We start from the raw sequence: 131,563 nt of genomic DNA on the forward strand, positions 1-131,563 counted from the left end.
AGCTGGAGAAGCAAACAGCAAACCACTCTAGTATCTTTGCCAAGAAACCTCCAAATGGGGTCACAAAGAGTCTGACACCACCGAAATGGCTGAACAACAACAACAGTGCCTGGCAAATAGTAAGTACTATATAAGTGCTCATTTCTTTCCCCCACCCCATCTTCCTAATGTTCTCCCTGATGGGACCTCCTATCTCCCCAAAACATCAAAGATTTTGGCCACAGCTGCTCCAAAGAAAATCACACATGTGCCATTTGTCTCAATGACTGACAAAACAGCAATCTGATCATGGATATTAAGGAATATATTCTCTTTAACTTGACAGACCATCTCTCACCCTCAGGAGAGGTCTTTTAGGGTCTAGGCTACAAACCACCTTTGGCTACAGTTTTCAGCTAGCAAACAGGCAGAGACCTTGCTCTCTTAATTAGCTGAAATGCCTAAAGTGTTGGTTGGCATTGGTGCCATGATGCCCATCACAAGAGCTCGTTTGAAGATCAGCTGTGGACCATGAGAAATCTAGTGGAACAAAGCAAGATTTGTACGAGCTGGTGGAGGGCAGGGTAGACAGAACCAAAAACAACACACACAATGATTACAATGATGAAAACGAAAAGATCACTAACAGTCGAATTCTGAGTAACTGGAAAACCACAGACGGTCCCAAAAAGCGGATAATATGCCTTATCTTCTTCCTCAAAGCAGGGTGGCGGGGGACCGCTAGGGCAGGATGGTGCAAGCCTCTTCATATGTAGTCACCTATACCAGGTGTTTTTCACTGGCATTTGCTGTTGTGGTTCTAAGGAATTGTTCAACGTGTAAGATAGAAATGGGGTTTCTGTTTATTTGTTGGTCAGTTGTTTTTCAGTTGTGTCCAACTCTTCATGACCGCATTTGGAGTTTTCTTGGCAAATATACTGGGGTGCTTTGACTTTTCCTTCTTTAGCTTATTTTACAGATGAGGAAACTGAGGCAAGCAGGATTAAGTGACTTGTCCAGGGTCACCCAGCCAGTAAATGTCTGATGCCAGAGTTAAACTCAGAAAAATGAGTCTTCCTGACTCCAGGACCAGCAGTCTATCCACTGTACCACCTAGCTGCACAAATAAACAGGATTTTTGGAAGATTAACAGTAGAAAGAGAAGCAGCCCCCTGCCACGGTGAAGCAGACCTCCAACTCACCTAGATAACCGAGCTGCACACGTACCAGGTCCCCCAGAAGGAAGGAAAGGCTGAATGGGGACAACGGAAGAGGCAAGCATGTCCTTATGTCCTTGGGAGAAAACTGGGTCCAAAATCTGGCCCAGAGTCAAACCAATTATGGCTTGGCCTTTGTCAGTGGACTTTGCCTTAAGAAGCTGCCAGTTTGGCTCCTCGTTTCTCACAACATTTCCGTGAAGTGGGACAGAGTGTCCCGTTATCTCCATTTCACAGAGACAACTAAAATGCAGAGAGTTAGAGGCAGAGCTGAGACTGAAACTCACTACCACGGGGTTTGCAGTGCCAAGCTGCCCCCAAAGACTGGCTCATCACAGGACCGCAGATACCAAAAGGCCCCATCAATCCATCAAATATTTATTAAACACCTACTATGTCCCAGATACCATGTATGCATATATGTGTATATATGTATATATATACATACACATGCGATATGTATGTGCATATATGTCTATACACACACACGTGTGTAGATATAGATATAGAGATACAGATAGAGATAGAGATAGAAATATATATACACACACAGAATGTCCCAAAAGTCTTAGTGCAGTTCTAAGTCTTAATGGCTCAAAACTACACTACGACTTTTGGGACACTCTGTATATGAACACATTTAGACACTGTATGTGGTAGAAATTTACATAAACTTAAAAGTTCTTTGTGTCTTGAAGTGTTTGTGATTACTGATAGTTAAATCTAAATTAATGAAATCAACTAGAATAAATATTGGTCAAATTTGCTCCCTTTGTGCATTCTTTTTTAATTCCAGTTATTTGTACGTGTACCGTATTCCCTTGTTAGCTTATAAACTCCATGAGGGCAGTAATCGTGCCTTGTTTAATCCTTGTTCCTCCCCCAGCAAATGCAGGTTACCCCAAGGGCAATGAAGACGAAGGAGGGTGCTGGTAAGTTCTAGCAAATTATCAACAACTAGTGCCCAGGAAGTGACGTTGAAAATATCATAGGAACAGGAGGTAAGATGGTGAGGTAGCGATAGCAAGGAACAATGCCAGGATAGCCACATGTCACACTAGGGAGGGGGAGCAGAACATAACATTAAGAGACCTAGAAGAAGGGCTCCAGCACATCTGGTAAGATTAAGGAAGAGCTCCAGCACATCTGGGGGGCTACTGGAAGGGCTCCAGCACATCTGGGGGGCTAGTGGAAGGGCTCCGGCACATCTCAGGGGCTAGTGGAAGGGCTCTGGCACATCTGGTAAGATTGAGGAAGAGCTCCAGCACATCTGGGGGGCTACTGGAAGGGCTCCAGCACACCTGGTAAGATCGAGGAAGAGCTCCAGCACATCTGGGGGGGCTAGTGGAAGGGCTCAATCACATCTGGTAAGATTGAGGAAGAGCTCCAGCACATCTGGGGGGCTAGTGGAAGGGCTCTGGCATATTTGGGGGGCTAGTGGAAGGGCTCCAGCACATCTCAGGGGCTAGTGGAAGGGCTCCGGCACATCTGGTAAGATTGAGGAAGGGCTCCAGCACATCTGGTGAGATTGAGGAAGGGCTCCAGCACATCTGGTGAGACTGAGGAAGGGCTCCAGCACATCTGGTGAGATTGAGGAAGGGCTCCAACACATCTGGGGGCTTCTCGGAACAGCATCTCTAGGGGGACATGGACAAGAGCTACAAATGATGAGAAGACACAGATGGGTTGCCATTGGCCCCACTGAAGGGCACATTCACATCGCCAAGGTCACAGAGCCATTGAAATATTGATGTGCCAACCCTGACTCCTGGCATCATGTTCTGCACAAAGCAGGGGCTTCATAAGTGGTTGCTGAAGTTTATTGTCCACACTAACTCTGCAGAAAACTGCTCTCAAGCCAGAGAAGCCATCCTTCCCAAACCTGTCCTAACCCCACGCCTCCTCATGCACTGAGAGAGTCTAGGGGCACAAGACAACAAGCCAGCCTTGGCAAAGCAGCTCCTATGCCCAGCCCATCTGAAAGCTGGTGAAGCCTAGCAAAGCAGTCAAAGGTCAGACACAAAGAAAAGCTCAGGGAGGCAGGCGACATACATTTGCAATCCAATTAGGCCTTAAAAAGATGTGAATTTGTTTACCCTCAGAATGATAGCTGCTTACAGTCTAAGCAGGCATATTTTCCAATGCTGCGATGCCTCCTAGTAACATCAGCATTATTACCATTCCAGTCACTGCCATGGGGCACAAACCTTGAAATAAAATGTCATTTCTCTAATTAAAGAATGTCCCTACAGGAGATCATTTCCATGGCTTGTAACTCGGAGCCTTAAAGAGATGCTGATAGTCTTTGCCGTGTCAAGGGCCATATATTTAATTTACTTGCCATGTACTGAGAGCCGGACAACTGATTTACTCAGGGTGTATGAAAGCCTACAGATATCCTATCAGAGGACTGTTTCTCTGTTAAAAAGCTAATGTCTTTGCATCTCTGGGAAGGCTCAATGTGGTCAATTGTTCTGCTTTATTCACCTGGGTAAAGATGTTTTCCTCTTTTCTATGGCTCTTGTAGGCAAGAAGTTGGGTACCATAGAAACCAATACTGGTAACAAAGGTTCGAATTTTGCCACAGCCACCTACTACCTTAAGGCAAAGCATTTCAGTTATCCAGACTCAGTTCTCTTATCAGTAAAATTAGGGGATTGAACTAGATAACCCTCTAAAACTATTAAGTCAAATAAAGTCTACATGCTCTTCTGAGCAGCTTGGTTAAGGAATGAATTCAACACCAAAGAAATGGTAGAAAGACACTGGGGCAGTTAGGTGGTGCAGTGGATAGAGAACCAGGCCTGGAGCCAGGAATATCTGACTTCAAATCCGGCCTCAGTTACTTACTAGCTGTGTGACAGTGGGGAACTCACAACCCCTATTCGCCTCAGTTCTTCATCTGTAAAATAGGGACACACTAAAGAAAGAAATGGCCAACCACTATGTTTGCCATGAAAACCCCACGGATAAAAATAAAAGTCTACGGGGTCATGGAGAGTCAGACACAACTGAACAGATCAACAACAACAACAAAGAAAGGGCACTGGTGTCAGAAGACTTCAGCTCCCATCTGAACTCCACCACTTTCTCTGTGCCTCAGTTTCTTCATCTGCAAAAATGGAAATAACCATAGCTTCTCTGCCCTGCCTCACAGGATTGAAGTGCAGAACAACTGAGATAACTGGGGCAAGTGGTCTTTGAAAACGGCAACTTGCCGATATTCACCAAAACTCTCACAGCTATTGTTATTGTAACTTCCTTTTCTCCCACTCTCCCTGACTTACCTGCTTGTAAGAGGCCACAGGGCACAAACCTTAGACTAAAAGTGGGCTCACAGCGCCCTCTGCTGACCAGGATCCAAAGCTGCAAAGATAACAACCACCTCAATTTCTCCTTCCTATTGGGCTCCTAGGAATCACAGAATCTGAGCTTGGAGGCACCTAAATCAGTGGCGTCCACCTGCAATCTGCAGGCTTCCTTAGGAAGCCACAAATTCACATTATGTGTGTTGTAGTATACTTTCACTTATTCTGTTAAACATTTTCCAATTACATTTTAATGCAGTCCAGATCTTACTGGACAGTGTGGCTTGGCAGGTACTTAGGTTGACACTTCTCATCTAACTGAGCCCTGTTATTTCACAGATGAAGGAACAAAAGCCCAGAGAGGCTACTAAACTTGCCCAAGGTCACAAAGCCAGTGGGCGGTGGGGCTGGGATGAAAGGCAGTCCTCTGACACTTAAAAAAATAACAATAATCTAACACTCTAACCACTGCACCACACTGCCTGCCCTGCCTCCCTGCTTCTAATCAGGTGGGTAGCCCTGGGCAAATCACTTTACCTCACTCAGACTCAGTTTATTCATCTGTAAACGGGGATAATAATAGTAGTTAGCTTATCGGTGTTCTGAAAGGATTAAATGAAATAATCAATGAATATAAAGTGCTTTTGCAAACTTTAAAGCATTATGTAAATGTTGAGTTATTATTATTACTACTGCTGCTACTACTACTAATACCACTACTATTTTTTTACTACTAATAATACTACCACCACTATTACTTTACTACTACTGCTGCTGGCTGCTTCTGCTACTATTACTGCTGATGCTGATGTTGCTGCTGCTTCTACTACTAGTACCACTACAACTACTACCACCACCAGCACCAGCACCACCACTTTGACTCTGGATATTTGGAAAGGTTTCCCATCTCAGATCCAAAAACACCTGAACTATAAAATAAAGGAGACAGTGACCTTTCCATGGCAACATCTGTACAGGACAATCCACCAGTACAATACGGAAGCTAGGGAAACATAAAGCACGACTCTCCTTCTACAGAGCAGTCTCTCAAACTCTCTCCACAAAAGATGACCACAAAAGGGACATCTAAACTCAGTTCTCTGGGCTACTGTCCTCAATTACTAAATATTCTGATTGAGGGATTACCATAAAACATAAACGTTCCTTCATGGCAGTTTCCCTCCCACCTCTGCCTTGTCATCCTTGATCTAAAGTTACAGCTATATAATTATGGAACTGCTGAGGACCATAGAGGTCTAGCTAATACAGCCCTCCTTTCAATCCCTTTGCTGCATACTACACATGTCATCAGCCACTTTCCGCTCAAATTATTTCAGGAATGGAAAAATCACTATTCCAAAAAGGAAGTCCAACCTTTGGTCCTGTTCTCCTCATTGGGGACTTCCTCCCTGAGACCTCCCTTTTTAGGAGTCTGGCTATGCTTCATCTCCCTAAGGCCTGAACTCACTCTCCAAGACTCCTTCTAGCCCCAACTCCATACTTGCTCCTGTGGAGCAAGAAAACAAAAGCTGACATTGGACCAGTCCCATGACCACAGAGTATGGGGGAGGGATTTGCCTCAGTGGTGTCATGAATTGTTATATTTTGTAGGCATTGTAACTCAATCTTTGCAGGGGAAAGGGGCAGAAGGTGAGGAATGAAATGTCACTCACTGGAAGATGGGCTGTAACTATTCTTTACTAGTCTTGAATGGATACAAATTCCTTTCCTGTTGCTTATGTGTCTTCTAAAAACTCTATTCGGTGTTTATTGTTAGCCTGATTCTTTCAAGAGAACTGAAGACCCTCTCCAGGAGAGTTAGGACCAAGCCACATTCAGCATTTCCCTAGGTGGCTCAAGCATGTCTTTGAGAGATGCCCAAAACCAATCCCACTTCATAGGAACATGGACCAAAAGCTCCGAGCCACAAGTTAGAGAAGAAACATCAGATGCTGTCCAGGCAATGTTTGGACAATAATCTCCATCATAACATCCCAGATAAATGGAGATCCAGTTTCTGCCTGAACACTTCTAGTAAAAGGGGACTGACTACTTCCAAGGCAGATCACTTCACTATAGGGTTAATCCAACTGAAATTTTCCCTTATACTGTATCTCTGTGCCCACACCATCATACCCTCCCCCCCAAAAAAAAATTCATAGATACAGATATATAGATACCTATAGATATAGGTATATAGATCGGTGGTGCAGTGGATAGAGTGTCAGGCCTGGAGTCAAGAAGACTCATCTTCATGAGTTTAAATCCAGGCTCCAATACTTACTAGCTGGTGTGACCCTGGGCAAGTCACTTCACCCCGTTTGCCTCAGCTTCCTCATCTGTAAAATGAGCTGGAGAAGGAAATGGCAAACCACTTTAGTATCTCTGCCAAGAAAACTCCAAAAGGGGGTCACAAAGAGTTAAACATGACTGAAACAGCACAACTATACACACACAGATACACACACAGTATATGATTACTTACCACCAATTTCAATAGGCTCTCCCACAAATGATAACTGTTACTAGTCTAGTGGCTCATTAAGAGGCAACAGGACCATGGACAGTGTCTTTCTACGCGGAGACGGTTTCACCACTGTTCTGGAGGGGGACTGTTAACTATAATGGCTCAAGAAAATACAGAGAAAACAGGTGAAGAGAACTCATTTGCTAAGAATATAAAGTTTATCTTGCAAAGAAACAGAATTGTTGAGAAAGCATTTGGGTACCCTGAAAGAACTAAATGCCAGGACTACATCTGCAGAGCTGAGAAGTTAGCAACTGTTAGGATGATTAGCGGTGACTTTGGGTGTGATACTTCACACAGCCCATATAGTGTAAACAGTCCCGTCCGCGACATTGTTGGTTACACTGCTAATACTATAGTCAGTAACCTTGATGTTTACGTAAGCAGGAGGATGAGGGAAGTAGAAATTTATACACAGATACAGGCATAGATGATATATAAGTAAAAATCCTACAGGAAATTTCTCCAGCTTATTTTTTTTCTGAAATAACTTTTTCCTATAGGCTTTTTTTATAAAGTATTTTTATTAAATTAACTAGGGTGGGGCTCAGAATTAAGAGATGATGCAATTTAAGTAATTAATAAAGAAATATCCAAACATGCCTCTTGATTGTTTAGGGAATAACACGGAAAATAAGCTAGTAACAAGTAGAAAGATCATCCCGCCTTGGTTATACATGAAGGTCAACCCTAAAACAAACCCATTGCAAGCAGGGACTTACAGCTAGGGTTTTGCACTTCTTTTTCTCTTTCCTATAGATATTTTCTCTCATTTTCAACCCCCCTTCCACCCCCCCAACAAGTAGGAATTGCTTTATTCACCATATTTGCCCCTAGAACAACAGGAGCTTAATAATCGATTTGCCTATTTTACTTATATTTGATACATCTTAATTGTATGTAACTATTACTTCAAAGATTATTACTATATATAAATATTATTTCATAAATTATAATCGCATGTAACTATTGTTTTCTAGGTTATTACTGTTTCTGTTGCATGTTTAATCATTAGTTTAGCATTACTGATTTGCTAAATATAACTTTTATATTACCACTACTTGGAAAAATGGAAGCTGACATGTCTAATAAATATTGTAATTTTTAAAACTACAAACTCAGGGATCTATCTCCCAATTTTAAGAGTTGACTCAAAGAAGAATAAAGATGAGGAAATTGAAAGCATATTGAAATGAAAGGTCAAAGAACTAGGAGATTGGAAAGCAATTCGTAGACAGGTCAGGGCTGGGGACTGGGTTACCAGGCAACAGAATAAAATGGATAGTGCTGGGCTTCAAAGTTTGGAAACAATCTTAGACACCCTCCAATAGGGTGACCCAGGACAAGTCCCTTGCCTGAGCTTCAGTTTTCTTTCCCCCAAAAAAAAAATGTGGAAAATAATATAAGCTTAATTACCGTAATAATATGAGTTGTGAGGCTCAAATTATATAATGTATATAAAGGAGTTTGTGAACCTTAAAGCAGCATGTAAATAAACATGAGCTGTTTAAATATTCATGTATGAATAGGTTCAAATTAGAAGGCTCTTTCTTCATCTAGTAATACTTGACATGATGCTTTGAGATTTATATGATGCCTACATTTTTTTCATCTGGGCTTAGATGCCTATTCTGAAAAATCTTGGGCCCCCACTTTGGAGATTATAGTGCTTTTTCCTTTTTTTTTATAGCATTTTTTTTCCAATTACATTTCCAATTACAAAGACAGTTTTTAACAATCATTTTAAAAAATTTCTGAGTTCCAAACTTTCTCCCTCTTTCCCTCACTTGCCTCCTCCCTAAGACAGTAAGAATTTTAAATAGATTATATATGTGCAATCACGTGAAACATATTTCCATATCAGCCATGTTATGAAAGGAGAAACAGACCAAAAGGGAAAAAAAAATGAAAAAAAACAAAGAAAGTGAAAATAGAATGCTTTGATCTGCATTCCAACTCCATCAGTTCTTTCTCTAGATGTGGATAGCATTTTTCATCATGAGTCCTTTAGAATTCTTGGATCGTTGTATTGCTGAGAAGAGCTAAATCATTCACAGTGGATCATCCTACAGTATTGATGTCACTGTGTCCAATGTCTCTGGACTCTGCTCACCTCACTTTGCATCAGTTCATGTAAGTCTTCCCAAGTTTTTCTGAAATACACCTGCTCATCTTATAGCACATTACCATCCGTACATCACAACTTAATTCAGCCATTCCCCAATCAATGGGCATCCCCTCAATTTCCAATTCTTTGCCACCACAAAAAGTACTGTTGTAGCACTCTCTTGATGACTTCAATGGGTCCTTTTGTCAAAAAACCTGGCTCAGGCCCCTCAACCAACTGTACATAACCTTGAACTAGTCAGTTAATTTCCTACGCTCTCCAGGCATGGCAGACAGCTCCCATTTTTTAAGTCTCAGATTCTTGGAGTCGAAAAGGACCTCAGAGGTCATTTAGTTTCACCAGCACCTGAATGAGAACTCCTTCATGATCTAATGGTCATCCAGCCTACGTCTGAAGACCCTGGGTGATGGGGAACCAACCCACCACCTCCTGAGGCAAATCCTTCCATTTGGGGGCAGCTGTCATTAGAAGAAAGTTTCCTCTTATGTCAAAAGGGATGAAAGCATATGAAGAAACTCTGCTTAGAAAGCAAATTCGTGATGATTAGCCACCAGATGGAAACTCTTCTCAGCTGATCTCTCAGTTCTCATAGAAAGATCGATGAGATTTCTGAAAGCTTCAACTTCTGAGTACTTAGCTCTTCAAAGACAAGACACCAAGAGGACAACTCAGAAGGCTACTCTGTCCCCACCCACACATTAATCAAATACAAATCCTCCTCAAGGATTTGACTTTGTACATGGCAATTCCAGCCACTTGCTACTTGTACAATGTCAAAACATAAACTAATGAATCTCTTCAGGAGGGAAAGGAGAGTGGTAGCATGGAGATAATAATAGGACCATAGATTTATAACTGGCCGTCTTAAAGGTTATCTCATTGAACTTTCCCATTTTAGTAGATGAGAAAATTGAGGTTCAGAGATGAAAAAGCTGACTCTCCCTTAGTCACATAATAGCAGAGGTAGCATTTAAGTCCCTCAGACTTGAAATCCTATACTCTGGGGCCACGAATTCCAAGCCTCCATTTAGGGGATACCCCAGCTCAGATCAGACATCACCTTATTCCTCACCTGGCTACACTACCTTTAGAGTTGAGGAAATTGAGGCAAATAGAGGTTAAGTGTCTTGCCGAGTCACAAAGCTAGAAAGTGTCTGAACTCCAGGCCCACTGATCTATCCAGCCACCTCTAAGAATTGTTCCATCACTCATGTTCCACTCTACGTGACCCTGTTTTCTTCGCAGACACTGGAATGGTTTGCCATTTCCTTCTCCAGCTCATTTTGCAAATGAGGACACTAGGCAAACAGTTAAGTGACTTGCCCAGGGACACACAAGTATGTATCTGAGACCACATTTGAACTCAGGATGAGTCTTCCTGACACCATGCTCTGCACTCTACGCACTATGGCGCCACCTAGCCGCCGCCAACAGCCTCTAATCATAGCTACTATTTCTATAGCATTTTAAAGTATGCTTTACAAGTTATCTTACTTAGTCCTCACAATAACCCTGAGACACAGGTTCTATTATTATCCCCATTTTATGTTACACAACCAGCAACCTAATTTATGCCATTATAATTAATGCCCTTGGACACTCAAAACCTTTTAAGAGTTTTGCCAGGATCTCTGGAGTGTGTTACACACTTACACTTAAGTGTCTTACACACATCTTTGGGTCTCCCAACCACTCTATGGATTAAGTATCCTACAGATGGCCCATCATTCCACGCCCAATCAGATCCTGCAACCATGTTCTTGGACTCGAAAAAGCAAATGAACTGATCTAGAGGGAGAAAGTGTCCTCCACAGACCTTTCCTCCTACCATTAAGCTTTTACTTCGGTGGTATTAAAAGCCACTTTGAAGTTAGGTTATGAGTAAAAAGTTTTTCCTCCACTTTCTGCTTCAAAATTCAAACAGCCTGGGGATAGCTAGGTGGCGCAGTGGATAGAGCACCAGCCCTGGAGTCAGGAGGACCTGAGTTCAAGTCTGGCCTCAGACCAAACACTTGACACCCCAACTGCCTAAAAATGTTAAAAAAAATAAAAGAACAAAATTCAAACAGCTCACCTCTCCACAATTTCCATGGTCTATATACAAACACTTGGAGTCATCTGATCCTTCCTTAAGCCACTTTTCAGGGCTTTTCTCTTCTGAAGATAACGGCAGCCTAGCCTAGCATTTAGAGTTTATGTTTTTTCATTGTAACCCAATTGATTCTTACAACCGTATTGGGTAGGGCCTATCCCCATTTTACAGATTGGGAAACTTAAGGCACAGAAGCCAAGAGAATTGCCCAGGATGACAGAGAAAGTCAGTGTACAATTCAGGACTCCCTGACTCCATCCTGGGCTCCATCCACTACACCACCGGGCTGTACCACCATCTCCAGGGTCCCTTCTACTTCCTATGCCACCTGAAAGCTTTCCAAAGCATTTCCTGGTCCTTACCAGTCCTAGCTAGTCTTCTGAATTTTTTTTTTTTGGTGACACAATTGAGGTTAAGTGACTTGCCCCAAGTCACACAACTAGAGTGGTATGTGTCTGAGGCCAAATCTGAACTCAGGTTCTCCTGACTTCAAGACTTCTACCCACTGCACCACCTAGCTGCCCCTTTCTCACTGACTTGTAATCTGAGGTCTGTGAACTTTGGCTTTTTAACATGTTGGTAATTATACCAACATAGGTTTCCATTAAAATCCTTTTAAGCATCAAAACATTCCCAAAGGGGGTACAATGGCTTCGGAGGCAAACAAGGGGATCTACAACATAAAAAGCTGAGACTACACGAACCCAAAACCTTCTGAAACTGTCTTGGTTTTGAAATGGTTCATCAGCAATTTTTTAAACCATACATCATATCAGCAGCCACAACTTGGGCTTGACCAAACTCCCCACCCGTTTTCAAAAAGTACTTCCTATCTGGTTAGGCAGAGAAACAGTGCCTGTAAGTGCCTTGTGCTAGGTGAGCTTTAGTCCCCCAAACTCCCTGAACAAGGAAGCAAATACACACTGGGCAGGAACACCTCACTATGGCCAGTCACCAGGGAGGTGATACTTCCCTGTAATCTGGGATGTGGACAAGCAGTCATTGTAAACACCTCCTGCCCCTCGCAGGGCAACCAAGCTGACGTTCCTAAAACCAGCAAGGCTTCAGGTGGCATCTGGCTCAGGCACACTGTACTGGTGCTTCATGAAGGAGGTAAGTGTTAGATTGACCCTAAAAATCTCCTTTTCCGATCTGAAGCAATTATCAAGTTACTAAATTCCGAGATGCTTCATTCAATCTTTGGTCCACAGTACCAGCAGCATATACCTGCATAAAGGTTAGACAAGTGGCTCAGAAAGGATTAAATCCACACCCAATTAAACTGAAGCTGCTGCTCGTGTCCATGCCAGACTCCTAAATCTCTGGCACCAAGTCTCCACAAATTATTCAATAAAAACAAATTTTGACCTTACTGTTAATCCTTATGCCAAATGAAAAAATACCAAAGAGATTTCCTAAGAAGTCTTATAAACTGATCTAAGACAGCTGGACGAAGTTTCAGGAAGACTCTTCCTAAGTGTGAAAACCTGGAGCAAAATATTAGAGTAATCAATATAAAGAATGAAATGACACCAAGAATGTAAGAAACCAATGTTTATTTTCCATCAGCATTTTTCCAACACTATTAGAGCACGTGGGGTAAAACTTAAGACCACTCTGTGGTAGTTCCTACCCACTCGGTGGCCTGAGCAGTAGGAGCCGCAGACCAGTCCTCGGTAGCCGGCTGAGCGCTCCAGTCTTCTAAAAACAGGAAAAAAAGAGCTCATGAGCTCTGTTCCCAAAGAGCATCTCCCCTACCCCACCGGCCTTTTAGTTCAACAAACATTTCTTTAAAGAATATGCCATGATAGCACATACGTGAACCACACATCGATGACATTTATAAATCTCTTAAACAGAAAGACAACTACTCCCCTCAACTCAAGGAAATACCCATGGTGTTACCCAGTGTGCCTGGCAGAAGTATTCACCTCTTATATATCCATCCTAAGCACAGCAGGATCAAGGTTCCCCATTCTCCACGTCCTAATACACTTATTAGGATGTTCTTTTAACTCCCCTCCCCTCCACTTACCGGTAGGGAACTGCTGAATGGGCACAGATGGCACCTGTACTCCCTCAGACCAATCAGCCACCTCCGGTTGAGTAGCAGTGAATTCTGGGGCAGGTGCAGTCCATTCACCCTGGAACTCCTCCTTTGTCACGGCCTTCTCAGCTGCAGCCTGCTCTTCCTTTTCAATCTGGCAAAAAACCATGGGGCATACACATGTCATTATACATGCTAAGCAACTCTCAAATTACTATTAAGCAACATAGCACGTGGTAGTTTTCTTAATTCCAGAAAATTACTTATGTTCTGGGGAAGCTATAGCAGCCAACCGCATAATGCACAAGCTACTTTCAACAAGGGCCCATTGATTTCAATACTGAAGTTGACCAAGTTACCTCCTCTGGATCCCTGTAGAAGTAAAGATCGGGCATGACCTCCCACGGGTGTTCACGGGAGATGGTACCACGCATACGCAGGACTTCCCGGGCCAGCATCCACCACATCAGACCCACTGAGTGAGCTCCCTGCAAAAATCACACTGTTGAACAGAACCAAGCAAATGCTGTGCTAGCTCCCTCATTTCATAACAGCCCATTGTCATACTTTCTCTAGCTTTCACAACAAAACTATGGAACAGATACCTTTAGTTTATCTCAAAGCTCAGTGCAGCACAAAGGACCTCTCAGAGAACCTCAAACCAATCTGCTATCCATCTGCAAATCCATAGTCGGAAGAAGGAACCTCTTTAAAAACAGCAGAGGCTAAGAAATTACAAAGGCAAAGGAGGAAGGAGTAGCATGCAGAATAAAGCCTCCATTATGCCCAGAAGCTGAGCACCTCCTGGGTCCTAACGTATCTATCCCAGGTTGCCTAATACCTCCTCTAGGGTCTATTTTAGTTCTTTACTCCTGTGGAACTTTTCTCTTAAAAGCGTCTTAAGCATCTGTTGCATGGAATACTATCAAACTCCACTCACTGGACCACAAAGGCCCTTGTGGTGTTAGCGAAAAACCTGCCATCAATGTAGCACACAACCTACACTTGTGAGTTCATTGGCCAGTGACTGGCCTCAGCTCCAAGCTCTAACAGTGTGCAATGTCGCCCAGTGAGCTCTTTCCAAGAGCTAATTCAAGGCCTAAGATCAAACGAGATGACTTGTGAAGAGTTTAGCACACTGCAACCACAATATATAAATGTGCACTCCCTTCCCCTTGCCCCAAGACCAAACTAAAAAAAAAAAAAAGATGGCAAGATCCTGGCCGATACCTTGTTGTTACATGGAATGGCAATGTCCACATAGCGAAGTGGGGAGTCTGTGTTGCACAATGCAATGGTTGGAAGGTTAACGTACGATGCTTCAGTAAGAGGCTGGTGATCTGCTCGAGGATCAGTGACCACCAAGAGGCGAGGCTCCCTGAAAGCTGCCTGGATCTGGTTAGTGAAGGTGCCCGGTGTGAAACGTCCAGCAATAGGTGTGGCACCAGTGGCAGCAGCAAATTTCAGAACAGCTCGCTGAGTACAAAAGGGATGAACCAAAGAGTTACAGAGGCCCTAAACCACATTGCCCAGCAAGAACAAAGAAGATGGCAAACCATCAATTCCTCCATGCACATACCCAATTAGCTCAAGCTTCGCTTTAGTAATGAATTTCAAAAATATTCTCTCACATTTCTATTTCCTAGCATTATGTAGACAAAGCCTCTCCATTATTATGCCCTAAGAAGTGACAAAATGAAAACTGAAAAGACCTCTATGAACTGATGCAGGGTGAAGTGAGCAGAATAAGAACAATCTATACAATGATAACATTACAGAGAAAAACAACAAAGACTTTTAGATGATAAACCTTAAGGCCCCAAGACTACACCCTGCCAGAGGCAATGGACTTAAAATCCAAATCCAAAGATGGTTTTCTAAACTGTTCTACTGAGAAAGGCCAGTTAGAATAAATGCTCACAAAAGTAGGTTTTTTTTTTAAAGCCTCACATCTAAGAATATATTCCTCTGAGAAAACCTTTAAGCACAAAAAATAGTATTGATGAATTTCCTAACTTTTTCATGCTTTCAATGAACTACATAAAATCTGGCTGGTTTCAATTCAATCAAGAACCAAGCTCGCTAAGGTTTGGTTTTTTTGTGAGTTTTGTTAATATAACTTGTCTCCAGATCGAAACAAATACAAATGTATGTAGTAAACTCTAGTCACAGATCTAGACTAATGATTTTATATATAGGTCTCATATTGGCCCTAGCTTTGAATTTAGTTCACAACTTAAACCAGTTATTGTATAACACTAATGAGGTCAACAGTGAGGGCACCAACAATATATGAACTTATAATTAATTTCCCCCCCTCTTTCTATAGTGAGCTTACTCTTCAGTTTTGTAATCAGCCTTTAGACACCTCCAAGATGGAATGTGCCCGGTTCTGAACTTGTTTTGGAATGTGTATTATTTAGAAATAAAGCAACAACCAAATTCTTTATATTTACATTGTGCTAACTCACCTTTTCATATTTTCTCTAACTTTATCCCTCATCAGAGACTGAAACAGTTCCATGACAGCAAACCACCACCCAAAGATCCCTAGGAATTATAAATAACTGGACACCAACAAGTTAAAGCAATGGACACCCTGTTTGTCCCTTTAGATTCCCAGATAGCTCTGGTCCACCTAAAAGACCCTGGTCATTCTAGAGTGCTAGACTAGCACTCCAGTGATATCAGTTCCAATCTAACTGTCTGAGCCTCAGTCACTTCATCTGTACAATGGATGACATACTATACCATTTACCTTGTTACGCCTGTTTTGAGGATCAAATGAGAATGTACCTGATAAGCTATCAATGTGACTTATCAGTCTGAACCCCACATACCTGTCCAGTGTTCCTGGATGAGATGACACTAACATCAGCTGGATTTTCAATGGCAACAATAGCACGAGCTGCCAGCAGAAGCTTTTCCCAAGTTCTCTTCAAATTGATGATGTAGATACCTATAGTGGGCAGAACCAAGTTCTCAGAACCAACTTGCATGTAACACCAAGACCACCAGCTAAAATAAGACGTGTGGCAGTGACTACTATCAAACTCCAGTCACAGAGGCAAGCTCTCCTGGTGTTAGCGAAAATCCTGCCAACATACTGTAGCACACTTCCGACACTCAGAAGTTTATTGGCCTAAAACCGGCCTAAACTCTGGGTTTTAATAATGTGCAAAGTAGAATTAAGCCAACAGTAAAGACTTTTCTTGCATTCCTACAACCTCACACATATTCTGATCACCCGGATTAGCTCTGTAAAGTGGCTTCTTCTGTTATGTTCTTTGTGATAACTGCTAATCTCACCTTCAGTTGCATACTATTATTTATAATTTATCTCAAATCATTTCAAGGGATTCAAATGAGGAAAAGTTCACTATTTTTAAAAAGCTACTGCAATATCTATTACACATAGGGACTAGAATCAGAAAGATCTTCTTTTAAATAGACTCACACCTACTAGCTATGTTACCCTGGCCAAAGTTAATTAACTGCCCGTTGCCTCAAACTTGAAATGGGGATAACACCCACCTCACAGAGCTAAGGATCAAATGAATTATCTGTAAAGCCCTTACACTATGTACCAGCACCAGGTACAAAGCAGACACTAAATATATGCTTGTTCCCAACAACCCAAATGCGAAGGGATTACATGATCAAAAGGCACGGTGATAAGTTTACCTATCTATGAATTTACCAATTCCAAAATTATATTAAATCAAGAATAAAATATGAGGATGCTTGTATTTGCAATGCTTTTTTTCCTTTTGCAAAATGCTAAATTATTTGAGAAGGAAATGGCAAACCATTCCATTATCTTTGCCAAGAAAACTCCTTGAACAGTACGATCCACAGGGTTGAAAAGAATAAGACATGAATGAACAACAACAAAATTACTGATTCCACATAATTACATAATTTATAAAATTAAGTGAGTTCATTAATAAAGCACAGTATGGTGAGATAGCTGGCCCCATCACAGGCTGAACTTGAAAATTTGAGAATCCTTAAATGGCCACAAATACACACAACAGTTTTGCCTACTAAATGATGACAGATTTGGAGAACACCTGGTTCAAAACCCTAACTCAGAAATTCTTACCACGTGATAAGAGAAGTCACTTGGTTAAGTCTTAGTTTCCTAATCTGCAAAATGGGAAAAATACACTCACCTTGAACGCTATTAAACATGAACTTATTACTACACTACTTTCTTTTCAAGACCCTGCTAAATTATCTAAACACCCTCCAAAGGTTCAAACACACCCTCCAAAAATCATCTTTGAGCATCAATGCCCCAGCCACTTTCTTGATAGGGTAGATAGCACACTCAGGCACATGACCTGTTAGGAACAAGCAGGCTTCCCAATCTGTGCAGCACCTATTTTAATGTCAAAGACCCACCGTCACTCTTTCTTTTGTAGATATACTGTTCCATTTGGAAGTCCAAATTGGTGCCACCCAAATGGGTCCCTGCAGCAAGGAATTTGAGGACATCCTCCTCCTTCATCTGCAAGACATCTAGGGCTCCGGACATTGTGAAAGTTTCCCTTTGAAGTTACGACGGAAACCTGAAATAGCAGAAAACAATTAGAACCCCCGGTACTTGACTGTGTTTTGAGAAATCCATTCTGGCTGTTCATCGACCCACAAATTCCTAATAAGCCTAATAGCTATATAAACTTGAGCAATATAGTTTCACCCATCTCTGGAAACATTTAATCTCGTTTTATTATTAATTCTGCATCACAGCTATCTTAGACAGAAAGCAGCCTCCAAACCAGGAGGTCAAGGGTTCAAATCCCTTGGGCAGAGGTGCACTGGGAAATCTGCAGACAATCAATACCAGTGGTTTTCAAAGTGTGGTCTACAGATACACAAAGTCAAAACTATTTCCACAATGCAAACAAGCAACGTTTCTAAAAACGTACAGAACAGTAACCTGTATTTTAAGTCTTCGGAGCGTTCTCCAGCTCTTATCCCTAAAACCTCAGCCAAACAACACAACAAATGACATTTCTTCCGTGCTGGGCAGGAGCCAGCAGCTGCTCTGCAGCCGTGGGTGCCCAGCTGCACCTAACCCGGGCACCAGATGCTGCACGTGGGGTGGTCGCGGCCCCCGCCCCCAGCCTTGCTCCACTGTGTGCCGGGGTTGAGACCCTGGGTAAGGGCTTCCTCTCCTCCGGGGATCGGACTAGACACTTCCGGCTGCTCGGATCGTATCGGTGGGGGGACCCGAGGGGACCGTCTTCTTGCATTATCCGCAAGGACGCGGCTGCCTGCCGGCCATGGCCCTCCTTCCCTTCCCCGGCGAGACGAGGGCGCCGGAGCCTTCCCGCGGAAGGCAGGAGAGCGGCCGAGACACGGCCCAGAAGGGCCGCCACGTGCGCCGGCCCTCCCCAGGCCTAGCGCCCGCGTGGCGTCGACGCCAGCTAGGGCTGGGCCTCCCTGCCACCCCGCAGGCCCTTGTGGCCTCCCGCCTCCCCTCGTGCCCTTGGCGGCTGGACGCGACATGTAACTCCCAGACACTGACCGAGAACAACGCCGTATGGAACCCTCCACGGAGCAGCGCGGAAAGGGAACTGGGGCGGAAATGACGTTCTTATATAGCGCGGCCTCCGCCAGTGGGCGGGGCGAGCGCAGGAAGTGCTTCCCTTAAGCGAAGCGCCTCAGTCGCCGCGGGTAGCCGCCAGGGGGCAGAGCAGTGCAGAATGACGTTCCCACACAGGAGGCCAACCGGAAAGGGAAGCGGCTGCTCCCTCCCTCTCCCGCTCTTCCTCCCACGATGCCCCGTCTGTGCGTGCGCGTGCTCGTGCGCCGGAAAACGCGCCCCCGCCGTGGGGGAAAACATCGCCCTGCGCCTGCGCGTCGTGCTCTGCCCTTTTCCAGAGGGCCGCCGACTTTAAAAAATAAAATTCTATTATTAAGTATCTATAGTGGCTTAAGGAAAGGGAAAGAAAAGTAGGGAAGGAAGGGAAGAAGGAAGAAAGGAAGACAAGAAAGGAAGGAAGGAGGGGAAAGAAAAGAAAGAAATGCATGAAGCCCTACTATGTGCCAATCTCTTAGGATGCAGAGCGGAAGCGGAAGCAGGGCACTAAATAAAATGTCTGCAGTTTTTTTAGTCCTCAGGGTCCCAATGTCCTCATGCAGTCATCACATTTATACCTTTCCTGCATCTACCTGCTGTCTGCCTTCTCCAGAATTGTATTTTCCCTTCCAGGGACTACTTTCCTTTCCAAAAGTCCCATTTCTACAATGCCTGGTCTTTAGCAATTGGATTAAAGCAATTGTCTATGGCATAATGGTTAGAAAATTAACCTTGGAATGAATAAGACCCGGATTAAAGTCCCACCTCCAACAGCTAGGTGATAATGGCGGATAGAATGCAGGGCCTGGAGCCAAGAAGACTCATCTTCTGGAGTTCAAATACAGCCTGTAACACTTACAAGCTGTGTGACCAAGGGCAAGTCACTTAACCCTGTTTGCTTCAGTTTCCTCTATAAAATGAGCTGGAGAAGGATATGGCAAAGTACTCCAGTATCTTTGCCAAGAAATCTTTAGATTGGGTCACAAAGAAGAAGATACAAATCAAAAAACAACTGAACAACTGTCTCACCTTGGACAGACACATATTGGCTGTGCAACTCTGAAAAAGTCACTTAACCTTTTATCACCATAGGAAACTCTCTAAGACACTAAGTAGCTGAGAAGATGCAGATCTGAGTTGGAAGAAGTTTCCACATAGGAAATTCCCAACACTATTTCTAAAAACAAACAAAACAAAACGGCAGAAGAGATATTTGCATTTTAAATGATAGTTAATCTAAAGGAATCTTTGTTGGAATGTGTGTGGGAGATATTTTCAAGGTGAAAAGACTCTCCTGTAACTTTGCCTACTCCAAGTCCACCAAGTCACCCTTTTATACTTCTATGGCAAATGCTATGATAAAAATGTGAAGATTCAGATTTATAAATCAAAAGCTTCCCTTCGCAAGCCTAACCTTTACCCTATATCCAACTATTCATTAAATCATTTCTTGTATTGGTTTCTTCCATTTTGCTACAGTCTTCCCAATTACTATCACCTTAAATTACTCCTGGTTATAATTTCTGTGTAATATTTTAACTATCAGAACATATCTTTCTCCATTTGCTTTATGCTCAAAGTAAAGTAGTAGGAGACATTAGAAAATGAAAGGGGGCAGCTAGATGGCCCAGTGGATAGAGCACTGGCCCTGAATTCAGGAGGACCTGAGTTCAAATCCAGCCTTAGACACATAACACTTACTAGCTATGTGACCCTGGGCAAGTCACTTAACCTCACTGCCCAACAAAAAAAGAAAATGAAAGAAGCATCCAAGATTTTAGTCCAGTTTTATTGAACTTCATGAAAATCAGGGCCACACAAACAACTGGAAACAAAGCAGATATTCACTGATTAGAGATTGGCTAAATAAGTTCTGGTACTTAAATGTAATGGAATATTGTGCAATAAGAAATACTGAATATGAAGGATTCAGAGAAGCACGGGTTTTATATGAACTGATGCAGAGTGAAGTAAGCACAACCCAAAAATAAAAAGCCACATTACAACAAAAGAAAGAACAGAAAATGAATATGATGTAACTAAGATGACCAAATTTGGAACTGTAAAGGAAATTTTAAAATATGCCTTCCTCCCTTCTATTCAAAGATTAGGGCCCATTGATATGGAGCATTATATATATGTACTATCAGACTCTCTTGATGGGTTAGTTGGTTTGGCTAAATTTTTTTTCTCTTCCTTTTAAATTTTTTTTACTACAAAAGGCAATCTACTAACTAGAGGAGAAGAGAAAATGCATTCAGGAAAAAAAAGTGACATAGAAAAGGTAACAAAAATGTAAAAAAGAAAATTATAGCCTCATTAACACCTTGCTAGGAAATTCTGTGACAAATATGTGTCATCTGCATCTTTTAAGGTTTGAGGAAAGAGTCATTTTTCCCCCATTTTGTATACATTCCTGATTAAACCATAATATTGAGTTTTACTAAAGGACACAGAAATCTGATGTTTCATGATGTCACAGAATCAAAGAATCACATTTTTATAACAATACTCAGTTTAAGTGGACCATTTTCTACATCTCTGATCACATTTTTCTCCCAAATATATCTGTATTTACATCAAAAAAAAAACATTAATGGGTCTGTTACTGGTAGAATTGATACATCTTACATAAGAGTTTAGCTTCTTTGCAGAAAAAGCTTTTATAAGCTTGTGAACTCCGGTCCAGACCTAGCAAGATCACAAACTAGTTGGGTGACCTCTTTGTCTCAGTCTTCTGATCTGTTTAAATGATGGGATTGAACAAGACAATTCCTTAGCTTCAGTCCTTTTCTAGAGCTTACAATATTAAGAAATAATTTGAGAATAAGACAGTATGTAGCAAATGCTAAGTTGCATTATCAGAAATTAAAGAAAGGAGAAACCAATGTTTGCTAAAAACTGCCTGAGAAAGTTTCATGGAAGAACTGGGACCTGAGTGAGGCCTTAGAGAATAGCTAAGTGGAATTAGAAATGGAAGGATTGCCCACCATTTGGGGAACAGTTGAACAAGTTGTGGTATATGACAGTGAGAGAATATTACTGTGGTGTAAAAAATGACAAGCAGGATGGCTTCAGAAAAACCTGGGAAGACTCATATGAACTGATGCAAAGTGAAGTAAGCAAAACCAGAACAATGTACACAGTAACAGCAATATTGTAATGAAGATCAACTGTGAAAGACATAGCTACTCTGATCAAGACGATGATCCAAACAAACTATGCCCAAAGGGCTATAAAAATGTGCATACCCTTTGATCCAGCAATAGCACTTTTAGGGCTATATCCCAGAGAGATCAAACAAACGGGAAAAGGACTCACATGTACAAAAATATTCATAGCAGCTCTTTTTGTGGTGGCAAAGAACTGGAAATTGAGAGGATGCCCATCAATTGGGGAATGGCTGAGCAAGTTGTGGTATATGAATGTAATGGAATACAATATTGTGCTCTAAGAAATGATGAACAGGCTGACTTCAGAGAAACCTGGAAAGACTTGTATGGTCTGATGCTGAGTGAAGTGAGCAGAACCAAGAGAACATTGTACACAATAACAGCCATGTTGTGAGATGACTAATATTGATAAATTTAACCCTTCTCAGCATTACAAGGATCTAAGACATTCCAGAGGCCTCGTGATGGAAAATGCCACCCTCATCCAAAGAAAGAACTATGGAAGTTGAATCGCTATCATTTTTTTTCTCTTCTGTTGAGTTTTGTTTCCTCTTTCTGATGGTTACTCTTATTGGTTTTAATTTTTACTTACAACTTCACCAATGTGAAAATATGTTTAATAGGAATGTAAATGTATAGCCTATATCAGATTGTGCGCCGTCTTGGAGAGGGTGGTGGGGAGGAAGGGGGAGAAAAATTTTAAACTCAAAAGCATATGGAAGTGATTATTGATAAATCAAAATAAATTAATAAAATTTTTTTAAAAAGACAATTCCAAAGCACCCATGATGGAAAATACTATCCACCTCCAGAGATCCAACTGATGAACTCTGAGTACAGATTGAAGTATAATTTTTTAACTTCCTTTATTTTTCTTGTTTTTTTTTTTTCCAACATGGGTAACGTGGAAATGTTTAGCATGATTTCCCATGTACAACTGATATATTGCTAGGCTTCTCAATGGGTTAAGGAGGGGCTGGAGGGAAGGAGAGAATTTGGAACTCAAAATATATTTTTTAAAAATGTTAAAAATAAATTAACAAAATTTAAAAAGTGGAAGAGAGAGAACAGTTAGGTGGAGATGTGTGCCTCAAGAGGCTGAAAAAAGGGAATGAGTTGGCCTCATTCAGGAGCCAGGAGGATTGAATCTGCATCCTGCCTAGGACACTCAATAGCTTTGCCGCCCTGGACAAGTCTCATCACCTTGGTTAGTGAGTTTTCTCATTTGTAAAATCCAGATATGATAATAGCACCTAACTCACAAGGTAGTTGTAAGCACAAGTAGCCGCTATATTGAAAAGGCTTTGCAAACCATAGCAACAGCTAAGATTTATATAGTGCTTACTATGTGTCAGAAACTGTGCTAAAATCTTTATAAATATCATCTCATTTGAGCCCTACATCAACCCTGGAAGGTAGGTGCCATTATTATCCCCATTTTACAGATGAGGAAACTGAGGCAAATAGGAGTTTAAGCAACTTACCCATGATCACACACCTAGGAAGTATCTGAGGGCAGATTTGAACTACCTAGCTGTCCAACAAAGTCATACGAATGTTAGCTACTAGGCTTTCCTCACCCTCTCAATGGGGTCATTTCCCCAAAATTATATTCCATTTACTTTCTCCCCTACTCTTTCCTTCTCTCTCCTTCCCTCCCCTTCTCTCCTTTTCCTTTCTTCCTCTCTCCCTCACCCCTTCCTCCTTCCTCTCCCTCCTTCCCCTTCATCCTGTCTCCTCATCCTCCATTACCCACACATGGAACACACACACACACACACACAGATATATATATACAGTACACAAAAGTCTTCGTGTAGTTTTAAGGTTTAATAGCTGAAACACCGTGTGTGTGTGTGTGTGTGCACATATGTGTGTGTTTGTGTGTGTGCCCATGCACATGTCTGTATACACATGTATATGTATATATACATAAATACACACATATGTGTATATATATATATATATATATATACACACTTCTACATATAGACATTTACTTGTCTCTCTCATTAGACTAAGTTCCTTAACGTCAGTGACTGTTTTTGCCCTTCTCTGTATCTTCCTGTATTCAGTAGAATCTTAAATGACTCAGAGAACAAAGATTTAACTTTTTTAATAAAAGGGAATTAAAAGTTCAAGTAGTAAATAAACCATTTTTTTAAAAAATCTTAGAAACATGAAAATAAATTTAAAAAAAAACGACAGGAATTCATTTTTTGACAGAAAGAACTCCCGTAGGGAGACATCTGTCTATAGTTCACATCTGTTCTCACTCATTTCTACCTTCTAGGATTTCTACAATCCTAGAAATCTTCACACCAGATTCCAACCAACATACATAACAGCCAGTGTTTTTTACAGTGTGAAGCACAATGCTAATGCATAAACAAGTTATTCTGTATTGAAAATCCTCTACCTCCTCGACTTCTACCAAGTGTCAAAAGTACACAGCTCTGGTGAGAGTGGACTCCATGACCAGTACTACCTTTATAGGATTCTTATTCATGTAAAAGTCTGTGTGCACCACTCTGTTGTTCACCTACAAGATAAAAAGCACAAATTACACAAAGGATGAGTAAAATTCAATTCAACAATTAGATAGTTGAGTAGGGCAGGGCTGGCTTTTGCCTCTTTCTTTCACAAAGTTTAGCAAGGTGTCTGGCTTATGGGACGTGCTTAAGAAATGTCTATTGATTATTAAACAAGCATTAATTAAGCACTCAGGGTACAGTAAGTTTGCCTCCTAAATCTAGACAAGGAAGAAACAAAGACAAAAAGGAAACAGTGCCTGCTTTCAAGGAGTTAACATTCTAAGGCCAGATATAATAGGCACATATAAATATAAACAGAATATATACAAAATAAAGACAAAGTAATGGGGGAAGGGAGAGATTAAGGCAGAGTTTCAAAAACCGTAGGCAAAAACCTTCGCATAGCATCTCATCTATTTAGTGCTGTCCAATGTATAATGGCATGTAGATATAAATACTAATGGAGAAAGCACACTGCCTTGGGGAACACTCACATGATAAGTAACTAAGTGCTTTATGAAGCAATTTTATATCTTTAAAAAGGCACCAACATCCACCATTTTCTAATTGACCAAAATGTCATGTCCTCTTCTAGGAAATACAGGTTTAGAATATTCTTTAAGAATAACAAAAAGCAACCCCAACTAGCCTCACTCAAGTCACAGTGCCCTGCAACCTGGGTTAAAAGAAATCCTAAGGCCGAGTATCCATGCTTCTGTTCACTGTCTTCTATGGTTGGGTGATTTTATTTCACTTAATGCCTAACCTTTTATTATATTTATTCCAACCAGAAGGGATAATGATATGAGCAATGCTGAACTGAATGTAATTTATATGGATGAATAAATGTTGAAACATGACTTCTCTGGTCTACATGAAATTGGTATTCATAATAACAAAAAACAAAAACCTTAGAAATTAATTTAGAACTAAAACTAGTAGTAGAGCTAGAGATTCCAAGAGGCAGAAGTGAGGACAGAGTGAAATCCAGGTATTACATAAAGGCAGGGTCTGAGGATACAAAACCAGAGAGTAGGCCAGTGTGGCTGAAATGTACATTCTGTGTGTGTGTAGATAACTAGATTGAAAAGGATTTTAAGTGTCAAACAAAGCAATAGGGAGCCATTGCCTTGAGCAGGGGCATGACATGGTGAAATCAATGCTTCAGGTAGATTACTGTGGTAACTGTGTAGAAGATAGACTAGCAAGGGGGAGACCACTTGGGGTATGGCAGCCTCCTGTCATGAGTGGAGGAGGGTCCTAACTAGGTGCCTGTAGCATGAGTGGACAGAAGAGGACAGATGGTAGAGATAGCATCTTACAACTCACAATCTTGATGTGGGGCCTGGGAGGATTTTCTGGAATTATCTGGGGACAATTCTCCTGCAGAGCACAATAGCAATGTAAATTATTATTATAATGATGATGATGATGAAGAAAATATTTGTAACAAACTTGACACTGATTTCCCTTCATTCAGCCCAAAAAACATGGGGGCTGAGTTGTTCCTACTTCCAGGCTGATCCATTCTCATTACTGGACAATAACTTTAAAATTATGGGAAAGAGGGGAATGAGAGAGTGAAAAAGTGAAAAATGACTATTTAAATGAACACCTCAGCCCCTTGTTTACTAACAACACCAATAGCTGCACACTCCTGCCCTAAGAGAAGTTTAAAATCTACCAAGTAAGTAAAACAACATGAGAAAAGAGTTCAGAGAAAGAAGACATCATCTCAGCAGGAGAAAGACTTCAGGTAAGAGTGCAGGCACCCAGCATACATACACACACACATACACAAATCCTACATAGGGAATTCTAGGGAATGTGCTGATAGAATGAAGTAAATGCTTGTTAACTGGTAGAGGAAAAACAGCATAACATGGAGCATGAATCGATTTACTGATAACTCACTTGAGTAAAAAAATCCGCAATATGCAACTTCTTGCCATGTTGACGAAAGACTTCATCTATTGCTTGAATCATCACAGAACCATCTTTTGGGTGGCGTAAAGCAACATGATCTACCAGTGGAGAAATAAGAATATTGCTTATATTTTTTAATAACGTGTTATAAAAATACATATATATATACATACACACACATACATACACAGAATCTAAAAAAAATTTTACTAAGCAAGATACCCTTTCATTCTATAAACACTAGGATATTCCTCAATTTTCATCGAGGTGTCCAGCATTTACACTTTTGCTGCTTCCGAAATCTCTTGGGCCCTTAATCCTAGCAGTCCACGAACCAGACAGTCTCAATGCCTAGCACATAAAGAACTCATGGCAGACGAGGTCAGTAACTAATTTATAGTGGGCCAAGAACCAGGAAAAACCTCTGTCTATCCAGCAAAATAATCTGAAGAACACCAGATATTATCTGAAGCCTAGGCTGTGTTTTCCCAGTGATGCTTCAGCCAAGAACTTGCAACTTTCAGAGTCTCCAATAGACCCTGTAAAGTAGCTGGCCAGTCCCTAGAGCATCCTGCTCATAGTCAGAAGGGATTCCATACCCAAAGAATGTCCCCTACAACATTCTCAAGCATATGGTCAGTTACCCTTCACCTAAAGACTTCAAGTAAGGAAAAACATACCATGTACCAAGGTAGCCAATTCCACTTTGGACAGCAATAATTATTAAGTGAGCTTTACTGATAATAAGCCCAAACATGCTTCTCTGTAGTTTATACCTTATTCTATTGGTCCTAGTGAGGGTCTAGTAGACCAAACACAGTATCTGAATTTGCAGAGTTTGAAAGGACATCATAACCACCTGCCCCAACCTATCCCTAAACAAGAATCTTCTCTACAATATGGCCAACAATTCAATGGTCATTGGGGCTTTGCTCCAAGGTCTCTAGTGTAAAGGCTCCCACCAATTAAATCCCAAACGAGTCTACTCTGTGAATGGCTCTAAATATGGGGAAATTTTCCCCATCATCAAACCTATACCTGCTCCTCTGCAGCTTTCACCCACTCTTCCTATTTCTGACCTTTAGGGCAAGCCAAATAAATCTGAGCACTCTTACATGTGGTAGTTCTTCAAATGCTTGACAACAATTATCATGTCACCCCTAACCTTCTCTTGTCCAAACCAAATGTCTCCAGATAATCTCCAAAACACATCACCATTCTAGTCCCCCTACTCCTATTTCTTCTAGCTTATCAATGTCTTTCCTAAAACGAGGTGGTTGTTGTTGAATTGTTCTGGTCCTGTCTAAACCCCACTGGGGTTTTCTTGGCAAAGATATTGGAGTGATTTACCATTTCCTTCTCCAGCTCATTTTACAGATAAGGAAACAGAGGCAAACAGAGTGAAGTGACTTGCCTGGGGTCACACAACTAGTAAGCATCTGAGGCCAGATTTGAACTCAGAAAGATGAGTCTTCCTGACTGCAGGCCTGGTACTGTGCCACCTAGGAACCCCTTGAGGTACTCAACACTGAATATAATATTCCAGTTGTGGTATGACTATAGAAGAGGACAATAGAATGATCGGGCAATTTCTGAACATATTCTATTAACGCATTTTCTACCATATCACACAATGTTGGCTTATGTTTGGCCTGTAGTTCATTAAAAACCCCAGATATTTTTTTAAATGTATTGCTCTCTAGCCATATCTCCCCTATATTTTAATTATGTAGTTGAATTAAGACTTTGTATATATCCCTGTTAAATTATATCTCACTAACTTTTGACCAAAATTCTGGCCTGTTGAGATCTTTCTAGATTATGACTCTGACATCCAACTTAGTAGCTCTCTGTTTGGTGACATCTGAAAATTTTATAATTAAGCCATCTTTGCTTTCATCTAAATGAGGGATTGAAATGTTAAACACAGAGCCAATGGGAGTCTGCAAATGGTTGACCAAAAGGCCAAAACCCTACTGGGTTAAACCAATTCTGTGTCAGAAAAATATATTGTGTGGAATTAGTCATTTTAGTCTTTGGTGATCTATGTTTACATGGTGATGCAAAAGAACAGTTTTATGACAAATGTGAAACCTAAATAATCACAACTGGATTTTGAACAATCACGATCACTTTCACTTCACATGCCTTCACAAAGCATTGCCTTACCTTCTTGGGTAGGATAGATGATATAGTAATCACTGAATGTGGGAAGTCGCTTTTTCTGTGAATCATCCACTTCCATTGGTTCGTCATCGGCTTGAACAACACCACCATCTCTTCGACCTGTTTTTGTGAGGGAAGATGTGAATAGACAGTGAGATAAACAATCGTTCAGTAAACCTCCACGAATGCCAAATGAACCCATCAGAAACTATGTATACATTGGTGAGGGTAATTCACAATCATGGGTCACAATAGCTCCAGAAAAGCCAGGCAAGCCAGATCCCAGTCTAAGAAGCAAACTGCACACATACGAACCGTAACATGTCTTGGAATTGATAGGCCAGGGACTAGCAATTTCACCATGTTAGAGGCTAGTAGGATCATAGCATCATAAAGTTATAGCTGGAAAAGACCTTAGAGATAATCCAGCCCAGCCCCTTATTTTAAAAACGAGGAAACTGAACCCAGAGAGGTTATATGACTTGCCCAAAGTCACAAAGTGTGTTAGTATGAATAACATAAGTAAAGCACTTTGCAAAATTCATATCTTTATAAAAATGCCAGTTATTATTAGTAGTATTTTAAATGACAGAACCAGGATTCAAAGCTAGGTCGTCTGCTTCCAAATACAGTACCTTTTCCACTGTATTTCGCGGGGCCCTAAGGAACCACAGAAAATTTTCCCACAGTGAGTGAGGAAGATACAGCCATAGGGGAAGACCCATAAAACAGTGGAAGAGAGAATATCATAATGGAAAAACAGTAAATTATTGGATTTATAAATACTAAGATCTTGAATCCATTTATTTAAAAAGAACCAAGAACCCTAACTTGCAGGATGCTAACATTATGGTAGCTTGGGGCTAGAAATATACAAAATTTGACATCTTTATGGATCTCAAGGGGTGGCTAATGAGGATGTCTTATCGTAATGTGACAAGCAGCAGTAGAAAAAGGAAATTCTTTCTGGGACAAAAATCAGGGTCAGAATGGCCTAGGGACAAGGAGAAAATGCTTACAGTGAAGTCTAAAAATCCCCTGCCACTCGTGATGTGTTCTTCCTTCTACTCACCTCCTCTACAAGCCTGGATTACAAAGATTTTTGGTTTCTCTTGAAGCGCTGGACAGTTTTCATTGTTGAACATTTCAAAAATGTCTGATAAGTTGACTCTTTCATCCAATACTGTTTTTATAAAGCCTTTTCCTCCATGGGCCATGAGAGTAACAAGGCAGCAACTAACATCATCTTTTATTCCAATTATTCCATCTCGAAACTCTGTTAATTTCTCCATTAATTCCTGTGGCAAACAGCATTGCAAAATGGATTTGTTCAGACGGTGGACTTAACTATTTGTCTTATCTACAGTGTCTCTCAGAACTCCCTCATTTTGCCAGGTTGTGACACTGACTGCTTATCTTCTAACATAAATTATAGACCCTTAAAAGGAAGTGAGTATCTAAGATGGCATCATCATCATTTTTGTAGGTAATTTTGAAAAGAAACCTGGCCCTCAGGAAGGCTTCAAGAAGGTGTAAGAAGCAAAAGAAAATTGGAAGAGTAAAACATTTTTTTTTATTACAACTGGGACTCTGGGATCATTTTATATGATTGCATATAGGATCTAACGTAAATTTCATCATGAATCTTCAAGTTACATGTGGGAAATTCAATCTCCAAATTCTGTTCACAAAAATAAAACTGAATGAATGAAGAGACTAAAATCCAATATTAATCATTGTTGGGAGAGTGGGACCAGTGATGGCCCCCAGGGCAAGGGGATTGACATCCCTGGGCTGTTTTTCCCAGTCAGGAAGGGTATCAGCCAGGGTCATGGGGAACAACAGGGAGAGAACAGGAGGGGGGGACTCTGTAGTGGCCTGTCCACCTGGTCATGAATCTCAAATTCTGCTCAGCTCAGTAAACTTGGTAGAATCAAAGCAACTAATGGAGCATTCATTTTCTTGAAACTCTAGGCCCTCAAATACCACTGAAATACTTAAAAGGCTTAAAAAGTCCATGAGAATGTAGTTGAATTCATTAACTCCCTGACACTGATCCCTCAATAGCAGTATTAGGATTCTTTTATCAGGGTTTAGAAAGGAAGAAGACCTTGCTGCTCAGATAGTATTCATGATGACCTCATGAAAAAGGAAGAAGTGGGGGCAGCTAGGTGGCAGAGTGGACAGAGCACCAGCCCTGGAGTCAGGAGGACCTGAGTTCAAATCCGGCCTCAGACCAAACACTTGACATTTACTAACTATGTGACCCTGGGCACTTAACCCCAAGTGCCTAAAAATTAAAAAAAGAAAAACTTTTAAAAAGAAAAAGGAAGCAGGCTATAAAAGTCAGTTATCAATGTTGTTGTCTCAACGCTTACCTTTTCATCAGGATCGATGCATGATGTACATTCAAACTTGCACTCTTCAAGCCAGTTTCTTATTATGTTTCGATCCTGCTCAGCCCCTGGTCTGCCTGTCTTCACACACATCACAAAAGCCTTACGAGGTTTTTCCATGTTATAGCGTTCCTGTTTGTAAGTAAAATTAATAAGCACAATTTAATCCCACGTATCAGACAATATAACACCCTAGACACATATGCTACCTGTCCACCTTCTGGGGTGAGGGATGGGGTTTACCTGAGAACTCAAAGCTGACCATCTCTCTTTGGGGGATGGGTGTGTGTGCATGTGTGTATAAATAGATTTCTTTCATCTATAAGTTCCTGACAATCTCCATTTCAGAGTAGTTCTAACAATACAAATCACTCATTCTGAAATACTTAGAACTAGTAAAGCAGGGCCAGTCTAACAAAACTAGCATGAAGGAGTCACTACCACATACAAAACACCACCAGTTAAAATCATACCACTCTGAGGTAAGGCAGGGCTTGGGTTTGAGTTTATCTGGGGAACAGGTAACCCTGTGAGGGAACAGGAATGAGAGCAGCATGGATTCCCCAGGGGCTGGAGCCTTCTCATCCTTTCTACAACTCAGGAACTTCAGCAGATTTCAGTGGATTAGACATACACTACAAAGTCCCCCAAATCTCCCCAACCCAGAGCTATGGCCCCAAGAATTCCAATGAGAACATGACACTTAAGTCCCTGGACAGGCGTGGCCCTATTCTTTCCTGCTCCCAGAAGTTAGTCCAGAGGCTCCCACCACCAAAAGGAAGAGATGCAGAAACAGCTGGAGGGGCACAAGACAGCAACCTGGCATTCCTTGACATTTTAGCTTTGGGAGCTGAGTGGGGAGCTCCCATAAAGTATCAACAAGCCCCTCAGCCCTGTGCTAGGAGGACAAATATGGCCCAACTGGTTAGGTCTTAGGGGCTAGATGGTGGGTGTCCTAGGATCAGTTAGCTGGTTTAACACCACCCCTTGGCCTCTTGGGGGCAGGGAGCCATTTTAGTGGTTGGGGATGCCTCTAGGATGATCTGGGTGACTGAGACTCAGGAGGACATACTCTTTAGAGATGCCATGCCTCAGTTCCACCACTCTCTTCCATTTTTTTCCCTAAGTTTTCCCTCAGCCTCTTTCTGGAATGCAGCAGGGACTCCCCAGTTCTTCCCCTTTTCTAGGAGCTCTGGTGGGATGTGGGTGCCTTGCTTCCAGATGGGGGAGATAACAAAGTCGTAATGAGGGGACAAATAAAGTAAAGCTAGAAATGAGGGTAGGTTTAGGAAGAAGAAGGAAAAGGAGAAGGAGAAGGAGAAGGAGAAGGAGAAGGAGAAGGAGAAGGAGAAGGAGAAGGAGAAGAAGAAGAAGAAGAAGAAGAAGAAGAAGAAGAAGAAGAAGAAGAAGAAGAAGAAGAAGAAGAAGAAGAAGGAAAGACCATAGGATTTGGGAGGAATGGGAGACAGTCTGGTGGAATGCTAATTCTGGAGAAAATCAAGAAGTCCAATTTGACTTGACTAGAGAATGTATGAAAGGGTGCAATACGAAATCACTTTGAAAAGTTAGATTGGAGCCAGATTTTGAAGGGCTCTAAATGCCAAACAGAGGAGTTTAGTTTTTTATCCCAGAGGGAACAGACAGCCAATGGAGTTTTTTGAACAATGGAGTGAAATAACATACAAATCTCCCCTTTTACAGCTATGGTAAGGAGCCAGTTCAATTGCCTGAATGAGACCCCATGCAATTGTTAGATACAGTACCTAACGATTGCATGGGGTCTCATTCAGGCAATTGATAGATACTTACATTACTCAGGCTTAGATAAAAATTAAGAATTTACCAATCCAGGGCCATCATTTTCATATGGTCTCTTCAAATTCATCCTTGAAGCAGTTTCTATTTTCAGGGAAAATGAATAAAAAAAACAAAGAATAGGGTTACTCATTTATTGCTTTCCCACATCTTCTTTCTGTATCTCTCACACATTTCCTTAACCCCATTCCCTCCTGTGTTCTCCCCCAGATCACTCCTATAGTCATTTCCCCTCCTCCTCTGTCCTCTAACCTCTCCCTATCTGTGGCTTCCTTTCCTACAGTCTATAAACAGGCCCCAGTCTTTCCCACCTTCCACAAACCTTCACCTTCCCTGCTAGCTATTGCTCTCTATCTCTCCTTTTTTTCAGCCACACTCCTGTCTTCAATCATCCCCTCTACTTCCTCTCCTCTCACTCATTCTTCAAATCCTTGTAATCTGGCTTTGGGCCTCATCACTCAACAAAAACTGGTCTCTGCAGATTTACCAATGACCTCTTCATTGTCAAATAGGATGACCTTTTCTCAATCCTCACCTTATGTACCATTCAGCAGCGTCTGACACTGATGACCCTCCCACATTCTCCTCCTAGATACTCTCTCCTCAGTGGTATTTTGTGATACTGGAGAAAGGAAATAAGGATCTACATAGTGCTACTCTGCACTTTTTACAAATATTATCTCACTGAATCCTCACAAAAGTCCTGCAAGGGAGGTGCTATTTTATCCCCATCTTTCAGTTGACAAAACTGAGGCAAACAAGTTAAGTAACTTCTCCAGGGTCATACAGCTAGTAAGTGCCTGAGGCTGGATTTAAATTCCAGGCTCAGGGCTCTGTCTACTCTGCCACCAGCTGCCTGTCTTGGCTATCCTCTCTCTGGCTGCTTTCTCTCAGCATCCTTTGCTTCACCATCATCCATATTCATGTTCCCTTACAGCTGGGATATCCCAAGGCTCTGTACTGGAGGAACTTCTCTGCTCTCCCTCTGCAATTGGTAGATCAGCCCAGATACTATTCTCTCATTTGGTAACTTCACTAGCCTCTATGGATTTAATCATGGGACTGGCGCAGATGATGCCCAGATCTACTTATATGGCCCTAGCCTCCCTCCTCACTTCAAGTCCCATATCACCAATTGCTTCTGAACTGGATGTACCACAGAAATCTCTTAAGAGATATGTCCAAGGAACAACTCATTCTCTTTCCTCTTAAACATACCTGTCTTCCAAACTTCCTTATCTATGGTGAGGCTACCACCATCCTTCCAATCACTCAATACCTTTGGAATGATGCTCAACTCTCACTCCTCAAGTCCAATCTGCTGTCAAATGTTATCATTTCTATCTTCATGACATCTCTTCTACATGCCCCCTTCTCTTCCACACTAGTTCACCCTCTCCCTTAGCCTATTACAACAGCCTCCTTATCAAATCTCCCTTCCTTAAGTCCCTCCCACTCCCACCCATTGCCCACATACCAGCCAGAGTGATTTTCCTAAAGTACAGGTCCGACCAAGTCACTCTCTTTCTCAATAAAGTCTAGTGACCCCTATCACCTCTAGGATCAAATACAAAACCATATTATTTAAAGCTCTCTCCTTCCAGGCCTACTACACAGTATTTCCCTTCATGTTCCCTCCAATCCAGCTAAATTGACCTTCCTCCTGCTTCTCATACATAACCTTCTATTTCTCAACTCTCTGTCCACCACACTGGCATATACTGTCCTCATCTCTGCCTCTTAGCATCCTGGGTCTCCCTCAAGATTCAGTTCAAGAACAGGATTCTCAGAAGAGGGTGGGATAGGTCATAAAATTCCAAACTCTCCAGATTTCCTCCACAAACAAGATAAAATAATGCCTCAGGGGAAACGTAGAGTGGTAATAATAAACAAGAGTTGGGGCAGAACACTGGTCCTCCTGGGACAATCACAGAAAATTGGAAGAAAATCCCAGGACTGAGGTTTGGTCCCAGTGAAGAATAAACACCTCCAGGCTAGTTCTGCTGAAACACCCAGCAGCAAGTCCTAAGGCTAGCTGTGTTGGGAGGTAGCCTAGGCCCCAGCTACAGGAACTTTCACTTCCAGGACAGTGTTGGGAGTCCCAGAGTCCTGTGTCTGAGCCAGGGAAGATTGAGGGAACCCGTGCTGATAAGGACGGCCAGACCCAGCTGTGCTGCCGAGATTCATCCTGGGTGAGAAAGAACTGGCACATACCAGGCAAGCATAGAAGCCATGGGGCAGGGATGGGCTGGCTGTCGGTACTTACAGGATAGAGTTCTTAGTTTCAGTTCCAAGCTAGAGGAGAATACTGACAGAGGACCTGAGGCCAGAGGCACCACCTCCCATACCCCAAGACTAATGGTGACTACAAAAAATGAGCTGCTACAATTAAAAAAATGAGCAGGCAAAGGATAAAGAATCCAACCATAGAGAGTTACTATGGGAATAGAGAAGACCAGGGTTTGTCTTCAGAGGAGGATATTAAAGCCAAAAAAGCCTCTCCTACCCCAAAGAGTAACGTCAGATGGTCACCTACTCAAAAAGAATTCATAGAAGAACTTTAAAAAGACTTTAAAAATCAAATGAGAGAGATTAAGGGAAAAAATTTTTTAAAAATAAAAACAATCCAAGAAAAAGAAGAAGATAATGAAAAGAAAGTCAACCAATTAGAAAAGCAGATGCAGAATCTTAAGGAAGAAAATGACTCCTTGAAAATTAGAATTGGGCAAGGGGAAGCCAGTGAAGTTATAAGATACCAAGAAACAATAAAAGAAAATACAAAAAATGAAAAAATAGGAGAAAATGTGAAACATAACACAACTAATCTGGAGAAGAGATCAAGAAGAGAAAATATAAGAATAATTGGACTACCTGAAAGCTACAATCAAGAAAAGAATCTTGATATAATAACACAAGAAAAAATTAAAGAAAATTGTCTTGAAGCATTAAAACAAGAGAGGAAAGTAGAAATACAAATAGAAAAAAGTCACCAATCACCACCTTACGGAGATTCTATGAGGAAAACCTATAGGAATATAATAGTCAAATTCTGAAAACCCCAGCTCACGGATAAAATATTACGAGCAACAAGAAAAAAACAATTTAAATATGGTGGTGTCACAATTAGAATCACACAAAGCCTAGCACTGGTGACACTAAAAGTCTGCAGGTCTTGGAACACTATATATCAAAGAGCAAAAGAACTAGGGCTGTGGCTGAAAATATCATACCTAGCAAAATCCTAAACAACAGCAAAAAAAAAAAAAGACATTTAATGGATTGTCAGACTTTCAGGATTTTGTTTTTAAAAAACACTGAATTTAATAGAAGATCTGACATATAAGATCTAAGAGAAATATAAGGTATATATCAAAGACTAATTACAAGGGACTCAATAAAGACCAACTGTTTACTTTTTATATGAGGAAATGTAAAACATATGTCTAAGGTTGTTATTAGTAACTGGATAGTTCATAAGAAAGATTGGGGTAGACCTGAGTATGATATGATTTTAAAAAGTAAAACCATTTAGGAACAGGTGAAAAGAGTAATTATCTTATACAAATGAGGTGTGAGAGGAAGAACTGACGCAGAGGAATTAAATGTGGGAGGGGGACTGGTAGTTCTGCAGCCCTCCTTTCATTGGGAATGGGTTTAAGAGGGAACAATACATATATATATATATATCTAGAACAACATAAAAATCTTCTAAATTCAGAATAAAAGACTAAGAGAATAGGGAGGAGGGAGAGGATAAGGAAGGGATTTTTAGAGGGATGGGAGGGTGGTAATTAAAGGGTATTTAGATTAATGGGAATGGGAGTGTAAGGAGGGATCCTTGGAGGGGGAATAGGTTAAGTAATATGAAGTCATGATAGCAGGTAGAAGCAAAGTAGAGGAGACAGGACAGATAAGAAATAAGAGATACACACAAACATAAAATAAAGATCGGGAGCAGAATTTATTACAGAAAAAAAGCAGGGGTAGTAATAATGATCTCAGACAAAGTTAAAGCTAAAATAGATTTATTCATAAGAGAAAAATAGGGAAAGTACACTATATGTCAGCCATATTAATCAAGATTATTTTAGATTATTTAGAATAGGGGCAGCTAGGTGGTACAGTGAATAGAGTACTGGCCCTGGATTCAGAAAGACCTGAGTTCAAATCCAGCCTCAGACACATAACACTTACTAGCTGTGTGACCCTGGGCAAGTCACTTAACCCCATTGCCTAACCAAAAAAAAATAATTAATAATTAATACTAATAGATTATTTAGAATAACTAGACAGTACAAGGTTGGAATATTGCTGTGGTATAGAAAATGATGAGTTAGTAGACTTAGAAAAATATTGAAAGACTTGGACTTATGAAGGAAGATGTTAAACACCTTCAGAGAAACAGAGGACAAATAAGTATAGTATGGTCTTACATAGATGCATATAAATGTACGTGTCTATATATGAGTATGATTATAGATATCTAAATATATGTATGTGTATGTAAGTGTATGTATGTGTATATGCAGGTATATATCTTTTCTGTGTCTATGTAAATATGTATGTATGTGTATATATCTGGTATACATAAATACATACATACACATATATACGTGTGTATATATATATATATATATATATATATCTTAGTTTTATTATCCCTTCGGGGGTGGGAGTAAAGGGGAAAAAAAGAACAAAGTAAAAAGTGCACAGCAGAGAACAAAAGAAAACTTGCAAGAAAGCAAAGAAAAGGTGGACTGCTCTGAACACAATGCATAGTATTTATTCTACAGGCTTTCTTGAAAAGGAAAAGGCAATTTATTGCTATATATTTTGAATCTTCTTTTACATTCTGCTGTGCACAGAGCAATGCTTTTTTTTCTTTTCTTATTCAGTATTTAAGTTTTAATATTTTAGCTTATGTTGCTTTTTCTTTTCTTATTGTGTATTTAAGTTTAAAATAAATTTAAAAATAAAGAGATTCAGTTCAAGCTCCACCTGTACATGAGGCCTTTCCTGATTCCTACAACTGCAACTGCCCTACTTCCAAAAATCACTGTGTGTGTGGATTCTGATTGCATTTTGTATATATACTTCTGTGTGCATGTCTCCTTTAACAGAATGTAAGCTCCTTGAGGGCAGGAATGATTTTAATTTTGTCTTCGTAGCCTCAGCATCTAGTACAGTGCCTGGCACACAGCCTGTGCTTAGTAAATGCTTGCTGATTGATTTTTAAGTTCTGGGTTTGTTCATTTGTTCGTTTGTTTAATTTCTGCGAATGTTTTCATGCTTTTGTCTATTTGCTGGATGCTCTATGTAAATCATGAGGGACGAGGGAAGAGAGAGGGGCAGAAGGTAACCAAAAATGTAAATGCAAAAAGTCTGTGGGAGAGAGGGAGAAGTTAAGGATAGAAGGAGTCAGCCATCATGAATTGGGAAAAGTATAGGTAGAGTCAGAGCTTTTCGTCCAAAAGTTTTGCTTGACTATATAGGATGGTAATAGGAAAAAAAAAATAGGTGGATAGATAGACTGACAAACAGTAGACAGACATAAATGAATGAATGAATGAATGAATGAATGAATGAATGAATGGACAAATAAATAAATGAATGTATATTGTTAGGTACAAATTTAATGTTTACTCTAGCTTCCTTTAAATTGACAAAGGAATATTCTAAAACTGGGGTCAAATCAGCCACCATTTATTAAGTGCCTACCACGTGCCAGGCACTGGGCTAAGTGCTAAGATACAAAGAAAGGTAAAAAACAGTCTCTGTCCTCAAGGAGCTCATATCTGCTAGAGAAGACAAGATGCAAATAGCTGTGAACAAACTAGATATAACCAGGCTACCTTAAAGCTTCCGTCAAGGACAAAGCAAGGGAGGGGCTTCTTGTAGAAGGAGAGACTTGAGCTGACACTTAGAGAAAGCCAAGAGGTGGAGATGAGGAGGGAGAACTGGAGGTTGGAAACACAGTCCAGCTGGGCTCATTCATAACTGTCTTTGCTGCCATGACACATACTGATTACAGTTCCTCAAGATGGGGAATGTTTCTTGCTACAGAATCTACAGGGATCACCCCCTCCCCAGTAAAGTGGGGGTGAAGAAGGGACAGGGAGAGAACACCAAAGACATAAATCAGGAGGTAAAAGGGAAAATAAGGTTCCCATCAAAAAGTTTTCTACTCCCATAATGTAATCCTAGTTCGATTCCTAATGTTTAAAGCTCAGAGCCTAATGTTCACTGGACTCTTTTCTTATATGCCAATGCCCGACTTAGTCTTTTCCCAAAACTGCAAAGTTGGATAGCAGCTAAGAAGTCCTCTACTACAATCAAACCTGACCAAGAATCTCTTTCTACAACAGAGGTTCCCAAACTTAATTGACCTATTTCCCCCTTTAAAAAAAATTACTCAGCACCCCCCTATAAATCTACTTTCTTTAAACCTTTAATGTTTTTTTAATTTGCATCATTTCAAAATAATACAATTTTTTAAGTGATGCATCTTAAATGTAATAATTTATTGTAAATTTGTGGGGTTTTTCCTGCATTGAAATTCTGATGATGCAATATTACATCATGTAACCATATAGTATCATACTGGAAACAAGTCATTACACACACATATTCTTGCCAATGAGTGCTGGACTTCCCAACAACATACAACATGCTCACCTGCCAATGCTTGCTTGTTAAGACCTGTTGGCAGACTTGACCTTTGATGGTCTATAACTTACATTTTGTGTGTTTATTTCAAAAATAATGTAATCATTATAACTTTACCTCTGTTACCAACAGAGGAAACATGTACAAAATTTTTCAAAACTTTTTTATCTTCTTTATGTTTCCACTGCCCCCTTGTTTTTATTCACTGTCCCCCAGTTGCACACAAGGCTACTACTGACCCCATGGATAGTTCCAGCACTCCCCAGGGAGTAGTATCATCTACTTTGGGAACCTCTGTCTCCCACTGAAGACCACCCCCTCAATACCTCCCAACGAGGGGAAGCATCATTGAGGCTGTTCATGCCACTTTTGGACAGCTCTAATTGTTAGGAAATTTCCCCTCATACCAAGCCTAAATTTGGTTTTTTGGGACCCCCACCCGATAGCCTTGTTTTGCCCCCCGGGACCAAGCAGAATAAGGATTGGCTCCTCTCCCACAAGTATTCTGATGAAGTTGGGTTTACTAAGTCTACGTATACTGCTGCATCTCCAACCTGAGAAAATCTAAAGTCTGCTGTGGAAAGGGCATGTTTGGAATGAAAAGATCTGAGTTCAAGTGGCATGCTGGGAAATCTGAACCAGCTTGGGGAGGGGGTGAGGAGAGGCTGGAAATGATTCTACCATGGGCCTCACTTTCAAGTTTAATCTACATTACTAATATTTTCTCCATCACTTTCCTAAGTCCAGACAGCCAACAAATACTTAATCAAGTCCCCATTTGACAGTGACAATGTAACAGCCCCCCCCCCCCCCCCCGAGCAGGCTCTGCTACTTAGCATTATTGACTCTGGGCTAGTGACGTGACTCCTGGGATGCTCACTTCTCAGAAGGAAAGGATAATATTTCTACTATCAGAGTTATAGAGAGAAAAGCCCTTTGTAAACCTGGAAGTGCTTTGAACATGTGGGCTGCTAAATGTGGGCACAAAGCTCCTCTGACTTCTTTCAGCAAGCTAGGACTCCAGGATCCCACAGTCCTGAGGGCTAATGACAGGTCCCTGAAACAGTCTCCCTTAGACCCTGCAACCCTGACTGACCTTGCTCAGACAGCTCAGCAGCATGTCCTTAAACAACACGTTTCTGCCCAGACCTGTTGATAACTCCAAAAGGGAAACCCCTTCAAAAACAGAGTCCACCAACACTAATCTGAGTTTTGAGACACAATCCTCTTCCACAATCTGGCCCCTTTCCAGCTCCAGCTCCTGGCTCTGGGGTTGGACCCTGCATCACACACTCATTGGGCCATTCTCTGCAAACCCTGCTACACTCTACCACCTCCATGCTTTTGTTCATGCTGTTACCTAAACCTGAGACATCTTCCCACCTGCTCCTCTTCTACTCGGTTTCTATCTTTTGAAGCCCAACCCAAATGCTTACCCAAGTGGCGGCATGGTACATTGTCTAGACTATTGGACTTGGAGTCAGGACCAACTCACTTTGAATCCCACCACTGGCAATTATTAGCTGGATTATCACAAGTCCCTTCCCCTGAGACTCAGTTTCTTCCCATATAAAATGAAGACAATAACCCCTTTAGCACGTCCTACTCTACTACAGCCATTCTGGCCTGCTTGGCCTTTATATGTGATTCCATCTCCTCTCTGGGTCTTTGCACAGGCTTTCTTCCCAGGCCTATGGAGCCCTTCTGCTTAATAGAATCCCTGCCTTGCTTAGCTGACCAAAGTGAATTTCATTTATTGCTCTGTAAGTGAGGGAGAAGGAGGGAAAAGTCCCTGAATAACACCACCCCTCCCTATCCTGATCTCCCAGTTGCCAGTGTCACCTCAGAAATGACTCTGTATATATTGTTATTTAATTTTCTGTGTATATGTTGTTTTCCCTAGAACGTAAACTCCTAGAAAGCAAGAGCTAAATTGGTTTTAGCTTTGTATCCCCAGCACCTAGCATATAGTAAGTGCATACTGAATGAATGAAGCAAGCTGGCAGGGACCACTTATTTTGTCAAAGTCCTTCCTTATGGTCAGCAAGCAGGAAGCCCTTCCCTAGTGCCAAGCACTGTGCTAAGCACCCAAGATATAAGGGAAGGCAAAAACAGAGTCCCTGCCTGCCCTCAACAAGCTCCCATTCTAACAGGGGACACAACATACAAACAACAATTTGCAGTGCTGGAATTCATATTACATGCCAAATACATGTAATATATGCCACACACTTGACCTGTCTCAACCAGCATTGTAAATATTGTTGGTGATCTTTCATGCTAATGATCTCAAAAGATTAGGGATAAACTCCAAGGATCAGATAGATTATAAAGTCCTTCGGGTATCTAGCACCCTGCCTAGCATGTAGCTCAACAAAGGGAATCTCACTAAATACCTGTTGGTTTGGAATGGAAAGGGGGGGGGGATGTCCCCTGAATAATCTCTTATAGAGTTATCAAAATGAATCTTCAATCTATTGATGTTTTGGGGCCCAGCACTTGGGAGTCATGGTATTCTAAAAAGGGCCCTGGTTTAGAAGTCAGAAGGCCCCATTTATTAGCTAAGTGACCTTGGACAAGTCTAGTACTCTGTATAATAAATAGCAGTTTCCCATTCTGGCTTCCTGTTTATCTCCTGGTTATTTCAAGTCCTCATCTTTTCAACTGAAGCTCCAAACGCCCATCTGGGCCCCTGATCTTTTTAAACTCTCTCCATCTTTTCTACGTGGGTGACAGGTGGGGGGCAGCAAGGTGATGGGGGACATGTAAAGCTCTAGCATCCAGCACTGCATCTGACTCTCTCACTACCTGTGCAAATTACGTTGCTTGGTAGCTCACTAGCCGGGTGACCAAACATAGGGAAGTCACTTACCCTCTAAGCCTCGGTTTGGTCCTCTGTAAAATGGAGCTAAGAATACCTGGAGCAGTAGCTTAGCTTACCAGGGGTCTCGTGGGACACACCCATGAGATGATCTGAAGAGCTTGGGGACGGTCAAACCTGATGATTCTTCAGGGGGTGGGGAGTGGAGGTGGGAGTAGGAGGGCTTCGGCGCGAGATAAACCCAGAGGGCGGGAACCGCCCCCGCCCCCCCTTAGGAGAGCCCCGAGCTTGCACCCCACCTTACCCCACTCGGCTACCAGGTCGTTCCGGCGCATCCGCTGGAACACCCGGACCAAGACCCTGGGGGTCCCGGACACGACGTAGCGCTTGACCAGCAGATCGGCCAGAGCCGAGGTCGTGGGGGCCCTGTCCAGGTCCTGCATCGTGATCCTAGGCTCCTCCCCGGAGTTCCTCAGGTAAAACTTGAACTCTTTCAGCTCCGGCTGGCTCATGCTGTCCAGCGTGCTCACCACCCGGGCTCTGAGCGCCTCCATGGCCCCGGAGGGAGCGCCGGGGGCTGTGGGGGAAGGCTGCGGGGCGGGGAGGGGACACAGCCCGAGCTAGGGGGCGGCGAAGGCGAAAGTGAAAGCAGTTGCCCGCGGAATCGGGAACCGCGCTCGCCAGCCCGACAAAGACCCGGGGCTGGCGGTCCAGGGGCGGGGAGGAGGAGCGCGCCCGCGCGGACCCCGCCCCGGGGTGGGGATGGGCTGCGAGGAGTCCTTACCCTTCTGCCCTCCGCTTTCCTCGGAGGGTCTAGCCTTCTGTCCTGCGCCCCTGCTTCCCATGCGGTTCTGGCTCTCTGTCTGTCTCTGTCTGTGTCTCTGTCTCCATCTCTCTCCCTCCCCTCCCTTCTCTCCTCCTTCTCTTTCTCCTCTTTTCTCCCCATCCTCTCCTCTCTCCCTCTTCCACTCCTGTCTCCTCCATTCTTCTCTCCCTTTCCTCTCCTCTCCTCTCTCCCCTTCTTCATCTTTCCATCCCTTTTCCTTCCCTACCTCCTCTCTCCCCCTCCACTCTCCTCCTCTAAACCCACCCCGCTGTCTCTCATTCTAAAGTCCAGTGTTTCTAACCCTTTATTGCACTGAGGGTTTGAGACAAAGCTGCAGAATGAATCTCTGTCACTGAGCGGGCCATTCAGTGATTCCCTGATGCTCAGAATGTCCCAATTTTACCCACTCTTCAAATCCTAACTACTCACGTGCCCTGATTTTTCTCAGCTTGCTTTACCCTTGTGGTCACAGAGCATTTTGGAAAATAAATTTTTACTGACATCTTCAGCGTCTTACATCATCAGAGTTGTCCCAAACAACCATCTCTCTGAAACGCCTCCCATTTTTTTAATTGGAAAAGAAATTAACCCAGGAACTCTATGAACACAATTACAAAACACTTTTCACACAAATAAAATCAGATCCAAATAATTGGAAAAACATCAGTTGCTCATGGGTAGGCCGAGCTAATATAATAAAAATGACAATCCTACCTAAGCTAATTTAATTATTCAGTGCCATACCAATCAAACTACCAAGAAATTATTTTATAGAGTTAGAAAAAATAATAACAAGATTCATGGAAAAACAAAAGGCCAGAATATCAAAGGAACTAATGAAAAGAAATGCAGGGGAAGGTGGCCTAGCCATTCCAGATCTTAAATTGTATTATAAAGCAGCAGTCATCAAAACTGCTTGGTACTGGCTAAGAAATAGGGAGGTGGATCAGTGGAATAGGTTAAATATGCAAGACACAGTAGTCAATGACTATAGTAATCTATTATTTGATAAACCCAAAGACCCCAGCTTCTGGGATAAGAACCCACTCTTTGAAAAAAACTGCTGGGAAAACTGAAAAAAGTATGGCAGAAACTAGGCATAGACCCAAATCTCACACCATATACCAAAATAAAGTCAAAATGGGTTCATGACTTAGATATAAAGGCTGATACCATAAGTAAACTGGGAGAACAAGGAATAGTTTACCTATCAGATCTATGGAGAACAGAAGAATTCATGACCAAACAGGAGATAACAGAACATTATGAAAAGCAAAATGGATAACTTTGATTACATTAAATTGAAAAGTTTCTGCACAAACAAAGCCAATGCAACTAAGATTAGAAGGAAGGTAGAAAATTGGGAAAGAATTTTTACAACCAGTCTTTCTGATAAAGGGCTCATTTCTAAAATTTATAGAGAATTAAGACAAATTTATAAGAACACAAGCCATTCCCCAATTGATAAATGGTCAAAGGATATGAACAGACAGTTCTCAGATGAAGAAATTAAAGCCATCTATAGTCATATGAAAAAATGCTCTAAATCATTATTGATTAGAGAAATGCAAATCAAAACAACTCTGAGGTACCACGTCACACCTATCAGATTAGCCAACATGGCAAAACAGGAAAATGATAAATGTTGGAGAGGATGTGGGAAAACTGGAATGCTAATACATTTTTGGCGGAGTTGTGAAATGATCCAACCATTTTGGAGAACAATTTGGAACTATGCCCAAAGGGCTATCAAAAGGTGCATACACTTTGACCCAGCAATAGCCCTTCTAGGGCTGTATCCCAAAGAGATCATACAAATGGGAAAAGGACCCACATGTACAAAAATATTCATAGCAGCTCTTTTTGTGGTGGCAAAGAATTGGAAATTGAGAGGATGCCCATCAATTGGGGAATGGCTGAGCAAGTTGTGGTATATGAATGTAATGGAATACCATTGTGCTACAAGAAATGATGAACAGGCTGACTTCAGAAAAACCTGGAAAGACCTATATGGTCTGACGCTGAGTGAAGTGAGCAGAACGAAGAGGACTTTGTACACAATAACAGCCACATTATGCAATGACTAAGCATGTTAAACTGAACCCTTCTCAGCATTATGAGGATCTAAGACATCTCCGGAGGCCTCGGGGTGGAAAATGCTGTCCACATCCAAAGAAAGAACTATGGAAGTCGAATTGCTCTCGCTTATTTTTACCTTCAGTTGAGTTTTGTTTCATGTTTCTGATGGTTCCTCCTATTGGTTCTAATTTTTACTTACAACTTCACTAATGTGAAAATATGTTTAATGGGTATGTAAATGTAAAGCCTGTGTCAGATTGTGCGCCATCTTGGGGAGGGTGGGGGGAGGAAAAGGGAGAAAAATTTTCAACTCAAAAGCATATGGAAAAAATAAAATAAAAAAAAATTATAAAATGGAAAAAAAAAGAATGTCAATTCAAAAAGGGTGGATGGGAGAGATGGGGATCAGGGGCAAATCTCTTGGCCTTTCTGTACCCCACTTTCCTCAACTGTGAAGTGGAAAGTCAATAATAACAGTGCTACCTACCTCAGTGACCATGACAGCTATCCCTAGAGTGCAGAATAACAGCTGCAGTTCAATTCTACAAGCAAAAATGTGCATACCCTTTGATCCAGCAATAGCCCTAGAAGTGCTATATCCCAAAGAGATCAAACAAATGGGAAAAGGACCCACATGTACAAAAATGTTCATAGCAGCTCTTTTTGTGGTGGCAAAGAATTGTCTGCTATGTGCCAGGCACAGGAATCACACGGTCTCCAATCTACACAGTCACACACTTGTACGCAGGTGAGAATCAAACGAAAATGAACATCGGGGAAATGAGAACCAGGAGAACAACATAAACGATGCCTATGAGAAGTTAACAACATGGCCTGAGGCCGACCTCATTCCAGGAAAACAGAGGATGAAGCAGTCTTCCCTCAGTCTGCAGGGCTGAGGGCACTGCAGGCGGGGGATGCAACAAGCTGGTAGATGCCATTGATGCTCAATTGCTTTTTCTCAACTGTTTTTCCATTATAAGGGTGGGTGGCCTAGAAGGCCACATGTGACAATAAAGCTGCAGGTTCCTGACCCATGCCTAGGGCAAAGTTACTTGAACTTCCTTATCCTCAGTTTCCCCATCTGTAAAATGAATGGGCTGGACTATACTACCTTTTAACACGAAATCTATGGTCCCAGAAACAGTACTCTACTCACGGTTTCCTGACTGCATAGACATGGCCCTTTCCCTTTTTAACCAGCCCCCTCTCCCTTAGGGCATTTGGGAGGGCAAAACCAGATGTTTAAAAAACTCTCTTTGCATAACATCAAATTCTGACTGGTATTATTGGGCCCCCAAGTACCCCTCATCCTTGCACTGCCCATCCCATTAGCCCTCCACATTCCATGGATAGAAGCAGCTGAATGAGAAATTAAGGTTATGTTTCATATTCCTAGATGTCTTAATAACAGACTATCCCTTGAGATTACCCGTCCTTCATCCAAATATTGGTGTGCTTCCAAACATAATGTTCCTTCCAATCATAGCCATGTTCTTCATGAATTATCTTCCTAAACAATGTACAATGCTGTCAGAAATAGAAACAGTTAAATTAAATTAACAATTAAATCTGAGCTGGAAGGTGAAGGATACACTGGGACTCCCAGCTAGCCTCAGTTTGGAAAGCAGAAAGGGAGAAGAATCATGTAGCTGAGAAGGAGTCTAGTTCTGGCTAGAGCCTGGATTATTAGGGGAGGGAAAAACATGGCAAGATGGGTGGTAGCAGCTCAGGCCTTTACCTGTTGCCTGACTCCTAGATCCAGAGTGAACTCTCCAAAGAGGCAAAATATTGCTGATGCATCTGCTAATCATTTCTCCTTTCCTTTCCCTACAAGCCTTCTCCCCCTAGTGACAGCCCTCTCTTCTGACTGATGAGATCCTGGCCTTGACCACCAGGCCATTCCCAATCCCATTCCTTGTTCTCCACAATTTTCTCCCTTCCAGCCCCTTGGTATGGATTGTCTCTCCTCTTCCCCAACTCCATTAGGATGGAAGCTCGTTGAAGGTAGGGATTGTCTTCATTTTTTTTTTTTGCTTCTACTAATATCCTGGACACTTATCACAGTGCCTGGCACACAGTAAGTACTAAATAAGTGTTTTGTCTATCTATCCACCTGGCCACATGCCCTTACCAATAGAGGGATCTTCTATAACAACAAGGCTCTATTACCAATCCACAATGGGCTCAGAATTGAGGAGCATAGGAACAGGAATCGAGGTTATTACAAACGAAACACATCCATTTTCCTGCCCTCAAGAAGTTTAACATCTCCTCAGGGAAACCAGGCACAAAGGTGGAACAGGTGATCTGAGACAATGAGCATGATTAAGGGCTAAAATGATTTGTACAGGAGGAATATGAGAAGGAAGAGATACCTGGGTTGGGTTGGAAGGAGTTGGCTGAAGGAGCGGGCCACTGAAGGCTGGCCTGGTGCTGGATAGCTGGGGTGGGGAGTGGAGACTGAGTCTAAGCTTAGAGGGGGCATAGTGTGAGGATGAGACCAGTCTGACTGGAAGGAGAGGCTCACAATGAGAACGGGAGTAAATCAGATGAAATGTGGTAGGCAGAGACCAGATTTCAGACTATAGAATACAATTGTAGAATTATAGAATCTTAGAGATGGAAGGGACTTTTCAGATCACCTAGTCCAGTCTCTTCTCTTTATAAACAGAGAGTTATTTTAACAAGGACAACTGGCCAGAAAGTTGAGATTAGAGCCCAGAACCCCTAAGCCCTGACCAACGTGCTTTCCTCTTAATGCCTTAAATGTGGTGTAATAGAAAGAGCACTGGATTTAGAGTCAAGATCTGAGTACACATCCTGGCTTTGTTGCTCACTGATCGTGTGATTTTGGTCAAGTTATTCTTTCAGAGCCGTGGTTTTATCTTGTGTAAAGGGGATAGGGGGAGTTGGACTGAACTCTCTTCTGGTTCAGAACCTCTGATCCTGTGGGCTGCAAACTCCCTTGAGGGGTGTGACATAACAGGGGTACTTTCCAAAGGTCGAATACAGGGCCAGTGACTGGAAGGCAGACTAGGACGTAAGGCCATTGGGATCATCCAGGTGCACCACGGGAAGGAGCCACACTACAGTGAGATCTGGGGGAATATCTTCAATCACATCCTCCCTTAAAACTGGTAAAGTGCATTACTTCCATTACCTTCCTTTGACTCTGACAACCCTATGCTATAAGTACTATAGCTGTTACTGTTTCCATTTTACAGATGATCTAGGAGATAGGAGTCAAATTCAGGCCTTCCTCCTGACTTCGTGTCCATCACTCTTTGCTAAACCATATGGCACCACACTCTTTAAGGAAAGGATTGATGTGAGAAATGAGAGACAGGAGTTAATGACTGATCAAATGAGACAGAAAATATAGAAAAGCCAAGGATGGCTGAGGATTTGAGTGTAGGTGACTGGAAGGTAGAAATAGGCACAGTGAAAGGCAAACTGTTTTCCAACAAGGTTGGTTTGGGGCAGTAGAGGGGCCCAGGGCAGACAGCTCCAGGCTTGGAATGAGAAAGACCTGAGTGACCTCAGCTGTTGATGATTCTTAAAAGGGATCATTCTTGCACTGCCTACCTAAGAGGTTCTTTTCAGGATCAGATGAGATAATGGAAGCCTTTTTTAAGCTGGGTTGCCTTAGGTGATGAACTCCTTGAAACTTAGGGTGTATTCATGTCCAGAGGTGAATCTTCTGGGATGGAGAGGATTAGGGCACACATACTGAGGGCAGCCTGTGCAAGCATCCTAAATCTCTAAGTAGGAAAAAAATGCTACAGATGTGGGTAAGGAATATGAGAGAGAGAAGAGAATCAATGACAGAAACAACCCACCAGCCCTTTCCTATGTGACTGAATAAGTAGATATTAAAAGACCTGTGTTATCATTATTATAATGAGGATGTGTCATCTCCAAACATCCACAACCTGTCCGGGAATTTATTTATCAGGAACTTTACTCCTGTTTCATCTACCTAACGAAGCCTATTTCATACAAAGGCCTGGCATTGATGATAGCAGCCAAGGGAGAAGGTTCTGCTGTCAGAAGCTCCTTATGAGCCAGCACTGTGTTGAGCAGTCAAGGAAGGTAACTAACACTGTGCCCTAGGAGAGGCAGAGCTTAGAGGGATAATTTGAGATTCCCATTAACTCTTCTTGGTCAGGCTGCTCTGGAGTATCATGGTCAGCTCTGGGAGGCACAATTCAAAAAGGAAATTGATAAACAGGAGTGTGCAGGAAGGCAATGAGGATGGTGAAGGGAGTTTCAAGTTCAGGCCATAGGAACTTTGGGATCAGGAATGCTTCGGGAGACATTGGGCATGGTCAGGGAGAAGGCACATCTAAAAAGCTGTCAAGGGGCCAGGCGATTCCTATGTTTAGGGTTGGCCCCTGGGGGAAGAATTAGGTGCAAAGGGTGCAATTGCAAAAAGGGAATTTGAGACTTCACAGAAGTCTATTTTCTGGCTTTTCACATTGAGCTCTGCTCCTGGAGCACAGGGGGCACTGTCCCAAGTTTCTAGTGCTGGGAACCTGGGGCCTGGTCACTGGCCTTGTGCTCTGGGGCCTCAGGTGCAGGTGGTTTGCTTGCTGCACTGGGTTGTAGGCTGGGTTCTGGGGCTGCAGGCCTGACAGCTGGCCTGCTGTGCCACTGGCCTGCTGAGCCAGGAACAAGGGGCCTTGCTTGCTGATCTCTGCTGTGGCTCAGAGCCTCCTGCTGGCTCCCAGACACTGGCTGTGCTGGGCTGCACTTCCCTTTTACCCAGGTGAGACAGAGCTTTCCTGAAATCCTTCTAAATTAGCTTCAGCTGGAAAACTGTTTGACTCCATCCTTTTGTGGGTTCTGTCCCTCCAGAATCTGTTTTGGGGTTTGATTTAACATTGTTTCCTAGGGAAACTGGGAAGAGCTCCAGCAGCTTCCTGACTTCTCTTCACCATCTCAGCTCCATGCCTGATATCTACTTTTCTACATAAATGCTGTATTTCCTTAGTAGAATGTAAGCTCCCAGAAGGGAAGAATTAGTTTGTTGTTTTTCTATCTGCTAAGTTGTATGCTTAACAAATTATTACTAAATTGGTCTTAAAACTATAATAGACAATTAGGTCTATTACAGATGCACAACTTCTATTTCCAAATCCAGCTTGTCACAGGCTAATGGCCAAGTCTGATTTTTTTCAGTATCTACGTGTTCCATGAAAATCGTGGTTAGGTTTTATTCCCTCAAGACTGAGTCTGAAGTATGGAAGAAGTGAAGAGCTGACATTTTCTGCCTACCCTTCAGGTACAGTCCCTTGATACCAAGTCAAGTCTGCTTTCTAGAGCAGACATCCTGGGGCCTAAGTACTTTAAACACATTTTTTTTTGATAACTGTATTTTGGTAGAATTGGTTTCCTTTGTAATCCTACAAGGTTTATTTTATGCATTTAAACAATATGATTCTGAGGAGGAGCCCATGGGTCTCAGCAGCCTACCTAAGAGATCTGTGACACCAATAAAGGTGAAGTCACTGGGTCCCAACCCAATAGATCTCTCCCAAGCCACCCTTCCCCCAACTCTTTCACTATTTCTTTCCCTTATCTTTTTGGCCACAGGACTCCACAAGCTACCTCTGGAATGACCTGAACCCTTCTGAACCGTGTTCCTGTTTCTTGACAGAATCTCTGAATTCCTTCCTAATTTCCCCCACACTCTAGCCATGTCTTGTCCTGCTTTACAACTGGCCTTCTTCTTTCCTGGGGCTAATCAATCCATTTTTGAACACTGTCACTAAACCTCTGACTCAGTATAAAATTAACATCCCCAAATTTCACATTCCAGATAATAGTGCAGCGGGGTAGATGTGCACAGCAAATGAGTATAATAACATTACATTCCCTCCCTGGCAAGAGAGGTTGTGGGGAGGGGGAAGTGTTACATGCTGAGGGTGTGCGAGGCCATCAGATACTGGGAAGGCTCCAACGGCAGCCAAGGGCTGGGGGAGATGACAGTGATGGCTAATCTTGGACCAGCACTGGGAGGAGGGAGAGAGATGTTAAATTTGTCAACCAGATTTCTTCTGAGACTCAAGTGCTGCTCAACTGAAAAGAATTTAACAAGGCTCCAGGTAGGAGCAAAGGGCTAGGGAGAAGGCAAAAGAGATTAAGAACAAGCAGGCTCCCTACCCACAGCTCCACACTCCCTCTCCTCTGTTAAATGTGTCTGATGACACTTGTACTACCACCGCCCAAAGCTGTTTCAAGAGTCATGTTGCAGGAGATATCATAGAAAGCCTGCTCCAGAATCACAAAGCCCCACGTAATTGTTGTTACCTCTATTAAAACTATTGTTATTAAAATATTATAATTCTTAAAACTATTGTTATTATTTAGATTGTAAAGTTTTCCAGAAGGATGTGAGCAACATAGGGGCAGCTAGGTGGCACAGTTGATACAGCACTGGCCTTGGAGTCAGGAAGACCTGAGTTCAAATCCAGCCTCAGACATTTACTAGCTGTGTGACCTTGGGCAAGTCACTTAAGCCCGACTGCCTCACCAAAAGAGCATAAAACAAAAAAGAATGTGAGCAAATGGAGGGTAGGCCTGCTTTGCCTCTGTATCCCCAGTGCTTAGCACAAAGTAGGCACATACCAGGTATGGTTGTTTCCATACCTCATATCAAGCTCTGAAGGTAAGCCTGGGATGGGGAAGTTTATGGAAATTCAGCTAAGTCCTACCATGCTGGCTACTCATGTACCCAGGAATTGACCATATAACTTCTGCCTGAGAAGCAGCCTAGCCAGCTTTGGAGAGGCTCCTCCCTCAAGGATTTCCAGTCACAGTAACTCATGAAGCTGTCTAGCAAAGGAGGGATGGAGATCTGCATTGGTGGAAGAAGCCGCCACGTTAACAAAATCACAGCTCCAGAAGAGCTGCCTGAAACCATGAAGGGAGATTTGAGAGCTGACTGCCATCATCATCATCATCTTCATCATCGTGTCCTTTCCTACCTCCATATCCAACTGGTCACTAAATCCTCTCAATCTCATATTGCTTCCTTCCTTTCTGGTACAGTCTCCCCAATCACTACCACTATAGAATAGTCCTGGTTAGAATTTCTGCATAATATTTTAACTCTCAGAACGTGTCTTTCTCCATTTGCCCGGATGCTCAATAACTCTGTGGCCCTGGAGAGCCTCATCACATTGGTTAGCGAATTTTCTCATTCCTAAAATCCAGATATGGTAATAGCACCTAACTCACATGCTGGCTGTAATGATTAAATGAGCTACTGTATCAAAAAGGCTTTGCAAACCATTGCAAAAGCTACGATTTACATAGTTTTTACTATGTGCCAGGCACTGTGCTAAGCTCTTTACAAACATCATCTCATTTGAGCCTTCCATCAACCCTGAAGGTAGGTGCCACTAGTATACCCATTTTACAGATGAGGAAACTGAGGCAAACACAGATTTGAAGTGACTTGCCCATGATCACACAGCTAGGAAGTATCTGAGGGCAGATGGGAACTCAGATCTTTCTGACTCCAGGCCTGGTGCTCTATTCACTACTACCTCACTGTCCAACAAAGTGCCATATCAATGTTACCTATTGGGCTTTTCTCATCCCCTCATTAGTGCCTTTCCTCTAAGATTACATTCCATTTACTTTCTCCTCTCTCTCTTTCCCTCCCCTTCTCTCCCTGTCATTTCTCTCTCTCTCCTTTACTCCTCCCCTCCCTCCCCTTCATTTTGTCTCCTCATCCTCCATTACCCACATATGTGTGGGTTACACACACACACACACACACACACACACAGAGCAGTGCACCCAAAAGTGAGGGCAGTTTTAAGGTTTAATACCCGAAGCCCCCAGTGTGTATACAGGTGAATGTGTGTATAAAAATGTGTGTATGTATACACATACACATATCAACAAAGGAATATACACATACATATATCTACATAAACATGATCATTTACTTGTCCTTGCCATTAGATTGTCGGTTCCTTGACTTCAGGGACTGTCTTTCCCTTCTCTGTAGCTCTGTGGCTAGTAAAATCTAAAATGAATCAGGGAACAAAGGTTTGTCAAAGGTAGAGGAACAGATTTCTAGCCTCTGGGTAGCTGGAGCCAAATGAAGCGGGTAGAGACAGAAGAGTCAGGAATTAAACAAAAGTTTAATTTCACAGTGAGGAAAACAGGTTTGCAAATCAACATCCTACTGAAGAGACCTTGTGATTCGTGGCAGGGGGAGGGTTATTAAGTATGAAACCCACAAAAAGGCAGGACCCAACACAATCCTTCTTCGGTGTTGAGTAAACACTTCCCACAGCAGGGTCACATGTGCAGGTGTCTTTTGCACAACACAGGAGTTCTTGGGCCCTATGGGCACCCATGAGTGCAGGGATCTTTGGGAAAACACAGGAGTTCCTGGGCCCTGTGGGAATACTTTCTAACTGTGTAGGGTCTTTGAGGCTTGTGAGCATTTAGCAGGGTACTGAACCAGAGTCAGTGTGGTGGGAACAGGAGTGCAGCACCTGGTTCAGTTCACTTAGCAATGACAACTGCAGGGATTGTCCAGAGTGTCAGGATATAAGACTGACTGCTTTGTGCTGCAGTTTCTGATGAAACCTTCACAACACATTACATCCAACATACATAAGAGCCAGTATTTGATACAGTGTAAAGCACAGTGCTAATGCATAAACAAATTATTCTGTACTGAAAATCTTCCACCACCTCCACCTCTGCCTCCACCAAGTGTCAAAAGTACACAGCTTTGGTGAGAGTGGACTCCATGACCAACACCATTTTGACAGGATCCTCGTCCATGTAAAAGTCTGTGTGCACCACTCTGTTGTTCACCTATAAGACAAAAGGCCCAAATTACACAAGGAAATGAATAAAATTCAATTCCAGAATTAGATAGCTGAGCAGGGCTGTCTTTAGCCTCTTTTTGTATCTCCAAAGTTTAGTTAGATGTCTGGCATGTAGGAGGTGCTTAAGAAATGTTTCATGATTATTAAACAAGTATTTATTAGGCACTCAGGGTGCTCTAAGCCACATTCTAGGTGAGGAAGAAACAAAGACCAAGGAGTTAACTTTCTAAGGCCAGATACAATACATACATCAATAAGCAATAAGTATATGCAAAATACAGACAAGGTAATGGGGAAGGGAGAGATTAAAGCAGAGTTCTCAGAACCCAGTAGAGGAGGCAAAAACCTTTGTATAGGAAGTAACCCAGAGCTAAAATTAGTAGAAGAGCTAGAGATTCCAAGAGGCAGACGTGAGGAGAGAGTGAAATCCAGGCATTAGACAAAGACAGGGTCTGAGTCTGCAGAACCAGAGAGTAGGCCAGTTTCACCGAAATGCAGAGTTGGGGGTGGGGTGCAGACTGTAGAGGATTTTAAATGTCAAATAAAGCAATAGGGAATCATTAACACTTCTTGAGCAGGGGCCTGACATGGTGAAATCTGGGACATGTGAATGTCTGGGACAGGACAACTCTCTTGTAAAGTGCAATAGCAATGTACAGTATTATTATAACAATGATGATGAAGAAGATATCTGTAATAAACTTGACACTGATTTCTCTTCATTCAGCCCAAAGAGCATGGGGGCTGTGAGTTGTTCCTACTTCCAGGCTGATCCATTCTCATTACTGGACGATAACTTAGAACTGATGGGATAGAGAGGGATGAGAGAGAGAAAAAGAGAAAATGACTATTTAAATGAACACCTCAGCCCCTTGTTTGCTAACAACACTGATAGCAGCACAGTCCTGCCCTAAGAGCTTACAATCTACTGAGGAAGGGCAACAACCATGAGAGAAGAGTTCAAAGAAAGAAGGAAGACATCATCCCAGGAGGAGAAAGACTGCAGGTAAGAGTGCAGGCACCCGGCCTACATGCACACACACATGCACAAATGCTGCCCAGGGAATTCCAGGCAATGTGCTGACAGGAAGAAATAGATGCTTGTTAACTAGTGGAGGAAAAATAGCAGAACATGGAGCATGAATCCATTTATTGATAACTCACTCGAGTAAAAAAATCCACAATATGCAACTTCTTGCCATGTTTCTGAAAGACTTCATCCATTGCTTGAATCATCACAGAACCATCTTCTGGGTGGCGTAAAGCAATGTGACCTACCAGTGGAGAAATGAGAATATTGTTTAAATTTTTGACTAAAGTGTTCTAAAAATGCACACACACACATGTGGAATCTAGAAAAACACTTACTAAGCAAGATATCCCTTTATTCGGTGCAACAGTAGAACATGTCTACATTTTGATTAAGCTGTCCAGTATTTACACTTGTGCTACTTCCCAAATCTGTTCCTTGGGCCCTTAACTCTACCAGTACACTAACTAGGCAGTCTAAATGCACAGCCCATAAAGAATCCATGGCAGATGAGGTCAGTAACTAATTTACAGTGGGCCATGAACCAGGAAAAGCCTCGTCTGCCCAGCAAACTCATATGAAGGACACGAGATATTATCTGAAGCCAAGGCTATGTTTTCCCAGTGATGCTTTACTCAAGAACCTACAACTTTCAGTCTCCAATACACCGTGTAAAGTAGCTGGGAGTCCCTAGAGCATTCTGCTCATAATCAGAAGGGAATCCATACCCAAAGAACGTTCCATACAACATTCTCAAGGATATGGTCAGTTTCCTTTGACCTAAAGACTTTAAGTAAGGGAACACTTACCATCTATCAAGATGCCAATTACACTTTGGACAGCTATAATTATTTGTTGGGCTTTACTGACAGGAAGCCCAAATATGCCTCTCTGCACTTTATACCTTATTCTATTGGTCCTAGTGAGGGTCTAGTAGACCAAGCACAGTATCTGAATTGCAGAGGTTCAAAGGACGTCATAACCATCTGCTCCCACCCATCCCTGAACAACAATCTACTCTACAATATGGTCAACAATTCAATGGTCATTGGGGCTTTCCTCCAACCAATTCCCAAACCAGTCCACTCTGCAAATGGCTCTAAATATGGGGAAATTTTCCCCATCATTAAACCTATACCTTCTCCTCTGCAGCTTTCACCCACTCTTCCTATTTCTCAACTTTAGGGCAAGCCAAATAAATGGCCTCACCCTTAAATCTGGTAGTCCTTCAGATACTTGACAACAGTTATCACCTCCCTCCTAATCTTCTCTTGTCCAAACCAAACATTCTCAAACAATCTCCAAAACACCATCCAACATCACCATTCTAGTCACCCTACTCCTACGTGTTCCAGTTTGTATCTGTCTTTCCTAAAATAAAGCGGTTGTTGAATTGTTCTAGAACTATCTAGACCCTACGGGGGTTTTCTTGGCAAAGACAGTGGAGTGACTTTCCATTTCCTTCTCCAGCTCATCTTAAAGATGAGGAAACTGAGGTAAACATGGTGGCATGACCTGCCCAGAGTCACATAGCTAAAAAGGTTCCGAGGCTACATTTGAACTCAGGAAGATGACTTGCCTGGCACTCTATCCATGGCACCAAGCAGCTGCTTTTTGAGGTATTCAACACTGAATACAATATTCCAGGGGTGGCCTCAGCCTGGCAGAGGACAGTGAGATGATCAGCCAATTTCTGAACATATTCTCTTAATGCATTTTCTACTACCACATCGCCAATGCTGATTTATGTTTGGCCTCTAGCTCCTTAACAACCCCCAGATATTTTTCAAATGTATTGTTCTCTAGCCATCTCTCCCCTATATTTAAATTGAGCACTTGAATTAAGACTTAGTATTTATCCTCATTAAATTACATCTTACTACATTTTGACAAAAATTCTGGCCTGCTGAGAGCTTTCTAGATTATGATTCTGACATCCAAATTTCTAGCTCTCTCAGTTTGGTGACTTCTGAAAATTTTAGAATCATGCTATCTCTGCTTTCCTCTAAATGAGGGATTGAGATGTTAAACATAGAGCCAATGGGAGTCTGCCTAACTGCAAATGGCTGACCAGAAGGCCAAAACCCTGCTGGGTTGAACAAATTCTGCCTTAGGAAAAAATATTGTATGGAATTAGTCATTTTAGTTTTTGGTAATCTATGTTTACAGGGTGATGCACAAGAAGAGTTTTACTACAAATCTGAAACGTAAATAATCAGAACTGGATTTTGAACAGTCATTATCACTTTCATTCAATATGCCTTGACAACGCATAAATTCACTGCCTTACCTTCATGGGTGGATAGAGGATAAAGTAATCACTGAATGTGGGAAGTCGCTTTTTCTCTGAATCATTTACTTCCATTGGTTCACCATCGGCTTGAACAACACCACCATCTCTTCGACTGTTTTTGTGGGAGAAGATGTGAAGCCAGTGAGATAAACAATTATCCAGCAATCTGATATTAATGCCAAATGAACCTATCATAAGTGAGCCCATGTCACTGCATATACACTGAAGGGAGTAGTTCACAGTCATGGGCCCCAATAGCTCCAGAAAAGCTAGGCAAGCCAGATCCCAGTCTAAGGAGCAAACAGCACACATACCAACAGTAACATTCCTCAGAATTGGTAGGCCAAGGATTAACAATTTCATCATGTCAGAGGCTAGTAGGATCACAGCATCATAAATTTATGGCTGGAAAGGACCTTAGAGATAATCCAGCCCACTCTCTCATTGTACAAATAAGAAAACCAAGCCCCAGAGAGGTTACATGACTTGCCCAAAGTCACTGAGAAAGACAGTATGAATAATATAAGTAAAGCATGTTGAAAAACTGAATTATCTACTTTAAAATGCCAGTTATTTCTAGGAGTATTTTAAGCAACAAAATGAGGATTCAAACCCAAATGCAATCTCTATTCAAATGCATTTCACTGGGCCCTGAGAAATGACAGAAACTTATCCCAAAATGAGTGAGGAAGAGAGGGCCACAGGGAAACACCCATAAAAAAGTAGAAGAGGGAATATCACAGTGGAAAAACCGCAAAACCTTGGATTTATAAATAATAAGATCTTGAATCTACTTGCTTAAAAGGACCTAAGATACTCTAACTTGTAGGATGCTAACATTATGGATCCTTCCGGCTGGAAATATACAAAATTTGGCATCTTTATGGATGTCAAGGGGCAGCTAATGAGTATTTCTTCTTGTAAGATAAGGAGAAGCAGTAGAGAAAGGAAATTCTTTCTGGGATGAAAATCAGAGTCAGGATTTCCTAAAGAGAAGAAGAAAATACTTACAGTGAAGCCTAAGAATTCCCTGCCACTGCTGAGGTGTTCTTTTTCCTTCTACTTACCTCCTCTACAAGCCTGGATTATAAAGATTTTTGGTTTCTTTTGAAGTGCTGGACAGTTTTTATTGTTGAACATTTCAAAGATGTCTGATAAGTTGATTCTTTCATCCAGTACTGTTTTTATAACGCCTTTTCCTCCATGGGCCATGAGAGTAACAAGGCAGCAGCTCACATCATCTTTTCTTTTATTTATTCCATCTCGAAACTCTCGTAATTTCTCCATTAACCCCTGTGGCAAATAGCATTGCAAAACCGATTTATCCAAAGGGTGGACTTAGAACCATTTGTATTATCTACAGTAATTCTCAGAATTCCCTCATTTTAGAGGCAGCGAGGTGACGCAGTGAATAGAGTACTGGCCTTGGAATCAGGACAACGCGAGTTCAAATCCAGCCTGAGACACATAACACTCACTAACTGCGTGACTCTGGGCAAGTCACTTAACTCCAAATGCCTCACCAAAAAAAAAAAGAGGAAATCCCCCATTTTACCCAGGTTGTGACATTAATTGCTTAGCTTCTAACATGAAATATTGACTGTTAAAAGGAAGTGAAGGTCTAAGATGGCATCATCATCATCACCTTTGTAGACAGTTTTGAAAAGAAACCTGGTCCTCAGGAAGACAGAAAGTTTAAGAAGGAAAAGTAAAACACTTCATTTTTATTACAACTGTGGGACTCTGGGATCATTTTATATGATTACATAGGGCACCTCATGCAAATTTCATCTTGAATCTTCAAGTTACATGTGAGAAACCCAATCTCCAAATTCTGTAGACAAAGATAAAATTGAATGAATGAATGAATGGACTAAAATCCAATACTAATCATTGTTGGGAGAGTGGGACCAGTGATGGCCCCCAGGGCAAGGGCACTGACATCCCTGGGCTGTTTTTCCCAGTCGGGAAGGGTATCAGCCAGGGTCATGGGCAACAAGACAGAGACGACAGGAGGGGGACGCTGTAGGGGCCCGTCCACCTGGCCATAGATCTCAAATTTGTTTTCATTTAATAGTATTTGGTTTCAATTACGTGCAATGATAGGTTTGAACATTCACTTATGAGACTTTGAGTTCCAGTTTTTTGTTCCTTCCTGGACTCCTCCCGAATTGGTAGGCAATCTGATATAGCTTATACATGTGTAATCATATTAAACATATCTGCATACTGGTCATGTTGTGGAAGAAGAATAAGAACAAAAGGGGAAAAGCACGAGAAAGAAAACACAGAAAAAAGAAAATAGTATGCTTTCATCTGCATTCAAACTCCACAGGTTTTCTGTGCATGTGGATAGCATTTTCCAAAATAAGCCTTTTAGAATTGTTGTAGATTCCTGCATTGCTGACAAGAGCTAAGTCTATCATAGTTGATCATCTCATAACATGGCTGCTACTGTGTACAATATTCTCCTGTTTCTGCTCCCTTCACTCAGCATCGGTTCTTGTAAGTCTTTCCAGGTGTTCTTGAAATCAGCCTGCTCATCATTTCTGTTTTTTTCGTGGTTTCTTTGCTTTTGGCTTGGTGATGGGGTTAAGTGACTTGTCCAGGGTCACACAGCTAGTAAGTGTCAAGTGTCAGAGGCTGGATTTGAACTGAAGTTCCTGACTCCAGGGCTGGTGCTCTATCCACTAGGCCACCTAGTGGCCCCCTGGCTCATCATTTCTGATAGCACAACAGTATTCCACTACATAAATAACACAACTTGTTCAGCCATTTCCCCAACTGATGGGCATCCCCTCAGTTTCCAATTCTTCACCACCACAAAAAGAGCTGCTATAAATATTTGTCTACATGTCATTTCCATTTTTTTATGAGCTCTTTGGAATACAGACCTAGTAGTGGCATTGCTGGATCAATGAGTATGCACAGTTTTGCAGCCTTTTATAATTCCAAATTGCTCTCCAGAATGGTTGGATCGGTTCACAACTCCACCAACAAAGCATAAGAGTTCTAATTTTCCCACATCTTCTCCAACATTTATCATTTTCCTTTTCCGTCATATTATCCAATCTGATATATGGGAGATGTAACTCACAATTTTTTAATTTGCATTTCTCTAATCAATAGTGATTTAGAGCATTTTTTATAGGAGTACAGATAGCTTCAATTTCTTTATCTGAAAACTGCCTGTTCATCTTCCTTGACCATTTGTGAATTGGGCAATGACTTGTACTGAATCTCAAATCCTACTCAGCTCTGGAATCAAAGCAACTAATGGAGCAATTCTTGAAACATAAAAAGGCTTTCCTTTACAGGAGAAGAATTCATTAATTCCCTGACACTTGTCCCTTGAGAGAAGTACCAAGATTCTTTTATCAGGGTTTAGAAAGGAAGAAGACCTTGCTGCTCAGATTGTATTCATGATGACCTCATGAAAGAAAGCAGGCTATAAAAGTCAGTTACCAATGCTGTTGTCTCAACGTTACCTTTTCATCAGGATTGATGCAAGATGTACATTCAAACTTGCACGCTTTAAGCCAGTTTCTCATTCTCTTCATATCCTGCTCAGCCCCTGGTCTGCCTGTCTTCACACACATCACAAAAGCCTTACGAGTTTGTTCCATGTTATAGCGTTCCTGTTTGTAAGTAAAATTAATAAGCACAATGTATTCCCATGTATCAGAAAATATAACACCCTAGACATATTGGCCCATATGCTGCCTGCGAACCTCCTGGGGTCCGGGATGGGGTTTATCTGAGAGCTCAAAGCTGACCATCTCTCTTTGGGGGAGGGGTGTGTGTGCATGTGTGTATAAATAGATTTCTTTCATCTATAAGTTCCTGACAATCTCCATTTCAGAGTAGTTCTAACAATACAAATCACTCCTTCTGAAATACTTAGAACCAGCAAAGTAGGGCTATTGTAACAAAACTGGCAGCATGGTGTCACTACCACATACAAAACACCACCAGTTAAAATCATACCACTCTGAGGTAAGGCAGGGCTTGGGTTTGAGTTTATCTGGGGAACAGGTAGCCCTGTGAGGGAACAGGAATGAGAGCAGCATGGATTCCCCAGGGGCTGGAGCCTTCTCATCCTTTCTACAAGTCAGGAACTTCAACAGATTTTAGTGGATTAGACATACACTACAAAGTCCCCCAAATCTCCCCAACCCAGAGCTATGGCCCCAAGAATTCCAATGAGAACATGACACTTAAGTCCCTGGACAGGCGTGGCCCTATTCTTTCCTGCTCCCAGGAGTTAGTCCAGAGGCTCCCACCACCAAAAGGAAGAGATGCAGAAACAGCTGGAGGGGCACAAGACAGCAACCTGGCTTTCCTTGACATTTTAGCTTTGGGAGCTGAGTGGGGAGCAGGAGAGACCCTTCCTCCCAGAAAGCATCAGCAAGCCCCTCAGCCTTGCTAAGAGGACAAATATGGCCCAACTGGTTAGGTCTTAGGGGCTGGGTGTTGGTTGCCCTACCATAAAGTAGCTGGTTTAGCACCACCTCTTGGATTCTTGGGGGCAGGGAGCCATTTTACTGCCTCTAAGATGATCTGTGTGACTGACACTGAGGAAGACACACTCTTTAGAGATACCATGCCTCAGTTCCAGTCTCTTCCATTTCTTTCCCTAAGTTTTCCCTCAGCCTCTTTCTGGAATGCAGCAGGGATTTCCCAATCCTTCCCCGTTCCTAGGAGCTCTGGTGGGATGTGGGTGCCTTGCTTCCACATGGGGGAGATAACAAAGTAGTAATGAGGGGACAAAGAAGGTAAAGGTAGAAATGAGGGTGGTTCTAGGAAAACAGAAAGACAACAGGATTTGGATTCAACAGAACTGGGTTTAGCTCTGGGGTCTAGCACTTCCTAACTGCGTCCTTGATCAAATCAGGTAACTTCTCAACCTGTTTTCTCAGCTATAAAAGGGGTACAGGACTGTTGACATCTAATACTTATATAGCATTGTAAGATTTGCACAGTACTTAAAGAGGCTCTTATTTGATCATTGCAAAAACTCAGAAAGGTAGGTGTTATTATCATCATTTTACACATGAAAGGCCTGAGGCATAGACAGATTTGAATGCCCAAGGGTCATGTAGCTAGCAAGTGTTGAGAATGGATTTGAACTCTGGTCTTCCTTGGGTCTTCAGGTCCAGCATTCTGTCCTAGGCACCACCTAGCTGCCTGCAGGAGGAATGGGAATACTAACTGTTCTTCTCTTCCCAGTTTAAGTAGCTAATGAGATAAATGGATTGAACAAGCATTTATTAAGTCCTTACTCTACATTAGGCACTGTGCTGACACTGTACATACAAAGACCAAAACATCACAGTCTTTGCCACCCATGGAGTTTACGTTATACTGGGACAGCTCCAACCACTGGGGTGAAGGGGGTGGCCTTAGGTACAAGGTGGCAGCTAAGCTGAGTTTTGAATGAAATCCAGGGATTCCTTGAGGTGCAGGTGAAGAGAGAGAGTACTCCAGGAATGGGAGACAGTCTGGTGGAATTCTGCTGATTCTGTAGAACATCTAGCAGCGGAATTGACTTAACTAGAGAATGTATGAAGGGGTGGGACATGAAATCAGTTTGAAGAGTTAGATCGGAGGCAGATTTCAAACGGCTCCAAATGCCAAACAGGGAAGTCTATGTTATCTCAAAGGGAATAAACAGATAGTGGAGTTTTTTTGAACAAGGGAGTGAAACAACATACAAATCTCCCTTTTTACACCTACAGGAAGGAGCCAGTTGCCTGAATGAGAAGCCATGTGGTCGTTAGTTACATTATCAAGGCTTAGATAAAAAGTTACCATTTTAGGGCCATCATTTTCATACTGTCTCTTCAAAGTCATTGTCAAAACGCTCAGTATTTTCAGGGAAAATGGACCACCAAAAAAGAACAAAGAATAGGGTTATTTATTTATTGCTTTCCCACAACTTCTTTCTCTATCTCTCACCCATTTCCTTAACTCCATTCCCTCCAACGTCCTCCTACAATCATTAATCCTCCTCTGTCCTCTAACCTCTTCCTATCTGTGGGTTCCTTCCCTATAGCCTATAAATAGGCCCCACCTTCCACAGATCTCCACCTTCCCTGCTAGCTATTGTGCTCTCATTCTCTCTCTCTCTCTCTCTCTCTCTCTCTCTCTCTCTCTCTCTTCCTTTTTTTTTCAGCCACACAGTTGTCTTCAATCATCCTCTCTACTTTCTCTCCTCTCTCACTAACTCTTCAACCCCTTGTAATCTGGCTTTGGGCCTCATCATTCAACAAAAACTGCTCTCTACAGATTTACCAGTGACCTCTTCATTGCTAAATAGGATGGCATTTTCTTAATCCTCACCTTTTTTACCTCTCTGCAATATCTGATGCTGATAATTGCGAGGAATCCATCCACACCAACACAGTATGTCCAACACGATGTTTTGTAATACTAGAGAAAAGGAAAAAGTATTTATATAGTGCCTACTGTATGCTAGGCACTTTTTACAAATATTACTCCTCAATCCTCTCAAAAAACGCGGCAAGGGAGCTGCTATTTTATCCCCATCTTTCAGTTGACAAAGTTGAGGTAAACAGGTTAAATAACTTCCCCAGGGTCACACAACTAGTAAGTGTCTCAAGCTGGATTTGAACTCCAGGCTCAGGGCTCTATCTACTGTGTCACTAGCTGCCTGTCTTGGTTCTCCTCTCTCTGGCTGCTCTTTCTCAGCATCATTTGCTTCACCATCATCCATATTCATGTTTCCTTAAAGTTGGGATACCCCAAGGCTCTGTTCTGGAGGAGCTTCTCTGCTCTCCCTCTGCAATTGATAGATCAGCCGAGCTACTATTCTCTTATTTGGTAACTTCATTAGCCTCTATGGATTTAATCATGGGACTGGTGCAGATGACTCCCAGACCTACTTATATGGCCCTGGCCTCTCTCCTCACCTCCAGTCCCATATCATCAATTGCTTCTGAACTGGACATACCACAGACATCTCCTAAGAGGCTACTATGTGCCAGGCATGGGGTAAGCTCTGAGGATACAAAGAAAGGTAAAAGACAATCCCTGCCTTCAAGGAGCTCACATCTAATACAGGAGGCAACATGCAAACAGCTGGGAACAAATCAGGCTACATTAAAGCTCTGATCAAAGAGAAAGCACTAGGATTAAGGGGGATAGGCAGGGGCTTCTTGTAGAAGAGGAGACTTGAGCTGACACTTAAAGGAAGCCAGGAGGTAGAGATGAGGAGGGAGAACTGGAGGTTGGAAACACAATCCAGCTGGGCTCACCCATAACTGTCTGTGCTGCCATGACACATACTGTTTATGGTTCCCAAGATGGGAAATGTTTCTTGTTACAGAGTCTACAGGGATCACCCCCTCCCTAGGAAAGTGGGGGGGGGGGAATTAAAGGCATAAATCAGGAGGGAAAAGGGAAAACAAGGTTCCTGTCAAAAGGTTTTCTACTCCTCTGTAGTCCTAGTTTGATTTAGCGTTAAAGCTCTGAGCCTAATATTCACTTGACTCTTTTCTCATATGCCCACCAGGCACTTAGCCTACAGCAGCTAAAAAGCTCTCTACTACAATCCTAACCTGAGTAAGAATCTCCTTCTACAATATCCCTCATAGGAGGCTAGTCTCCCACTGAAGATGCTGCCCCCACACACACACATACTGCCCCCCCAGTGAGGGGAAGCCTCATTGAGGACATTCATGACACTTCTGGACAGCTCTAATTGCTAGGAAATTTCCCCTTACATCAAGCCTAACTTTTCTTTTTGGGACTCCCACCTGATAGTCTTCTTTGCCCCCCAGGACCAAGCAGAATAAGGATTGGCTCCTCTCCCACAAGTATTCTGATGAAGTTGAGTTTACTAAGTCTACTTATACTGCTGCATCTCCAACCTAAGAAAGTCAGCTGTGGAAAGGGCATGTTTGGAATTAAAAGATCTGAATTCAAGTGGCATGCTGGGAAATATGAACCAGCTTGGGGAGGTGGTATAGAGTGGGTGGGATGATTATACCCTGCACTCCTATATAACTTCTATATAATCAGAATTACTAATATGTTCTCCATCACTTTCTTAACTCTAGACAACCAACAAACCATAAATGAAGCCCCATTTGAAGTGTAAATATTTGTACTGACAATGTAACAAATCCCCACCAAGGGAGCAGGTTCTGCTACTTAGCATTATTGACCCTGGGCTAGTGACTTGAACCCTGAGATGCTCAGGGGTCAAATGGAAATGACAATATTTGTATCATCGGGGTTGCTGTGAGAAAAGCCCTTTGTAAATGAGGAAGTGCTTTGAACACGACAGCTGCTGAATGAGGGCACAAAGCTCCTCTGACTTCTTTCATCAAGCTGGGACTCCAGGATCCCACAGTCCTGAGGGCTAATGACAGGTCCCTGAAACAGTCTCCCTTAGACCCTGCAACCCTGACTGACCTTGCTCAGACAGCTCAGCAGCATGTCCTCAAACAAAATGTTTCTGCCCAGACCTGTTGATAACTCCAAAAGGGAAACCCCTTCAAAAACAGAGTCCACCAACACTAATCTGAGTTTTGAGACACAATCCTCTTCCACAATCTGGCCCTTTCCAGCTCCATCTCCTGGCTCTGGGGTTGGACCCTGCATCACACACTCATTGGGCCATTCTCTGCAAACCCTGCTACACTCTACCACCTCCATGCTTTTGTTCATGCTGTTACCTAAACCTGAGACATCTTCCCACCTGCTCCTCTTCTACTCGGTTTCTATCTTTTGAAGCCCAACCCAAATGCTTACCCAACTGGTGGCATGGTACATTGTCTAGACTATTGGACTTGGAGTCAGGACAAACTCACTTCAATCCCACCAGTAGAAGTTATTAGCTGGATGATCACAAGTCCCTTCCCCTGAGACTCAGTTTCTTCCCATATAAAATGAAGACAATAACCCCTTTAGCACGTCCTACTCTACTACAGCCATTCTAGCCTGCTTGGCCTTTATATGTGATTCCATCTCCTCTCTGGGTCTTTGCACAGGCTTTCTCCCCAGGCCTATGGAGCCCTTCTGCTTAATAGAATCCCTGCCTTGCTTAGCTGACCAAAGTGAATTTCATTTATTGCTCTGTAAGTGAGGGAGGAGGGGAAAATCCCCTGAATAACACCACCCCTTCCTATCCTGATCCCCAGTTGCTACTGTCACCTCAGAAATGACTTTGCATATATTTTTATTTAATTTTCTCTGTATGTGTTGTTTTCCCTAGAATGTAAGCCCCTTGAAGGCAAGAGCTAAATTGGTTTTAGCTTTGTATCCCCAGCACCTAGCACACAGTAAGTGCATACTGAATAAATGAAGCAAGCTGGCAGGGACCACTTATTTTGTCTAAGTCCTTCCTTGTGGTCAGCAAGCAGGAAGCCCCTTTTATGTGCCAAGCACTGTGCCGAGCACCAAATAGATAAAGGAAGGCAAAAATGGAGTCCCTGCCTGTCCTCAACAAGCTCCCATTCTAATAGAGCGGACAACATAAAAACAACTATATGCAGTCCTGGAATCCATATTATAGGCCAACCACACACTTCATCATATTGGATGGATTGTTGGCCATCTTTCACTCCAATGATCTCAAAACATTAGAGACAAACTCCAAGGATCAGATAGATTATAACATCCTTCAGGTATCTAGCACCCTACCTACCATGTAGCTGAATAAAAGGAATCTCGCTAAATACCTGTTGGTTTGGAATGAAAAGGGGATGTGGGAGATGTCCCCCGAATAACCATTTATGGAGTTATCAGAATGAATCTTCAGTCTATTGATGATTTTGGTCTCAGCACTTCGGAGGCCTGGTACTCTAAAAAGGCTCTGCTTTAGAAGTCAGAAGACCTCAGATCTGGTCCTACCTCCCCAGGTGACCTTGGACAAGTCAAGTAACTTCTATAAGTATCAATTTCCTCATCTGGATTCCTGTTTATCTCCTGGTTGGTTGAAGTCCTCATCTTTTCAACCAAAGGTCCAAATGCCCATCTAGGCCCGTGATCTTTTTTAAACTCTCTCCACCTTTTCTTTGTGGGTGACAGCTGGGAGTGAAGTAGCAAGGAGATGTGGGACCAGTACAACTCTGGGTTCCAACACAGCGTGTGACTCTCACTAGCTGTGCACAGTCAGCTGGCTGGCATAGGAGCTGGGCGACCACAAATAGGAAAGTCTTTCACCTCTAAGCCTTGGTTCGCTCCTCTGTTAAAAAAAAAAATGGAGCAAAGAATACCTGGAGCAGTAGCTTAGCTTACCAGGGGTCTAGTGGGACTGGCAATTGAGATGATTTGAAGAGCTTAAACACTGTCAAATTTGCTTGATTATTCTTATGGGCCTGTGGGGTGGAGTAGGAAGTAGTGCAGTGGAAGCCTGAAGGGTGGGACCCTCCTCCCCAGGAGGGTCCGCGCAGTCCCACCTTACCCCACTCTTCTAGCACGTTCTTACCACCACCTTCTTGCAGGGACCTCAGCAAGTAGAGCTGAGACTCAAGACGCGCATCTATGTCATTGCCTATCTTCATGAGCACGGAGGCTGTGCTCGCCACAAGCTCCAAGTCTCCGGGCTCCTCCGCGCAGGCCTTCAGGGAAAAACTTCAGCCGTTCGAGCTCGATCGGGGTCACCTTGTCCTGTTTGTTCACCACCCTGTTCTTGAGGATCTCCATGGTCAGGAAGGGACCGCCGTGTCCGCGGGCTAGGGCCGGAAGACGGGAAGTGGGCGCAGCGCAGAACTAGCGGGACGCGGCAGCGAAAGTGAAACGAGTCTTCCGGGAACTTCCTGGACCTACGCATTAGCCAAAGACCTGGGGGTGGTCCTCCAGGGGCGGGGAAGAGGAGCAGGCCAGCAGGGACCCCGCCTCTGGGTGGGAATGGAGCGCAATGAATCCTTTCTCTTCTCCCTCTGCTTTCCTCTGAGGGGCTATCCTTCCGTCACTGCGCCCATGCTTCTGCCGCGCCTCTCTCTCCATCTCCCTCTCTCTTTGTCTTCGTCTCTCCATCTCTGTCTCTGTCTCTGTCTCTGTCTCCCGTCGTGTTTCTCCCCCCTTTCTCCTCTTTTCTCCTCACCCTTTCTTTCCTCTTTCCCCCTTCTGTCTTACTCTCCTCTCCTCTCTCTCCTTCATCCTCCTATCCCTTTTCTTTCTCTCCCTCCTCTCTCTCCCCCTCCACTCTCCTCTTCTACCCTCTGTCTCTCCTTCTAAAGTCCAGTATTTCTAACCCTTTATTGCACTGAAGGTTTGAGACAAAGCTGCAGAACGAATCCTTGGCATTCATCTGGCCATTCAGTGATTCCCTGATGCCTCAGATTATCCCAATTTCACCCACTCTTCAAATTCTAACTCAGCCGGCTTCTGCTCACTTGCCCTGATTTTTCTCAGCTTGCTTTACCCATATGGTCACAGAGCATTTCGAAAAATAAATTACTACTGACATCTTCAGCTTCTTACATCATCACAGTTGTCCCAAGTACCCAACTCCCTGAAACACCACCCATTTAAAAAAAATATTTATTTTTAGTTTACAATATTCACTTCCATAAGATTTTGGGTTTTAAATTTTCTCCCCCTCCCTCTCCTCCCTCTTCGGCAAGATGGTGGGTAATCTGATACAGGCTCTACTTACACATTCATATTAAGCATATTTTCACATTAGTCATGATGTACAGAAGAATTAAAACTAATGGAAGGAACCTCGAGAAAGAAGAAATAAAACAAAACGACAAAAGAAAAGGAGTGCAAATACTAAGCTTCCATCTGCATTCAGACTCCATGGTACTTTTTCTGCATGTGGATAGCATTTTCCATCATGAGTCTTTTGGAGTTGTCTTACATCCTTGCATTGCTGAGAAGAGCTAAGCCTATCAAAGTCAGTCATCTCACAAGGTGGCTGTTACTGTGTACAACATTCTCCTGGTTCTGCTCATTTCACTCAGCATAAGTTCATATAAATCTTTCCAAGATTTTCTGAAGTCCCACCCGCTCATAATTCCATATAGGGCAATAGTATTCCATTACATTCATATACCATCACTTGTTCAGCCATTCCTCAACTTCTGGGCATCCCCTCAATTTCCAATTCTTTGCCACCACAAAAGAGCTCCTATAAATATGTTTGTACATGTGGGTCTTTCCCCCCTTTGTATGCTCTCTTTAGGACACAGATGTAGAAGTGGCATTGCTGGGTCCCCATCTTTTTAATCGAAAAAAATTATATTTTGGAAGAACTCACAGCACAAGTTGACAAAAGTCTAAAATCAAATTGCAGAATCTGGCAGACAAAATGAACAAATATCATGAAGTGAGGCATAAAACTGGGAATTGGAGCTCACCAGTGTCATCAAGGGATGCTCTGTGCAAAGGAGATCCGAAGTTATGAGATGACCTCTCAGGTCCCTTACCCTCTGAGATGATCACTTGCAGGAATTTGGAGAGAACCCTGGGTTTGAATTCTCAGTTGAAAGAAATACCTGAAGGGACAGCTAGGTGGTGCAGTGGTTACAGCACCAGCCCTCCAATCAGGAGGATCTGAGATCACATTCCTGAGTTCAAGTCCTAGTAGCTGTGTGACTCTGGGCAAGTCACTTAACCCCATTGCATCAAACAAACAAACAAACAAAAAAACCCCTCTGTGATCCAGGGCAAGTCATTTGATATGTTTGGGATTCATCTGCAAAATGAGTAAAATTGTGAGGTTAGGACTATCCCTAATAACCATCTCATGGCTCCTAGAACAAAGTCTAAACTCCCCAACCTGGCTTCAAAGGCCTTCTATAATACGGGTCCTCCCTACCTGTTCAACCTCATCTTTCATTAGTCTGAGTCAGATCCTTTTTCTGTGGACAGTTAGCAAATGATTGCCTGTTGTTCCTGCCTGCACCATTCAATGAGGTCCCCACCTAGGTTCTTGACTTTCTATTCTAGTGGGATATAGTCTGTGGAAGGTTCTACCCACTCAGAAAGGCCCTAAGTATGGGCAGGGAGATGGGGCTGTAAGACGCCAGGTGATGGACTTTCTGGCCACAATATCTCTCAAAAACCTTTCAAGGGGGCTGTGATCTGTGAGAGAAGAGGGATTATATGTAAAGTGGGAGGGAATTACAGACCCCTGAAATGAAGGCTTGCAGAATACTTTTTTCACTATAACCCTCTGATACCAGTAGTGGGGGGCTTATTATCCAGTTTTTGTAACCTCCTTGAGGGAGGCAGAGGAGCACTTGGAAAAGACCTTCAGCTCTGGAATCAGAGTACCCGTGTTTAAATCACACCTATGTCATATACTACCTTTGAGGCCTCAGTTTCCCCATCTGTAAAATGAGCAAGCCTTCCAACACTAGATCTGTGATCCCCAAAATAGTAGTCTACTCCAGATTTCCTGACTGCATATCCACTGCTCTTTCCTTTTGTTACAAACGGGCCCTCCTGTCCCTTAGAGCAGTTGGGAGAGCAAAACCAGATGTTTAAGAAAACCTCTTTGCATAACACCAAGTTCAAATTGGTCAAACTCAGCCCTTCCTCCTGACTTCATGTCCATCACTGTTTGCTACACCATATGGCATGACACTTTTTAAAGGAAGGACAGAATGGATTTGAGAACTGTTTAAGAAATGAAAGACATCAGCTTTTGAGTCAGGAGGATCTGAGTTCAAATTCCACCTCAGATACTTGACACTTACTAGCTGTGTGACCCTGGGCAAGTCACTTAACCACTAATGCCTCCCCCTTAAAAAAAAAAAGTAAAGAAATGAAAGACAGGAGTTAGTGACTTCAAATGAGACAGGAAATACAGAGAAGCCAAGGATGGCTGAGGATGTGAGTCTAGGTGACAAGAAGGTAGAAATAGGCAGAGTGAAACAAATTTCTTTCCAGCAAGGTTAGTTTGAGGCAGTGAGGGGGCCCAAGGCAGACAGCTCTAGGCTTGGAGTGAGAAAAACCTGAATGATCTCAGCTCTTGACGACTCTTCAAAAGGATCAATCTTGCACTGCTTACCTAAGAGATTTTCTTGAGGGTCACATGAGATAATGGAAGCCTTTTTTAAGCTGGGTTGCCTTAGGTGATGAACTCCTTGAAACTTAGGGTGTATTCATGTCCAGAGGTGAATCTTCTGGGATGGAGAGGATTATGGCACACATACTGAGGGCAGCCTGTGCAAGCATCCTAAATCTCTAAGTAGGAAAAAAATGCTACAGATGTGGGTAAGGAATATGAGAGAGAGAAGAGAATCAATGACAGAAACAACCCACCAGCCCTTTCCTATGTGACTGAATAAGTAGATATTAAAAGACCTGTGTTATCATTATTATAATGAGGATGTGTCATCTCCAAACATCCACAACCTGTCCGGGAATTTATTTATCAGGAACTTTACTCCTGTTTCATCTACCTAACGAAGCCTATTTCATACAAAGGCCTGGCATTGATGATAGCAGCCAAGGGAGAAGGTTCTGCTGTCAGAAGCTCCTTATGAGCCAGCACTGTGTTGAGCAGTCAAGGAAGGTAACTAACACAGTGCCCTAGGAGAGGCAGAGCTTAGAGGGATAATTTGAGATTCCCATTAACTCCTCTTGGTCAGGCTGCTCTGGAGTATCATGGTCAGCTCTGGGAGGCACATTTCAGAAAGGAAATTGATAAACTGGAGGGTGCAGGAAGGCAATGAGGATGGTGAAGGGAGTTTCAATTTCAGGCCATAGGAACTTTGGGATCAGGATCGCTTGGGAAGGCATTGGGCATGGTCAGGAGAAGGCACAACTAAAAAGCTGTCAAGGGGCCAGGCGATTCCTATGTTTAGGGTTGGCCCCTGGGGGAAGAATTAGGTGCAAAGGGTGCAATTGCAAAAAGGGAATTTGAGACTTCACAGAAGTCTATTTTCTGGCTTTTCACATTGAGCTCTGCTCCTGGAGCACAGCGGGCACTATCCCAAGCTTCTAGTGCTGGGAACCTGGGGCCTGGTCCCTGGCTTTGTGCTCTGGGGCCTCAGGTGCAGGTGGTTTGCTTGCTGCACTGGGTTGTAGGCTGGGTTCTGGGGCTGCAGGCCTGACAGCTGGCCTGCTGTGCCACTGGCCTGCTGAGCCAGGAACAAGGGGCCTTGCTTGCTGATCTCTGCTGTGGCTCAGAGCCTCCTGCTGGCTCCCAGACACTGGCTGTGCTGGGCTGCACTTCCCTTTTACCCAGGTGAGACAGAGCTTTCCTGATATCCTTCTAAATTAGCTTCAGCTGAAAAACTGTTTCACTCCATCCTTTTGTGGGTTCTGTCCCTCCAGAATCCGTTTTGGGGTTTGATTTAACATTGTTTCCTAGGGAAACTGGGAAGAGCTCCAGCAGCTTCCTGACTTCTCTTCACCATCTCAGCTCCATGCCTGATATCTACTTTTCTACATAAATGCTGTATTTCCTTAGTAGAATGTAAGCTCCCAGAGGGGAAGAATTATTTTGTTCTGTTTTTCTATCTGCTGAGTTGTATGCTTAACAAATTATTACTAAATTGGTCTTAAAACTATAATAGACAATTGGGTCTATTACAGATGCACAACTTCTATTTCCAAATCCAGCTTGTCACAGGCTAATGGCCAAGTCTGATTTTTTTCAGTATCTACGTGTTCCATGAAAATCGTGGTTAGGTTTTATTCCCTCAAGACTGAGTCTGAAGTATGGAAGAAGTGAAGAGCTGACATTTTCTGCCTACCCGTCAGGTACAGTCCCTTGATACAAAGTCAAGTCTGCTTTCTAGAGCAGACATCCTGGGGCCTAAGTACTTTAAACACATTTTTTTTTTGATAACTGTATTTTGGTAGAATTGGTTTCCTTTGTAATCCTACATGTTTTATTTCATGCATTGAATAAACATGATTCTGAGGAGAAGCCCATGGGTCTCAGCAGCCTACCTAAGAGATCTGTGACACCAATAAAGGTGAAGTCACTGGGTCCCAACCCAATAGATCTCTCCCAAGCCACCCTTCCCCCAACTCTTTCACTATTTCTTTCCCTTATCTTTTTGGCCACAGGACTCCACAAGCTACCTCTGGAATGACCTGAACCCTTCTGAACCGTGTTCCTGTTTCTTGACAGAATCTCTGAATTCCTTCCTAATTTCCCCCACACTCTAGCCATGTCTTGTCCTGCTTTACAACTGGCCTTCTTCTTTCCTGGGGCTAATCAATCCATTTTTGAACACTGTCACTAAACCTCTGACTCAGTATAAAATTAACATCCCCAAAATTCACATTCCAGATAATAGTGCAGCAGGGTAGATGTGCACAGCAAATGAGTATAATAACATTACATTCCCTCCCTGGGAAGAGAGGTTGTGGGGAGGGGGAAGTGTTACATGCTGAGGGTGTGCAGAGGCCATCAGATACTGGGACAGTCTCCAACGGCAGCCAAGGGCTGGGGGAGATGACAGTGATGGCTAATCTTGGACCAGTGCTGGGAGGAGGGAGAGAGATGTTAAATTTGTCAACCAGAGTTCTTCTGAGACTCAAGTGCTGCTCAACTGAAAAGAATTTAAAAAGGCTCCAGGTAGGAGCAAAGGGCTAGGGAGAAGGCAGAAGAGATTAAGAACAAGCAGGCTCCCTACCCACAGCTCCACACTCCCTCTCCTCTGCTAAATGTGTCTGATGATCCTTGAACTACCACCTCCCCATGCTGTTTCAAGAGTCATGTTGTAAGAGAGATCATAGAAAGCCTGCTCCAGAATCACAAAGCCCCACGTAAATGTTGTTACCTCTATTAAAACTATTATAAGTTATTAAAATATTATTATTCTTAAATCTATTGTTATTATTTAGATTGTAAAGTTTTCCAGAAGAATGTGAGCAACATAGGGAAAGCTAGGTGGCACAGTTGATACAGCACTGGCCTTGGAGTCAGGAAGACCTGAGTTCAAATCCAGCCTCAGACACTTCCTAGCTGTGAGACATTGGACAAGTCACTTAACCCCGACAGCCTCACCAAAAAAGCATAAAACAAAAAAGAATGTGAGCAAATGGAGGGTAGGCCCTGCTTTGCCTCTGTATCCCCAGTGCATGGCATGAAGGAGAGGCACATACCAAGTACGGTTGATTCCATACCTCATATCAAGCACTGAAGGTAAGCATGGGATAGGGAAGTTTATGGAAATTCAGCTAAGTCCTACCATGCTGGCTACTCATGTACCCAGGAATTGACCATATAACTTCTGCCTGAGAAGCAGCCTAGCCAGCTTTGGAGAGGCTCCTCCCTCAAGGATTTCCAGTCACAGTAACTCATGAAGCTGTCCAGCAAAGGAGGGATGGAGATCTGCATTGGTGGAAGAAGCCGCCACATTAACAAAATCACAGCTCCAGAAGAGCTGCCTGAAACCATGAAGGGAGATTTGAGAGCTGACTGCCATCATCATCATCATCTTCATCATCGTGTCCTTTCCTACCTCCATATCCAACTGGTCACTAAATCCTCTCAATCTCATATTGCTTCCTTCCTTTCTGGTACAGTCTCCCCAATCACTACCACTATAGAATAGTCCTGGTTAGAATTTCTGCATAATATTTTAACTCTCAGAACGTGTCTTTCTCCATTTGCCCGGATGCTCAATAACTCTGTGGCCCTGGAGAGCCTCATCACATTGGTTAGCGAATTTTCTCATTCCTAAAATCCAGATATGGTAATAGCACCTAACTCACATGCTGGCTGTAATGATTAAATGAGCTACTGTATCAAAAAGGCTTTGCAAACCATTGCAAAAGCTACGATTTACATAGTTTTTACTATGTGCCAGGCACTGTGCTAAGCTCTTTACAAACATCATCTCATTTGAGCCTTCCATCAACCCTGGAAGGTAGGTGCCACTAGTATACCCATTTTACAGATGAGGAAACTGAGGCAAACACAGGTTGAAGTGACTTCCCCATGATCACACAACTAGGAAGTATCTGAGGGTAGATGGGAACTCAGATCTTTTTGACTCCAGGCCTGGTGCTCTATCCACTGCTACGCCTCAATGTCCAACAAAGTGCCATATCAATGTTACCTATTAGGCTTTCTCACCCCCTCATTAGTGCTCTTCCTCTAAGATTACATTCCATTTACCTTCTCCTCTAGTCTATCCCTCTCTCTCTTTCCCTCCCTTTCTCTCCTTTTCCTTTCTCCCTCTCTCCTTCACTCCTCCCCTCCCTCCCCTTCATTCTGTCTCCTTATCCTCCATTACCCACATATGTGTGGGTCTACACACACACACACACACACACACACACACACACACACACACAGCAGGGTATCCAAAAAGTATTGGGGAAGTTTTAAGGTTCCATACCTGCAATTCCCTGTGTGGATATATATGCATGTGTTTCAAAATATGTGTGTATGTATACATATATACATATACACATATGGATATACACATACACATTACTATACAAACATAGTCATTTCCTTGTCCTTCCCATTACACTATCGGTTCCTTGACTTCAGGGACTGTCTTTGCCCTTCCCTGTAGCTCTGTGGCTGCTAGAATCTGAAATGACTGAGGGACCAAAGCTTTGTCAAAGGTAGAGGAACAGATCTCTAACCTGTGGGTGGCTGGAGCCAAATGAAGCAGGTAGAGACAGAAGAGTCAGGAATCAAACAAAAGTTTATTTTCAGAGTGAGGAAAACAGGTTTGCAAATTAATGTCCTACTGAAGAGAGCTTGTGATTTGTGGCAGGGTGAGGGTTATTAAGCATGAAACCCACAAAAAGGCAGGACCCAACACAATCATTCTTGGGGTCTTGAGTAAACAGTTCCCACAGCAGGGTCACATGTGCAGGTATCTTCAGCACAACAGAGGAGTTCTTGGGTCCTTTGGTAACAGTCTCTAACTTTGCAGGGTCTTTGAGGCTTGTGAGCATTTAGCAGGGTACAGAACCAGAGTCAGTGTGGTGGGAACAGGAGTGCAGCACCTGGTTCAGTTCACTTAGCAATGACAACTGCAGGAATTGTCCAGAGTGTCAGGATATAAGACTGACTGCTTTGTGCTGCAGTTTCTGATGAAACCTTCACAACACATTACATCCAACATACATAAGAGCCAGTATTTGATACAATGTAAAGCACAGTGCTAATGCATAAACAAATTATTCTGTACTGAAAATCTTCCACCTCCTCCACCTCTGCCTCCACCAAGTGTCAAAAGTACACAGCTTTGGTGAGAGTGGACTCCATGACCAACACCACTTTGACAGGATCCTCGTCCATGTAAAAGTCTGTGTGCACCACTCTGTTGTTCACCTACAAGACAAAAGGCCCAAATTACACAAGGAAATGAATAACATTCAATTCCACAATTAGATAGCTGAGCAGGGCTGTCTTTAGCCTCTTTTTGTATCTCCAAAGTTTAGTTAGATGTCTGGCATGTAGGAGGTGCTTAAGAAATGTTTCATGATTATTAAACAAGTGTTTATTAGGCACTCAGGGTGCTCTAAGCCACATTCTAGGTGAGGAAGAAACAAAGACCAAAAAGAAACAGTGCCTGCCCTCAAGGAGTTAACTTTCTAAGGCCAGATACAATACATACATCAATAAGCAATAAGTATATGCAAAATACAGACAAGGTAATGGGGAAGGGAGAGATTAAAGCAGAGTTCTCAGAACCCAGTAGATGAGGCAAAAACCTTTGTATAGGAAGTAACCCAGAGCTAAAATTAGTAGAAGAGCTAGAGATTCCAAGAGGCAGACGTGAGGAGAGAGTGAAATCCAGGCATTAGACAAAGACAGGGTCTGAGTCTGCAGAACCAGAGAGTAGGCCAGTTTCACTGAAATGCAGAGTTGGGGGTGGGGTGCAGACAGTAGAGGATTTTAAATGTCAAATAAAGCAATAGGGAATCATTAACACTTCTTGAGCAGGGGCCTGACATGGTGAAATCTGGGACATGTGAATGTCTGGGACAGGACAACTCTCTTGTAAAGTGCAATAGCAATGTACAGCATTATTATAACAATGATGATGAAGAAGATATCTGTAATAAACTTGACACTGATTTCTCTTCATTCAGCCCAAAGAGCATGGGGGCTGTGAGTTGTTCCTACTTCCAGGCTGATCCATTCTCATTACTGGACCATAACTTAGAACTGATGGGATAGAGAGGGATGAGAGAGAGAAACAGAGAAAATGACTATTTAAATGAACACCTCAGCCCCTTGTTTGCTAACAACACTGATAGCAGCACAATCCTGCCCTAAGAGCTTACAATCTACTGAGGAAGGGCAACAACCATGAGAGAAGAGTTCAAAGAAAGAAGGAAGACATCATCTCAGGAGGAGAAAGACTGCAGGTAAGAGTGCAGGCACCCGGCCTACATGCACACACACATGCACAAATGCTGCCCAGGGAATTCCAGGCAATGTGCTGACAGGAAGAAATAGATGCTTGTTAACTAGTGGAGGAAAAATAGCAGAACATGGAGCATGAATCCATTTATTGATAACTCACTTGAGTAAAAAAATCCACAATATGCAACTTCTTGCCATGTTTCTGAAAGACTTCATCCATTGCTTGAATCATCACAGAACCATCTTCTGGGTGGCGTAAAGCAATGTGACCTACCAGTGGAGAAATGAGAATATTGTTTAAATTTTTGACTAAAGTGTTCTAAAAACGCACACACACACATGTGGAATCTAGAAAAACACTTACTAAGCAAGATATCCCTTTATTCGGTGCAACAGTAGGACATGTCTACATTTTGATTAAGCTGTCCAGTATTTACACTTGTGCTACTTCCCAAATCTGTTCCTTGGGCCCTTAACTCTACCAGTACACTAACTAGGCAGTCTAAATGCACAGCCCATAAAGAATCCATGGCAGATGAGGTCAGTAACTAATTTACAGTGGGCCATGAACCAGGAAAAGCCTCTGTCTGCCCAGCAAACTCATATGAAGGACACGAGATATTATCTGAAGCCAAGGCTATGTTTTCCCAGTGATGCTTTACTCAAGAACCTACAACTTTCAGTCTCCAATACACCGTGTAAAGTAGCTGGCAGTCCCTAGAGCATTCTGCTCATAATCAGAAGGGAATCCATACCCAAAGAACGTTCCATACAACATTCTCAAGGATATGGTCAGTTTCCTTTGACCTAAAGACTTTAAGTAAGGGAACACTTACCATCTATCAAGATGCCAATTACACTTTGGACAGCTATAATTATTTGTTGGGCTTTACTGACAGGAAGCCCAAATATGCCTCTCTGCACTTTATACCTTATTCTATTGGTCCTAGTGAGGGTCTAGTAGACCAAGCACAGTATCTGAATTGCAGAGGTTCAAAGGACATCATAACCATCTACTCCCACCCATGCCTGAACAACAATCTACTCTACAATATGGCCAACAATTCAATGGTCATTGGGGCTTTGCTCCAACCAATTCCCAAACCAGTCTACTCTGCAAATGGCTCTAAATATGGGGAAATTTTCCCCATCATTAAACCTATACCTTCTCCTCTGCAGCTTTCACCCACTCTTCCTATTTCTCAACTTTAGGGCAAGCCAAATAAATGGCCTCACCCTTAAATCTGGTAGTCCTTCAGATACTTGACAACAGTTATCACCTCCCTCCTAATCTTCTCTTGTCCAAACCAAACATTCTCAAACAATCTCCAAAACACCATCCAACATCACCATTCTAGTCACCCTACTCCTACGTGTTCCAGTTTGTATCTGTCTTTCCTAAAATAAAGCGGTTGTTGAATTGTTCTAGAACTATCTAGACCCTACGGGGGTTTTCTTGGCAAAGACAGTGGAGTGACTTTCCATTTCCTTCTCCAGCTCATCTTAAAGATGAGGAAACTGAGGTAAACATGGTGGCATGACCTGCCCAGAGTCACATAGCTAAAAAGGTTCCGAGGCTACATTTGAACTCAGGAAGATGACTTGCCTGGCACTCTATCCATGGCACCAAGCAGCTGCTTTTTGAGGTATTCAACACTGAATACAATATTCCAGGGGTGGCCTCAGCATGGCAGAGGACGGTGAGATGATCAGCCAATTTCTGAACATACGCTCTTAATGCATTTTCTACTACCACATCGCCCAATGCTGATTTATGTTTGGCCTCTAGCTCCTTAACAACCCCCAGATATTTTTCAAATATATTGTTCTCTAGCCATCTCTCCCCTATATTTAAATTGAGCACTTGAATTAAGACTTAGTATTTATCCTCATTAAATTACATCTTACTACATTTTGACAAAAATTCTGGCCTGCTGAGAGCTTTCTAGATTATGATTCTGACATCCAAATTTCTAGCTCTCTCAGTTTGGTGACTTCTGAAAATTTTAGAATCATGCTATCTCTGCTTTCCTCTAAATGAGGGATTGAGATGTTAAACATAGAGCCAATGGGAGTCTGCCTAACTGCAAATGGCTGACCAGAAGGCCAAAACCCTGCTGGGTTGAACAAATTCTGCCTTAGGAAAAAATATTGTATGGAATTAGTCATTTTAGTTTTTGGTAATCTATGTTTACAGGGTGATGCACAAGAAGAGTTTTACCACAAATCTGAAACGTAAATAATCAGAACTGGATTTTGAACAGTCATTATCACTTTCATTCAATATGCCTTGACAACGCATAAATTCACTGCCTTACCTTCATGGGTGGGATAGATGATAAAGTAATCACTGAATGTGGGAAGTCGCTTTTTCTCTGAATCATTTACTTCCATTGGTTCACCATCGGCTTGAACAACACCACCATCTCTTCGAACTGTTTTTGTGGGAGAAGATGTGAATAGCCAGCGAGATAAACAATTATCCAGCAATCTGATATTAATGCCAAATGAACTCATCATAAGTGAGCCCATGTCACTGCATATACACTGAAGGGAGTAGTTCACAGTCATGGGCCCCAATAGCTCCAGAAAAGCTAGGCAAGCCAGATCCCAGTCTAAGGAGCAAACAGCACACATACCAACAGTAACATTCCTCAGAATTGGTAGGCCAAGGATTAACAATTTCATCATGTCAGAGGCTAGTAGGATCACAGCATCATAAATTTATGGCTGGAAAGGACCTTAGAGATAATCCAGCCCACTCTCTCATTGTACAAATAAGAAAACCAAGCCCCAGAGAGGTTACATGACTTGCCCAAAGTCACTGAGAAAGACAGTATGAATAATATAAGTAAAGCATGTTGAAAAACTGAATTATCTACTTTAAAATGCCAGTTATTTCTAGGAGTATTTTAAGCAACAAAATGAGGATTCAAACCCACATGCAATCTCTATTCAAATGCATTTCACTGGGCCCTGAGAAATGACAGAAACTTATCCCAAAATGAGTGAGGAAGAGAGGGCCACAGGGAAACACCCATAAAAAAGTAGAAGAGGGAATATCACAGTGGAAAAACCGCAAAACCTTGGATTTATAAATAATAAGATCTTGAATCTACTTGCTTAAAAGGACCTAAGATACTCTAACTTGTAGGATGCTAACATTATGGATCCTTCCGGCTGGAAATATACAAAATTTGGCATCTTTATGGATGTCAAGGGGCAGCTAATGAGTATTTCTTCTTGTAAGATAAGGAGAAGCAGTAGAGAAAGGAAATTCTTTCTGGGATGAAAATCAGAGTCAGGATTTCCTAAAGAGAAGAAGAAAATACTTACAGTGAAGCCTAAGAATTCCCTGCCACTGCTGAGGTGTTCTTTTTCCTTCTACTTACCTCCTCTACAAGCCTGGATTATAAAGATTTTTGGTTTCTTTTGAAGTGCTGGACAGTTTTTATTGTTGAACATTTCAAAGATGTCTGATAAGTTGATTCTTTCATCCAGTACTGTTTTTATAACACCTTTTCCTCCATGGGCCATGAGAGTAACAAGGCAGCAGCTCACATCATCTTTTCTTTTATTTATGTCATCTCGAAACTCTCGTAATTTCTCCATTAACCCCTGTGGCAAATAGCATTGCAAAACCGATTTATCAAAGGGTGGACTTAGAACCATTTGTATTATCTACAGTAATTCTCAGAATTCCCTCATTTTAGAGGCAGCAAGGTGACGCAGTGAATAGAGTACTGGCCTTGGAATCAGGACAACGCGAGTTCAAATCCAGCCTGAGACACATAACACTCACTAACTGCGTGACTCTGGGCAAGTCACTTAACTCCAAATGCCTCACCAAAAAAAAAAAAGGAATTCCCCCATTTTGCCCAGGTTGTGACATTAATTGCTTAGCTTCTAACATGAAATATTGACTGTTAAAAGGAAGTGAAGGTCTAAGATGGCATCATCATCATCACCTTTGTAGACAGTTTTGAAAAGAAACCTGGTCCTCAGGAAGACAGAAAGTTTAAGAAGGAAAAGTAAAACACTTCATTTTTATTACAACTGTGGGACTCTGGGATCATTTTATATGATTACATAGAGCACCTCATGCAAATTTCATCTTGAATCTTCAAGTTACATGTGAGAAATCCAATCTCCAAATTCTGTAGACAAAGATAAAATTGAATGAATGAATGAATGAATGAATGAATGAATGAATGAATGAATGGACTAAAATCCAATACTAATCATTGTTGGGAGAGTGGGACCAGTGATGGCCCCCAGGGCAAGGGGATTGACATCCCTGGGCTGTTTTTCCCAGTCGGGAAGGGTATCAGCCAGGGTCATGGGCAACAAGACAGAGACGACAGGAGGGGGGACGCTGTAGGGGCCCGTCCACCTGGCCATAGATCTCAAATTTGTTTTCATTTAATAGTATTTGGTTTCAATTACGTGCAATGATAGGTTTGAACATTCACTTATGAGACTTTGAGTTCCAGTTTTTTGTTCCTTCCTGGACTCCTCCCGAATTGGTAGGCAATCTGATATAGCTTATACATGTGTAATCATATTAAACATATCTGCATACTGGTCATGTTGTGGAAGAAGAATAAGAACAAAAGGGGAAAAGCACGAGAAAGAAAACACAGAAAAAAGAAAATAGTATGCTTTCATCTGCATTCAAACTCCAGTTTTTCTGTGCATGTGGATAGCATTTTCCAAAATAAACCTTTTGGAATTGTCGTAGATTCCTGCATTGCTGACAAGAGCTAAGTCTATCATAGTTGATCATCACATAATGTGGCTGCTACTGTGTACAATATTCTCCTGTTTCTGCTCACTTCACTCAGCATCGGTTCTTGTAAGTCTTTCCAGGTGTTGCTGAAATCAGCCTGCTCATCATTTCTGTTTTTTCCTTGGTTTCTTTGCTTTTGGCTTGGCGATGGGGTTAAGTGACTTGTCCAGGGTCACACAGCTAGTAAGTGTCAAGTGTCAGAGGCTGGATTTGAACTGAAGTTGTCCTGACTCCAGGGCTGGTGATCTATCCACTAGGCCACCTAGTGGCCCCCTGGCTCATCATTTCTGATAGCACAACAGTATTCCACTACATAAACATAACACAACTTGTTCAGCCATTTCCCCAACTGATGGGCATCCCTCAGTTTCCAATTCTTCACCACCACAAAAAGAGCTGCTATAAATATTTGTCTACATGTGGGTCATTTCCATTTTTTTATGAGCTCTTTGGAATACAGACCTAGTAGTGGCATTGCTGGATCAATGAGTATGCACAGTTTTGCAGCCTTTTGGGTATAATTCCAAATTGCTCTCCAGAATGGTTGGATCGGTTCACAACTCCACCAACAAAGCATAAGAGTTCTAATTTTCCCACATCTTCTCCAACATTTATCATTTTCCTTTTCCATCATATTATCCAATCTGATATATGGGAGATGGTAACTCACAACTGTTTTAATTTGCATTTCTCTAATCAACAGTGATTTAGAGCATTTTTTTATAGGAGTACAGATAGCTTCAATTTCTTTATCTGAAAACTGCCTGTTCATCTTCCTTGACCATTCGTGAATTGGGCAATGACTTGTACTGAATCTCAAATCCTACTCAGCTCTGAAAAACACATAGAATCAAAGCAACTAATGGAGCATTCACGCTCTTGAAACATAAAAAGGCTTTCCTTTACAGGAGAAGAATTCATTAATTCCCTGACACTTGTCCCTTGAGAGAAGTACCAAGATTCTTTTATCAGGGTTTAGAAAGGAAGAAGACCTTGCTGCTCAGATTGTATTCATGATGACCTCATCAGAAAGAAAGCAGGCTATAAAAGTCAGTTACCAATGCTGTTGTCTCAACGCTTACCTTTTCATCAGGATTGATGCAAGATGTACATTCAAACTTGCACGCTTTAAGCCAGTTTCTCATTCTCTTCATATCCTGTTAGCCCCTGGTCTGCCTGTCTTCACACACATCACAAAAGCCTTACGAGGTTTTTCCATGTTATAGCGTTCCTGTTTGTAAGTAAAATTAATAAGCACAATGTATTCCCATGTATCAGAAAATATAACACCCTAGACATATTGGCCCATATGCTGCCTGCGAACCTCCTGGGGTCCGGGATGGGGTTTATCTGAGAGCTCAAAGCTGACCATCTCTCTTTGGGGGAGGGGTGTGTGTGCATGTGTGTAGAAATAGATTTCTTTCATCTATAAGTTCCTGACAATCTCCATTTCAGAGTAGTTCTAACAATACAAATCACTCCTTCTGAAATACTTAGAACCAGCAAAGTAGGGCTATTGTAACAAAACTGGCAGCATGGTGTCACTACCACATACAAAACACCACCAGTTAAAATCATACCACTCTGAGGTAAGGCAGGGCTTGGGTTTGAGTTTATCTGGGGAACAGGTAACCCTGTGAGGGAACAGGAATGAGAGCAGCATGGATTCCCCAGGGGCTGGAGCCTTCTCATCCTTTCTACAAGTCAGGAACTTCAACAGATTTCAGTGGATTACACATAGACTACAAAGTCCCCCAAATCTCCCCAACCCAGAGCTATGGCCCCAAGAATTCCAATGAGAACATGACACTTAAGTCCCCAGACAGGTGTGGCCCTATTCTTTCCTGCTCCCAGGAGTTAGTCCAGAGGCTCCCACCACCAAAAGGAAGAGATGCAGAAACAGCTGGAGGGGCACAAGACAGCAATCTGGCATTCCTTGACGTTTTATCTTTGGGAGCTGAGTGGGGAGCAGGAGAGACCCTTCCTTCCATAAAGCACCAGCAAGCCCCTCAGCCCTGTGCTAGGAGGACAAATATGGCCCAACTGGTTAGGTCTTAGGGGCTGGGTGTTGGTTGCCCTACCATAAAGTAGCTGGTTTAGCACCACCTCTTGGATTCTTGGGGGCAGGGAGCCATTTTTACTGCCTCTAAGATGATCTGGGTGACTGACACTGAGGAGGACACACTCTTTAGAGATACCATGCCTCGGATCCACCAGTCTCTTCCATTTTGTTCCCTAAGTTTTCCCTCAGCCTCTTTCTGGAATGCAGCAGGGATTCCCCAATCCTTCCCCTTTCCTAGGAGCTCTGGTGGGATGTGGGTGCCTTGCTTCCACATGGGGGAGATAACAAAGTAGTAATGAGGGGACAAAGAAGGTAAAGGTAGAAATGAGGGTGGTTCTAGGAAAACAGAAAGACAACAGGATTTGGATTCAACAGAACTGGGTTTAGCTCTGGGGTCTAGCACTTCCTAACTGCGTCCTTGATCAAATCAGGTAACTTCTCAACCTGTTTTCTCAGCTATAAAAGGGGTACAGGAATGTTGACATCTAATACTTAAATAGCATTGTAAGATTTGCACAGTACTTAAAGAGGCCGTCTTATTTGATCACTGCAAAAACTCAGAAAGGTAGGTGTTATTATCATCATTTGACACATGAAGGGCCTGAGGCATAGAGAGATTTGAATGCCCAAGAGTCATGTAGCTAGCAAGTGTCTGAGAATGGATTTGAACTCTGGTCTTCCCTAGGTCTTCAGGTCCAGCATTCTGTCCTAGGCACCACCTAGCTGCCTGCAGGAGGAATGGGAATACTAACTGTTCTTCCTCTCTCTCCCAGTTTAAGTAGCTAATGAGATAAATGGATTGAACAAGCATTTATTAAGTCCTTACTCTACTTTAGGCACTGTGCCGGACACTGTACATACAAAGACCAAAACATCACAGTCTTTGCCACCCATGGAGTTTATGTTATACTGGGACAGCTCCAACCACTGGGGTGAAGGGGGTGGCCTTAGGTACAAAGTGGCAGCTAAGCTGAGTTTTGAATGAAATCCAGGGATTCCTTGAGGTGCAGGTGAAGAGAGAGAGTACTCCAGGAATGGGAGACAGTCTGGTGGAATTCTGCTGATTCTGTAGAACATCTAGCAGGGGAATTGACTTAACTAGAAAATGTATGAAGGGGTGGGACATGAAATCAGTTTGAAGAGTTAGATCGGAGGCAGATTTCAAATTGGCTCCAAATGCCAAACAGGGAAGTCTATGTTATCTCAAAGGGAATAAACAGATAGTGGAGTTTTTTTGAACAAGGGAGTGAAACAACATACAAATCTCCCTTTTTACACCTACAGGAAGGAGCCAGTTGCCTGAATGAGAAGCCATGTGGTCGTTAGTTACATTATCAAGGCTTAGATAAAAAGTTACCATTTTAGGGCCATCATTTTCATACTGTCTCTTCAAAGTCATTGTCAAAACGCTCAGTATTTTCGGGGAAAATGGACCACCAAAAAAGAACAAAGAATAGGGTTATTTATTTATTGCTTTCCCACAACTTCTTTCTCTATCTCTCACCACATTTCCTTAACTCCATTCCCTCCAATGTTCTCCTACAATCATTAATCCTCCTCTGTCCTCTAACCTCTTCCTATCTGTGGGTTCCTTCCCTATAGTCTATAAATAGGCCCCACCTTCCACAGATCTCCACCTTCCCTGCTAGCTATTGTGCTCTCATTCTCTCTCTCTCTCTCTCTCTCTCTCTCTCTCTCTCTCTCTCTCTCTCTCTTTCTCTCTCTCTCTCTTTCCTTTTTTTTTCAGCCACACAGTTTTCTTCAATCATCCTCTCTACTTTCTCTCCTCTCTCACTAACTCTTCAACCCCTTGTAATCTGGCTTTGGGCCTCATCATTCAACAAAAACTGTTCTCTACAGATTTGCCAGTGACCTCTTCATTGCCAAATAGGATGGCATTTTCTCAATCCTCACCTTTTTTATCTCTCTGCAATATCTGATCCTGGGAATTGCGAAGAATCCATCCACACCAACGTAGTATGTCCAACATGATGTTTTGTAATACTGGAGAAAAGGAAAAAGTATTTAAATAGTGCCTACTCTATGCTAGGCACTTTTTACAAATATTACTCCTCGATCCTCTCAAAAAACGCAGGAAGGGAGCTGCTATTTTATCCCCATCTTTCAGTTGACAAAATTGAGGTAAAACAGGTTAAATAACTTCCCCAGGGTCACACAACTAGTAAGTGTCTCAAGCTGGATTTGAACTCCAGGCTCAAGGCTCTATCTACTGTGTCACTAGCTGCCTGTCTTGGTTCTCCTCTCTCTGGCTGCTCTTTCTCAGCATCCTTTGCTTCACCATCATCTATATTCATGTTTCCTTAAAGTTGGGATACCCCAAGGCTCTGTCCTGGAGCAGCTTCTCTGCTCTCCCTCTGCAATTGGTAGACTGGCCCAGCTACTATTCTCTTATTTGGTAGCTTCATTAGCCTCTATGGATTTAATCATGGGACTGGTGCAGATGACTCCCAGACCTACTTATATGGCCCTGGCCTCTCTCCTCACCTCCAGTCCCATATCACCAATTGCTTCTGAACTGGACATACCACAGACATCTCCTAAGAGGCTACTATGTGCCAGGCAGGGGGAAGCTCTGAGGATACAAAGAAAGGTAGGTAAAAGACAATCCCTGCCTTCAAGGAGCTCACATCTAATACAGGAGGCAACATGCAAACAGCTGGGAACAAATCAGGCTACATTAAAGCTCTGATCAAAGAGAAAGCACTAGGATTAAGGGGATAGGCAGGGGCTTCTTGTAGAAGAGGAGACTTGAGCTGACACTTAAAGGAAGCCAGGAGGTAGAGATGAGGAGGGAGAACTGGAGGTTGGAAACACAATCCAGCTGGGCTCACCCATAACTGTCTGTGCTGCCATGACACATACTGATTACAGTTCCTCAGATGGGAAATGTTTCTTGTTACAGAGTCTACAGGGATCACCCCCTCCCTAGAAAAGTGGGTGGGGGGAAAATTAAAGCATAAATCAGGAGGGAAAAGGGAAAATAAGGTTCCTGTTAAGAGGTTTTCTACTCCTCTGTAGTCCTAGTTTGATTTAGCGTTAAAGCTCTGAGCCTAATATTCACTTGACTCTTTTCTCATATGCCCACCAGGCACTTAGCCTACAGCAGCTAAAAAGCTCTCTACTACAATCCTAACCTGAGTAAGAATCTCCTTCTACAATATCACTCATAGGAGGCTAGTCTCCCACTGAAGATGCTGCCCCCACACACACACATACTGCCCCCCCAGTGAGGAGAAGCCTCATTGAGGACATTCATGACACTTCTGGACAGCTCTAATTGCTAGGAAATTTCCCCTTACATCAAGCCTAACTTTTCCTTTTGGGACCCTCCCCCCCACCCCACCGATAGTCTTGTTTGCCCCCGGGACCAAGCAGAATGAGGATTGGCTCCTCTCCCACAAGTATTCTGATGAAGTTGAGTTTACTAAGTCTACTTATACTGCTGCATCTCCAACCTGAGAAAGTCAGCTGTGGAAAGGGCATGTTTGGAATTAAAAGATCTGAATTTAAGTGGCATACTGGGAAATATGAACCAGCTTGGGGAGGTGGTATAGAGTGGGTGGGATGATTATACCTGCACTCCTATATAACTTCTATATAATCAGAATTACTAATATGTTCTCCATCACTTTCTTAACTCTAGACAACCAACAAACCATAAATGAAGCCCCATTTGAAGTGTAAACATTTGTACTGACAACGTAACAAATCCCCACCAAGGGAGCAGGCTCTGCTATTTAGCATTATTGACCCTGGGCTAGTGACTTGAACCCTGAGATGCTCAGGGGTCAAATGGAAATGACAATATTTGTATCATCGGGGTTGCTGTGAGAAAAGCCCTTTGTAAATGAGGAAGTGCTTTGAACACACGCTGCTGAATGTGGGCACAAAGCTCCTCTGACTTTTTCATCAAGCTGGACTCCAGGATCCCACAGTCCTGAGGGCTAATGACAGGTCCCTGAAACAGTCTCCCTTAGACCCTGCAACCCTGACTGACCTTGCTCAGACAGCTCAGCAGCATGTCCTCAAACAAAATGTTTCTGCCCAGACCTGTTGATAACTCCAAAAGGGAAACCCCTTCAAAAACAGAGTCCACCAACACTAATCTGAGTTTTGAGACACAATCCTCTTCCACAATCTGGCCCCTTTCCAGCTCCAGCTCCTGGCTCTGGGGTTGGACCCTGCATCACACACTCATTGGGCCATTCTCTGCAAACCCTGCTACACTCTACCACCTCCATGCTTTTGTTCATGCTGTTACCTAAACCTGAGACATCTTCCCACCTGCTCCTCTTCTACTCGGTTTCTATCTTTTGAAGCCCAACCCAAATGCTTACCCAACTGGTGGCATGGTACATTGTCTAGAGTATTGGACTTGGAGTCAGGACAAACTCACTTTCAATCCCACCAGTAGAAGTTATTAGCTGGATGATCACACGCAAGTCCCTTCCCCTGAGACTCAGTTTCTTCCCATATAAAATGAAGACAATAACCCCTTTAGCACGTCCTACTCTGCTACAGCCATTCTAGCCTGCTTGGCCTTTATATGTGATTCCATCTCCTCTCTGGGTCTTTGCACAGGCTTTTCCCCAGCCTATGGAGCCCTTCTACTTAATAGAATCCCTGCCTTGCTTAGCTGACCAAAGTGAATCTCATTTATTGCTCTGTAAGTGAGGGAGAAGGAGGGAAAAGTCCCTGAATAACACCACCCCTCCCTATCCTGATCTCCCAGTTGCCAGTGTCACCTCAGAAATGACTCTGTATATATTGTTATTTAATTTTCTGTGTATATGTTGTTTTCCCTAGAACGTAAACTCCTAGAAAGCAAGAGCTAAATTGGTTTTAGCTTTGTATCCCCAGCACCTAGCATATAGTAAGTGCATACTGAATGAATGAAGCAAGCTGGCAGGGACCACTTATTTTGTCAAAGTCCTTCCTTATGGTCAGCAAGCAGGAAGCCCTTCCCTAGTGCCAAGCCCTGTGCTAAGCACCCAAGACATAAAGGAAGGCAAAAACAGAATCCCTGCCTGCCCTCAACAAGCTCCCATTCTAACAGGGGACACAACATACAAACAACAATATGCAGTGCTGGAATTCATATTACATGCCAAATGCATGTAATATATGCCACACACTTGACCTGTCTCACCAGCATGTAAATATTGTTGGAGATCTTTCATGCTAATGATCTCAAAAGATTAGGGATAAACTCCAAGGATCAGATAGATTATAAAGTCCTTCGGGTATCTAGCACCCTGCCTAGCATGTAGCTCAACAAAAGGAATCTCACTAAATACCTGTTGGTTTGGAATGGAAAGGGGGGGGGATGTCCCCTGAATAATCTCTTATAGAGTTATCAAAATGAATCTTCAATCTATTGATGTTTTGGGGCCCAGCACTTGGGAGTCATGGTATTCTAAAAAGGGCCCTGGTTTAGAAGTCAGAAGGCCCCATTTATTAGCTAAGTGACCTTGGACAAGTCTAGTACTCTGTATAATAAATAGCAGTTTCCCATTCTGGCTTCCTGTTTATCTCCTGGTTATTTCAAGTCCTCATCTTTTCAACTGAAGATCCAAACGCCCATCTGGGCCCCTGATCTTTTTAAACTCTCTCCATCTTTTCCACGTGGGTGACAGGTGGGGGCAGCAAGGTGATGGGGGACATGTAAAGCTCTAGCATCCAGCACTGCATCTGACTCTCACTACCTGTGCAAATTACGTTGCTTGGTAGCTCACTAGCCGGGTGACCAAACATAGGGAAGTCACCCTCTAAGCCTCGGTTTGTTCCTCTGTAAAACGGAGCTAAGAATACCTGGAGCAGTAGCTTAGCTTACCAGGGGTCTCGTGGGACACACCCATGAGATGATCTGAAGAGCTTGGGGACGGTCAAACCTGATGATTCTTCAGGGGGTGGGGAGTGGAGGTGGGAGTAGGAGGGCTTCGGCGCGAGATAAACCCAGAGATGAACCCAGAGGGCGGGAACCGCCCCCGCCCCCCCTTAGGAGAGCCCCGAGCTTGCACCCCACCTTACCCCACTCGGCTACCAGGTCGTTCCGGCGCATCCGCTGGAACACCCGGACCAAGACCCTGGGGGTCCCGGACACGACGTAGCGCTTGACAGCAGATCGGCCAGAGCCGAGGTCGTGGGGGCCGTGTCCAGGTCCTCCATCGGGATCCTAGGCTTCTTCCCGGAGCTCCTCAGGTAAAACTTGAACTCTTGCAGCTCGGGTGGGCTCAGGCGGTCCAGCGTGCTCACCACCCGGGCTCTGAGCGCCTCCATGGCCGCGGAGGGAGCGCCGGGGGCTGTGGGGGAAGGCTGCGGGGCGGGGAGGGGACACAGCCCGAGCTAGGGGGCGGCGAAGGCGAAAGTGAAAACAGATGTCCGCAGACTCGGGAACGGCGCTCGCTAGCCCCACCAAGACCCGGGCGTGGCGGTCCGGGGGCGGGGAGGAGGAGCGCGCCCGCGCGGACCCCGCCCCGGGATGGGGATGGGCTGCTAGGAGTCCTTTTCCTTCTGGCCTCTGCTTTCCTGGGAGGGTCTAGCCTTGTGTCCTGCGCCTCTGCTTCCCATGCGGGTCTGGCTCTCTGTCTGTCTCTGTCTGTGTCTCTGTCTCCATCTCTCTCCCTCCCCTCCCTTCTCTCCTCCTTCTCTTTCTCCTCTTTTCTCCCCATCCTCTCCTCTCTCCCTCTTCCACTCCTGTCTCCTCCATTCTTCTCTCCCTTTCCTCTCCTCTCCTCTCTCCCCTTCTTCATCTTTCCATCCCTTTTCCTTCCCTACCTCCTCTCTCCCCCTCCACTCTCCTCCTCTAAACCCACCCCGCTGTCTCTCATTCTAAAGTCCAGTGTTTCTAACCCTTTATTGCACTGAGGGTTTGAGACAAAGCTGCAGAATGAATCTCTGTCACTGAGCGGGCCGTTCAGTAATTCCCCGATGCCTCAGAATATCCCAATTTTACCCACTCTTCAAATCCTAACTACTCACTTGCCGTGATTTTTCTCAGCTTGCTTTACCCTTGTGGTCACAGAGCATTTTGAAAAAAATTTTTACTGACATCTTCAGCGTCTTACATCATCAGAGTTGTCCCAAACAACCATCTCTCTGAAACGCCTCCCATTTTTTAATTGGAAAAGAAATTGCATTGTGGAAGAACTCACAACACAAGGTGACAATTCCAAAATCAATGAGTGGCAGAGGAAATGAACAAATATCATGAAGTGAGGCAGAAAACAGGGAACTGGTGCTCACCAGCATCATCAAGGGGTGCTCTGTGCAAAGGAGATCCAGACTTATGAGATGACATCTCAGATCCCTTACCCTCTGGGATGGTCACTTTCAGGAATTTGGAAAGGATCCTAGGTTTGAATTCTCAGTTCAAAAGAATGCCTATGGGCTGGTAAGTGGCACAGAAGATGGAGCTCCAGCCTTGGTGTCAGAAGCACCTGAGTTCAAATTTGGCCTCAGACACTTCACACTTCCTAGCTATGTGATCCTGGGCAAGTCACTTAATCCCATTGTCTAGCCAAAAAAAGAAAAAAATGCCGAAGGGACAGCTACTCAGCCCAGTGGATGTAAGCACCTGCCTTCCAGTCAAGAGGACCTCAGTTCAAATCAGACCTGAGACACTTACTGGCTATGTGACCCTGGATAAGTCACTTAACCCTGATTGCTTTCTGTCCCCCCCCCAAAAAAAAAACCCGGTTTGACCCAGGGCAAGTCATTTAATCTCTTTGGGTTTCGTCTACAAAATTGGTTTAAAAAAATGTGAGGGTAGGACTATTCTGTGATCCCTAATAACCATCCCATGGCTCATAGAATAGAGTCTAAACTCCCCAATCTGGCTTCGAAGGCCTTCTATAATACGGGTACCTCCTACCTGTTCAACCTCATCTTTCATCAATCTGAGTCAGATCCTTTTTCTGTGGACAGTTAGCAAGTGATTACCTGTTGTTCCTGCCTGCACCATTCAATGAGGTCCCCACCTAGGTTCTTGAGTTTCTATTCTAGTGGGATATAGGCTGTGGAAGGTTCTACCCACTCAGAAAGGCCCTGAGTATGGGCAGGGAGATGGGGCTGTAAGATGCCGATTTGATGAGGACAGGATTAAGTTTGCAGAGGCTCATATGCAGGTTGGCTGCCAGGTGATGGACTTTCTGGCCACAATACCTCCCAAAAACCTTTCAAGGGGGCTGTGATCTGTGAGAGAAGAGGGATTATAAAGTGGGAGGGAATTATAGACCCTTGAAATAATGGCTTACAGAGCACTTTCCTCACTATAACCCTCTGATGCCGGTAGTGGGGGGTTATTATCCACTTTTTGTGATCTCCTTGAGGGAGCCAGGGGAGCACCTGGGAAAGATCATCAGCTCTGGAATCAGAGGATTCGTGTTTAAATCTAAGCTATGTCATATGTTACCTTGGAGGCCTTGGACCAGGGGTGGGGAACCTGCAGTCTTACGGTCACATGTGGCCTTCTAGGGCCTTAAGTGTGGCCATTTGACTGAATCCAAACTTTACAGAACAAATCACTTAATTAAAAGGATTTTATTTTTAAAAAAAAGTTGCTCTGTAAAATTTGGATTCAGTCAAAAGGCCACACTTAAGGGCCTAGAAGGCCACATGTGACCATAAGGCTGCAGGCTCCTGACCCATGCCTAGGGCAAAGTTACTTGAACTTCCTTATCCTCAGTTTCCCCATCTGTAAAATGAATGGGCTGGACTATAGTACCTTTTAACACGAAATCTATGGTCCCAGAAACAGTACTCTACTCACGGTTTCCTGACTGCATAGACATGGCCCTTTCCCTTTTTAACCAGCCCCCTCTCCCTTAGGGCATTTGGGAGGGCAAAACCAGATGTTTAAAAAACTCTCTTTGCATAACATCAAATTCTGACTGGTATTATTGGGCCCCCAAGTACCCCTCATCCTTGCACTGCCCATCCCATTAGCCCTCCACATTCCATGGATAGAAGCAGCTGAATGAGAAATTAAGGTTATGTTTCATATTCCTAGATGTCTTAATAACAGACTATCCCTTGAGATTACCCGTCCTTCATCCAAATATTGGTGTGCTTCCAAACATAACGTTCCTTCCAATCATAGCCATGTTCTTCATGAATTGTCTTCCTACAACAATGTACAATGCTGTCAGAAATAGAAACAGTTAAATTAAATTAGCAATTAAATCTGAGCTGGAAGGTGAAGGATACACTGGGACTCCCAGCTAGCCTCAGTTTGGAAAGCAGAAAGGGAGCAGAATCATGTAGTTGAGAAGGAGTCTAATTCTGGCTAGAGCCTGGATTATTAGGGGAGAGGAAAAACATGGCAAGATGGGTGGTAGCAGCTCAGCCCTTTACCTGTTGCCTGACTCCTAGATCCAGAGTGAACTCTCCAAAGAGGCAAAATATTGCTGATGCATCTGCTAATCATTTCTCCTTTCCTTTCCCTAGAAGCCTTCTCCCCCTAGTGACAGCCCTCTCTTCTGACTGATGAAGTCCTGGCCTTGACCACCAGGCCATTCCCAATCCCATTCCTTGTTCTCCACAATTTTCTCCCTTCCAGCCCCTTGGTATGGATTGTCTTTCCTCTTCCCCAACTCCATTAGGATGGAAGCTCTTTGAAGGTAGGGATTGTCTTCATTTTTTTTTCTTTGCTTCTACTAATATCCTGGACACTTATCACAGTGCCTGGCACACAGTAAGTACTAAATAAGTATTTTGTCTATCTATCCACCTGGCCACATGCCCTTACCAATAGAGGGATCTTCTATAACAACAAGGCTGTATTACCAATCCACAATGGGCTCAGAATTGAGGAGCATAGAACAGGAATCGAGGTTATTACAAAAGAAATGCATCCATTTTCCTGCCCTCAAGAAGTTTAACATCTCCTCAGGGAAACCAGGCACAAAGGTGGAACAGGTGATCTGAGACAATGAGCATGATTAAGGACCAAAATGATTTGTACAGGAGGAATATGAGAAGGAAGAGATACCTGGGTTGGGTTGGAAGGAGTTGGCTGAAGAGCGGGCCACTGAAGGCTGGCCTGGTGCTGGATAGCTGGGGTGGGGAGTGGAGACTGAGTCTAAGCTTAGAGGGGGCATGGTGTGAGGATGAGACCAGTCTGGCTGGAAGGAGAGGTTCAATGAGAACGGGAGTAAATCAGATGAAATGTGCTAGGCAGAGACCAGATTTCAGACTATAGAATACAATTGTAGAATTATAGAATCTCAGAGATGGAAGGGACTTTTCAGATCATCTAGTCCAGTCTCTTCTCTTTATAAACAGAGAGTTATTTCAACAAGGACAAGTGGCCAGAAAGTTGGGACTAGAGCCCAGGACCCCTAAGCCCTGACCAATGTGCTTTCCTCTTAATGCCTTAAATGTGATGTAATAGAAAGAGCACTGGATTTAGAGTCAAGATCTGAGTACAAATCCTGGCTTTGTTGCTCACTGATCATGTGATTTTGGTCAAGTTATTCTTTCAGAGCCGTGGTTTTATCTTATGTAAAGGGGATAGGGGGAGTTGGACTGAACTCTCTCTGGTTCAGAACCTCTGATCCTTGGGCTGCAAACTCCCTTGAGGGGTATGACATAACAGGGGTACTTTCCAAAGGTCGAACACAGGGCCAGTGACTGGAAGGCAGACCAGGACGTAAGGCCATTGGGATCATCCAGGTGCACCATGGGAAGGGCCACACTACAGTGAGATCTGGGGGAATATCTTCAATCACATCCTCCCTTAAAACTGGTAAAGTGCATTACTTCCATTACCTTCCTTTGACTCTGACAACCCTATGCTATAAGTACTATAGCTGTTACTGTTTCCATTTTACAGATGATCTAGGAGATAGGAGTCAAATTCAGGCCTTCCTCCTGACTTCGTGTCCATCACTCTTTCTAACCATATGGCACACACTCTTTAAGGAAAGGAAAGGATTGATGTGAGAAATGAGAGACAGGAGTTAATGACTGATCAAATGAGACAGAAAATATAGAAAAGCCAAGGATGGCTGAGGATTTGAGTGTAGGTGACTGGAAGGTAGAAATAGGCACAGTGAAAGGCAAACTGTTTTCCAACAAGGTTGGTTTGGGGCAGTAGAGGGGCCCAGGGCAGACAGCTCCAGGCTTGGAATGAGAAAGACCTGAGTGACCTCAGCTGTTGATGATTCTTAAAAGGGATCATTCTTGCACTGCCTACCTAAGAGGTTCTTTTCAGGATCAGATGAGATAATGGAAGCCTTTTTTAAGCTGGGTTGCCCTAGGTGATGAACTCCTTGAAACTTAGGGTGTATTCATGTCCAGAGGTGAATCTTCTGGGATGGAGAGGATTAGGGCACACATACTGAGGGCAGCCTGTGCAAGCATCCTAAATCTCTAAGTAGGAAAAAAATGCTACAGATGTGGGTAAGGAATATGAGAGAGAGAAGAGAATCAATGACAGAAACAACCCACCAGCCCTTTCCTATGTGACTGAATAAGTAGATATTAAAAGACCTGTGTTATCATTATTATAATGAGGATGTGTCATCTCCAAACATCCACAACCTGTCCGGGAATTTATTTATCAGGAACTTTACTCCTGTTTCATCTACCTAACGAAGCCTATTTCATACAAAGGCCTGGCATTGATGATAGCAGCCAAGGGAGAAGGTTCTGCTGTCAGAAGCTCCTTATGAGCCAGCACTGTGTTGAGCAGTCAAGGAAGGTAACTAACACTGTGCCCTAGGAGAGGCAGAGCTTGAGGGATAATTTGAGATTCCCATTAACTCCTTTGGTCAGGCTGCTCTGGAGTATCATGGTCAGCTCTGGGAGGCACATTTCAGAAAGGAAATTGATAAACTGGAGTGTGCAGGAAGGCAATGAGGATGGTGAGAGAGTTTCAAGTTCAGGCCATAGGAACTTTGGGATCAGGAATGCTTCGGGAGACATTGGGCATGGTCAGGGAGAAGGCACATCTAAAAAGCTGTCAAGGGGCCAGGCGATTCCTATGTTTAGGGTTGGCCCCTGGGGGAAGAATTAGGTGCAAAGGGTGCAATTGCAAAAAGGGAATTTGAGACTTCACAGAAGTCTATTTTCTGGCTTTTCACATTGAGCTCTGCTCCTGGAGCACAGCGGGCACTGTCCCAAGCTTCTAGTGCTGGGAACCTGGGGCCTGGTCACTGGCTTTGTGCTCTGGGGCCTCAGGTGCAGGTGGTTTGCTTGCTGCACTGGGTTGTAGGCTGGGTTCTGGGGCTGCAGGCCTGACAGCTGGCCTGCTGTGCCACTGGCCTGCTGAGCCAGGAACAAGGGGCCTTGCTTGCTGATCTCTGCTGTGGCTCAGAGCCTCCTGCTGGCTCCCAGACACTGGGTGTGCTGGGCTGTACTTCCCTTTTACCCAAGTGAGACAGAGCTTTCCTGAAATCCTTCTAAATTAGCTTCAGCTGGAAAACTGTTTGACTCCATCCTTTTGTGGGTTCTGTCCCTCCAGAATCTGCTTTGGGGTTTGATTTAACATTGTTTCCTAGGGAAACTGGGAAGAGCTCCAGCAGCTTCCTGACTTCTCTTCACCACCTCAGCTCCATGCCTGAATCTACTTTTCTACATAAATGCTGTATTTCCTTAGTAGAATGTAAGCTCCCAGAAGGGAAGAATTAGTTTGTTGTTTTTCTATCTGCTAAGTAGTATGCTTAACAAATTATTACTAAATTGGTCTTAAAACTATAATAGACAATTAGGTCTATTACAGATGCACAACTTCTATTTCCAAATCCAGCTTGTCACAGGCTAATGGCCAAGTCTGATTTTTTTCAGTATCTACCTGTTCCATGAAAATCGTGGTTAGGTTTTATTCCCTCAAGACTGAGTCTGAAGTATGGAAGAAGTGAAGAGCTGACATTTTCTGCCTACCCTTCAGGTACAGTCCCTTGATACCAAGTCAAGTCTGCTTTCTAGAGCAGACATCCTGGGGCCTAAGTACTTTTAACACATTTTTTTTTGATAACTGTATTTTGGTAGAATTGGTTTCCTTTGTAATCCTACATGTTTTATTTCATGCATTGAATAAACATGATTCTGAGGAGAAGCCCATGGGTCTCAGCAGCCTACCTAAGAGATCTGTGACACCAATAAAGGTGAAGTCACTGTCCCATCCCAATAGATCTCTCCCAAGCCACCCTTCCCCCAACTCTTTCACTATTTCTTTCCCTTATCTTTTTGGCCACAGGACTCCACAAGCTACCTCTGGAATGACCTGAACCCTTCTGAACCGTGTTCCTGTTTCTTGACAGAAACTCTTAATTCCTTCCTAATTTCCCCACACTCTAGCCATGTCTTGTCCTGCTTTACAACTGGCTTCTTCTTTCCTGGGGCTAATCAATCCATTTTTGAACACTGTCACTAAACCTCTGACTCAGTATAAAATTAACATCCCCAAATTTCACATTCCAGATAATAGTGCAGCGGGGTAGATGTGCACAGCAAATGAGTATAATAACATTACATTCCCTCCCTGGCAAGAGAGGTTGTGGGGAGGGGGAAGTGTTACATGCTGAGGGTGTGCAGAGGCCATCAGATACTGGGACAGTCTCCAACGGCAGCCAAGGGCTCGGGGAGATGACAGTGATGGCTAATCTTGGACCAGCACTGGGAGGAGGGAGAGAGATGTTAAATTTGTCAACCAGATTTCTTCTGAGACTCAAGTGCTGCTCAACTGAAAAGAATTTAAAAAGGCTCCAGGTAGGAGCACAGGGCTAGGGAGAAGGCAGAAGAGATTAAGAACAAGCAGGCTCCCTACCCACAGCTCCACACTCCCTCTCCTCTGTTAAATGTGTCTGATGACACTTGTACTACCACCGCCCAAAGCTGTTTCAAGAGTCATGTTGCAGGAGATATCATAGAAAGCCTGCTCCAGAATCACAAAGCCCCACGTAATTGTTGTTACCTCTATTAAAACTATTGTTATTAAAATATTATAATTCTTAAAACTATTGTTATTATTTAGATTGTAAAGTTTTCCAGAAGGATGTGAGCAACATAGGGGCAGCTAGGTGGCACAGTTGATACAGCACTGGCCTTGGAGTCAGGAAGACCTGAGTTCAAATCCAGCCTCAGACACTTCCTAGCTGTGAGACCTTGGACAAGTCACTTAATCCCGACTGCCTCACCAAAAAAGCATAAAACCAAAAAGAATGTGAGCAAATTGAGGGTAGGCCCTGTTTTGCCTCTGTATCCCCAGTGCATGGCATCAAGTAGGCACATACCAAGTACGGTTGATTCCATACATCATGTCAAGCTCTGAAGGTAAGCATGGGATAGGGAAGTTTATGGAAACTCAGCTAAGTCCTACCATGCTGGCTACTCATGTACCCAGGAATTGACCATATAACTTCTGCCTGAGAAGCAGCCTAGCCAGCTTTGGAGAGGCTCCTCCCTCAAGGATTTCCAGTCACAGTAACTCATGAAGCTGTCTAGCAAAGGAGGGATGGAGATCTGCATTGGTGGAAGAAGCCGCCACGTTAACAAAATCACAGCTCCAGAAGAGCTGCCTGAAACCATGAAGGGAGATTTGAGAGCTGACTGCCATCATCATCATCATCTTCATCATCGTGTCCTTTCCTACCTCCATATCCAACTGGTCACTAAATCCTCTCAATCTCATATTGCTTCCTTCCTTTCTGGTACAGTCTCCCCAATCACTACCACTATAGAATAGTCCTGGTTAGAATTTCTGCATAATATTTTAACTCTCAGAACGTGTCTTTCTCCATTTGCCCAGATGCTCAATAACTCTGTGGCCCTGGAGAGCCTCATCACATTGGTTAGCGAGTTTTCTCATTCCTAAAATCCAGATATGGTAATAGCACCTAACTCACACGTTGGCTGTAAAGATTAAATGAGCTACTGTATCGAAAAGGTTTTGCAAACCATTGCAAAAGCTACGATTTACATAGTTTTTACTATGTGCCAGGCAGTGTGCTAAGCTCTTTACAAACATCATCTCATTTGAGCCTTCCATCAACCCTGGAAGGTAGGTGCCACTAGTATACCCATTTTACAGATGAGCAAACTGAGGCAAACACAGATTTGTTTTTTTTTTAAGTGACTTGCCCATGATCACACAGCTAGGAAGTATCTGAGGGCAGATGGGAACTCAGATCTTTCTGACTCCAGGCCTGGTGCTCTATTCACTACTCCACCTCACTGTCCAACAAAGTGCCATATCAATGTTACCTATTAGGCTTTCCACCCCCTCATTAGTGCTCTTCCTCTAAGATTACATTCCATTTACCTTCTCCCCTAGTCTTTCCCTCTCTCTCCTTCCCTCCCTTTCTCCCTCTCTCCTTCACTCCTCCCTCCTTCCCCTTCATTCTGTCTCCTCATTCTCCATTACCCAAATATGTGTGGGTCTACACACACACACGCACACACACACACACACAGCAGGGTATCCCAAAAGTATTGGTGCAGTTTTAAGGTTCCATACCTGAAATTCCCTGTGTGGATATATGTGCATGTGTTTAAAAATATGTGTGTGTGTATACATATATACATATACACATACACATGTCTATACAAACATAGTCATTTCCTTGTCCTTCCTATTAGACTATCGGTTCCTTGACTTCAGGGACTGTCTTTGCCCTTCCCTGTAGCTCTGTGGCTGCTAGAATCTGAAATGACTGAGGGACCAAAGCTTTGTCAAAGGTAGAGGAACAGATCTCTAACCTGTGGGTGGCTGGAGCCAAATGAAGCAGGTAGAGACAGAAGAGTCAGGAATCAAACAAAAGTTTATTTTCAGAGTGAGGAAAACAGGTTTGCAAATCAATGTCCTGCTGAAGACAGCTTGTGATTTGTGGCAGGGTGAGGGTTGTTAAGCATGAAACCCACAAAAAGGCAGGACCCAACACAATCCTTCTTCGGTGTTGAGTAAACAGTTCCCACAGCAGGGTGACATGTACGGGTGTCTTTAGCACAACACAGGAGTTCTTGGGTCCTGTGGGAACAGTCTCTAACTTTGCAGGGTCTTTGAGGCTTGTGAGCATTTAGCAGGGTACAGAACCAGAGTCAGTGTGGTGGGAACAGGAGTGCAGCACCTGCTTCAGTTCACTTAGTAATGACAAGTGCAGGGATTGTCCAGAGTGTCAGGATATAAGACTGACTGCTTTGTGCTGCAGTTTCTGATGAAACCTTCACAACACATTACATCCAACATACATAAGAGCCAGTATTTGATACAATGTAAAGCACAGTGCTAATGCATAAACAAATTATTCTGTACTGAAAATCTTCCACCTCCTCCACCTCTGCCTCCACCAAGCGTCAAAAGTACACAGCTTTGGTGAGAGTGGACTCCATGACCGGCACCACTTTGACAGGATCCTCATCCATGTAAAAGTCTGTGTGCACCACTCTGTTGTTCACCTACAAGATAAAAGGCCCAAATTACACAAGGAAATGAATAAAATTCAATTCCACAATTAGATAGCTGAGCAGGGCTGTCTTTAGCCTCTTTTTGTATCTCCAAAGTTTAGTTAGATGTCTGGCATGTAGGAGGTGCTTAAGAAATGTTTCATGATTATTAAACAAGTATTTATTAGGCACTCAGGGTGCTCTAAGCCACATTCTAGGTGAGGAAGAAACAAAGACCAAGGAGTTAACTTTTTAAGGCCACATACAATACCTACATCAATAAGCAATAAGTATATGCAAAATACAGACAAGGTAATGGGGAAGGGAGAGAGTAAAGCAGAGTTCTCAGAACCCAGTAGATGAGGCAAAAACCTTTGTATAGGAAGTAACCCAGAGCTAAAATTAGTAGAAGAGCTAGAGATTCCAAGAGGCAGACGTGAGGAGAGAGTGAAATCCAGGCATTAGACAAAGACAGGGTCTGAGTCTGCAGAACCAGAGAGTAGGCCAGTTTCACTGAAATGCAGAGTTGGGGGTGGGGTGCAGACAGTAGAGGATTTTAAATGTCAAAAAAAGCAATAGGGAGTCATTGAAACTTCTTGAGCAGGGGCCTGACATGGTGAAATCTGGGACATGTGAATGTCTGGGACAGGACAACTCTCTTGTAAAGTGCAATAGCAATGTACAGTATTATTATAACAATGATGATGAAGAAGATATCTGTAATAAACTTGACACTGATTTCTCTTCATTCAGCCCAAAGAGCATGGGGGCTGTGAGTTGTTCCTACTTCCAGGCTGATCCATTCTCATTACTGGACCATAACTTAGAACTGATGGGATAGAGAGGGATGAGAGAGAGAAACAGAGAAAATGACTATTTAAATGAACACCTCAGCCCCTTGTTTGCTAACAACACTGATAGCAGCACAATCCTGCCCTAAGAGCTTACAATCTACTGAGGAAGGGCAACAACCATGAGAGAAGAGTTCAAAGAAAGAAGGAAGACATCATCTCAGGAGGAGAAAGACTGCAGGTAAGAGTGCAGGCACCCGGCCTACATGCACACACACATGCACAAATGCTGCCCAGGGAATTCCAGGCAATGTGCTGACAGGAAGAAATAGATGCTTGTTAACTAGTGGAGGAAAAATAGCAGAACATGGAGCATGAATCCATTTATTGATAACTCACTTGAGTAAAAAAATCCACAATATGCAACTTCTTGCCATGTTTCTGAAAGACTTCATCCATTGCTTGAATCATCACAGAACCATCTTCTGGGTGGCGTAAAGCAATGTGACTACCAGTGGAGAAATGAGAATATTGTTTAAATTTTTGACTAAAGTGTTCTAAAAACGCACACACACACATGTGGAATCTAGAAAAACACTTACTAAGCAAGATATCCCTTTATTCGGTGCAACAGTAGGACATGTCTACATTTTGATTAAGCTGTCCAGTATTTACACTTGTGCTACTTCCCAAATCTGTTCCTTGGGCCCTTAACTCTACCAGTACACTAACTAGGCAGTCTAAATGCACAGCCCATAAAGAATCCATGGCAGATGAGGTCAGTAACTAATTTACAGTGGGCCATGAACCAGGAAAAGCCTCTGTCTGCCCAGCAAACTCATATGAAGGACACGAGATATTATCTGAAGCCAAGGCTATGTTTTCCCAGTGATGCTTTACTCAAGAACCTACAACTTTCAGTCTCCAATACACCGTGTAAAGTAGCTGGCCAGTCCCTAGAGCATTCTGCTCATAATCAGAAGGGAATCCATACCCAAAGAACGTTCCATACAACATTCTCAAGGATATGGTCAGTTTCCTTTGACCTAAAGACTTTAAGTAAGGGAACACTTACCATCTATCAAGATGCCAATTACACTTTGGACAGCTATAATTATTTGTTGGGCTTTACTGACAGGAAGCCCAAATATGCCTCTCTGCACTTTATACCTTATTCTATTGGTCCTAGTGAGGGTCTAGTAGACCAAGCACAGTATCTGAATTGCAGAGGTTCAAAGGACATCATAACCATCTACTCCCACCCATGCCTGAACAACAATCTACTCTACAATATGGCCAACAATTCAATGGTCATTGGGGCTTTGCTCCAACCAATTCCCAAACCAGTCTACTCTGCAAATGGCTCTAAATATGGGGAAATTTTCCCCATCATTAAACCTATACCTTCTCCTCTGCAGCTTTCACCCACTCTTCCTATTTCTCAACTTTAGGGCAAGCCAAATAAATGGCCTCACCCTTAAATCTGGTAGTCCTTCAGATACTTGACAACAGTTATCACCTCCCTCCTAATCTTCTCTTGTCCAAACCAAACATTCTCAAACAATCTCCAAAACACCATCCAACATCACCATTCTAGTCACCCTACTCCTACGTGTTCCAGTTTATATCTGTCTTTCCTAAAATAAAGCGGTTGTTGAATTGTTCTAGAACTATCTAGACCCTACTGGGGTTTTCTTGGCAAAGACAGTGGAGTGACTTTCCATTTCCTTCTCCAGCTCATCTTACAGATGAGGAAACTGAGGTAAACATGGTGGCATGACCTGCCCAGAGTCACATAGCTAAAAAGGTTCCGAGGCTACATTTGAACTCAGGAAGATGACTTGCCTGGCACTCTATCCATGGCACCAAGCAGCTGCTTTTTGAGGTATTCAACACTGAATACAATATTCCAGGGGTGGCCTCAGCCTGGCAGAGGACGGTGAGATGATCAGCCAATTTCTGAACATATTCTCTTAATGCATTTTCTACTACCACATCGCCCAATGCTGATTTATGTTTGGCCTCTAGCTCCTTAACAACCCCCAGATATTTTTCAAATGTATTGTTCTCTAGCCATCTCTCCCCTATATTTAAATTGAGCACTTGAATTAAGACTTAGTATTTATCCTCATTAAATTACATCTTACTACATTTTGACAAAAATTCTGGCCTGCTGAGAGCTTTCTAGATTATGATTCTGACATCCAAATTTCTAGCTCTCTCAGTTTGGTGACTTCTGAAAATTTTAGAATCATGCTATCTCTGCTTTCCTCTAAATAAGGGATTGAGATGTTAAACATAGAGCCAATGGGAGTCTGCCTAACTGCAAATGGCTGACCAGAAGGCCAAAACCCTGCTGGGTTGAACAAATTCTGCCTTAGGAAAAAATATTGTATGGAATTAGTCATTTTAGTTTTTGGTGATCTATGTTTACAGGGTGATGCACAAGAAGAGTTTTACTACAAATCTGAAACGTAAATAATCAGAACTGGATTTTGAACAGTCATTATCACTTTCATTCAATATGCCTTGACAACGCATAAATTCACTGCCTTACCTTCATGGGTGGATAGAGGATAAAGTAATCACTGAATGTGGGAAGTCGCTTTTTCTCTGAATCATTCTTCCATTGGTTCACCATCGGCTTGAACAACACCACCATCTCTTCGACTGTTTTTGTGGGAGAAGATGTGAACAGCCAGTGAGATAAACAATTTCCAGCAATCTGATGTTAATGCCAAATGAACCTATCATAAGTGAGCCCATGTCACTGCATATACACTGAAGGGAGTAGTTCACAGTCATGGGCCCCAATAGCTCCAGAAAAGCTAGGCAAGCCAGATCCCAGTCTAAGGAGCAAACAGCACACATACCAACAGTAACATTCCTCAGAATTGGTAGGCCAAGGATTAACAATTTCATCATGTCAGAGGCTAGTAGGATCACAGCATCATAAATTTATGGCTGGAAAGGACCTTAGAGATAATCCAGCCCACTCTCTCATTGTACAAATAAGAAAACCAAGCCCCAGAGAGGTTACATGACTTGCCCAAAGTCACTGAGAAAACAGTAGAATAATATAAGTAAAGCATGTTGAAAAACTGAATTATCTACTTTAAAATGCCAGTTATTTCTAGGAGTATTTTAAGCAACAAAATGAGGATTCAAACCCAAATGCAATCTCTATTCAAATGCATTTCACTGGGCCCTGAGAAATGACAGAAACTTATCCCAAAATGAGTGAGGAAGAGAGGGCCACAGGGAAACACCCATAAAAAAGTAGAAGAGGGAATATCACAGTGGAAAAACCGCAAAACCTTGGATTTATAAATAATAAGATCTTGAATCTACTTGCTTAAAAGGACCTAAGATACTCTAACTTGTAGGATGCTAACATTATGGTCCTCCGGCTGGAAATATACAAAATTTGGCATCTTTATGGATGTCAAGGGCAGCTAATGAGTATTTCTTCTTGTAAGATAAGGAGAAGCAGTAGAGAAAGGAAATTCTTTCTGGGATGAAAATCAGAGTCAGGATTTCCTAAAGAGAAGAAGAAAATACTTACAGTGAAGCCTAAGAATTCCCTGCCACTGCTGAGGTGTTCTTTTTCCTTCTACTTACCTCCTCTACAAGCCTGGATTATAAAGATTTTTGGTTTCTTTTGAAGTGCTGGACAGTTTTTATTGTTGAACATTTCAAAGATGTCTGATAAGTTGATTCTTTCATCCAGTACTGTTTTTATAACGCTTTTCCTCCATGGGCCATGAGAGTAACAAGGCAGCAGCTCACATCATCTTTTCTTTTATTTATTCCATCTCGAAACTCTCGTAATTTCTCCATTAACCCCTGTGGCAAATAGCATTGCAAAACCGATTTATCAAAGGGTGGACTTAGAACCATTTGTATTATCTACAGTAATTCTCAGAATTCCCTCATTTTAGAGGCAGCGAGGTGACGCAGTGAATAGAGTACTGGCCTTGGAATCAGGACAACGCGAGTTCAAATCCAGCCTGAGACACATAACACTCACTAACTGCGTGACTCTGGGCAAGTCACTTAACTCCAAATGCCTCACCAAAAAAAAAAGAGGAAATCCCCCATTTTACCCAGGTTGTGATATTAATTGCTTAGCTTCTAACATGAAATATTGACTGTTAAAAGGAAGTGAAGGTCTAAGATGGCATCATCATCATCACCTTTGTAGACAGTTTTGAAAAGAAACCTGGTCCTCAGGAAGACAGAAAGTTTAAGAAGGAAAAGTAAAACACTTCATTTTTATTACAACTGTGGGACTCTGGGATCATTTTATATGATTACATAGAGCACCTCATGCAAATTTCATCTTGAATCTTCAAGTTACATGTGAGAAATCCAATCTCCAAATTCTGTAGACAAAGATAAAATTGAATAATGAATGAATGAATGAATGAATGAATGGACTAAAATCCAATACTAATCATTGTTGGGAGAGTGGGACCAGTGATGGCCCCCAGGGCAAGGGCATTGACATCCCTGGGCTGTTTTTCCCAGTCGGAAGGGTATCAGCCAGGGTCATGGGCAACAAACAAGACAGAGACGACAGGAGGGGGACGCTGTAGGGGCCCGTCCACCTGGCCATAGATCTCAAATTTGTTTTCATTTAATAGTATTTGGTTTCAATTACGTGCAATGATAGGTTTGAATATTCACTTATGAGACTTTGAGTTCCAGTTTTTTGTTCCTTCCTGGACTCCTCCCGAATTGGTAGGCAATCTGATATAGCTTATACATGTGTAATCATATTAAACATATCTGCATACTGGTCATGTTGTGGAAGAAGAATAAGAACAAAAGGGGAAAAGCACGAGAAAGAAAACACAGAAAAAAGAAAATAGTATGCTTTCATCTGCATTCAAACTCCAGTTTTCTGTGCATGTGGATAGCATTTTCCAAAATAAACCTTTTGGAATTGTCGTAGATTCCTGCATTGCTGACAAGAGCTAAGTCTATCATAGTTGATCATCACATAATGTGGCTGCTACTGTGTACAATATTCTCCTGTTTCTGCTCACTTCACTCAGCATCGGTTCTTGTAAGTCTTTCCAGGTGTTGTTGAAATCAGCCTGCTCATCATTTCTGTTTTTTCCTTGGTTTCTTTGCTTTTGGCTTGGCGATGGGGTTAAGTGACTTGTCCAGGGTGACACAGCTAGTAAGTGCCAAGTGTCAGAGGCTGGATTTGAACTGAAGTTGTCCTGACTCCAGGGCTGGTGCTCTATCCACTAGGCCACCTAGTGGCCCCCTGGCTCATCATTTCTGATAGCACAACAGTATTCCACTACATAAACATAACACAACTTGTTCAGCCATTTCCCCAACTGATGGGCATCCCCTCAGTTTCCAATTCTTCACCACCACAAAAAGAGCTGCTATAAATATTTGTCTACATGTGGGTCATTTCCATTTTTTTATGAGCTCTTTGGAATACAGACCTAGTAGTGGCATTGCTGGATCAATGAGTATGCACAGTTTTGCAGCCTTTTGGGTATAATTCCAAATTGCTCTCCAGAATGGTTGGATCGGTTCACAACTCCACCAACAAAGCATAAGAGTTCTAATTTTCCCACATCTTCTCCAACATTTATCATTTTCCTTTTCCGTCATATTATCCAATCTGATATATGGGAGATGGTAACTCACAATTGTTTTAATTTGCATTTCTCTAATCAATAGTGATTTAGAGCATTTTTTCATAGGAGTACAGATAGCTTCAATTTCTTTATCTGAAAACTGCCTGTTCATCTTCCTTGACCATTTGTGAATTGGGCAATGACTTGTACTGAATCTCAAATCCTACTCAGCTCTGAAAAACACATAGACTCAAAGCAACTAATGGAGCATTCACACTCTTGAAACATAAAAAGGCTTTCCTTTACAGGAGAAGAATTCATTAATTCCCTGACACTTGTCCCTTGAGAGAAGTACCAAGATTCTTTTATCAGGGTTTAGAAAGGAAGAAGACCTTGCTGCTCAGATTGTATTCATGATGACCTCATCAGAAAGAAAGCAGGCTATAAAAGTCAGTTACCAATGCTGTTGTCTCAACGCTTACCTTTTCATCAGGATTGATGCAAGATGTACATTCAAACTTGCACGCTTTAAGCCAGTTTCTCATTCTCTTCATATCCTGCTTAGCCCCTGGTCTGCCTGTCTTCACACACATCACAAAAGCCTTACGAGGTTTTTCCATGTTATAGCGTTCCTGTTTGTAAGTAAAATTAATAAGCCAATGTATTCCCATGTATCAGAAAATATAACACCCTAGACATATTGGCCCATATGCTGCCTGCGAACCTCCTGGGGTCCGGGATGGGGTTTATCTGAGAGCTCAAAGCTGACCATCTCTCTTTGGGGGAGGGGTGTGTGTGCATGTGTGTAGAAATAGATTTCTTTCATCTATAAGTTCCTGACAATCTCCATTTCAGAGTAGTTCTAACAATACAAATCACTCCTTCTGAAATACTTAGAACCAGCAAAGTAGGGCTATTGTAACAAAACTGGCAGCATGGTGTCACTACCACATACAAAACACCACCAGTTAAAATCATACCACTCTGAGGTAAGGCAGGGCTTGGGTTTGAGTTTATCTGGGGAACAGGTAACCCTGTGAGGGAACAGGAATGAGAGCAGCATGGATTCCCCAGGGGCTGGAGCCTTCTCATCCTTTCTACAAGTCAGGAACTTCAACAGATTTCAGTGGATTACACATAGACTACAAAGTCCCCCAAATCTCCCCAACCCAGAGCTATGGCCCCAAGAATTCCAATGAGAACATGACACTTAAGTCCCCGGACAGGTGTGGCCCTATTCTTTCCTGCTCCCAGGAGTTAGTCCAGAGGCTCCCACCACCAAAAGGAAGAGATGCAGAAACAGCTGGAGGGGCACAAGACAGCAATCTGGCATTCCTTGACGTTTTATCTTTGGGAGCTGAGTGGGGAGCAGGAGAGACCCTTCCTCCCATAAAGCACCAGCAAGCCCCTCAGCACTTTGCTAAGAGGACAAATATGGCCCAACTGGTTAGGTCTTAGGGGCTGGGTGTTGGTTGCCCTACCATAAAGTAGCTGGTTTAGCACCACCTCTTGGATTCTTGGGGGCAGGGAGCCATTTTTACTGCCTCTAAGATGATCTGGGTGACTGACACTGAGGAGGACACACTCTTTAGAGATACCATGCCTCGGATCCACCAGTGTCTTCCATTTTGTTCCCTAAGTTTTCCCTCAGCCTCTTTCTGCAATGCAGCAGGGATTCCCCAATCCTTCCCCTTTCCTAGGAGCTCTGGTGGGATGTGGCTCTTGCTTCCACATGGGGGAGATAACAAAGTAGTAATGAGGGGACAAAGAAGGTAAAGGTAGAAATGAGGGTGGTTCTAGGAAAACAGAAAGACCACAGGATTTGGATTCAACAGAACTGGGTTTAGCTCTGGGGTCTAGCACTTCCTAACTGCGTCCTTGATCAAATCAGGTAACTTCTCAACCTGTTTTCTCAGCTATAAAAGGGGTACAGGAATGTTGACATCTAATACTTATATAGCATTGTAAGATTTGCACAGTACTTAAAGAGGCCATCTTATTTGATCATTGCAAAAACTCAGAAAGGTAGGTGTTATTATCATCATTTTACACATGAAAGGCCTGAGGCATAGACAGATTTGAATGCCCAAGGGTCATGTAGCTAGCAAGTGTTTAAGAATGGATTTGAACTCTGGTCTTCCTTGGGTCTTCAGGTCCAGCATTCTGTCCTAGGCACCACCTAGCTGCCTGCAGGAGGAATGGGAATACTAACTGTTCTTCCTCCCTCCCTCTCCCAGTTTAAGTAGCTAATGAGATAAATGGATTGAACAAGCATTTATTAAGTCCTTATTCTACATTAGGCACTGTGCTAGACACTGTACATACAAAGACCAAAACATCACAGTCTTTGCCACCCATGGAGTTTACGTTATACTGGGAGAGCTCCAACCACTGGGGTGAAGGGGGTGGCCTTAGGTACAAGGTGGCAGCTAAGCTGAGTTTTGAATGAAATCCAGGGATTCCTTGAGGTGCAGGTGAAGAGAGAGAGTACTCCAGGAATGGGAGACAGTCTGGTGGAATTCTGCTGATTCTGTAGAACATCTAGCAGCGGAATTGACTTAACTAGAGAATGTATGAAGGGGTGGGACATGAAATCAGTTTGAAGAGTTAGATCGGAGGCAGATTTCAAAGGGCTCCAAATGCCAAACAGGGAAGTCTATGTTATCTCAAAGGGAATAAACAGATAGTGGAGTTTTTTAAGAACAAGGGAGTGAAACAACATACAAATCTCCCTTTTTACACCTACAGGAAGGAGCCAGTTGCCTGAATGAGAAGCCATGTGGTCGTTAGTTACATTATCAAGGCTTAGATAAAAAGTTACCATTTTAGGGCCATCATTTTCATACTGTCTCTTCAAAGTCATTGTCAAAACGCTCAGTATTTTCGGGGAAAATGGACCACCAAAAAAGAACAAAGAATAGGGTTATTTATTTATTGCTTTCCCACATCTTCTTTCTCTATCTCTCACCACATTTCCTTAACTCCATTCCCTCCAATGTTCTCCTACAATCATTAATCCTCCTCTGTCCTCTAACCTCTTCCTATCTGTGGGTTCCTTCCCTATAGTCTATAAATAGGCCCCACCTTCCACAGATCTCCACCTTCCCTGCTACCTATTGTGCTCTCATTCTCTCTCTCTCTCTCTCTTTCTCTCTCTCTCTCTCTTTCCTTTTTTTTTCAGCCACACAGTTGTCTTCAATCATCCTCTCTACTTTCTCTCCTCTCTCACTAACTCTTCAACCCCTTGTAATCTGGCTTTGGGCCTCATCATTCAACAAAAACTGTTCTCTACAGATTTGCCAGTGACCTCTTCATTGCCAAATAGGATGGCATTTTCTCAATCCTTACCTTTTTTATCTCTCTGCAATATCTGATGCTGGGAATTGCGAAGAATCCATCCACACCAACGTAGTATGTCCAACATGATGTTTTGCAATACTGGAGAAAAGGAAAAAGTATTTATATAGTGACTACTGTATGCTAGGCACTTTTTACAAATATTACTCCTCGATCCTCTCAAAAAACCTGGCAAGGGAGCTGCTATTTTATCCCCATCTTTCAGTTGACAAAATTGAGGTAAAACAGGTTAAATAACTTCCCCAGGGTCACACAACTAGTAAGTGTCTCAAGCTGGATTTGAACTCCAGGCTCAAGGCTCTATCTACTGTGTCACTAGCTGCCTGTCTTGGTTCTCCTCTCTCTGGCTGCTCTTTCTCAGCATCCTTTGCTTCACCATCATCTATATTCATGTTTCCTTAAAGTTGGGATACCCCAAGGCTCTGTCCTGGAGGAGCTTCTCTGCTCTCCCTCTGCAATTGGTAGACTGGCCCAGCTACTATTCTCTCATTTGGTAACTTCATTAGCCTCTATGGATTTAATCATGGGACTGGTGCAGATGACTCCCAGACCTACATATATGGCCCTGGCCTCTCTCCTCACCTCCAGTCCCATATCACCAATTGCTTCTGAACTGGACATACCACAGACATCTCCTAAGAGGCTACTATGTGCCAGGCAGGGGGAAGCTCTGAGGATACAAAGAAAGGTAGGTAAAAGACAATCCCTGCCTTCAAGGAGCTCACATCTAATACAGGAGGCAACATGCAAACAGCTGGGAACAAATCAGGCTACATTAAGCTCTGATCAAAGAGAAAGCACTAGGATTAAGGGGGATAGGCAGGGGCTTCTTGTAGAAGAGGAGACTTGAGCTGACACTTAAAGGAAGCCAGGAGGTAGAGATGAGGAGGGAGAACTGGAGGTTGGAAACACAATCCAGCTGGGCTCACCCATAACTGTCTGTGCTGCCATGACACATACTGATTACAGTTCCTCAAGATGGGAAATGTTTCTTGTTACAGAGTCTACAGGGATCACCCCCTCCCTAGAAAAGTGGGGTGGGGGGAAAATTAAAGGCATAAATCAGGAGGGAAAAGGGAAAATAAGGTTCCTGTTAAGAGGTTTTCTACTCCTCTGTAGTCCTAGTTTGATTTAGCGTTAAAGCTCTGAGCCTAATATTCACTTGACTCTTTTCTCATATGCCCACCAGGCACTTAGCCTACAGCAGCTAAAAAGCTCTCTACTACAATCCTAACCTGAGTAAGAATCTCCTTCTACAATATCACTCATAGGAGGCTACTCTCCCACTGAAGATGCTGCCCCACACACACACATACTGCCCCCCAGTGAGGAGAAGCCTCATTGAGGACATTCATGACACTTCTGGACAGCTCTAATTGCTAGGAAATTTCCCCTTACATCAAGCCTAACTTTTCCTTTTGGGACCCTCCCCCCCCCCCCCCCGATAGTCTTGTTTGCCCCCTGGGACCAAGCAGAATGAGGATTGGCTCCTCTCCCACAAGTATTCTGATGAAGTTGAGTTTACTAAGTCTACTTATACTGCTGCATCTCCAACCTGAGAAAGTCAGCTGTGGAAAGGGCATGTTTGGAATTAAAAGATCTGAATTTAAGTGGCATACTGGGAAATATGAACCAGCTTGGGGAGGTGGTATAGAGTGGGTGGGATGATTATACCCTGCACTCCTATATAACTTCTATATAATCAGAATTACTAATGTTCTCCATCACTTTCTTAACTCTAGACAACCAACAAACCATAAATGAAGTCCCCATTTGAAGTGTAAACATTTGTACTGACAATGTAACAAATCCCCACCAAGGGAGCAGGTTCTGCTACTTAGCATTATTGACCCTGGGCTAGTGACTTGAACCCTGAGATGCTCAGGGGTCAAATGGAAATGACAATATTTGTATCATCGGGGTTGCTGTGAGAAAAGCCCTTTGTAAATGAGGAAGTGCTTTGAACACAACGGCTGCTGAATGTGGGCACAAAGCTCCTCTGACTTCTTTCATCAAGCTGGGACTCCAGGATCCCACAGTCCTGAGGGCTAATGACAGGTCCCTGAAACAGTCTCCCTTAGACCCTGCAACCCTGACTGACCTTGCTCAGACAGCTCAGCAGCATGTCCTCAAACAAAATGTTTCTGCCCAGACCTGTTGATAACTCCAAAAGGGAAACCCCTTCAAAAACAGAGTCCACCAACACTAATCTGAGTTTTGAGACACAATCCTCTTCCACAATCTGGCCCCTTTCCAGCTCCATCTCCTGGCTCTGGGGTTGGACCCTGCATCACACACTCATTGGGCCATTCTCTGCAAACCCTGCTACACTCTACCACCTCCATGCTTTTGTTCATGCTGTTACCTAAACCTGAGACATCTTCCCACCTGCTCCTCTTCTACTCGGTTTCTATCTTTTGAAGCCCAACCCAAATGCTTACCCAAGTGGTGGCATGGTACATTGTCTAGACTATTGGACTTGGAGTCAGGACAAACTCACCTTCAATCCCACCAGTAGAAGTTATTAGCTGGATGATCACACGCAAGTCCCTTCCCCTGAGACTCAGTTTCTTCCCATATAAAATGAAGACAATAACCCCTTTAGCACGTCCTACTCTGCTACAGCCATTCTAGCCTGCTTGGCCTTTATATGTGATTCCATCTCCTCTCTGGGTCTTTGCACAGGCTTTTTCCCCATGCCTATGGAGCCCTTCTACTTAATAGAATCCCTGCCTTGCTTAGCTGACCAAAGTGAATCTCATTTATTGCTCTGTAAGTGAGGGAGAAGGAGGGAAAAGTCCCCTGAATAACACCACCCCTCCCTATCCTGATCTCCCAGTTGCCAGTGTCACCTCAGAAATGACTCTGTATATATTGTTATTTAATTTTCTGTGTATATGTTGTTTTCCCTAGAACGTAAACTCCTAGAAAGCAAGAGCTAAATTGGTTTTAGCTTTGTATCCCCAGCACCTAGCATATAGTAAGTGCATACTGAATGAATGAAGCAAGCTGGCAGGGACCACTTATTTTGTCAAAGTCCTTCCTTATGGTCAGCAAGCAGGAAGCCCTTCCCTAGTGCCAAGCCCTGTGCTAAGCACCCAAGACATAAAGGAAGGCAAAAACAGAATCCCTGCCTGCCCTCAACAAGCTCCCATTCTAACAGGGGACACAACATACAAACAACAATATGCAGTGCTGGAATTCATATTACATGCCAAATGCATGTAATATATGCCACACACTTGACCTGTCTCACCAGCACTGTAAATATTGTTGGAGATCTTTCATGCTAATGATCTCAAAAGATTAGGGATAAACTCCAAGGATCAGATAGATTATAAAGTCCTTTGGGTATCTAGCACCCTGCCTAGCATGTAGCTCAACAAAAGGAATCTCACTAAATACCTGTTGGTTTGGAATGGAAAGGGGGGGGGGATGTCCCCTGAATAATCTCTTATAGAGTTATCAAAATGAATCTTCAATCTATTGATGTTTTGGGGCCCAGCACTTGGGAGTCATGGTATTCTAAAAAGGGCCCTGGTTTAGAAGTCAGAAGGCCCCATTTATTAGCTAAGTGACCTTGGACAAGTCTAGTACTCTGTATAATAAATAGCAGTTTCCCATTCTGGCTTCCTGTTTATCTCCTGGTTATTTCAAGTCCTCATCTTTTCAACTGAAGATCCAAACGCCCATCTGGGCCCCTGATCTTTTTAAACTCTCTCCATCTTTTCCACCTGGGTGACAGGTGGGGGGCAGCAAGGTGATGGGGGACATGTAAAGCTCTAGCATCCAGCACTGCATCTGACTCTCACTACCTGTGCAAATTACGTTGCTTGGTAGCTCACTAGCCGGGTGACCAAACATAGGGAAGTCACTTACCCTCTAAGCCTCGGTTTGTTCCTCTGTAAAACGGAGCTAAGAATACCTGGAGCAGTAGCTTAGCTTACCAGGGATCTCGTGGGACGCACCCATGAGATGATCTGAAGAGCTTAGGGACGGTCAAAGCTGATGATTCTTCAGGGGGTGGGGAGTGGAGGTGGGAGTAGGAGGGCTTCGGCGCGAGATAAACCCAGAGATGAACCCAGAGGGCGGGACCCCCCGCCCCCGCCCCGCCCACGCCCCCAGGAGAGCCCCGAGCTTGCACCCCACCTTACCCCACTCGGCTACCAGGTCGTTCCGGCGCATCCGCTGGAACACCCGGACCAAGACCCTGGGGGTCCCGGACACGACGTAGCGCTTGACCAGCAGATCGGCCAGAGCCGAGGTCGTGGGGGCCGTGTCCAGGTCCTCCATCGGGATCCTAGGCTTCTTCCCGGAGCTCCTCAGGTAAAACTTGAACTCTTCCAGCTCGGGTGGGCTCAGGCGGTCCAGCGTGCTCACCACCCGGGCTCTGAGCGCCTCCATGGCCGCGGAGGGAGCGCCGGGGGCTGTGGGGGAAGGCTGCGGGGTGGGGAGGGGACACAGCCCGAGCTAGGGGGCGGCGAAGGCGAAAGTGAAAACAGATGTCCGCAGACTCGGGAACCGCTCTCGCTAGCCCCACCAAGACCCAGGCGTGGCGGTCCGGGGGCGGGGAGGAGGAGCGCGCCCGCGCGGACCCCGCCCCGAGGTGGGGATGGGCTGCGAGGAGTCCTTTTCCTTCTGGCCTCTGCTTTCCTGGGAGGGTCTAGCCTTCTGTCCTGCGCCCCTGCTTCCCATGCGGGTCTGGCTCTCTGTCTGTCTCTGTCTGTGTCTCTGTCTCCATCTCTCTCCCTCCCCTCCCTTCTCTCCTCCTTCTCTTTCTCCTCTTTTCTCCCCATCCTCTCCTCTCTCCCTCTTCCACTCCTGTCTCCTCCATTCTTCTCTCCCTTTCCTCTCCTCTCCTCTCTCCCCTTCTTCATCTTTCCATCCCTTTTCCTTCCCTACCTCCTCTCTCCCCCTCCACTCTCCTCCTCTAAACCCACCCCGCTGTCTCTCATTCTAAAGTCCAGTGTTTCTAACCCTTTATTGCACTGAGGGTTTGAGACAAAGCTGCAGAATGAATCTCTGTCACTGAGCGGGCCGTTCAGTAATTCCCCGATGCCTCAGAATATCCCAATTTTACCCACTCTTCAAATCCTAACTACTCACTTGCCGTGATTTTTCTCAGCTTGCTTTACCCTTGTGGTCACAGAGCATTTTGAAAAATAAATTTTTACTGACATCTTCAGCGTCTTACATCATCAGAGTTGTCCCAAACAACCATCTCTCTGAAACGCCTCCCATTTTTTTAATTGGAAAAGAAATTGCATTGTGGAAGAACTCACAACACAAGGTGACAATTCCAAAATCAATGATGTGGCAGAGGAAATGAACAAATATCATGAAGTGAGGCAGAAAACAGGGAACTGGTGCTCACCAGCATCATCAAGGGGTGCTCTGTGCAAAGGAGATCCAGACTTATGAGATGACATCTCAGATCCCTTACCCTCTGGGATGGTCACTTTCAGGAATTTGGAAAGGATCCTAGGTTTGAATTCTCAGTTCAAAAGAATGCCTATGGGCTGGTAAGTGGCACAGAAGATGGAGCTCCAGCCTTGGTGTCAGAAGCACCTGAGTTCAAATTTGGCCTCAGACACTTCACACTTCCTAGCTATGTGATCCTGGGCAAGTCACTTAATCCCATTGTCTAGCCAAAAAAAGAAAAAAATGCCTGAAGGGACAGCTACTCAGCCCAGTGGATGTAAGCACCTGCCTTCCAGTCAAGAGGACCTCAGTTCAAATCAGACCTGAGACACTTACTGGCTATGTGACCCTGGATAAGTCACTTAACCCTGATTGCTTTCTGTCCCCCCCCAAAAAAAAAACCCGGTTTGACCCAGGGCAAGTCATTTAATCTCTTTGGGTTTCGTCTACAAAATTGGTTTAAAAAAATGTGAGGGTAGGACTATTCTGTGATCCCTAATAACCATCCCATGGCTCATAGAATAGAGTCTAAACTCCCCAATCTGGCTTCGAAGGCCTTCTATAATACGGGTACTCCCTACCTGTTCAACCTCATCTTTCATCAATCTGAGTCAGATCCTTTTTCTGTGGACAGTTAGCAAGTGATTACCTGTTGTTCCTGCCTGCACCATTCAATGAGGTCCCCACCTAGGTTCTTGAGTTTCTATTCTAGTGGGATATAGGCTGTGGAAGGTTCTACCCACTCAGAAAGGCCCTGAGTATGGGCAGGGAGATGGGGCTGTAAGATGCCGATTTGATGAGGACAGGATTAAGTTTGCAGAGGCTCATATGCAGGTTGGCTGCCAGGTGATGGACTTTCTGGCCACAATACCTCCCAAAAACCTTTCAAGGGGGCTGTGATCTGTGAGAGAAGAGGGATTATAAAGTGGGAGGGAATTATAGACCCTTGAAATAATGGCTTACAGAGCACTTTCCTCACTATAACCCTCTGATGCCGGTAGTGGGGGGTTATTATCCACTTTTTGTGATCTCCTTGAGGGAGCCAGGGGAGCACCTGGGAAAGATCATCAGCTCTGGAATCAGAGGATTCGTGTTTAAATCTAAGCTATGTCATATGTTACCTTGGAGGCCTTGGACCAGGGGTGGGGAACCTGCAGTCTTACGGTCACATGTGGCCTTCTAGGGCCTTAAGTGTGGCCATTTGACTGAATCCAAACTTTACAGAACAAATCACTTAATTAAAAGGATTTTATTTTTAAAAAAAAGTTGCTCTGTAAAATTTGGATTCAGTCAAAAGGCCACACTTAAGGGCCTAGAAGGCCACATGTGACCATAAGGCTGCAGGCTCCTGACCCATGCCTAGGGCAAAGTTACTTGAACTTCCTTATCCTCAGTTTCCCCATCTGTAAAATGAATGGGCTGGACTATAGTACCTTTTAACACGAAATCTATGGTCCCAGAAACAGTACTCTACTCACGGTTTCCTGACTGCATAGACATGGCCCTTTCCCTTTTTAACCAGCCCCCTCTCCCTTAGGGCATTTGGGAGGGCAAAACCAGATGTTTAAAAAACTCTCTTTGCATAACATCAAATTCTGACTGGTATTATTGGGCCCCCAAGTACCCCTCATCCTTGCACTGCCCATCCCATTAGCCCTCCACATTCCATGGATAGAAGCAGCTGAATGAGAAATTAAGGTTATGTTTCATATTCCTAGATGTCTTAATAACAGACTATCCCTTGAGATTACCCGTCCTTCATCCAAATATTGGTGTGCTTCCAAACATAACGTTCCTTCCAATCATAGCCATGTTCTTCATGAATTGTCTTCCTACACAACGTACAACAACGTACAATGCTGTCAGAAATAGAAACAGTTAAATTAAATTAGCAATTAAATCTGAGCTGGAAGGTGAAGGATACACTGGGACTCCCAGCTAGCCTCAGTTTGGAAAGCAGAAAGGGAGCAGAATCATGTAGTTGAGAAGGAGTCTAATTCTGGCTAGAGCCTGGATTATTAGGGGAGAGGAAAAACATGGCAAGATGGGTGGTAGCAGCTCAGCCCTTTACCTGTTGCCTGACTCCTAGATCCAGAGTGAACTCTCCAAAGAGGCAAAATATTGCTGATGCATCTGCTAATCATTTCTCCTTTCCTTTCCCTAGAAGCCTTCTCCCCCTAGTGACAGCCCTCTCTTCTGACTGATGAAGTCCTGGCCTTGACCACCAGGCCATTCCCAATCCCATTCCTTGTTCTCCACAATTTTCTCCCTTCCAGCCCCTTGGTATGGATTGTCTTTCCTCTTCCCCAACTCCATTAGGATGGAAGCTCTTTGAAGGTAGGGATTGTCTTCATTTTTTTTTCTTTGCTTCTACTAATATCCTGGACACTTATCACAGTGCCTGGCACACAGTAAGTACTAAATAAGTATTTTGTCTATCTATCCACCTGGCCACATGCCCTTACCAATAGAGGGATCTTCTATAACAACAAGGCTGTATTACCAATCCACAATGGGCTCAGAATTGAGGAGCATAAGAACAGGAATCGAGGTTATTACAAAAGAAATGCATCCATTTTCCTGCCCTCAAGAAGTTTAACATCTCCTCAGGGAAACCAGGCACAAAGGTGGAACAGGTGATCTGAGACAATGAGCATGATTAAGGGCCAAAATGATTTGTACAGGAGGAATATGAGAAGGAAGAGATACCTGGGTTGGGTTGGAAGGAGTTGGCTGAAGAAGTGGGCCACTGAAGGCTGGCCTGGTGCTGGATAGCTGGGGTGGGGAGTGGAGACTGAGTCTAAGCTTAGAGGGGGCATGGTGTGAGGATGAGACCAGTCTGGCTGGAAGGAGAGGTTCCCAATGAGAACGGGAGTAAATCAGATGAAATGTGCTAGGCAGAGTGAGACCAGATTTCAGACTATAGAATACAATTGTAGAATTATAGAATCTTAGAGATGGAAGGGACTTTTCAGATCACCTAGTCCAGTCTCTTCTCTTTATAAACAGAGAGTTATTTTAACAAGGACAAGTGGCCAGAAAGTTGGGACTAGAGCCCAGGACCCCTAAGCCCTGACCAATGTGCTTTCCTCTTAATGCCTTAAATGTGATGTAATAGAAAGAGCACTGGATTTAGAGTCAAGATCTGAGTACAAATCCTGGCTTTGTTGCTCACTGATCATGTGATTTTGGTCAAGTTATTCTTTCAGAGCCGTGGTTTTATCTTATGTAAAGGGGATAGGGGGAGTTGGACTGAACTCTCTCCTGGTTCAGAACCTCTGATCCTTTGGGCTGCAAACTCCCTTGAGGGGTATGACATAACAGGGGTACTTTCCAAAGGTCGAACACAGGGCCAGTGACTGGAAGGCAGACCAGGACGTAAGGCCATTGGGATCATCCAGGTGCACCATGGGAAGGGGCCACACTACAGTGAGATCTGGGGGAATATCTTCAATCACATCCTCCCTTAAAACTGGTAAAGTGCATTACTTCCATTACCTTCCTTTGACTCTGACAACCCTATGCTATAAGTACTATAGCTGTTACTGTTTCCATTTTACAGATGATCTAGGAGATAGGAGTCAAATTCAGGCCTTCCTCCTGACTTCGTGTCCATCACTCTTTCCTAACCATATGGCACCATACTCTTTAAGGAAAGGAAAGGATTGATGTGAGAAATGAGAGACAGGAGTTAATGACTGATCAAATGAGACAGAAAATATAGAAAAGCCAAGGATGGCTGAGGATTTGAGTGTAGGTGACTGGAAGGTAGAAATAGGCACAGTGAAAGGCAAACTGTTTTCCAACAAGGTTGGTTTGGGGCAGTAGAGGGGCCCAGGGCAGACAGCTCCAGGCTTGGAATGAGAAAGACCTGAGTGACCTCAGCTGTTGATGATTCTTAAAAGGGATCATTCTTGCACTGCCTACCTAAGAGGTTCTTTTCAGGATCAGATGAGATAATGGAAGCCTTTTTTAAGCTGGGTTGCCCTAGGTGATGAACTCCTTGAAACTTAGGGTGTATTCATGTCCAGAGGTGAATCTTCTGGGATGGAGAGGATTAGGGCACACATACTGAGGGCAGCCTGTGCAAGCATCCTAAATCTCTAAGTAGGAAAAAAATGCTACAAATGTGGGTAAGGAATATGAGAGAGAGAAGAGAATCAATGACAGAAACAACCCACCAGCCCTTTCCTATGTGACTGAATAAGTAGATATTAAAAGACCTGTGTTATCATTATTATAATGAGGATGTGTCATCTCCAAACATCCACAACCTGTCCGGGAATTTATTTATCAGGAACTTTACTCCTGTTTCATCTACCTAACGAAGCCTATTTCATACAAAGGCCTGGCATTGATGATAGCAGCCAAGGGAGAAGGTTCTGCTGTCAGAAGCTCCTTATGAGCCAGCACTGTGTTGAGCAGTCAAGGAAGGTAACTAACACAGTGCCCTAGGAGAGGCAGAGCTTGGAGGGATAATTTGAGATTCCCATTAACTCCTCTTGGTCAGGCTGCTCTGGAGTATCATGGTCAGCTCTGGGAGGCACATTTCAGAAAGGAAATTGATAAACTGGAGTGTGCAGGAAGGCAATGAGGATGGTGAAGAGAGTTTCAAGTTCAGCCATAGGAACTTTGGGATCAGGAATGCTTCGGGAGACATTGGGCATGGTCAGGGAGAAGGCACATCTAAAAAGCTGTCAAGTGGCCAGGCGATTCCTATGTTTAGGGTTGGCCCCTGGGGGAAGAATTTGGTGCAAAGGGTGCAATTGCAAAAAGGGAATTTGAGACTTCACAGAAGTCTGTTTTCTAGCTTTTCACATTGAGTCTGCTCCTGGAGCACAGGGGGCACTGTCCCAAGCTTCTAGTGCTGGGAACCTGGGGCCTGGTCACTGGCTTTGTGCTCTGGGGCCTCAGGTGCAGGTGGTTTGCTTGCTGCACTGGGTTGTAGGCTGGGTTCTGGGGCTGCAGGCCTGACAGCTGGCCTGCTGTGCCACTGGCCTGCTGAGCCAGGAACAAGGGGCCTTGCTTGCTGATCTCTGCTGTGGCTCAGAGCCTCCTGCTGGCTCCCAGACACTGGCTGTGCTGGGCTGCACTTCCCTTTTACCCAGGTGAGACAGAGCTTTCCTGAAATCCTTCTAAATTAGCTTCAGCTGGAAAACTGTTTGACTCCATCCTTTTGTGGGTTCTGTCCCTCCAGAATTTATTTAACATTGTTTCCTAGGGAAACTGGGAAGAGCTCCAGCAGCTTCCTGACTTCTCTCCACCATCTCAGCTCCACGCCTGATATCTACTTTTCTACATAAATGCTGTATTTCCTTAGTAGAATGTAAGCTCCCAGAGGGGAAGAATTATTTTGTTCTGTTTTTCTATCTGCTGAGTTGTATGCTTAACAAATTATTACTAAATTGGTCTTAAAACTATAATAGACAATTAGGTCTATTACAGATGCACAACTTCTATTTCCAAATCCAGCTTGTCACAGGCTAATGGCCAAGTCTGATTTTTTTCAGTATCTACCTGTTCCATGAAAATCGTGGTTAGGTTTTATTCCCTCAAGACTGAGTCTGAAGTATGGAAGAAGTGAAGAGCTGACATTTTCTGCCTACCCTTCAGGTACAGTCCCTTGATACCAAGTCAAGTCTGCTTTCTAGAGCAGACATCCTGGGGCCTAAGTACTTTTAACACATTTTTTTTTGATAACTGTATTTTTGGTAGCATTTGTTTCCTTTGTAATCCTACAAGGTTTATTTTATGCATTTAAACAATATGATTCTGAGGAGGAGCCCATGGGTCTCAGCAGCCTACCTAAGGGGTCTGTGACACCAATAAAGGTGAAGTCACTGCGTCCTAACCCAATAGATCTGTCCAAGGATTCTTCCAAGCCACCCTGCCGCCAACTCTTTCACTCCTCGTTTCCCGTATCTTTTTGGCCACAGGACTCCACAACTCCCTCTGGAATGACCTGAACCCTTCTGAACCGTGTTCCTGTTTCTTGACAGAATCTCTTAATTCCTTCCTAATTTCCCCCACACTCTAGCCATGTCTTGTCCTGCTTTACAACTGGTCTTCTTTCCTGGTGCTAATCAATCTATTTTTGAATGGTGTAACTAAACCTCTGACTTAGTATAAAATTAACATCCCCAAAATTCACATTCCACATAATAGGGCAGTGTTGTGCTAGATGCACACGGGAAATGAGTATAATAACATTACATTCCCTCCCTGGGAAGAGAGGTTGTGGGGAGGGGGAAGTGTTACATGCTGAGGGTGTGCCGAGGCCATCAGATACTGGGACAGGTTCCAACGGCAGCCAAGGGCTGGGGGAAGATGACAGTGATGGCTAATCTTGCACCAGTGCTGGGAGGAGGGAGAGAGATGTTAAATTTGTCAACCAGAGTTCTTCTGAGACTCAAGTGCTGCTCAACTGAAAAGAATTTAAAAAGGCTCCAGGTAGGAGCAAAGGGCTAGGGAGAAGGCAGAAGAGATTAAGAACAAGCAGGCTCCCTACCCACAGCTCCACACTCCCTCTCCTCTGTTAAATGTGTCTGATGACACTTGTACTACCACCCCCCAAAGCTGTTTCAAGAGTCATGTTGCAGAGATATCATAGAAAGCCTGCTCCAGAATCACAAAGCCCCACGTAATGTTGTTACTCTCTAAAAACTATTATAAGTTATTAAAATATTATAATTCTTAAAACTATTGTTATTATTTAGATTGTAAAGTTTTCCAGAAGATGTGAGCAACATAGGCAGCTAGGTGGCACAGTTGATACAGCACTGGCCTTGGAGTCAGGAAGACCTGAGTTCAAATCCAGCCTCAGACACTTCCTAGCTGTGAGACCTTGGACAAGTCACTTAATCCCGACTGCCTCACCAAAAAAGCATAAAACAAAAAGAATGTGAGCAAATTGAGGGTAGGCCCTGTTTTGCCTCTGTATCCCCAGTGCATGGCACCAAGTAGGCACATACCAAGTACGGTTGATTCCATACATCATGTCAAGCTCTGAAGGTAAGCATGGGATAGGGAAGTTTATGGAAACTCAGCTAAGTCCTACCATGCTGGCTACTCATGTACCCAGGAATTGACCATATAACTTCTGCCTGAGAAGCAGCCTAGCCAGCTTTGGAGAGGCTCCTCCCTCAAGGATTTCCAGTCACAGTAACTCATGAAGCTGTCTAGCAAAGGAGGGATGGAGATCTGCATTGGTGGAAGAAGCCGCCACGTTAACAAAATCACAGCTCCAGAAGAGCTGCCTGAAACCATGAAGGGAGATTTGAGAGCTGACTGCCATCATCATCATCATCTTCATCATCGTGTCCTTTCCTACCTCCATATCCAACTGGTCACTAAATCCTCTCAATCTCATATTGCTTCCTTCCTTTCTGGTACAGTCTCCCCAATCACTACCACTATAGAATAGTCCTGGTTAGAATTTCTGCATAATATTTTAACTCTCAGAACGTGTCTTTCTCCATTTGCCCGGATGCTCAATAACTCTGTGGCCCTGGAGAGCCTCATCACATTGGTTAGCGAGTTTTCTCATTCCTAAAATCCAGATATGGTAATAGCACCTAACTCACATGCTGGCTGTAAAGATGAAATGAGCTGCTGTATCGAAAAGGCTTTGCAAACCATTGCAAAAGCTACGATTTACATAGTTTTTACTATGTGCCAGGCACTGTGCTAAGCTCTTTACAAACATCATCTCATTTGAGCCTTCCATCAACCCTGGAAGGTAGGTGCCACTAGTATACCCATTTTACAGATGAGGAAACTGAGGCAAACACAGATTTGTTTTTTTTTTTTAAGTGACTTGCCCATGATCACACAGCTAGGAAGTATCTGAGGGCAGATGGGAACTCAGATCTTTCTGACTCCAGGCCTGGTGCTCTATTCACTACTCCACCTCACTGTCCAACAAAGTGCCATATCAATGTTACCTATTAGGCTTTCTCACCCCCTCATTAGTGCTCTTCCTCTAAGATTACATTCCATTTACCTTCTCCTCTAGTCTTTCCCTCTCTCTCCTTCCCTCCCTTTCTCTCCTTTTCCTTTCTCCCTCTCTCCTTCACTCCTCCCCTCCCTCCCCTTCATTCTGTCTCCTCATCCTCCATTACCCACATATGTGTGGGTCTACACACACACACACACACACACACACACACAGAGCAGGGTATCCCAAAAGTATTGGTGCAGTTTTAAGGTTCCATACCTGAAATTCCCTGTGTGGATATATATGCATGTGTTTCAAAATATGTGTGTATGTATACATATATACATATACACATATGGATATACACATACACATTTCTATACAAACATAGTCATTTCCTTGTCCTTCCCATTAGACTGTCGGTTCCTTGACTTCAGGGACTGTCTTTGCCCTTCCCTGTAGCTCTGTGGCTTGTAGAATATGAAATGACTGAGGGACCAAAGCTTTGTCAAAGGTAGAGGAACAGATCTCTAACCTGTGGGTGGCTGGAGCCAAATGAAGCAGGTAGAGACAGAAGAGTCAGGAATCAAACAAAAGTTTATTTTCAGAGTGAGGAAAACAGGTTTGCAAATCAACGTCCTACTGAAGAGAGCTTGTGATTTGTGGCAGGGGGGAGGGTTATTAAGCATGAAACCCACAAAAAGACAGGACCCAACACAATCATTCTTAGGTCTTGAGTAAATGGTTCCCACAGCAGGGTGACATGTACGGGTGTCTTTAGCACAACAGAGGAGTTCTTGGGTCCTGTGGGAACAGTCTCTAACTTTGCAGGGTCTTTGAGGCTTGTGAGCATTTAGCAGGGAACAGAACCAGGGTCAGCGTGGCAGGAACATGAGTGCAGCACCTGCTTCAGTTCACTTAGTAATGACAAGTGCAGGGATTGTCCAGAAATGTCAGGATATAAGACTGACTGCTTTGTGCTGCAGTTTCTGATGAAACCTTCACAACACATTACATCCAACACACATAAGAGCCAGTATTTGATACAGTGTAAAGCACAGTGCTAATGCATAAACAAATTATTCTGTACTGAAAATCTTCCACCTCCTCCACCTCTGCCTCCACCAAGCGTCAAAAGTACACAGCTTTGGTGAGAGTGGACTCCATGACAGGCACCACTTTGACAGGATCCTCGTCCATGTAAAAGTCTGTGTGCACCACTCTGTTGTTCACCTACAAGATAAAGGGCCCAAATTACACAAGGAAATGAATAAAATTCAATTCCACAATTAGATAGCTGAGCAGGGCTGTCTTTAGCCTCTTTTTGTATCTCCAAAGTTTAGTTAGATGTCTGGCATGTAGGAGGTGCTTAAGAAATGTTTCATGATTATTAAACAAGTATTTATTAGGCACTCAGGGTGCTCTAAGCCACATTCTAGGTGAGGAAGAAACAAAGACCAAGGAGTTAACTTTTTAAGGCCACATACAATACCTACATCAATAAGCAATAAGTATATGCAAAATACAGACAAGGTAATGGGGAAGGGAGAGAGTAAAGCAGAGTTCTCAGAACCCAGTAGATGAGGCAAAAACCTTTGTATAGGAAGTAACTCAGAGCTAGTAGAAGAGCTAGAGATTCCAAGAGGCAGAGGTGAGGAGAGAGTGAAATCCAGGCATTAGACAAAGACAGGGTCTGAGTCTGCAGAACCAGAGAGTAGGCCAGTTTCACTGAAATGCAGAGTGGGGGTGGGGTGCAGTACAGATTGTAAGGATTAAATGTCAAAAAAAGCAATAGGGAGTCATTGAAACTTCTTGAGCAGGGGCCTGACATGGTGAAATCTGGGACATGTGAATGTCTGGGACAGGACAACTCTCCCCTAGAGCACAATAGCAATGTAAAGTAGTATTACAATGATGATGATGATGATGAAGATATTTGTAATAAACTTGACACTGATTTCTCTTCATTCAGCCCAAAGAGCATGGGGGCTGTGACCTGTTCCTAGTTCCAGGCTGATCCATTCTCATTACTGGACCATAACTTAGAACTGATGGGAGAGGGATGAGAGAGAGAAAAAGTTAAAAATGACTGTTTAAATGAACACCTCGGCCCCTTGTTTACTAACAACACTGATAGCAGCACAGTCCTGCCCTAAGAGTTTACAATTACTGAGGAAGGGCAACAACCATGAGAGAAGAGTTCAAAGACAGAAAGAAGACATCATCTCAGGAGGAGAAAGACTTCAGGTAAGAGTGCAGGCACCTGGCCTACATGCACACACACACATATGGAAGCTACAAAACCATTTACTAAGGAAAATATCCCCTTATTCTATGAAACAGTAGGACAGGTCTACACTTTGATTAAGCTGCCTAGTATTTACACTTTTGCTGCTTCCTAAATCTGTTCCTAGGCCCTTAAGCCTACCAGTACACTAACTAGGCAGTCTCAATGCACAGCCAGTAAAGAATCCATGACAGATGAGGTCAGTAACTAATTTACAGTGGGCCATGAACCAGGAAAAGCCTCTGTCTGTCCCGCAAACTAATCCGAAGGACACAAGATATTATCTGAAGCCTAGGCTATGTTTTCCCAGTGATGCTTCAGTCGTGAACTTGCAACTTTCAGATACTCCAATAGACCCCATAAAGTAGCCGACCAATCCCTAGAGCATCCTGCTCATAGTCAGAAGGGAATCCATACCCAAAGAATGTCCCCTACAACATTCTCAAGGATATGGTCAGTTACCCTTGACCTAAAGACTTCAAGTAAGGGAACACTTACCATCTACCAAGGTAGCCAATTACACTCTGGACAGCGATAATTATTTGTTGGGCTTTGCTGCTAACCATGCCCCTCTACTTTCTACCTTATTCTGTTGGCCCTAGTGAGGGTCTAGGAGACCAAGCACAGTATCTGAGTTGCATGCAGAGTTTGAAGGGACATCATAACCATCTGCTCCCGCCCATCCCTGAACAAGAATCTACTCTACAATATGGCCAACAATTCAATAATCATTGGCGCTTTGCTCCAAGGTCTCTAGTGTAAAGGCTCCCACCAATTCACCTTGTCCCATTTGCTCACTACCCTGTTCTTGAGGGTCTCCATGGTCAGGAAGGGACCACCAGATCTCCGGGCAAGAGCCGGAGGAGGACGAGTGGGCGCACCCCAGAATTAGCGGGCAGCGGCAGCTAAAGTGAAACCAGCCTCTTGGGGACTTCCTGGACGTGAGTGTTGGCCCAAGTCCTGAGGCTGGTTGTCCAGAGGCAGGGAGGAGGAGTGGACCAGCAGGGACACTGTCTCAGGGTAGGAATGGGCTTTGAGGAATCCTTTCTCTTCTCTCTCTGCTTTCCCCTGAGGGGCTATCCTTCTGTCCCTAAGTTCGTGCTCCTGCTGCAGGTCTGTCTCTCCTCCGTCCCTATGTGTCTGTCTCTGTCTCTCTGCGTCCGTCTCTCCTCCTTTTTCTCCCCCCCTTTCTCTCTGTCTCTGTCTCTCTCTTTTCTTTTTTTGAGGCAATGGGGTTAAATGACTTGCCCAGGGTCACACAGCTAGGAAGTATCAAGTGTTTGGTCTGAGGCCGGATTTGAACTCAGGTCCTCCTGACTTCAGAGCCAGTGTTCTATCCACTGTGCCACCTAGCTGTCCCCTCTTTCTCTTTCTCGTCTTTTCTCCTCACCCTTTCTTTCCCCTCTTCATCTTATCTCCCTCTCCTCTCCTCTCTCCCCTTCATCTCTCCATCCCCTTTCTTTCCCTACCTTTTCTCTCCCTCTCCACTCTCCTCCTGTACACCCACCCCCCTCTATCTCCCATTCTGAAGTCTAGTACTTCTAAGTATTGCACTGAGGATTTGGGACAAATCTGCATAATGAATCTCTGTCATTAATCTGGCTATTGAGTGATTCTCTAATCCCTTAGAATATCCCAATTTTACCCACTCTTCAAATCCTAACTCAAGCAGCCACTACTCACTTGCTGTGATTTTTCTCAGCTTGCTTTACCCTTGTGGTCACACAGCATTTTGAAAAATATTTTTACTGACATCTTCAGCTTTTTACATCATCAGAGTCGTCCCAAGTACCCACCTCCCTGAAATATCTCCCATTTTGCTAACTGGAAAAAATTTTATTTTGGAAGAATTCACAACACAAAGCGACAGAATTCCAAAATCAAATTACAGAATGTGGCAGATGAAATTAACAAATTTCACGAAGTGAGGCATAAAACTGGGAATTGGTGATCACCAGTGTCATCAAGGGATGCTCTGTGCAAAGGAAATCCAAATCTAAGTGATGACCTCTCAGGTCCCTTACACTCTGAGATGGTCACGTTCAGGAATTTGGTAAGCACCTTGGGTTTGAATTCTCAGTTGAAAGGAATACCTGAAGGGATAGCTAGGTGGTGCAGTGGATAGAATACTAGCCCTCCAGTCGGGAGGACCCAAGATCAAATTTCTGAGTTCAAGTCCATCCTCAGACACTTACTGTGTGACCCTGGGCAAGTCACTTAACCCCACTGACTCAAAAACAACAAAAACTGCAACCCAGGGCAAGTCGTTTAATGTCTTTTGGTTTCTGTTGCAGGCAACCAGATAGTACATCGAATGGAAAGGCGCGAAATAGATGTCAGACGTGGGCCAGGTGGAGTAGTAAGGACTGACTCAGTTTATTCATCTGAGGGTACAGGATATACAGAGAAAAATCCATCTTAACTTCAGAGTCCTCCCCGTGAGGCACTCCCAGAAATGTCTGCTAAGGATGTGATAACATACATTTCCTCCTTATCAGAGTTCCTAGATAGGGTTGTAAATTCCAAGGCTTTTTCCTGGTGCCTGTATAGAGGAGTGAATATAGTAAATCTAAGGTTCAAAGGGTGAGAAGGAATGTCTCAGGAACCTCCTATTAGGGAGAGATTTGGAAAGCCCTACTTCTTAATTATTGAGCCCTTTGGGTTAAAGCCTAGGCAAAGGTCAAACTCTATCCTGGATCTTACACCCATATTCTTAAGAGTGGCCCTAAACAGGTTTCATCTACAAAATGAGTAAAAATGTGAGGGTTGGACTGTTCTATGATCCTTAATAAATAACCATCCCTAGGCTCATTGACTAAAGTCTAAACTCCTCGATCTAGCTTTGAAGGCCTTCTATAATGTGGGTCCTTCCTACCTGTTCAACAGTATCTTTCATCAATCCCTAACCCGAGCCAGACCACTTTTCTGTGGACACTCAGCAAGTATGGCATGTTGTTCCTGTCTGCACCATTCAATGAGGTCTTCACATAGGTTCTAGTTATCCACTTTTTGTAACTTCGTTGAGGGTGGCAGGGGATCACCTGGAAAAGATGCTCAGCTCTGAAACCAGAGGACCTATGTTTAAATCACACCTATGTCATATGTTACCTTTGAGGCTTTGGGCAAAGGTACTTGAACTTCTTTGGCCTCAGTTTCCCCATTTATAAAATGAGCAAGCTGGACTATAGATCTATGGTCCCATAAACAGTACCCTACTCCAGATCTCTAGGCTGCATATCCACTTCTCTTTCCTTTTGTTACAAACAGGCGCCATTGTCCCTTAGGGCATTGGGGAGGGCAAAACCAGATCTTTAAAAAACCCTCTTTGCATAACATCAAGTTGTGACTGGTATTACTGGGCCTCCAAATAGTGCCCCCATCTTTGCACTGCCCACCCCATGGATAGAAGCAGATGAATGAGAAATTAAGGTTATGTTTCATATTCACAGATCTTTTTTTTTTTATAGGCAATTAGGGTTAAGTGACTTGCCCAGGGTCACACAGCTAGTGTCAAGTGTTTGGTCTGAGGCCAGATTTGAACTCGGATCCTCCTGACACCAGGGCCGGTGCTCCATCCACTGCATCACTTAGCTGCCCCCTCACAGATCTCTTAGTAAGACTACCCTTTGAGATTACTCTTCCTTCATCCAAATATTAGTGTTTTTCCAAATAGAATGTTCCTTCCAATTATAGACATGCTCTTCATGAATTCTCCAAGCAATACAGAACTCAAGGTCTTCCTAGACAATGTACAATGCTGTCAGGAATAGAAACAGTTGAATTAAAATTAACAATTAAATCTGAGCTGGAGGGTGAAGAAGGATACACTGGAACTCCCAGCTAGCCTGTTTGGAAAGCAGAATCATGTACTTGAAGAGTCTAATTCTGGCTACAGCCTGCATTATTAGGGGGGGAGGAAAAGCATGGCAAGATGGGTGGTAGCAGCTCAGCCCTTTTCCTGCTGCTTGACTCCTAGATCCAGAGTGAACTCTCCAAAGAGGTAAAATACTGCTGATGCATCATCTGCTAATCATTTCACCTCTCCTTTCCCTGGAAGCCTTCTCCCCCTAGTGATGCCTCTGTCCTACAGCCCTCTCTTCTGACTGGTGAGACCCTGGCCTTGACCACCAGGCCATTCACACCAAGGACCTGCATTAAGAACAAAATTCCCAGCTCAATGAGTTCAAGAAAGACATCGGGTACAACCCAGAGCTGGAGGGTCTCCCAGTGAAGTTGACTTCTTCTGGCACATCTTGCCTAGATCATCTCCAGTGGCCAGAGCCCTGGGTGACTACCAACGTGTGGGGCAAAGTATGCACCCCAAAGAAAAGGCTACACAAAGCCTCCTGGGGTGAGAAGCAAACCCCACTTAACACCACTGGGGACTGGGAGCCTTCCTACCTCTCCCTGCGATTCCTCCCCAGATCCCAAAGTAGCCAAAATACACGAGACATGGGGAGGCCTACAGCTCACCCGTCTAAAATATCTAGAGCTCTTTTCTTATGTCTACCTACCATTTTATCAAATGTTTCTGCTAGAGATACCAGCATGTTAAAAATAGTCTTTAGTTCTCTCTACTGAGCCCACTTCCTCTCTCAAAATTTTAGTGTTAAAATACAATGAGGGAATTGAGGGAGAAAATGCAATAGTGTTCGTAATTCTTGAGAATAATTCAGTTTTCAGATCTTGGATGGGCCCAGTATAAAGCTGTAGCTATGTGTGCAAGATGTCTCCACAAAGGGAAATCAACTCATCCAGTCTAAGAAGAGGTTTAGAAATGAAAATCTCACTTTCTGACAATTTGGTCTGTAATACCCAAACAAGGAGTTAAAAGAATTCTTTCTGGTTGACAAATATCACCATTTATCTGCAAGAAGATATTTAATTTGTACAGCAAGGGGAAAAAATCCACTCACTGCTGGCCTAACTCCTTCTCTTTAAAATACTGATGGCAGTAGTTCTCATTGGCTGTTCCTCCAAAGCCTCTGATGAGAGGTATAATTGGGGTCAATAATCACCAAAGTAGGATGAGGCCTTGTGAAAGGCAAGTGTATCCATCACCTTGCCAGGGTTTCTAAGTTCTGAAAATGCTGAATCCTAGCTATTTTCTATACAGTACCACCTACAGACAGGGGGCATTTTCACT

General features: G+C 43.3%; 4 protein-coding genes, 5 long non-coding RNA genes and 2 other non-coding genes across 12 annotated transcripts; 1 reads left to right on the forward strand and 10 right to left on the reverse strand.

The window, feature by feature from the left end:
• Window positions 1-12,790: 12,790 nt before the first annotated feature.
• On the reverse strand, window positions 12,791-18,936 carry RPSA (ribosomal protein SA). The gene is made up of 7 exons (XM_020987382.2): window positions 18,835-18,936; window positions 17,706-17,872; window positions 16,139-16,257; window positions 14,529-14,774; window positions 13,658-13,786; window positions 13,287-13,452; window positions 12,791-12,952 (listed from the first exon to the last, which is right to left on the reverse strand). The coding sequence occupies exons 2-7, from the start codon at window positions 17,836-17,838 to the stop codon at window positions 12,858-12,860; spliced, it is 888 nt and encodes a 295-aa protein (XP_020843041.1). The 5' UTR covers window positions 17,839-17,872; window positions 18,835-18,936; the 3' UTR covers window positions 12,791-12,857.
• Window positions 14,204-14,359, reverse strand: LOC144455190 (small nucleolar RNA SNORA62/SNORA6 family). Its single transcript, XR_013483902.1, has one exon. It is a non-coding gene; the product is annotated as a small nucleolar RNA SNORA62/SNORA6 family (small nucleolar RNA).
• Window positions 16,327-16,480, reverse strand: LOC144455191 (small nucleolar RNA SNORA62/SNORA6 family). The gene has a single exon (XR_013483903.1). It is a non-coding gene; the product is annotated as a small nucleolar RNA SNORA62/SNORA6 family (small nucleolar RNA).
• Window positions 18,937-24,162: 5,226 nt separating the features above from the next.
• LOC110209133 (caspase-14-like) lies at window positions 24,163-43,096 on the reverse strand. Of its 2 annotated transcripts, XM_020987383.2 has the most exons (8): window positions 42,690-43,096; window positions 32,927-32,982; window positions 31,066-31,215; window positions 29,760-29,985; window positions 28,691-28,807; window positions 26,510-26,619; window positions 25,925-25,978; window positions 24,163-24,603 (listed from the first exon to the last, which is right to left on the reverse strand). In XM_020987383.2, exons 1-8 carry the CDS (start codon window positions 42,937-42,939, stop codon window positions 24,502-24,504), a joined length of 1,065 nt encoding a protein of 354 aa, XP_020843042.1. In that variant the 5' UTR covers window positions 42,940-43,096; the 3' UTR covers window positions 24,163-24,501. The 2 variants fall into 2 exon arrangements, with proteins under 2 accessions (XP_020843042.1, XP_020843043.1); XM_020987384.2 differs by lacking the exon at window positions 25,925-25,978 and having other exon boundaries at window positions 42,690-43,093.
• A 2,591-nt stretch (window positions 43,097-45,687) lies between these two features.
• Window positions 45,688-51,600, forward strand: LOC110209136 (uncharacterized). The gene is made up of 3 exons (XR_002324743.2): window positions 45,688-47,297; window positions 50,475-50,577; window positions 50,889-51,600. It is a non-coding gene; the product is annotated as an uncharacterized LOC110209136 (long non-coding RNA).
• A 1,833-nt stretch (window positions 51,601-53,433) lies between these two features.
• LOC110209135 (uncharacterized) lies at window positions 53,434-55,736 on the reverse strand. Its single transcript, XR_002324742.2, has 2 exons — window positions 55,319-55,736; window positions 53,434-54,140 (listed from the first exon to the last, which is right to left on the reverse strand). It is a non-coding gene; the product is annotated as an uncharacterized LOC110209135 (long non-coding RNA).
• A 1,883-nt stretch (window positions 55,737-57,619) lies between these two features.
• LOC110209134 (uncharacterized) lies at window positions 57,620-63,369 on the reverse strand. Its single transcript, XR_013485591.1, has 3 exons — window positions 63,289-63,369; window positions 60,966-61,115; window positions 57,620-58,770 (listed from the first exon to the last, which is right to left on the reverse strand). It is a non-coding gene; the product is annotated as an uncharacterized LOC110209134 (long non-coding RNA).
• A 464-nt stretch (window positions 63,370-63,833) lies between these two features.
• Window positions 63,834-68,446, reverse strand: LOC144456526 (uncharacterized). The gene is made up of 2 exons (XR_013485592.1): window positions 67,934-68,446; window positions 63,834-63,909 (listed from the first exon to the last, which is right to left on the reverse strand). It is a non-coding gene; the product is annotated as an uncharacterized LOC144456526 (long non-coding RNA).
• Window positions 68,447-76,067: 7,621 nt separating this feature from the next.
• On the reverse strand, window positions 76,068-91,050 carry LOC110209139 (caspase-14-like). The gene is given in 10 exon segments (XM_078151743.1): window positions 76,068-76,720; window positions 77,922-78,031; window positions 80,080-80,196; window positions 81,154-81,379; window positions 83,633-83,712; window positions 83,715-83,781; window positions 85,970-86,046; window positions 86,524-86,616; window positions 90,664-90,750; window positions 90,753-91,050. Coding segments are annotated over 10 exon segments (1,119 nt in total). The 5' UTR covers window positions 90,913-91,050; the 3' UTR covers window positions 76,068-76,618.
• A 9,329-nt stretch (window positions 91,051-100,379) lies between these two features.
• Window positions 100,380-102,322, reverse strand: LOC110209141 (uncharacterized). The gene is made up of 2 exons (XR_002324744.2): window positions 102,210-102,322; window positions 100,380-101,031 (listed from the first exon to the last, which is right to left on the reverse strand). It is a non-coding gene; the product is annotated as an uncharacterized LOC110209141 (long non-coding RNA).
• A 2,943-nt stretch (window positions 102,323-105,265) lies between these two features.
• Window positions 105,266-115,294, reverse strand: LOC110209140 (uncharacterized). The gene is made up of 5 exons (XM_078151746.1): window positions 114,928-115,294; window positions 110,763-110,854; window positions 110,238-110,315; window positions 107,899-108,048; window positions 105,266-105,656 (listed from the first exon to the last, which is right to left on the reverse strand). Exons 1-5 carry the CDS (start codon window positions 115,175-115,177, stop codon window positions 105,549-105,551), a joined length of 678 nt encoding a protein of 225 aa, XP_078007872.1. The 5' UTR covers window positions 115,178-115,294; the 3' UTR covers window positions 105,266-105,548.
• Window positions 115,295-131,563: the final 16,269 nt, after the last annotated feature.

Source organism: Phascolarctos cinereus, unplaced genomic scaffold (genome assembly GCF_003287225.1).
Source record: "Phascolarctos cinereus isolate Bilbo 61053 unplaced genomic scaffold, phaCin_HiC Scaffold_1;HRSCAF=81, whole genome shotgun sequence".
NCBI classification, from domain to species: Eukaryota; Metazoa; Chordata; class Mammalia; order Diprotodontia; family Phascolarctidae; genus Phascolarctos; species Phascolarctos cinereus.

Excerpts from the sequence above, each read along its gene's own strand:
- RPSA (XM_020987382.2), bottom strand. The coding sequence starts at position 17,838 with ATGTCCGGAGCCCTAGATGTCTTGCAGATGAAGGAGGAGGATGTCCTC. Across the intron at positions 13,787-14,528 it reads CCATTCCATGTAACAACAAG|GGAGCTCACTCAGTGGGTCT; the intron begins GTATCGGCCAGG and ends TGATTTTTGCAG. Across the intron at positions 12,953-13,286 it reads CATTCAGCAGTTCCCTACCG|AAGACTGGAGCGCTCAGCCG; the intron begins GTAAGTGGAGGG and ends TCCTGTTTTTAG.
- LOC110209133 (XM_020987383.2), bottom strand. The coding sequence starts at position 42,939 with ATGGAGGCGCTCAGAGCCCGGGTGGTGAGCACGCTGGACAGCATGAGC. Across the intron at positions 26,620-28,690 it reads CATCTATCCTACCCAAGAAG|ATCATGTTGCTTTACGCCAC; the intron begins GTAAGGCAATGC and ends CTCCACTGGTAG. Across the intron at positions 24,604-25,924 it reads CCAGGCCCCACATCAAGATT|GTGAACAACAGAGTGGTGCA; the intron begins GTGAGTTGTAAG and ends TTTATCTTGTAG.
- LOC110209140 (XM_078151746.1), bottom strand. The coding sequence starts at position 115,177 with ATGGAGGCGCTCAGAGCCCGGGTGGTGAGCACGCTGGACCGCCTGAGC. Across the intron at positions 110,855-114,927 it reads CGACCTGGTAGCCGAGTGGG|TATTGCAAAACATCATGTTG; the intron begins GTAAGGTGGGGT and ends CCTTTTCTCCAG. Across the intron at positions 110,316-110,762 it reads TGCAGAGAGATAAAAAAGGT|GGTCCATTTTCCCCGAAAAT; the intron begins AAGGATTGAGAA and ends TTCTTTTTTGGT.